Genomic DNA, 119,358 nt, shown 5'->3' on the forward strand with positions numbered 1-119,358 from the left:
AAGTTTGCAGACGACACAAAGGTTGGTGGTGTTGTAGATAGTGTAGAGGATTGTCAAAGATTGCAGAGAGACATTGATAGGATGCAGAAGTGGGCTGAGAAGTGGCAGATGGATTTCAACCCGGAGAAGTGTGAGGTGGTACACTTTGGAAGGGCAAACTCCAAGGCAGAGTACAAAGTAAATGGCAGGATACTTTGTAGTGTGGAGGAGCAGAGGAATCTCGGGGTACATGTCCACAGATTCCTGAAAGTTGCCTCACAGGTGGATAGGGTAGTTAAGAAAGCTTATGGGGTGTTAGCTTTCATAAGTCGAGGGATAGAGTTTATGAGTCACGATGCAGCTCTATAAATCTCTGGTTAGGCCACACTTGGAGTACTGTGTCCAGTTCTGGTCGCCTCACTACAGGAAGGATGAGGAAGCATTGGAAAGGGTACAGAGGAGATTTACCAGGATGCTGCCTGGTCTAGAGAGTATGGATTATGATCAGAGATTAAGGGAGCTAGGGGTTTACTCTTTGGAGAGAAGGAGGATGAGAGGAGACATGATAGAGGTATACAAGATAATAAGAGGAATAGATAGAGTGGACAGCCAGTGCCTCTTCCCCAGGACACCACTGCTCAATACAAGAGGACATGGCTTTAAGGTAAGGGGTGGGAAGGTGAAGGGAGATATTAGAGGAAGGTTTTTTACTCAGAGAGTGGTTGGTGCGTGAAATGCACTGCCTGAGTCAGTGGTGGAGGCAGATACACTAGTGAAGTTTAAGAGATTACTAGACAGGTATATGGAGGAATTTAAGTTGGGGGGTTATATGGGAGGCAGGGTTTGAGGGTCGGCACAACATTGTGGGCCAAAGGGCCTGTAATGTGCTGTACTATTCTATGTTCTATAAATAAGTTAATAAAGTATAATTCATAATGTATGTGGTGCACAGCACAGGTAACAGTAAACCATAAACAGCTCGCTGTCCTAGTGACAAGACCTCAGAGGTGGCAGGGTATTCATTAGTCTCACAGCCTGAGGGAAGAAGCTGTTGCCCAGTCTGGTAGTCCTAATCCTGGTGTTTCTGTACCTCCTTCCTGGCAACTGTAGTGAAAGAGATTGTGAGATGGGTGGTAGGAATCCTCAACAATGCCTCAGGCTCTTCACCTGCAGCACTCCTGGTATATGTTACACTTGGGGGGAAGGGGACCCCAGTCATCCTCTGAGTGGCTTTTACTGTCCTCTGTGGGGTCTTGAGGTCCAATGCCTTGCAGCTTCCATAATGATAGAGCCAGGCAGGAAACTCTTGATGGTGCCCCTGAAGAAAGCTGTTAGAATGAGGGCAGTAGCTATGAGCAGGATCTCTCTACTTCTGTGTTCTAGAGAAGTTTAAAGGCTTATGTAGAGAATGGCTGGAATGGCTAGAGAATGGCTGATTAGCAACATAGAAACATAGAAAACCTACAGCACAATACAGGCCCTTTGGCCCACGAAGTTGTACCGAACATGTCCCTACCTTAGAAATTACTAGGCTTACCTATAGCCCTCTATTTTCCTAAGCTCCTTGTGCCTATCTAAAAGTTTCTTAAAAGACCCTATCGTATCCGCCTCCATCACCATTGCTGGCAGCCCATTCCATGCACTCGCCACTCTCTGAGTAAAAAAACTTACCCTGACATCTCCTCTGTACCTACTCCCCAGCACCGTAAACCTGTGTCCTCTTGTGGCAACCATTTCAGCCCTGGGAAAAAGTCTCTGACTATCCACATGATCAATGCCTCTCGTCATTTTATGCACCTCTATCAGGTCACCTCTCATCCTCCATTGCTCCAAGGAGAAAAGGCCGAGTTCACTCAACCTATTCTCATAAGGCATACTCCCCAATCCAGGCAACATCCTTGTAAATCTCCTCTGCACCCTTCCTATGGCTTCCACATCCTTCCTGTGGTGAGGCGACCAGAACTGAGCACAGTACTCCAAGTGGGGTCTGACCAGGGTCCTATATAGCTGCAACATTACCTCTCGGCTCCTAAATTCAATTCCACGATTGATGAAGGCTAATACACTGTACGCCTTCTTAACCACAGAGTCAACCTGCGCAGCTGCTTTGAGTGTCCTATGGACTCAGACCCCAAGATCCCTGATCCTCCACACTGCCAAGAGTCTTACCATTAATAATGCCATATTTGACCTACCAAAATGAACCACTTCACACTTACCTGGGTTGAACTCCATCTGCCACTTCTCAGCCCTGTTTTGCATCCTATCAATGTCCCGTTGTAACCTCTGATAGCCCTCCACACTATTCACAACACCTCCAACCTTTGTGTCATCAGCAAACTTACTAACCCATCCCTCCACTTCCTCATCCAGGCCATTTTTAAAAATCAAAGAGTAGGGGTCCCAGAACAGATCCCTGAGGCACTCCACTGGTGACCGACCTCCATGCAGAATATGACCCACCTACAATCACTCTTTGCCTCCTCTGGGCAAGCCAGTTCTGAATCCACAAAGCAATATCCCCTTGGATCCCATGCCTCCTTACTTTCTCAATAAGCCTTGCATGGGGTACCTTATCAAATGCCTTGCTGAAATCCATATACACTACATCTACTGCTCTTCCTTCATCAATGTGTTTAGTCACATCCTCAGAAAATTCAATCAGGCTCGTAAGGCATGACCTACCCTTGACAAAGCCATGCTGACTACTCCTAATCATATTATACCTCTCCAAACGTTCATAAATCCTGCCTCTCAGGATCTTCTCCATCAAATTACCAACCATTGAGGTAAGACTCACTGGTCTATTATTTTCTGGGCTATCTCTACTCCCTTTCTTGAATAAAGGAACAACATCCGCAACCCTCCAATCCTTCGGAACCTCTCCCATCCCCATTGATGATGCAAAGATCATTGCCAGAGGCTCAGCAATCTCCTCCCTCGCTTCCCACAGTAGCCTGGGGTACATCTCATCTGGTCCCGGCGACTTATCCAACTTGATGCTTTCCAAAAGCTCTCGTATATCCTTTTTCTTAATATCTACATGCTCAAGCTTTTCAGTCTGCTGCAAGTCATCACTACAATCATCAATATCCTTTTCCATAGTGAATACTGAAGTAAAATATTCATTAAGTACCTTTGCTATTTCCTCCGGTTCCATACACACTCTCCCACAGTCACACTTGATAGGCCCTATTCTTTCACGTCTTATCCTCTTGCTCTTCACATACTTGTAGAATGTCTTGGGATTTTCCTTAATCCTGCCCACCAAGGCCTTCTCATGACCCCTTCTGGCTCTCCTAATTTCCTTCTTAAGCTCCTTCCTATTAGCCTTATAATCTTCTAGATCGCTAACATTACCTAGCTCTCCGAACGTTTTGTAAGCTTTCCTTTTCTTCTTGACTAGATTTATTACAGCCTTTGTACACCACGGTTCTTGTACCCTACCATAACTTCCCTGTCTCATTGGAACATACCTATGCAGAACTCCACACAAATATCCCCTGAATATTTGCCACATTTCTTCTGTACTTTTCCCTGAGAACATCTCTTTCCAATTTAAGCCTCCAATTTCCTGCCTGATAGCCTCATAATTCTCCTTACTCCAATTAAATGCTTTTCTAACTTGTCTGTTCCTATCTCTATTCAATGCTATTGTAAAGGAGATAGAATTATGATCACTATGTCAAAAATGCACTCCCCCTGAGAGATCTGACACCTGACCAGGTTCATTTCCCAATACCAGATCAAGTACAGCCTTTCCTCTTGTAGGCTTATTTACATATTGTGTCAAGAAACCTTCCTGAACACACCTAACAAACTCCACCCTATCTAAACCCCTTGCTCTAGGGAGATACCAGTCGATATTTGAGAAATTAAAATCTCCTATCACGACAACTCTGTTATTATTACACCTTTCCAGGGTCTGTTTCCCTATCTGCTCCTCTATACCCCTGTTACTATTGGACTGCCTACAAGAAACACCCAGTAAAGTTATTGACCCCTTCCTGTTCCGAACCTCCACCACAGAGACTCCGTAGACAATCCCTCCATGGCGTCCACCTTTTCTGCAGCCGTGACACTATCTCTGATCAACAGTGCCATGCCCCCACCTCTTTTGCCTCCTTCCCTCTCCTTTCTGAAACATCTAAAACCCGGCACTTGAAGTAACCATTCCTGTCCCTGAGCCATCCAAGTCTCTGTAATGGTCACCACATCATATCTCCAAGTACTGACCAACGCTCTAAGCTCATCTGCTTTGTTCACAACACTCCTTGCCTTAAAATAGGCACCTCAAACCTTCGGTCTGAGCGCATCCCTTCTCTATCACCTGCCCATCCTCCCTCTCGCACTGTCGACAAGCTTTCTCTATTTGTGAGCCAACCTCCTCTTCCCCAGCCTTCTCAGTTTGGTTCCCACATTCCCCCCCCCCAACAATTCTAGTTTAAACTCTCCCCAGTAGCCTTAGCAAACCTCCCCGCCAGGATATTGGACCCCCTGGGATTCAAGTGCAACCCATCTTTTTTGTATAGGTCACACCTGCCCCAAAAGAGGTCCCAATGATCCAGAAATCTGAATCCTTGCCCCCTGCTCCAATCCCTCAGCCACGCATTTATCCTCCATTCTATTCCTATTCTCACTGTCACGTGGCACAGGCAGTAATCCCGAGATCACTACCTTTGCAGTCCTGCTTCTCAACTTCCTTCCTAACTCCCTGTAGACTTTTTTCAGGACCTCTTCCCTTTTCCTAACTGTATCATTGGTACCAATATGTACCACGACCTCTGGCTGTTCTCCCTCCCACTGCAGGATATCTTGGACGCGATCTGAAACATCCCGGACCCTCGCACCTGGGAGGCAACCTACCATCTGAGTTTCTTTCCTGCATCCACAGAATTGCCTGTCTGACCCCCTCACTATAGAGTCCCCTGTCACTGCTGCCATCCTCTTCCTTTCCCTACACTTCTGAGCCACAGGCCAGAGGTACGGCCACTGTTGCTTTCCCCAGGTAGGCTGTCACCCCAACAGTACTCAAACAGGAATACTTATTGTCAAGGGGTACAGCCACAGGGGTACTCTGTAGTAGCTGACTCTTCCCCTTCCCTATCCTGACTGTGACCCACTTGTCTGTCTCCCATGGCCCCGGTGTGACCACCTGCCTATAACTCCTTTCTATCACCTCCTCGCTCTCCCTGACCAGGCGAAGGTCATCGAGCTGCATCTCCAGTTCCCTAACTCGGTCTCTCAGGAGCTGCAGCTCGACACACCTGGTGCAGATATGGCCGTCCAGGAGTCTGGGAGACTCCAGGACCTCCCACATATGACACTGAGCACAGAAAACTGGCCTCACACACATACTTCCTCCTTTCTGCAAATAACACAGGTAAACCTACCCTGCCTCATCCTGTTACTGCCTAAGCCCATTGAGCCAAAGCCCGATCACTCTGCTGCCCGCTCTGAAACTACCCACTGGATTAGCCGAAGCTGTTTCTATGTTGAGTGTGTGTCCTCAGGCTTCTGTACCCCTTCCTTGATGGTAGCAACGAGAAAAGGGCATGACTGATTGGTGAGGTACCCTTAGTGATAGATGCTGGCTTCTAGAGGCATTAGGTACTGAAGTTGTCCTTGATAATGGAGAGGCTAGTGTCCACGGATGGAGCTGGCTGAGTTTACAATCCTGGGCAGCTTTTTCTGATCCTGTGAACTGGTGCCTCTATACCAGATGGTGATGCAACCAGTCAGAATGCACTCCACAATACATCTGTAGAAATTTTCTAGTGTCTTTGGCAACATACCAAATCTCCTGAAATCTCCTCAAACTCCTCATGAAATATAACTTGTGAAGCCCAGATCCTTTGAATGAATACATAAAAGAAAAACATCCCAAGTCACTTTCCAGTCAATTGATACTTTTAATTGCTTCATGTACAAAATGTGGCAATCGATTTCCTTCTAGCAAGATCTCATATATAGCAATGAGGTAATAAACCATAACAATTAGCCAGGACATTGGGGATATTTGCTCTGTGTAAAGTCCAATAACATCATCCTTGTTCACCATGAATTGGTAGACAGTGTTTCTATTTAAAGTTCCATCTAAAAAATGCAGCCACCCCTCAGTATTGCATTAAATGATCTACTTGGATTATGCACTGAGGTCTCAGGAGTGGAGACACGTCCTCTGCCGTGGAAGCGGAAAGAAGTCCATATGGAATGACACCTACTGAGCTTATGCATCATTCTTACCTGGAAATGACATTGGTTTTACACTTGCCTCAGCAGAGCTGAAGCCAAGGGTTTTCAACCTAAAAGTGTTCTCATCCCCGGTTACTAACCAACAATCTTGTCCGAAAATGCAAATGTAATAACAGTAAGCAAAATCTGAATTTAGTTTAGCATCGTGCCGCCTATAGCTGAATAGTTCGCCATCACTCCACACCTCGAGATTCAATTAAATGAATCTCAGGGTAGGGTGGTATGTGGTGACATATAGTATACATACATAATAAATTTACTTTGGACTTTGAGTACGCCAACATCCGTACCAGCTACAGGGGCAAGGATGAGGTGGATAGGACTTTCAGAAGAAACGAAACAATAGTGACGATGCTACAGACAGACAAATCTTCTGGCTTTGTGAAGAAGCCCCAATGTGAAAAGGTATCACAAAGAAGCAGCATTTGTAAATATTTTAGTTAAAAGGAAAACCTCACATTTGTAAGGATGGCAGTGCATCATTGTACAAATAATCTTGGCTGCATTGTGACGGAACTTCCAACTCTATTCAGCTCATAGTGCGGGTCAAGCACAATTTCTTAGGAAGGGACAGAAGCACTTAAATCATTATTACACTGTAATTTGAATTAAGAGGCTACATTGGACTGGAAGGTAAAGCCTGCTCAGTCTGTTACATTCTGTATGAACTTCCTTCCACCCCTCTCCATCTTATTCTCAATTTAACGACGGATTCCTTTTCCTCTCATGTGTTTGTCCAAGCTGGTGTTAAAAACACATCTGGGAGCAAGTTCCACATTTACAGCACCTACTGTGCAAATAACATTTCAATGAATGACCAATGATACATTATTAATTATTCAAACAATGTACCAATTTTTGTCCCAGTAACAAATAGCCATTGGCAGAGAAAGACCGAAAAGACCTCGATAAAACTTTGGAGTTGTAGAATTACACAGCAGAGAAACAGGCCCTTTGGCCCAACTCCGACAGATCTAAAGGAAATGAGGACAGCACAAATTAATGGAGACTGAAAATTGATAAATTGTCAGAGTTTGATGATGTGGATTCCAAAGTTTTGAAAATTGTGGTTGGCTATCATTCTTCAAAACTCATTTTGAGAATGGTTCCTGCAGTTTGGAAAGTAACAAATGAAATCCACTACTTAAGAAAGGAAAGGATAGGACAGGGAGAGGGAGAAATTGGGGAAATACAGTTAGTTTGACATCAGCCGGAAAAGTGGTAGAATCTAAAAATATGGTAGAGTTTACAGGGCAATTAAGGAAAAACAATAGGGCTGGGAGTTATGGTTCACATATCCATTAGTCTTTTTTGGGTTGCAACAAGTTGGATAGGACTAATTCAGTGGATGTATTGAAAGTAATTCAACTTTCAGCAAGCCTTTGAAGAGACGTCGCATACAAGAGAGATCACTGAACAAAATCAGAACCCATGGGATTTCAGATAATAGACTGGCATCACACAAGAATTGTTTAAGGCACGCCTGGAGGTAGAAAAATGGCACAGTTTCCATTTGGGAGTTCATGACAAGTGAGTGTCCCAGCTAGACACAATCTGTATCATTGAAATGGATGAGATGATCATGTGTATTGTATCCAAGCTTGCTGACCATACAAGCTGGATGATGGTATTCATTGTAAGGAGGATGCAGAGAGGTTTTGAGGAATAAGGACAGATAGAATGAATTGGGAGCAGATGAAATATGTGAGAATTTTGGAAATATCCAGTTTGGCCAACTCCTGTTTCTATTCCTTAGGTTCTTAAAGCTGCCAGTTATCGAGATGAACTATTTTGCACACAGTAAAAATGCCACGCTTACTGGTGCCTCTCTAGTCTCAGGGTCTCTAATGTGGCCTGGCAAACCATACAACAGCTAAAAACATTCCACCAGCAACCTAGCATTTAGAGAGGGCAGAGAAGGCAATACATTGCATCTTGCTGATGATGCCCACTCGCTGAGAAACTTAAAAAATTATCACAGCATGAAACACTATCATGATAAGTAGCAGGAAGGATAGACAGAGGATCAGTAAATAAAAACATACATACAGGTATACATACCATCATGCTCACATTCAAAGAAATACCTACTCCACTTTCATCATACCATAACTGTAAACAAGGCAATGATCTTCAATTATCTAACATCAGCAAAACCCACAAAACAATGAACTTTTATCCATTGAACATTTAACTTCAGTTAACCAAAATCTGTTGAACATATAACAGTTTATGGTCTGAAATTCCACGCAAGTAATTTGTCCAACTCAGACCACATCATGTTTTTAAACTAGTTCAGTCCAAAGGCACGATGATATCCTTTTCTTCCCTCTTTTAGTCTGTTTAAAATTCCACAGCCAGTATTTCAGACTCAAGTTGAGGGCACAAGATACCTTCGGCTGATGACCATCTGCACGGCCATTTTGATACATGGCAGGACCTAAGTAGACAGGAGAGGGAGCGAGATGGCTTGAGCGATGGTTAGACATCTTCTTCCTCAACCTCATCCTGTGAAGACCCAGCCCTGGTGGTTGCTGCTGCAAGCTGGGCCTGCTGAGTAGCCTGTTGCACCCCAAGCCACTCCTGTTGCGCCTGTGCAGCCTGCTGTTCTCGAGCCTGAGGGGAAAATGGACATAATCAGGCCAGGTCAGGAGAAAGCTGCCCCACTACCGCTCGGGGAGCAGTGGTGATTCACGTTCATCAACAGATCAGTTAGCATCTTTAGCCCGATGCATTTTGCTTTCTGGAGGGTAACAGGCCAATCAGAAGGGTATGCAAACGGATGGGAATGTAAATGAAATGCACGCCCATCTGGACAGAGCACTTTTCAAATTAGGGTGACTATACTACTGTAAGATACAAGAGCAGAACTCGGTCATTCAGCCCATCGAGTCTGCTCTGCCAATCCATCATGGCTAATTAATTTTCCTTCTCAATCCCATTCTCCTGCCTTCTACTTGTAACCTGTAATGCCCTGATTAATCAAGACGCTATCAACCTCCACTATAAATGTACCCAATGACGTCTGTGGCAATGAATTCCACAGATTGACCTCCGTGTGAATAAAGAAATTCCTCTTCATCTCTGTTTTAGACGGACATCCTTGTGCCCTGAGGTTGTACCCTTTGGTCCTAAACTCTCGCACTATTTGAAACATCTTCTCTCCATCCTCTCTGTCTGGGCCAATATTCAGTAGGATTGATGGTGGGAGGGGATGGTAAGAAAAGTAAGCATCTACTATTCTAGTAAATGAGTCAGTGAATTTGAATATATCCAATTTTCTTCCTTTTCTGATAGCATTCCACATTGTCCACTGAACATGGCAGGCATGCTATCTTGGCACTGGGCATGTGGGGCGGCACTTGCGAGATACCCCAGTACATCCTTAGTTTTAATGCAAATGACATATTTCTCACTATACATGTGATCAATAAATGAATCTGAATGTGAACCCACTCCACTCATGTTGTCAGCTCTCCATGATTATGTCCAACTGGCAATGCTTCCAGATGGTTAGCACTGAACTGGAAGGATGGAGGGTTCAAATTCCACTCCAGAGACTTGAATACAACACACTGACAGAAGTTCAGTGTCAGACTGAGGAAGTGCTGCACTACTAGAAGTACCATATTCTGGAAAGCTCAGAAAGATCCCTTGGCACTGTTTTGATTCAGTGCAGGAATGCGTTCCCTGGTATCCCACATAGTATTTGTTCAACCAACATCAATGAAGCAGGTTATTTCACCATAAACCCACTGTTATTTGTGAGAGTTTGGTGTGCACAATTTGGCTATTGTACTTCCTAAATTTAATCTTCAGAGGAATTCGGTTAACTATAAAGTATTCTGGGACATCCCCAAATTGTGAAAGATTTCTTTATGAAGTCCATCAGATTCTCACATGATCAAACATCAGCACTTTTTAAATAGGTTAGACAGCACTATAATTAAATCTGATTCCTTCCTTGCCTCGAATTTATTTAGCATCTGATTCCTCGCTACATTTTCAAATATATGAAGTCCATAAGCTTTTCAGCTAATCTGGGGACTTGAACCAAATCTATGGGCAGCATGTAAGTGACCTGAACAGAGAAACGTTTTCATGCTGACCAGACTGAACTCAGGATCCGGTCACTTCACAGCAGCATTTCGTTAAATAATCACCACCTACGTACGAATGTGGTGTCCAGAAATAACTAACTATGCGATACCACCCAAGAATAGGCCATGGATTCGGGAGTCAACATCTGTAGCCAGACCAAAGGAGAAGTGATATTTGTACGGCAACACAGGTATATGCTTTACATCAGGCCACCTCACATCAAAATGGCCGTGTAGCACGTGCTAATCTAAAATGGAGTGGAAATAGATTTTCTTCATCATTTTGTTCCAATCTGAAATAAGTCGGGAAAATATCATTTTCCGGGCCCATGCCACATAGCTGTTGATTTGGCACCAGTAGATCTGTGGCTATAAGGTTATGTGATTGTCTCAATGAGAGGCAGCAGTAGTTTACAGTACAACAATGGTTGCAGACTCAAGAGCCTGGCTGCTAACTGGAAAATAGAGTTGAAGGAAATGCAATCAGCCACAGGACTAATTAGTACCCAAGATATTGAAATTTATTGTTGCAGTATGATTAAATGGAAATGGGAAAAATGTGAAGAGTAGATTTACAAGAATTATGTCAGGAATAGCTGAAGAACTGAGATTTTCTCCATCAACTGAGAAACTAAGACCAAAAGGCTAAAGATTAATCGGTGTTTTGAAGGATCATTACTCCAGTTCAGAAATATAAGGCAAATGACCTTATATCAAGGGTTGACAGGAGACATTTTTTATTTGTCTCGGTGAGATGTAATCAGGAATATTTCAAAAGGTGATGGAAGAAGAGTCAATAAAACATTCAAAAAAGAGAAATGGGGGGGTGTCACGTGATGACGTGGGATTGAGACGTGTAAATCCAGCTCTCCTGCAACAAATCAGTAAAGTACCGTTTAAACAAAACAAAGTTAGTAAATATTTTCTGAAAACTATTTATAAACTTTGTAAGACTACTTTACGATATGCCTCCTAAACCGCAACAAAAGAAGTCTGCTGTTGCGAAGCAGCCGCGAGACGGGAAGGAAAAAGGGCCTACTGCAACGATGGAGCCTCGGACTCAGGTTGGATCTCCTTCGGTAGAACAGGGAGCAATGGCGGTGGTAACGGGTTCTTCGAAGAAGACACCGGAAATGCGCATGCGCAAATCGACACAACGCAAACTACAAGAACCGACAGCCACTGCAATTGAAAATGACTCAGAGTCAGAATTGGATTCTGCAGAGAACACAGATGAAGAAGAGGAGGAAGAATTGGAAGTGATTGGAAGTAAAGGAGATGATAGAGATATGAGAGAGGCTATATTGCAGTTAACAGCTGAATTAAGAAAAGTAAGAGAAGAGCTTAGAGATATGAAGATGTGCTATGATAAAGTTATGGCAAGACAGGACAAAATGGATAAGAAGCTTCAGAAGATGGAAAGAGCAATGGGGCATATGACTGATAGAGTGGAAAAAACAGAAAATGATCTGCTTGTCTGGAATTCGGAAAGAAACCAACTCTTGGAGAAAGTGGACATGTTGGAAAATTTTAGTAGACGTAATAATATTAAAATTGTTGGTCTTAAAGAAGGTACGGAGGAAGATAAACCAATAGAATTTTTTCAAAAATGGATCCCAGATGTTTTGCAAATGGAAGAGGAGGTTCGACCAATTGAAATTGAGCGGGCACATAGAGCTTTAAGACCAAAACCAAAAGATGACCAATATCCACGATCGATTTTAATAAAATTCTTAAGATTTCAAGACAAGGAAAGGATTCTACAGGCAGCTGCTCGAGCTGCAAAAGATAGAAAAGGGCCATTGATAATTAAAGGGAACAAAGTTTTTTTCTACCCTGATATAAGTTACGAACTTTTGAAGAGATGGAAGAAATTTAACCCAGTGAAAAAAACCCTATGGGATCATGGTTATCAATTTACACTGTGTTATCCTGCAACCTTGAAGATTTTTTTGCCTGGTGGAGAAAAAAGATTTTTTGATGAGCAGTTTGTGCGAGATTCTCTGAATATTCACCAGATACAAGAACAAACCCAGGACAGCGAGATAGATTGAAGATGAAGATTGGGTTAAAGAATGGACTTGTTGGATTTTTGAAGCTGGATGAATGTATAAATATATTATTAATTATACGAGGTAGGTAAGAAAGGTTAAAACTGGAGGAATATTAGTTGGGAATAGTAATACTAATTTTGTCTATATATATATAATGTTTTTTTTTGTTGCGGGGGAGCTGGAAGAAGCACTGATCGATTGCTACGCTAGTCATGTGTGCAAGCGTGGCTTTTGCCACGACCCGTAAAATGGAGGGGGGTAGTGTTGTGTATCCTTTCATTCAGAACATTAGTGGGGGGTATTTTGTTTTTTCTTTTTTTGTTTTTTTTTCTATCTTCTTTTTTCTTTCTGCCTGGAAGGTTGGGAGGGAGACACATAGCAACATGGTGAAGTTTAAAGAGATTCCCCAAGGAACTATGAGAGTTGAGAAGATAAATAATGTTTTAGATTGGAGTAACTTTGTTAAGAATAATGACTAATTTATTGAATTTTTTGAGTTTTAATGTTAACGGGCTTAATGGACCAGTGAAAAGAAAAAGAATCTTAACACATATTAAAAAAATGAAGATAGATTTAGCTTTTTTACAGGAAACGCACTTAACGGAAACAGAACATCAGGAACTAAAGAGAGATTGGGTGGGTAGTGTTGTTGCGGCTTCATTTAATTTAAAAGCGAGGGGAGTAGCAATTTTGATCAATAAAACGTTACCAATTAGAATACAAAATGTAATAACTGATTCTGCGGGGAGATATGTGATTATACATTGTCAACTTTTTTCTGAACTATGGACTTTTATGAATATTTATGCACCAAACGAAAATGATGCAAAATTCATACAAGAAGCTTTTCTGAATTTGGCGGATGTGCATGAAAAAATATTAATTGGAGGAGATTTTAATTTTTGCTTAGACCCAGTCTTAGATAGATCAACCAAGGCTGTTATAAAATCGAAGGTAGTAAATTTAACTTTATCATTGATGAAGGATTTAAATCTGATTGATATATGGAGAAGAATCAATCCTAAAGAAAGAGACTATTCGTTCTACTCCCATAGACATAAAACTTTTTCAAGGATAGATTTGTTTCTATTATCAATGCATATTCAACACAGAGTGAAAAATATGGAATATAAAGCAAGAATATTATCAGATCATTCCCCTTTATTAATGACAATAATAATGGCTGATAAGGAAGAAGTGGCTTATAGATGGAGATTTAATTCAACATTAATAAAACGTCAAGATTTTTGTGATTTTATGAAAAAACAGATTCAATTTTTTTTGGATACAAATTTTCATTCAGTGGATGATAAATTTATATTATGGGATGCGATGAAAGCATACCTTAGGGGCCAGATAATAAGTTATACGTCTAAAATTAAGAAAGAATATATGGCAGAACTAGATCAATTGGAAAAAGAGATTACAAAATTAGAAAAAGAATCTCAAAGATATATATCAGAAGAAAAACGAAAACAACTTCTCAATAAGAAGTTACAATATAATACGCTTCAGACATATAGAATGGAAAAAGCAATTATAAGAACTAAACAAAGGTATTATGAGTTAGGTGAGAGAGCACATAAAATTCTTGCCTGGCAGTTGAAAGCAGAACAAGCTTCCAAAACAATAAATGCAATTAGAACAAGGGCAAATAAAATATCTTATAAACCTCTTGAAGTAAATGAAACCTTTAAAAATTTCTATTCTGAATTATATCAATCAGAATCCCAAAATGATGTTAACGGGATAGAAAGGTTTTTATCACAAGTTTCTCTTCCAAAATTGAATTTGGAAGAACAGAAGGGATTAGATATGCCTTTTAAATAAAAGAAGTTGAAGAAGCTTTAGGATCACTCCAAAGTAATAAATCTCCAGGAGAAGATGGTTTTCCACCTGAATTTTATAAAAAATTTAAAGATTTATTATTTCCTCTTTTTATGGAACTAATACATCAAGCAGAAAAAATACATAAACTTCCAGAATCTTTTTCAACAGCAATTGTAATAGTATTGCCAAAAAAAGACAGAGATCCTATGAAACCAACATCATACAGGCCTATTTCTTTATTGAATACGGATTATAAAATAATAGCAAAAATTTTATCGAATAGATTATCTAAATATTTACCAAAATTAATACATATGGATCAAACAGGATTTATTAAAAATAGACAATTGGCAGATAATGTAACCCGGCTACTCAGTATAATTCATTTGGCACAAAAAAGGGATGAGAAGAGTATAGTAGTAGCTTTGGATGCAGAAAAAGCATTTGATAGATTAGAATGGGATTTTTTATTTAAAGTACTAGAAAAATATGGGTTAGGAACATCTTTTATAAATTGGATTAAAACTTTAAATTCTAACCCTAAAGCTAAAGTAGTGACAAACTCTCAAATTTCAACACCATTCCAGTTAAAAAGGTCAACTAGACAAGGTTGTCCACTATCACCTGCTTTATTTGTATTGGCGATAGAGCCATTAGCAGAACTAATTAGAATTGATCCAGATATTATGGGTTTTAGAGTTAATCAGGAGGAATATAAAATTAATCTTTTTACCGATGATGTTTTGATCTATTTAACAAACCCACAACATTCGTTACATAAATTATCTTCTAGATTGGATGAATATGGGAAGGTATCAGGTTACAAAATAAATTGGGATAAAAGTGAAATTTTACCTCTTACTAAAGGAGCCTATAGTCAATGTCGATTAGTAACCCAATTTAGATGGCCGGTAAATGGTATAAAGTATTTAGGTATAAGACTTGATAATGATGTAAAGAATTTATATAAATTTAATTATTTACCACTATTGAAAAAAATTCAAGAAGATCTTGACAAATGGATGATATTACCAATAACATTAGTAGGTAGAGTCAATGTTGTAAAAATGAATATATTTCCTAGATTACAGTATTTGTTTCAAACATTACCACAGAAATTTTTTCAAGAGTTAAATAAATGTGTGAGAAAATTTCTTTGGAAAGGTAAAATGTCAAGAATATCATTGGAAAAATTGACATGTAAATTTGAGTTAGGAGGGTTACAACTTCCAAACTTTAAAAACTATTATAAAGCAAATCAACTTAGATTTATTGCGTCTTTCTTCGATGATCGAAAACCAGCATGGATTAAAATAGAACTAGACAAGATAGGAGAAAATAGACCTGAAGATTTTATATTTAAATGGGAATCTAAATTGATACGAGAAAAGAAAGAATCTCCTATATTAACACATTTGATTGATCTATGGAATAAGATAAATGTTGATAATGAAACACAGAAATCTTTATTAGCAAGGAGGCCTTTGTTCCAAAACAGACTTATTTCTTTTACAATGGACAATCAACTTTTATATAATTGGTACCAAAAAGGGATTAAATTTATAGGAGATTGTTTTGAACGAGGTATATTGATGTCATTTGAACAATTAAAGGATAAATATAAAATATCTAATAATACTTTCTTTTGTTACTTTCAATTAAGGGCTTACTTAAAAGGTAAGCTGGGTCAAACAATGTTTTTGCCAAAACCTAATGAAATTGAAATTTTAATACAAAAAGGGAAAATTAAAAAATTTATTTCTTGTATGTATAATTTGATTCAAGAATAGACAATTAAACAAGGAACCCATAAGTCAAAGCAAAAATGGGAAACAGATCTGAATATTAATATTGATGAAACAAATTGGTCAAGACTTTGTCTTGACAGTATGACAAATACAATAAATGTTCGACTTAGATTAGTACAAAATAATTTTTTACACTAATTATATATTACACCACAAAAATAAGTAGATTAAATTCAAATCTATCTGATAAATGTTTTTGGTGTAATCAAGAAATTGGTACTTTTTTACATTCTACTTGGTCTTGTTTTAAAATTCAACCCTTTTGGATAAATTTAAGAATCTTATTGGAAAAAATTACTGGAACTCAACTTCCACATAACCCTGTATTATTTCTATTAGATGATATTGAAGGGATAAAACCGAAACTTAAATTGAATAAATATCAGAAAGAATTTATAAAAATTGCATTGGCAGTAGCTAAGAAGACTATAGCAGTTACTTGGAAATCTGATTCGTATTTAAGTATGGATCGTTGGAATAATGAAATGGCTAGTTCTATTCCACTCGAAAAAATTACTTATAATTTAAGAGACAAATATGTAACAATTTTGAATATTTGGCGCCCTTATTTACAAAAGATAGGATGGCATATTTAAGTGCTCCGATAAAGACTTTGGTCACTTGGGGAAAGTAACGAATAATTATACCAAATTTATTTTGAATCCCATGGAGCATGTGGAAACCTTCCAATACCCAGGCAGCTCTTTTCTTCTTTTCTTTCTTTTTAGGTAGGACTATATATGGGGGGGGGGGGGGAGGGTTAAGGGGAGGGGGGAGGGTAGATTCTATTTTTTCATGTATTCCTTTTGAAAATTCAATAAAAATTATATTACAAAAAAAAAGAGAAATGGATATATAATTTTAAAATGGAAACATACACCCAATGGCCACTTTATTAAGGTTATTTGTATACTTGTTTGTTAATGCAAATCTTAATCAGCTAATTATGTTGCAGCAACTCAATGCATAAAAGCATGCAGGCGTGGTTAAGAGGTTCAGTTGTTGTTCAGACCAAACAACAGAATGGCAAGGAAATGTGATCTAAGTGACTGACCATGGAATGATTGTTGGTGCCAGACAGGGTGGTTTGAATATCTCAGAAACTGCTGATCTCCTGGGATTTTCACACAAAACACTCTCACAGAGAAAATAGTGCGAGAAACAAAACCATCCAGTGAGCAGCAGTTCTGTGGGCAAAAACACCTTCTTAATGAGAGAGGTCAGAGGAGAACGGCCAGAATGTTTTCAAGCTGACAGAAAGGTGACAGTAATTCAAATAACCACACTTTAGAACCGTGGTATGCAGAAGAGCATTTCTGAACGCACAACACGTTATACCTTGAACTGAATGGGCTACAGGAGCAGAAAGACACAATCATAGACTCAGGCCACGTCCACACGAGACCGGATAATTTTGAAAACACCAGTTTCGTCTAAAAACGATAGGCGTCCACACCAGGTGTTTTTGAAAATGCCTCCATCCACATTAAAACGGGTATTTGGGCGTATCGCCTCCTACTGGGCATGCGCAGGACACATCTACAGAAAACAAGCGAAGAGGAAACGGTATACTTAGAATATAGAACATAGAATAGTACAGCACAGTACAGGCCCTTCAGCCCACAATGTTGTGCCGACCCTCACACCCTGCCTCCCGTATAACCCCCCCACCTTAAATTCCTCCATATACCTGTCTAGTAGTCTCTTAAACTTCACTAGTGTATCTGCCTCCACCAATGACTCAGGCAGTGCATTCCACGCACCAACCACTCTCTGCGTAAAAAACCTTCTAATATCCCCCTTGAACTTCCCACCCCTTACCTTAAAGGCAGTGAGCAGTGGTGCCCTGGGGAAGAGGCGCTGGCTATCCACTCTATCCATTCCTCTTAATATCTTGTACACCTCTATCATGTCTCCTCTCATCCCCTTCTCTCCAAAGAGTAAAGCCCTAGCTCCCTTAATCTCTGATCATAATGCATACGTTCTAAACCAGGCAGCATCCTGGTAAATCTCCTCTGTACCCTTTCCAATGCTTCCACATCCTTCCTATAGTGAGGTGACCAGAACTGGACACAGTACTCCAAGTGTGGCCTAACCAGAGTCTTATAGAGCGGCATCATTACCTCACGATTCTTAAACTCTATCCCTCAATTTATGAAAGCTAACACCCCATAAGCTTTCTTAACTACCCTATCTACCTGTGAGGCAACTTTCAGGGATCTGTGGACATGTACCCCCAGATCCCTCTGCTCCTCCACACTACCAAATATCCTGCCATTTACTTTGTACTCTGCCTTGGAGTTTGTCCTTGCAAAGTGTACCACCTCACACTTCTCCGGGTTGAACTCCATCTGCCACTTCCCAGCCCACTTCTGCAACCTATCAATGTCTCTCTGCAATCTTCGACAATCCTCTACACTATCTACAACACCACCAACCTTTGTGTCGTCTCCAAACTTGCCAACCCACCCTTCTACCCCACATCTATACTTGGTGCGCATTTGTCCAGTTACAGACAAGAAAAACTTAAAAGGAAATTGCCAAATGACGGACAGTTGTTGGCTCTCGCGCAGGAGGACTTGAAACTGAAAAAACTGATACTGGTGCGTATGGAAGCAACTGACAGGGAGTTCACGGACAGTATGACCCAGCTGATGACGAACATTGAAAAACTGACAGCCACTACAATAGCTACACATACGGACACACAGACCCCGCGTGGCCCCACCAACATCTTCCCCACTCCCACAGAGGGGTCACCCTGGAAACATTTCCTATAGCCATAGTCTCTTCACCGATGAAAGGGACGACAGGTTTTTTTTAAAACCTCCAGTTACCCCGTACACACTATAACGCCCAACCGGCGTTTTCAGATTTAAACGCTCTGGAGAGTGTTTTAGAAAAGCTCCGTTTTCGGGGGAGGAAAACCGCCGTTTCAGTGTGGACGGAAGGTCAAAACAAAGAGAAAAAGCTTCGGTTACAGATTTATCCGATCTAGTGTGGACGTAGCCTCATTAGGTACAGGAGCTACCAATATAGTGACCACTGAGTGCAAGTATCGTAAATGAAAAAGACCGAGAGAATGTAAATAATTGGAAAGGTCTTTCACAAGCACTGATGCTATGGCAAATATCCTTCTGAATTATATCATAAAAATAATTTTACTTCACTAATCTTTACTTCCAGAGGAAAACACTGACAAAGCAAGAATGACAAATTGCTTTCATAAATATAGCTCCTAGAAAAACAATTCTGATAAGTAAGTTGTGCTTCCATTGAGAACCATGTAAAGTATTCCGGAGACTTAAGCACATGTTCTATTTTTACAAGGGACCCATGTGCGGAGGGGGGACAGACTACGTTTTTTTAAATTCTGGAAGGAACAACAGTTTCATTCGAACTCTAACGCTAAGATTCGAGGCGTCTCTGTTTTTATAGACTCCTCAGTTACTTTTGTACAACATGATATTATCTCTGATCCGAATGGTAAATTTCTATTGGTTAGTGGTCTACTATTCAATAAAAAGGTAGTTTTGGTTAACGTTTATGCTCCCAATATGGACTGTCCAGAATTTTATAAATCATTATTTAATCGGTTCCCGAATTTGAATGAGTTTTCATTGATCTGGGGCGGAGATCTTAATACTTGCTTATCTCCAGTTTTGGACCATTCAGCTCCTCTACAGACCTTACCCAATAAATCTGCAACTTTGATTAACTCATTCCTCTCTGATTCTGGGTCGACGGACATTTGGTGTTTTTTGCATCCTCAGGAAAAAGGTTTTTCTTTTTTTTCACATGTTCACCATTCCTATTCAAGAATTGATTATTTTTTTATTGACTCTTGGCTTATCTCTTCAGTGATTAAATGTGATTATGATTCTATAACCATTTCGGATTATGCTGCACTTAAGCTTTCTATTAGAATTCAGGTCAATACACAAAATAACAGACAATGGCGTTTTAATTCATTGCTGCTTCAGGACTCGGATTTTGTTAACTTTATGAATGAACAGATTGATTTCTTTTTTACAATCAACTACACAGAGGATATTTCTGTGAACATTCTTTGGGATACTTTTAAAGTTTATATTCGTGGTCAGATTATCTCGTATTCTGCTGCTTTGAGGAAGAAATTGAAGCAGGAGGAGTTGGTAATTGTGGACAAGATTAAGGAAATTGATAAGAAATATGTTACAGCTCCCTCTGAGGAGCTGTATAAAAAAAGAACTGAACTTCAAATGGAGCACAGCTTATTACTTTCATCCTCGATTGTAAACCAATTAAAGAAAACAAGAAGTGAATTTTATGTACACATTGACAAAGTTGGTAAACTGTTGGCTAACCAACTGGAGTCTAATTATACTACATCTCAAATTAATCAGATTTATAATCAAAATGATCGACTGATATTTGATCATGCGGAGATCAATCAAACCTTCTTTGATTTTTATTCTTCCTTCTATCAATCTGAGTCTTTACGAGACTCTAAATATATGAATGACTTTTTAGATAACCTAGATTTCGCTGAGATTTCACAGGATATGTCTTCTATGCTTGATACTCCCATTACTACTGATGAGATTAAGAATGTTATTTCCTCTATGAAACTGGGGAAAGCTCTTGGCCCTGATGGGTTTACCGTGGAATTTTGTAAGTTTTTTGCACCTTCATTAATCCCTTGGTTCTGTAGGGTTTTGGAGGCTTCATTAAAACTTGGTAAACTTCCCGAATCCTTTTATAGAGCGTCAATCTCTCTAATATTAAAGAAGGATAAAGATCCTGCTCAATGTGCATCTTATAGACCAATATCTTTATTAAATGTTGATTCTAAAATTTTTTCTAAATTATTAGCCAACAGATTAGAAAAAGTACTCCCTTTTATTATTTCGGAAGACCAAACGGGTTTTATTAAAGGTCATTACTCTTTCTATAACATTCGCACACTGTTAAATATTGTTTATACCCCCTCACAAAATGTTCCTGAGTGTGTTATCTCTTTAGATGCTGAAAAAGCTTTTGATAGAGTAGAACGGCCTTACTTATTTAAGGTGTTTGAAATGTTTAATTTTAGCTCGAAATGTATATCCTGGATTAAACTGTTATATCATACTCCTATGGCCTCAGTCCGTACTAACTCTTTAAGCTCACCTTTTTTCCCTCTTTTTCGAGGTACTCGACAAGGTTGTCCTCTTAGTCCTTTATTATTTGATATTGCATTAGAACCTCTTGCAATTGCCATTCGAGAATCTCCAAATATTATTGGGATAACTCAGGGCTTAAAGTCCCATAAAATATCACTCTATGCTGATGACTTAATTTTATATATTTCTAATCCTCAAATATCTATCCCTGCTGCTTTAGATTTATTAGCACAATTTAGTCTTTTTTCAGGTTATAAATTAAACCTTAGTAAGAGTGAACTTTTTCCGATTAATAAACAACTTCCCTTGTATCATAACTTTCCGTTTAAATTGATTAATAATTATTTCTCATATCTTGGGATTAAAATTACTTGTAAATACAAAGATTTATTTAAGACTAATTTTTTTACCCTTAATTGATCATATTACTCAACTTTCATCTAAATGGTTTCCATTATATTTAACTTTGATTGGTCATATTAATGCAGTTAAGATGTTTATTCTGCCAAAATTTTTATATATATTTCAGGCATTACCGATTTTTGTTCCAAGATCTTTTTTTGATAAAGTTGACTCTAAAATTTCTTCATTTATTTGGCAAAATAAAAACCCGAGATTGGGTAAAATACATTTAGAGAAAGCCAAGAGAGACAGAGGTCTAGCATTACCTAACTTTAGATTCTATTATTGGGCAATTAATATTCGACATATGAAATTTTGGTTACTTGACCAAGATACACTATCCATTCCTAAATGGGTAGTATTGGAATTACAATCTGCTCAGGGCTATGCACTTGGCTCTATTTTAGGTTCCTCTCTTCCTTTTGATTTGAAACGCCTCAAACTGGTCTCTAACCCGATAGTTAAGTATACCTTGCGTATTTGGTTTCAATTCAGAAAATTTTTTGATCTCAACCAATTTGGGCTAGCGATCCCTATTTTAGGTAACATATTTTTTCCTCCCTCTTTCACGGATCGTGCGCTTCAAATTTGGAAGACTAAGGGTATTTCACGGTTTTTGGATTTATTTTTAGATGGTTCCCTTATGTCTTTTGAACAATTATCTAATAAATATAATTTACCAAGAATACATTTTTTTAGATATCTCCAAATTAGAAATTTCCTAAGTACTATACTCTCTTCCTTTCCGATGTTACCTCCTACATATATTTTAGATACTATAATTAACCTTAATCCATGTCAGAAAGGTGTAACGGCTATTATTTATAAAATTATTATGAAACTTAGGAAAGCTCCATTTGATAAGATTAGGTCAGATTGGGAACAAGAATTGGGTTCTATTATTTCCGTGGATGACTGGGGGCAGATTTTACAATTAGTCAATACTTCCTCTATCTGTGCTAAACATTCCCTAATTCAATTTAAAGTTGTTCATAGAGCACATATGTCTAAAGATAAATTAGCTCATTTCTATTCTCATATTAATCCTTTTTGTGATAGATGTCCGGGGCAGATAGCCTCTTTAACTCATATGTTTTGGTCTTGCCCTACTCTGGAAACTTTTTGGAGAGACATCTTTAATATTACCTCAAAGGTATTGAATATAGATATTTCTCCTCATCCTATTACTGCTATCTTTGGATTACCTAAAATTTCCAGTAATCTTTCCCCTTCAGCCCGTAGAATGATTGCATTTCTTACTTTAATGGCGAAAAGATGTATCTTACAACATTGGAAAGCGCCTAATGCTCCAACTACCTTTTTTTGGTTTTCCCAGACGATATTATGCTTAAATTTGGAGAAAATTAGAAGTAATCTTTATGATTCCTCACTTAAATTTGAACAGACCTGGAGATCGTTTATTCAATATTTTCATTTAATGTAATTTTTTTTCTCTTTTGTTCCATATTTATATTCCCTTCTTGCCTTTTTTTTTTAAAACTGTTTTTAATGGAGGTCGGGTTTGAGGACGTGATTTTAAGTTCTTTAACTCCACCTGTTTCCAAGTTAGCCCATTGCTTTGCTTTGCTTTTAGGTTAGTTTCACCGTGGGTTTTTTTTTGGGGATTTTTTTTGGTTTTTTTTCCCTTTTCTCTATTGATATACATATATAAAAATCAGTATACTATTATTTTACCATATTATTTTATGTTTAAATTGCACTGTTTGTATCAATTTTTTCTTCTGTATTAATATCTCCTGTAACTTCTAACAGTGTATTAGTGCCTTTATGGTTTACCCTTTGTATACTTATTCAATAAAAAGATTTAAAAAGGAAGAAAGAGAACCATGTATAAACGAACTACATAATACAAGCAAACCAGTTGGAGACAAGGTAACGGGAATAAGGGAAACATTTTTGATGAGAAGTGAAAATGGCAAATAACTCAAGTTTGTGATTTAGATAAAACAGAAGTTAGTGGTGGAGAAACAAATGCCTTATGCTTCAAAATGATATGTACTTACTTTCGCAAACAACTCTTGCTGTTGACGTAACAGTTCTTCCTCAGGGATGCCCAGGTTCTCGAGACGTGAGTTGGCCTTCCTCCTTTCAAGGGCCACTATCTTGCATTCCCGCAGAACCTCCTTTGCTTCAGATAAATATGATCCAAAGCCTAGACTTTCCAAAGCTGTGTTGGAAGATAACACAAACTTTAACATTCCGTGCCAAACAGACTATTAAATTACAGTTGTTTCAAAATATTTCCACTACTGGTATTACGGATTACTGTTTAATAGAGAAGTTCTATGCTCTATTTCATTTCTTCTCTTTCTTTGACATATAATAACCTGCAAGTACTAAATGCAACACTCTGAAGAATCAGCCCCGATTTTTGTACTCTTCCATGGAGTTAGACGGAACCTTGCAAACATCTGAGAGGTGAAATTTCTATCTCGGCATAAGTGCATCATATCAAAAAATATATCCCGTTAGAAACTCAAAATAGATGAAGTCCTTCTTTGCTTACCACTGAGATTCCACCTAAGAATGTTATAAACTATACAGTACGTTGTCGACAATACTGCCTTGTCGGTGCCAGATTATCAGTTTTGTCGTATTTTGATTCGAGACAAATCAATCTTGTAATTTTTTGGGGGGCATTTCAATAGTCTTCTACAGATTACTACATCATAATAAAAGACCTATGCCATCCATAATCCAGAACACTTCACAATGCACAAAACATATGAAGTGCATTTACTGAGGTAACTTGACAGTTAATTTGTATGCAATTTGTTCCTGAAATAAATGGCCAGATGACATGCCAGAAACAGCATTAGTCAGAGAGTAAATACTAGGTAAGAGACCAGGTGGTCCATGGTGCCACAAGGATCTTTAAAATCAACCCAAGGCAGCAGATGTGGCTTCAGTTGGAATCTTATCCTAAGAATGACACCACAGAGAGGGAATTGCTTGCTTGATGCTGAAATTAAATAGCTGTTGAGATCTAATCTTTGAGAAGGGATCTTCTGACCTGAGGATGCTGCCAGTGAGTTATAGCTAAAGAAAGGTCATGCAGTGAGCTACCAGAAAATGCAAGCTACTTTGTTTAAAACAAGATAAAGCTCAAACTGCAGGAAAAGAGTGATTGCATTTGAATCACATACCTTGCATGGTGTGCTCTGGTGAGATGGTTTTCTTTTCGGACTGACTGCAGATTTCATATGCTTCTGAAGATATTAAGTGAATAAACTCGGTGCAGCAGTTCACCACCATCTCCCTGGCATCATTTGCTACCCTGATATTGGGTAGGACCTCTTTGATAATCTTGTTGATGGTAGCTCTTGGAATAGTTAAGTCATCATCATTGTTGCCTGAAGCTGAGGCCATTGTCCTTTATTTCATTCGTTGTCCTTTGAAGTTTCTTTTCAAAGGGTAATTCAAATGTTATTTCTCCCAGTACAGATATGTATGTGGCAAATCACAAGAATGCACATAAAGTTAATTTACTGAACAGTTTGATCCAAAACTAAACACATGGTTTAGGGTTAGGGAAAGGGTTAAAGTATGCTCTTGAAGTCCTGGAGAAAAAGAAGCAAAAGACATTTCAATATGAAAGCTTAACAAATACACAATTGATTAATCATTATTCACAGGCAGGAGAAAAAAAATACAGAAGTCCAAGTAAAGCAGACAGACCTAGAGAAACTCAACGGGCTGCGTCTGTGATTGGTGTCCCCATGTTTAAGACAGGTTTAGCTGAGCCAAAGTAGAGTTTCACAACAGATTGTGGGAGAGGGAGGCAGGCACAGAGGGTGAAGAGAGGCAACAGAAGGAAATAGAGGTGGGTGGATTGAGGGAGGTTTGTAGAAAAGGTGCCAGGGAGGAGGAAGGAAGGGTCTTTCGAGAATGAGCTTTTGGGGGGATGCTTTAGAAAGAGGAATGTTTTCGAGCAGGGGGAGATGTTCAGTAGGAAATGGGAATGTTTGGCGAAGCTGATTGATGGTATGTTAGGAATGCAAATGAGGGACAGTTTGGGAGGAAGGAGGAAGTGGAAGTGTCTACAGAGGAAGGATGAGCCATCTTTGTTGGAGAGGAAGGTCTGGAGAGTCCAGGTGGAGGGAGTAAGGGGGATGCAAGGGATGAAGGATGAGTACTTCGACGTTATTTATTGAGTGAAGGGGCACTGTTGGAGGGAGATGGTGTGGGTGGGGAAGGAGAGCTTGGACAATGAGGATGCCTGAAGTGGAGGTAGATTTGGAGGGAGAGGATGTTTACTGATGGAGATGGAAAGAGGCTGCTTTGAAGGTGAGGGAGAAATTTGGAGGGAGGGGTTGGTGTGGAGAGGGTGTGCACTGAGGACATTGCAGGTGGAGGGACAGAGTTTGGAGGGAGGGGAGTGTGGGGGCAGAGGGGGAGAGCTTGGAGGCAGGGGAGTGTGTGGGGCAGAGGGGAAAAGCTTGGTAGGGGGGGAGTGAGGGGGGCGGAGGGGGACAGCTTGGTACAAGGGGAGTGTGGGGGTGGGGGTGGGGGGTGGAGGAGGGCAGCTTGGAGGGAGAGGAGTGTGGGCAGTGGAGGGAGAAGGGAGGGGAGAGTAGGGGTTGGAAGGGGAGAGCTTGGAGGGAGGGGAGTGTGGGGGATGGAAGGGGAAAGGGAAGCTGGGGAGTGTGGGGGGTGGAGGGGGGGTGCTTGGAGGGAGGGGAGTTTGGGGTGCAGAAGACAATAGCTTGGAGGGAGGGGAGTGTGGGGGTGGAGGGGGACAGATTGGAGGGAGGGGAGTGTGAGAGGCAGAGGGGAGCTTGGTGGGAGGGGAATGAGGGGCGCGGAGGGGGAGATCTGGAAAGGAGGGGAATGTGGGTGGTGGAGGGGGGGAACTGGGAGGGAGATGGCATTGGGATTGCAGGGAAAAGTTTGAAGGGAGGATAGTGGAGTTGGAGAGCGGAGGGAGATGGCGTTGGAGGTGAAGTGGCTGAAGGGAAGGATTGTTGGAGGTGCGGGTAGGGGAGGGAGAGAGTTTGGATGGAGGAGGCGTTGGGGGTGGAGGGGGAGTTGGAGGTGGAGGGGGAGTATTTGGCAGGATGGGGTGCTGGCAGTGCAGAGATGGAGGAGGCGTTGGAGGTGTGGGTGGAGGGGGAGGGAGGGTTTTTGGAGGGAGAGAGTGTTGTACGTGGAGACGTTGTGTTAGCGTGGAGAGAGAGCATTGTGATGACGGGCGAGTGCTGGAGGGAAGGGTTTTGCAAGGAGGACAGGTAGGGGTAGTTTGTAGACATGGTTTGTTTGGGTAGATGAAGATGCTGGATGAGAGTTTGGAGGGAGGGGATTGAATTGGAGCCTGAATGTTTGGAAGGACGGAGAGTTGAGTGGGAGAGGGCGGTTGCTGGGGTGCGGGTGGTGATCTGGGGGAAGGAGTGGGGTACTCGGAGGGAATGCGTGTTGGGGATGGAGGGAGGGTGTGTTGGGGTTGTAGGGGGGTTGTAGGGAGGGAGGACACATTGGAGGCAGTGGGGAAAAGCTTGGGAGGAGGGAGGGGTGGCGGTGGCGTGTTTGGAGGGTGTGGAAGTGCAGTGTCCAAATGTAGGGGAAAGGGGAGTGAGGTTGCAGTGTCTGGAGGTGGGGCAGCCAGAGCGGGGGTGAATTGTTTAAGAGGACAGGGATTGGGAGGGAAGTTGGAGGGATATTGGGAATGTTTAGAAGCAGCAGCAGATCGGGAGGAGGGAATGGGTTTCGAGGGGCGGGCGGTGTTGGGAGAGTGGGGATGGGTGGAGCTGTTGTGTTTGGTGAGAGGGGATTTCGGGAGACAGTTTGGATGAAGGTAATGTTGGGAATGGAGGGGACACATTTCGAGGGAGGGGAGTATTGACGGAGTGAGTGGAGGTGGAGGGGGTGCTGTGGGCGGAGGGGGAGATGCTGGATGGAGGTACTGTTGGGGATGTAGGGGGCATGTCTCGAGGTAAGGATGGAGTGCAGGGGGAGAAGTTAGATGGATGTAGTGCTGGGGGTGGAACGGACACGTTACGAGGGAGGGGAGTACTGAGGGAGTGAGTGGATGGGGATAGGGTGGAGTGGGTGGAGGGGCAGAGGTTGGACAGAGGTAGTACTGGGAGTGGATAGGTAGGTTTTCAAGGGAGGAGAGAGTTGGCGGGACTCGGGAAGGTGACGTTGTGGGTGGAGGGGGAGAGGCTGGATGAAGGAAGTGTTGGGAGTAGAGGGGGTGTGTTTCGAGTGAGGGGAGTGTTAAGGGAGAGATGGGAGGGGGAGGGGGTGTCGTGGGTGGAGGGGGTGTTTTGAAGGTGGGAGTGTTGGAGGGAGGAGGTATTGGGGGTGGAGGGGGAATGGGTGGAGGGAGGGGGTGCTTGGAGTGGAGGGCTAGAGTTTGGAGGGTGGAGGAGCAGAGTTTAGAGGGAGCATGTTGAGTTTGGAGGGAGACAATATTATGGATGGAGGGGGAAGGTTTGGAGGGAGAGGGTTTTGAGGATGGAGAGAGTGGGTGTTGAGGGTCATGGGGGAGTATTTGGCGGGAGGGGCTGTTGTCTGGAAGGGGGGGTGGGGGTGGACTATTTGGCGGTAGGGGGTGTTGGGGAGAGAGAGGCTGCTGGGAGTCGAGATGATGTGTTTGGAGAATGGTATTTTTGAGGGTGGAGGAGCCATCTTTATAGGGAGGCTGCACTGGGGGTGGAGGTGGTGTGCTGGGCGGTTGTTGGGGGAGGGAATGTGCAGAAAAAGAGGGTGAGTTAGGTGTGGAGGAAGGGGGTATTGGGGGTAAAGTATTTGGGGGGAGGGAGAATTCACTGTCTAGGGGTTGCATTAGGAGGGTAGGTTCACCGACTGTGACAAGGGAGAGTTTGGAGGGAAGGATTGTTGGAGATGAAAGGATTGTGTTTGGAGGGTGGGTTTGCTGGGAACGGAGGGATAGTGTTTCGAGGGAGGGGCGCTGGTGTTGCAGAGTGTGCGGGAGTGCTGGAGTCTCCGAGTGTTTATAGGGACGGTAATTTGGTGGGAGAACATTGTGCTCATGAAGCGGGCTGTTTTTGGACAAAGGGACAATGGACAGGGAAGGGTTGTCAGGAGAGTGTTTGGGCTCAGGGGATATAAGGATTATATGGGAGGATTGGATGTTGGGCTTGGAGAAAGGGGGTGTTAGTGGTGTGTTTGGAGGGAAGACCTGAAATGGATAGGGTGCCAGGGGTGGAATGGGAATGCTTGGAGAGACTACTTGAAGGGAGGGATGGAGGGGAAATGTCTGGTGGAAAGTTGTGTTGCAAGGTAGAGGCAACATTTGCAGAGGGAGGGGTTCATTTGAAGATGAGGTAGGATAGTTCTGATATGCATGGGAAGAGTGTTTACTAGGGGAGGAAGGCTGTTTGAGGCTGCATGGCATTACACCGGTGGAATGAGGGTTGTACTGAGGAGTGGAGGTTTCAGAGTGTAGAAGGATTGAGGGTCCATCATTGGTTGGGGGATCAGAAGTACTGACAGTGGGGGAGAAAGAATTGATGTAGGTGAGTGACGGCTGAGGAAGGACAGGAGGAGACATTGGTTTGCAGAAGAGGCTCGTGTGTTGAGGGGAGGGGAGTGCAAGGCTGATCAGTGATGTGGTGCTGTGAGGCCAGATGTTCAAGATGTAGGGTTCTGGAGGAGCAAAAGTGACTGGGGAGGATATTAATAGGTGGTGAGAGGACACACGAGGCTCAGTGTAATGTAGGGAGTATGTGCTAGGAGAGAAAACACAAGAATTGTGCAAGAGACCACAAATGCTGGAGTCTGGAGCAAAAGAAAAAAACAAACTGCTGGAGGAACTCAAGGGGTCTACGGAGGGGTGGGAAATGAATTGTCAACAAGGGGGTATATGTGTTCAAATCCCAATCAGGGCAGAAACATAAGGAATGTAGTCAGGCTTCAGGACGTGGTGACTCTGATGTGTTATTGGGGCAGATTAGGATCAGTGGTTAAGGAACAGGTTAAGTGTGGTAGAAGACATTGAGGAGAGTGGAAAGGAAAAAGGGGATTGATATGCTGGGGAGGTTTTAGGGTAGGAGGAGGAGAAGGGTGGGTTAAGATGGGGAAGGGAGTGGGGTAGGAGGAAGAGGAGGAGGCAAAGAGATTGGAAGTAGGAGAGGATAAGAGGGACTTGGATGGAAGGAGGGTGGCTGTGGAGCTGACGGGGGAGATGGGACTGCTGGAGGAGGAAGAGCAGGAAGGTGCGGCTGATGGAGGGAGGGATAGATGGGGCTGATGGAGGAGGAAGAGGAGGGAGGTGCGGCTGATGGAGGGAAGGATAGATGGGGCTGATGGAGGAGGAACAGGAGGGAGGTGTGGCTGATGGAGGGAGGGATAGATGGGGCTGATGGAGGAGGAAGAGGAGGGAGGTGCGGCTGATGGAGGGAGGGTTAGATGGGGCTGATGGAGGAGGAAGAGGAGGGAGGTGCGGCTGATGGAAGGAGGGATAGATGGGGCTGATGGAGGAGGAAGAGGAGGGAGGTGCGGCTGATGGAGGGAGGGATAGATGGGGCTGATGGAGGGAGGGTTAGATGGGGCTGATGGAGGGAGGGATAGATGGGGCTGATGGAGGAGGAAGAGGAGGGAGGTGCGGCTGATGGAAGGAGGGATAGATGGGGCTGATGGAGGAGGAAGAGGAGGGAGGTGCGGCTGATGGAAGGAGGGATAGATGGGGCTGATGGAGGAGGAAGAGGAGGGAGGTGCGGCTGATGGAAGGAGGGATAGATGGGGCTGATGGAGGAGGAAGAGGAGGGAGGTGCGGCTGATGGAGGGAGGATTAGATGGGGCTGATGGAGGAGGAAGAGGAGGGAGGTGTGGCTGATGGAGGGAGGGATAGATGGGGCTGATGGAGGGAGGGTTAGATGGGGCTGATGGAGGAGGAAGAGGAGGGAGGTGCGGCTGATGGAAGGAGGGATAGATGGGGCTGATGGAGGAGGAAGAGGAGGGAGGTGCGGCTGATGGAGGGAGGATTAGATGGGGCTGATGGAGGAGGAAGAGGAGGGAGGTGCGGCTGATGGAGGGAGGATTAGATGGGGCTGATGGAGGAGGAAGAGGAGGGAGGTGTGGCTGATGGAGGGAGGGATAGATGGGGCTGATGGAGGGAGGGTTAGATGGGGCTGATGGAGGGAGGGATAGATGGGGCTGATGGAGGGAGGGTTAGATGGGGCTGATGGAGGGAGGGATAGATGGGGCTGATGGAGGAGGAAGAGGAGGGAGGTGCGGCTGATGGAGGGAGGGATAGATGGGGCTGATGGAGGAGGAAGAGGAGGGAGGTGCGGCTGATGGAGGAGGAAGAGGAGGGAGGTGCGGCTGATGGAGGGAGGGTTAGATGGGGCTGATGGAGGGAGGGATAGATGGGGCTGATGGAGGGAGGGATAGATGGGGCTGATGGAGGAGGAAGAGGAGGGAGGTGCGGCTGATGGAGGGAGGGATAGATGGGGCTGATGGAGGAGGAAGAGGAGGGAGGTGCGGCTGATGGAGGGAGGGATAGATGGGGCTGATGGAGGAGGAAGAGGAGGGAGGTGCGGCTGATGGAGGGAGGGATAGATGGGGCTGATGGAGGAGGAAGAGGAGGGAGGTGCGGCTGATGGAGGGAGGGATAGATGGGGCTGATGGAGGAGGAAGAGGAGGGAGGTGCGGCTGATGGAGGGAGGGATAGATGGGGCTGATGGAGGAGGAAGAGGAGGGAGGTGCGGCTGATGGAGGGAGGGTTAGATGGGGCTGATGGAGGAGAAGGGTGCAGTTGATGGGGGAGGATGTGATGAGATGCGAGGGTGCTGCGTCGGGGAAGGCTTCCACAGTTACCCGCCTCCCCTGGCGTCACTCCGGCGCTCTCACGGCTCCCTCTCCCGCGATCTTTACCATTTTTTTCAGTCCAGGAGCCGCTCCATCAGCACCGGAAGTCGCTGCCAGCACGACTTCCGTTTCCCGGGGTAACGAATTTTCCTTTAAAATTACCTTTAAATTTTCCAATATTTTTAAACTGCCGCTTTAGTATTTTTTTTTCTTTGGTGAAACGTAATGTTTTTTAAAAAACTGCTTCCACGCGTTGCATTCTGAGAGATGTAGTTTTATTTGCTTGCCGTTTAATTTCTAAATTTATTATTGTTGAATTATATTTATCAAAACTAGAAAAGGTTGAAATTTTAAACATAAATTTAGAAAAAATAATGTAATTGAGATCGCTCCTAATGATCTCTGGGAATTGAAGTCTCCAAGAATTTTTGTTTACATTCGAAGTGAATTATATTCCACTGTTACTTCGTTTATATTAGTTAAATATACCTTATTATAAAATAAAAATAATATGATATTTATTTGTGTGGCGTTCTTAACCTTTTAATACGGTTAACAGACCCGCCTTTTGTAGGCGGGCTGTTACCTGATTGATAAAGTACTAGTCATCGTGTACAAAAATATCATGTTTTTATTGGTTATTTGATACGTTAATCAATTGAAATTCTTGTTGCTGATTGGCTACTTGTGTTGTCCGTCACACGTGACCCTCCGTTGCTTCCGCTAGTGTCACGATGATGGCTGGTGGAGGAGTTAGGATTTTATTTCTACTGCTTGTCGCCGTTGTTGGAACTGCAGGGCGGATTCATCGCCTCACACTTAAGGTGCGTGGTATTTGGTTATTGTAAATGGTCGATTCCGTAGATGTCAATGTGGCTGGAGGCTCGTTTCCTTCCAGTGTCTCTGAAGGACTCCAGTTGTCTTGGGTTTGAGGTTCTTCTTCACCCACTCAGTCCACACCCTCTTCGCTTTTGGACGCAGTGTTGGTGAAAAGTTCCTCTACATCTCCTGTAGTTTGAAATACCACCTCAATGTGTTGTGAATGTGGGTCGGAAAGAGGCGACCATTTGGTGTTGATACTCACAACAGACAGACAATGATGGAGGAAGTCAGCAGGCCAGACAGGCAGCGTCTGTGGAGGGAAATGAACACTCAGGCCGAGACTCTTAATCAGGACTGGAAAGGAAGGGGGCAGTAGCCACAATAAAAATATAGAGGGGGAGCAGAATCTTCATATGAGAGGGTGGATGGGGGAGGGGGGATTGTTAGAGGCTAAGAGGTGATAGGTGCGAGAGGTAGAGGGCAGAAGAGGAGGAATCTGATGGTGAAATAGACCATGGAATAAAGGGAAGGAGGTGAAGGTGGGGGAGACGAAGAGAAGGGGTTGCAGGAATGAGGGAAGATGAAAGGTGTTGGGGGGAGAGGGGGAAGAAACAGCGGAGTGAGTACTGGAAGTTGATGTTGATTCCACCTTGTTGGAGATTACCAGAACAGAATACAAAGCGTTTCCCTTCCAGCCTGTGTATGGCCTCAACATGGCAGTTGAGGCTGTGGACAGACATGACAATGTGGGAATGGAAAGTCGAATTGAAATGGGGTGGCCACAGGGAGAACCAGTATGTTGGTAGATGGAACAAAAGCACTCAATGAAGCGGTCCCCCTATCTCTGTAAGAACTCACCGAAGTAACGGAGGCAGCACCAGGAGCACAAGATGAAACAAGTGATGCTGACAGATTCACAGGTGAAGAACTGCCTCACCTGGAGGAACTGTTTAGGGTTTGATTTCTAACATTATTCCCAAATTCTGACGAAGTGCCACCTCTTAGCGGGTATGCAGACTGTCCTTGCCTGAATCATTCTAAAAACATGATCAAAGAAACTGGGATTTGTTTATTATTGGCACAGGTACCAAGTACAGTGAAAAGCTTGTCTTGATTATTGTTCGTTCAGATCAATATCTTGTATTGTGCATTGAAGTAGTACAGGGTAAAAACAATAGCAGAATAAAGTGTAACAGCTACAGAGAAAGTGCAGTGCTGATAAACAATAAGTTGCAACATCATAAGGAGGTAGATTGTGAGATTATTGTACTATGGAACCATTCAGTAGTTCCATTACATTGGAGTGGAAGTGGTCCTTGAGGCTGGTGGTATACGTTTTCATCCTTCTGATCCTCCCTGTGACTGCATAGGTTTCCTCTCTCATTCCAAGGATGCTCAGGTTAGGGTTAGTAAGTTACAGGTGTGCGATGAAGAACGGCGACAATCATGGGCTGCCCTGAGCACGTCCTCAGACTGTGTTGGTCTCTAACGCAAGTGACACTTTTCACTGTACATTTCAATGTGCATGTGACAAGAAGCTAATCTTGTTTACACATCAGATCTGTCCTGCTTTTATCAGATTCTTGAGTAGACCTCTTTTACATTAAGATGGACTCTTGACTTCACAATCCACCTCGTTACGAGCTTGCACTTTATTTACCTGCTCTGCACTTTATACGTAGATGTTATACTTTATTCTGCATTGTTTTTACTTTGTTCTAGCTTAGTCCATTGTGTAATGACCTGATCTGTGAGAACAATGTGCAAGACGAGCATTTCACTGTATCTTTATCTTGTATCTAATGATGCCACGTGTTCAGTCAGTTTCTGCATATGCTGCCCAGCAAACTGAATCTCCCTGAAGTGGTTGACTGGAGGTTTGCTGCCTCGAGCTTGCTGGGAAGCTTACTCGCTCTGAGCTGGAAGATCTCTTAAGACATCACACTGAAAATGCTGGTGTCAGGGGGTTTTATTGTTGCAATAATCCTCCTTGTTCCACTTTCTCTGCTTCTTGCCTCCAGCTGTTGCTTCCTTCATGGGACTGCTGCCTCCTCTTCATACAGTTTCACCCTCCATTTCAAACTAGGTGACCTTTTCCTTCATTCTATTCAAGGAATCTTAGAAGTCAAGGTCAAAATAAAATTTATCAAAGTCAAAGTACAATTAATTATCGACGTATGTATATGTTACTGATAAAGTTTAAGGGAATGGGGGATTCTCAGGTCCCTGTAAACAATGGAATAAGTACTGACTATGTCTGTGACTGCAGTGTGTTTGAATAATGTCTCACAGCTGCCTTCTTTGGAGCAAGATAAGAGTTAAAGTTCGCCCAGATCCACATAAGATGTCTCTGGGCTTTTCACACCTTTTGATTTTGACACAAAGCAGTACCTGATGGAAATTAGACAGAACATTCCTTTCTTAATCAAAGCATAAATTTGACGGATGTTCTTATCTTTGTCATTAAGTTGTGACTCCAGCAAACCAGGTAGGACATTCCTTTCTTTAATTCAGGTTGCTGGAGTGTCTAACAAATTGATTGTACTTTTGTATCAATAGTCCATTGACTTGGCCAGAATAGTTATCAAACTGATTGTTCTCTGTATCAATAGTCCATTGACTTGAACGGAATGGTTATCAAACTGATTGTTCTTTTGTATCGGTGGCCTTATAACGTCTGAGAATTCTGACATCAGGCAGTGAACTTGTAGAACCGCCGGGGAGATGAGAAAGATTCTCTCCCTGATGTCGGGTCCAAGTTCACTCGCCGGCTGAGCTCGAAGAAATAAACGTGTGGAAAGGTAAGTAACGATCTTTTTGTGCTGTCGTTATTCGATCCAGCAAAGTTACGTTTACATTAGCACAGTAAAACAGACCAGATGCAGGCGGAGCTCAGCAGGTCACACAGCATCTGTGGAAATAAATGCTTGGCATCTCGGGCTAAGAACCTTCATCGGGACTAGCCGTCTGTTCCTTTCCACAGAACCTGCCGAGTTCCTCGGGCACTTTGTGTTTTACTCTGAATTTCTAGGGTCTCCAGCATCTCGTGTTTACTTTAGCATATACTGTAAGCTTCATGATCTTGCAGGCATTTACAGGAAAATAAAGAAATACAATAGAATTTATGAAAAACTATGCATAAAATAGTAAAATTTATTAAAATATCTGCATGTTACCATATACTATTTTGAGATTCAGGTGTTTACAGGAAAATAAAGAAATACATTAGAATTTTTAATAGAAAACTGATTATAAACAAAAACTATACCCAAACAAAAATGCCAAAACAATATTTGAAATGTGATGAATTTGGCATGAAGAGAGATTTGCAAGGGTGTTAAATGTAATCTCACTCTCACTGTTAAGGTGAAAAGGCTAGGTTTTTTTTCCTTTGAAAGGATGACATTGAGGGATCATATAATACGGGGATTGTGAGTAGACAAAGACAGATTGTTACCATCTGCAGAGACAGTACATGCTGTACTTTTGACTTTATTTCGAAACATGAATTACATTTACCCGCTCGGATGATTCTGACAGCACCTCCCAACCTGCTACTTCTACCACCAACAACAAGCAGGATTTCCCAGAGGTCAACAATAATTCCAACCCCTATTTCCATTCTGACATATCAGTCCATGGCCTCCACTACTGCCGTGATGAGGCCACTCTCTGGTTGAAGGAACAACACTTCATATTCTGTCTTGGAAGCCTCCAACCTTACAGAATGAACATTGATTTCTTTAACTTCAGCTAATTTCTCCCCCTTCCTCCTCCTCCATCCGTTCTTCACTTTAGCCCCCCTCTTACCCCTTCTCTTCTCCTCACCTGCCTATCACTTCCCTTTGCTGGCCCTCCTCCTTGCCTTTCTCCATTGATCCGCTCTCCTGTCCTGTCAGATTTGCTCTTCTTCAGCCCATGACATTTTCCACCTATCATCACCCAGCTTCTCTCTTCATCCCTTCCTCCTCCAACCCCACCCACTGACAATCCCCATTCCTGATTTCCCCTATCATCTCCCAGCTTCTCCCTTCATCCCCCTCCCCCTCCAACCCCACCCACCAACAATCCCCATTCCTGGTTTCACCTATCCTCTCCCAGCTTGTACCCATTCCCCCTCCCCCACCTTCTCATTCTGTCTAAATTCCCCTTCCTGTCTAGTCCTGATGAAGAGTCTCAGCCTGAAACATTGGCTCTTCATTCCTCACCTGACCTGTGGAGTTCTTCCAGCATTTTGTGTGTGTTACTCTGGAGTTCTGCAGAATTTCTTCTGTGTATGACATGTACAAGGCAGCAGGTACATGGGAAGACCAGGCTGCAGCTTCCCCTCTTAAGTCACTCATCATATGATTTAGAAACATGTTATCATTTCTATGTTGGATCTAAATCCTCGAATTCCTTGCCAAACACTGATTAACAGGACTCTGAAGACTGGTACTTGTTCCTCAATCACACTTCATTTGCGATTGCACAAGGAGAACTTGGCCCGTGTCTCCACACTGTTCTGAAGTTTGAACAAAGAAATCAACTTCAAGTTCATTGTCACCTGACTGTACGTTTATACAGACAGACGAAACAACGTTCCCTCAGACCACCGTGCACCCACAATACACATATCACACACAGCACAAAAACAAAATATTACCGCAAATGAGTTTTCTTAAACAGAAATGATATTTTTATACAGAATTGAGTAGTAGAGTCAGATATTGACCAATTGGTAACCTTGTGTCTGTTCAAATTATCCGCATGTTCAATCACCAATAGCACTGCAGTAATACAGGCATTGCCAATAAAATTACACATTAAAGGCCAATAAAAGCATCCGTTAGTCTTGCGAGTCCATGGATCTGTGCCTGGAAAGTCTTCACTCTCCAGGGTGCAGGCCTGGGCAAGGTTGTATGGAAGACCAGCAGTTGCCCATGCTGCAAGTCTCCCCTCTCCACAACACCGATGTTGTCCAAGGGAAGGGCATTAGGACCCATACAGCTTGGCACCAGTGTCGTCGCAGAGCAATGTGTGATTAAGTGCCTTGCTCGAACTCACGACCTTCAGGTGCTAGTCCAATGCCTTAACCACCTGGCCACGTGCCACAATAAATATAGTCCAATGCCTTAACCACTTGGTCGCATGCCCAAAGGCCGATAATACTTCAGAATTAGTAAAGTAACTGACCAATAGTGTCACACAAGAATCCTGTATTTGCATTCTTATCTTGGTATGCAAGATGGCTAAGGACTCCTGCTGTGTGTGCTCTTCAAAGACCTCCCTCCCCTGGGTTGACTGCACTCCATTTGTAAGCTAACTTTGCCTGGACATTATCATCCTAACCCTTGCTCTACTGAAATTTTGGTGGTACCTTCACTTCAAAGGCAACTTGGCATGGGGAGTAAAAGCTGTTCTTTAAAATGCACCTAGCTCCTGGAAGTTATTGAAAGCTGTCAAGAATTTAAGTTGGGAAATCAGAAGTTCTTTTTGAGGGTGTTGAGGATATGGAACTTCAAAATGAGAATCAGGTTTATTATCACTTTGGCCCCTCCATACCAGAGAGTGATACAACCAAAGGAATAAGTCAGATAAAGAAGGAGGGCAGCAATTCGAGAGGAGCACACGCTGGTTGGGCTGAATATCATTCAGAGCATAGAAATAAACTATCAGTAACTTCCTGTACATCAACAATCTCGGCACTCCTCTAAATTCTATTTTGTTTTGCATCTCTGGTTAGAATGACTTAATTGTTTTCAATTCCTGGGCCCACAATACCTTCCTCAACTTGCCTATGCCTGGCTTCCTTTGTTGCCTTGCTCATCATCTCCTTGTTTTATCCTGGTAATAAAGATTTATGAAATGAATATTAAAAGAAATCCAAAAACCTGTGGAATTCATTGCCACAAATGACTGTGGAGGTCTCGGGAGAGAAGGCGGTATAATGGGGTTGAGAAGAATAATAAATCAGCCAGATGGAATAGCGGAGCAGACTGCTCCTATATCTTATGGTCTGATCTCTTCAAACACTGCTTCATCGTGATGACTTGTTGAAACTTATTGGGGGTGTCTGGTTTAATTTGATGTTTGTGGTGAAATTTAACAGACGTTGAAAGCAAAAGGCTTTTGATTGGAGAGTTAGATTATGAAGACACGTAGTCCTCTTTTATTGTCATTTAGTCATAGTCATACTTTATTGATCCCAGGGGAAATTGGTTTTCGTGACAGTTGCACCATAAATAATAAATAGTAATAGAAAAATAGTAATAAATAGTTAAATAGTAATATGTAAATTATGCCAGTAAATTATGAAATAAGTCCAGGACCAGCCTGTCGGCTCAAGGTGTCTGACCCTCCAAGGGAGGAGTTGTAAAGTTTGATGGCCACAGGCAGGAATGACTTCCTATGACGCTCTGTGCTGCATCTCGGTGGAGTGAGTCTCTGGCTGAATGTACTCCTGTGCCCACCCAGTACATTATGTAGTGGATGGGAGACATTGACCAAGATGGCATGTAACTTAGACAGCACCCTCTTTTCAGACACCATCGTCAGAGAGTCCAGTTCCATCCCCACAACATCACTAGCCTTACGAATGAGTTTGTTGATTCTGTTGGTGTCTGCTACCCTCAGCCTGCTGCCCCAGCATACAACAGCAAACATGATAGCACTGGCCACCACAGACTCATAGAACGTCCTCAGCATCGTCCGGCAGATGTTAAAGGACTTCAGTCTCCTCAGGAAATAGAGACAGCTCTGACCCTTCTTGTAGACAGCCTCAGTGTTCTTTGACCAGTCCAGTTTATTGTCAATTTGTATCCCCAGGTATTTGTAATCCTCCACCATGTCCACACTGACCCCCTGGATGGAAACAGGGGTCACCGTAGCTCTCCTCAGGTCTACCACCAGCTCCTTAGTCTTTTTCACATTAAGCTGCAGATAATTCTGCTCACACCATGTGACAAAGTTTCCTACTGTAGCCCTGTACTCAGCCTCATCTCCCTTGCTGATGCATCCATCTATGGCAGAGTCATCGGAAAACTTCTGAAGATGACAAGACTCTGTGCAGTAGTTGAAGTCCAAGGTGTAAATCGTGAAGAGAAAGGGAGACAAGACAGTCCCCTGTGGAGCCCGAGTGCTGCTGATCACTGTGTCGGACACACAGGGTTGCAAGCACACGTACTGTGGTCTGCCAGTCAGGTAATCAAGAATCCATGACACCAGGGAAGCATCCACCTGCATCGCTGTCAGCTTCTCCCCCAGCAGAGCAGGGCGGATGGTGTTGAACGCACTGGAGAAGTCAAAAAACATGACCCTCACAGTGCTCGCTGGCTTGTCCAGGTGGGCGTAGACACGGTTCAGCAGGTAGACGATGGCATTCTCAACTCCTAGTCGGGGCTGGTAGGCGAACAGGAGGGGATCTAAGTGTGGCCTGACCATAGGCCGGAGCAGCTCCAGAACAAATCTCTCCTGGGTCTTCATGATGTGGGAGGTCAATGCCACCGGTCTGTAGTCATTGAGTCCGCTGGGGCGCGGCATCTTCGGCACAGGGACGAGGCAGGACGTCTTCCACAGTACAGGAACCCTCCGGAGCCTCAGGCTCAGGTTGAATACATGGCGAAGTACTCCACATAGCTGAGGGGCACAGGCTTTGAGCACCCTGGTACTGACACCATCCAGTCCTGCAGCCTTGCTTGGGTTGAGACGTTTCAGCTGTCTTCTCACCTGTTCAGCCGTAAAGCCCACCATGGTGGTTTTGTGTGGGGGAGGGGTTTAGTCATGAGAGCAGGGTGGGGGACTGTGAGGAGGGGTAGGAGGGGAGAGTGGAATATGTGTTCGTTGGGGGCCGACAACAGATGGCTTATGTGGTAATGTATGCAATAAGAAATGATACATTATTTCCTCTGGTGTGATAGCACAAAACACAGGACAAACCAAGACTGAAAAAACTGACAAGCCCACATAATTATAACATATAGTTACAAACAGTGTAACAATACCATAACTTGATGAAGAAGTCCGTGAGCACAGTAAAGTTCAAAGTTTCTCAAATGTCCCACATCTCACGCAGACGGGAGAAGGAAGAAAAACTCTCCCTGCCATGCCAACCACAATCTGACTCTGAGTCATCCGAAAACTTTGAGCTCTGATCAGCTCTCCGACACCGAGTACCGAGCGCCATCTCTGTCCGAACGATTCGACCTCCTTCTCGGTCGCCAAAAGCAGGCAAGGCCGGGGATTTTGAGGACTACCCTCCGAAAGATTCCCGACCACACGGTAACGGGGTTAGCCTTTTGAATTCAAATTTTAAAAAGCTACTTCCTCATAGGATAAAGAAATTTGGCAAGGTCCAGCAAACCCTTAACAATTTTCACAGATTCATCACTGAAAGCTTCCTGTGTGCACAATGGCTTGGTATGGCAGCTGCTCTTCACATGACCACAAGAAACAGCAGAGTTATGGACACAGCTCGGCACATCACAGCAACCAGCTTCCTCTCTGCAGACTCTGTCTAAACTTCTTGCTGCCTCAGTAAAGCAGCCAGTGTTATCAAGGACCCCACCCAACCCAGACATTCTGTCTTTTCTCCTCTCCCATCAGGAAGAAGATACAAAAGCCTTAAAAGCACATACCACCAGGCTCAAGAACACCTTCTGTCCCTCTGTTATCAGACTCTTGATTGGACCTCTTGTCTGATAAGATGGATTCTTGGCCCAGCAGTCTACCTCATTATGGTCTTGCACTTTATCATTTACCTGCACTGCACTTTTTTTTGGTAGGTTTTACACTTCATTCTACATTGTTACTGTTTTACCTATTCCAGCTCAGTGCTCTGATCTGTATGAACAGTATGTAAGGCAAGATTTTCACTGTATCTTGGTATATGTGACAATAGTAGTAAACCAAAAACCAATATTTCCTATCTGGAAGAAGATGGGCATTGGAATGTTTGGTCAGCTCACAGAGTGTTCACACCTAAATCACCATTATTCTATGTCATTTTCTGAGGGTAGGAGCAATGATCTCCGCCACAGATTGAGTTAAAACAAAGTAATTGGTCAATCTTATGTTCATGTCCTTTTTCTTTGTGGCTCTGCAAACTTTTTCCTTTGAATTTATTCTGTTCACCTTTGAAAGTCTCATCAAAAAAGTAAAATATTGCCATAATGTCGTGTGCTTTCTAATCTGTCTGTGTTTGGAAAGGTCAGATATATTGCAATGCTGCCATAAAATAGTTGTTAATCTGCTTTAAAGCTCCATTGTTCTCTGGGAAGGATGGGTTTATTCAGTTCAGGGGTTTGTAAGCTGATGTATGCAAGAAAGCGTCTGTGAGATTCAGGATAAGTATTCGATAACTGACTTTGAAAATTCATAGGCAAATTTATTGTCATATGTACAGGTGGCTCATCGGCATATGGCATTTGAATTGAATTGACTATTACTTGCATCCTTCACGAGTAAAAATCTTTGCACATTTAGACAGAGACATAATAGAAACATAGAAAATAGGTGCAGGAGTAGGCCATTCGGCCCTTCGAGCCTGCACCGCCATTTATTATGATCATGGCTGATCATCCAACTCAGAACCCCGCCCCAGCCTTCCCTCCATACCCCCTGACCCCCGTAGCCACAAGGGCCATATCTAACTCCCTCTTAAATATAGCCAATGAACTGGCCTCAACTGTTTCCTGTGGCAGAGAATTCCACAGATTCACCACTCTCTGTGTGAAGAAGTTTTTCCTAATCTCGGTCCTAAAAGGCTTCCCCTCTATCCTCAAACTGTGGCCCCTCGTTCTGGACTTCGCCAACATCGGGAACAATCTTCCTGCATCTAGCCTGTCCAATCCCTTTAGGATCTTATACGTTTCAATCAGATCCCCCCTCAATCTTCTAAATTCCAACGAGTACAAGCCCAGTTCATCCAGTCTTTCTTCATATGAAAGTCCTGCCATCCCAGGAATCAATCTGGTGAACCTTCTTTGTACTCCCTCTATGGCAAGGATGTCTTTCCTCAGATTAGGGGACCAAAACTGCACACAATACTCCAGGTGTGGTCTCACCAAGACCTTGTACAACTGCAGTAGTACCTCCCTGCTCCTGTACTCGAATCCTCGCTATAAATGCCAGCATACCATTCGCCTTTTTCACCGCCTGCTGTACCTGCATGCCCACTTTCAATGACTGGTGTATAATGACACCCAGGTCTCGTTGCACCTCTCCTTTTCCTAATCGGCCACCATTCAAATAATAATCTGTTTCCCTATTTTTGCCACCAAAGTGGACAACTTCACATTTATCCACATTAAATTGCATCTGCCATGAATTTGCCCACTCACCCAACCTATCCAAGTCACCCTGCATCCTCGTAGCATCCTCCTCACAGCTAACACTGCCACCCAGCTTCGTGTCATCCGCAAACTTGGAGATGCTGCATTTAATTCCCTCATCCAAGTCATTAATATATATTGTAAACAACTGGGGTCCCAGCACTGAGCCTTGCGGTACCCCACTAGTCACCGCCTGCCATTCTGAAAAGGTCCCCTTTATTCCCACTCTTTGCTTCCTGTCTGCTAACCAATTCTCCACCCACACCAATACCTTACCCCCAATACCGTGTGCTTTAAGTTTGCACACTAACCTCCTGTGTAGGACCTTGTCAAAAGCCTTTTGAAAATCCAAATATACCACATCCACTGGTTCTCCCCTATCCACTCTACTAGTTACATCCTCCAAAAATTCTATGAGATTCGTCAGACATGATTTTCCTTTCACAAATCCATGCTGACTTTGTCCAATCATTTCACCGCTTTCCAAATGTGCTGTTATCACATCCTTGATAACTGACTCCAGCAGTTTCCCCACCACCGACGTTAGGCTAACCGGTCTATAATTCCCCGGTTTCTCTCTCCCTCCTTTTTTAAAAAGTGGAGTTACATTAGCCACCCTCCAATCCTCAGGAACTAGTCCAGAATCTAACGAGTTTTGAAAAATTATCACTAATGCATCCGCTATTTCTTGGGCTACTTCCTTAAGCACTCTAGGATGCAGACCATCTGGCCCTGGGGATTTATCTGCCTTCAATCCCTTCAATTTACCTAACACCACTTCCCTACTAACATGTATTTCGCTCAGTTCCTCCATCTCACTGGACCCTCTGTCCCCTACTATTTCTGGAAGATTATTTATGTCCTCCTTAGTGAAGACAGAACCAAAGTAATTATTCAATTGGTCTGCCATGTCCTTGCTCCCCATAATCAATTCACCCGTTTCTGTCTGCAGGGGACCTACATTTGTCTTTACCAGTCTTTTCCTTTTTACATATCTATAAAAGCTTTTACAGTCCGTTTTTTATGTTCCCTGCCAGTTTTCTCTCATAATCTTTTTTCCCCTTCCTAATTAAGCCCTTTGTCCTCCTCTGCTGAACTCTGAATTTCTCCCAGTCCTCAGGTGAGCCACTTTCTCTGGCTAATTTGTATGCTTCTTCCTTGGAATTGATACTATCCCTAATTTCTCTTGTCAGCCACGGGTGCACTACCTTCCTTGATTGATTCTTTTGCCAAACTGGGATGAACAATTGTTGTAGTTCATCCATGCAACCTTTAAATGCTTGCCATTGCATATCCACCGTCAATCCTTTAAGTGTCATTTGCCAGTCTATCTTAGCTAATTCACGTCTCATACCTTCAAAGTTACCCCTCTTTTAGTTCAGAACCTTTGTTTCTGAATTAACTATGTCACTCTCCATCTTAATGAAGAATTCCACCATATTATGGTCACTCTTACCCAAGGGACCTCTCACGACATGATTGCTACTTAACCCTTCCTCATTGCTCAAAACCCAGTCCAGAATAGCCTGCTCTCTAGTTGGTTCCTCGACATGTTGGTTTAAAAAACCATCCCGCATACATTCCAAGAAATCCTCTTCCTCGGCACCTTTACCAATTTGGTTCACCCAATCTACATGTAGATTGAAGTCACCCATTATAACTGCTGTTCCTTTATTGCACACATTTCTAATTTCCTGCTTAATACCATCTCCGACCTCACTACTACTGTTAGGTGGCCTGTACACAACTCCCACCAGCGTCTTCTGCCCCTTAGTGTTACGCAGCTCTACCCATATCGATTCCACATCTTCCCGGCTTATGTCCTTCCTTTCTATTGCGTTAATATCTTCTTTAACCAGCAACGCCACCCCACCTCCCCTTCCTTCATGTCTATCCCTCCTGAATATTGAATATCCCTGAACGTTGAGCTCCCATCCCTGGATACCCTGGAGCCATATCTCTGTGATCCCAACTATATCATAATCATTAATAACAATCTGCACTTTCAATTCATCCACCTTATTACGAATGCTCCTTGCATTGACACACAAAGCCTTCAGGCGCTCTTTTACAACTCTCTTAGCCCTTATACAATTAAAAAGTGGCCCTTTTTAATGCTTGCCTTGGATTTGTCGGCCTGCCACTTTTACTTTTCTCCTTAGTACTTTTTGTTTCTACCCTCACTTTACACCCCTCTGTCTCTCTGCACTGGTTCCCATCCCCCTGTTGTGAACTAACCTCCTCACGCCTAGCCTCTTTAATTTGATTCCCACCCCCCAACCATTCTAGTTTAACATGCACGTCATACATGCATGACTGGCTAAAAGTAAAACTAAGGCTATGTCCACACTACACCGGATAATTTTGAAAATGCAGCCTTTTCGTTTTGCCCCTCCGTCCACACTGAAACGGCGTTTTCATCCCCCGAAAACAGAGATTTTCTAGAACACTCTCCAGAGTGTGTAAATTTGAAAACGATTGTTTCGCGTTGTAGTGTGGGCGGGGTAAACGGAGATATTTAAAAATGCTGTCATGACAACACCACAACAACAATGCTTTTTCTGCTTCTGCTTGGTACTGCGCAAGCACTGCCAGACGGCTGTTATAACGCGCAGTCAGTGTGAACGGCGTGAGAGTTGAATTGTAACGTGAGCTTTTTTGACTAGATCCCCTAAATTGATTTGATTGAGTCTATCTTTAATAATATTAATGCCAGAAATACAGTGCAGGTCTGGCGGCAGAAGATTCCAATCTCTTGGGTAGAGAACAGCTTCATGCATGTGTTGCTTACTTTATTATCTATGTTAATAGTTTGTTTGGAATTAAACATCCCTACTGCTTTGCTGACTTTGTAGTCGTTTGTATCTCGCAGAAACAGCTTGACTTCATTGTCCGTCTGAACGAGAAGTCCGGTCTGATTTTTCCAGCGGAGGTTTTCTTTGTATTCCTCGAAGACATTGTTGAAAACTTTCTTTCGCTGTTGTTGTTGGTACTCTAGTTTTATTCTATGGAAATAGCACAACACCGCCACGGAAACGTGAATATTATACCGTTTCCTCTTCGCTTGTTTTTCTGTAGATGTGTCTACGCATGCCCAGTAGGAGTAGATTTGCCCAAATATCAGTTTTGGTGTGGACAGAGATATTTTGAAAAATGCGTTGTGTGAACACCTGTCATTTTTACTCGAAACCGGCGTTTTCGAAATTATCCGCTCTAGTGTGGACGTAGCCTAAGAATGTATATGATTTATCAGAGTTCCATATTTCCTTTCAATTATTTTTTATGCATGAAGTTACAAAACATAACAGATACGAACAGATGGTCACAGGTAAAGCCATTGAACACTTCCATACAGAGAATTGTTGCGGTAAAGCCATATCCATAATCAATAACACCACCATATAAGACATGCTCTCTTCTAACTGCTTACATCAGGAAGGAGGTAAAGAAACCTCAGTACCACCAGGTTCAGGAACAGTTGCTACCCCTCAACCATTAGGCTCTTGAACCAGAGAGGATAATTTCACTCGCCCCCATCACTGAACTGTTTCCACAACCTATGGACTCACTTTCAAGGACTCTCCATCTCATGTTCACAATATTTATTGCTTATTTATTATTATTATTATAATTCTTCTTTATTTTTACTTTGTACTTGCAGAGCTTGTTGTCTTTTGCACTCTGGTTGTTTGCCCATCCTGTTGGGTGTAGTCTTTCATTGATTCTCTTGAATTTCTTGTTTTGACTGTGAACGCCCACAAGAAAATGTACTTCAGGGTAATATATGGTGACATACAGTTGCAAGAAAAAGTTTGTACACCCTTTGCAATTACCAGGTTTTCCGCATTAAATATTCATAAAATGTAGTCTGATCTTCATCTAAGTCACAGTAATAGACAAACTCAATCTGCCTAAACTAATCACTATTATAATAATAAAATAATAAACTAAACTAATAACACGCAAACAGTTGTACACCATTTAAACAATCACAGTCCAAGTTCAAAAAAAGTATGTGAACTTCTCAGGCAGGGTTTCTCAACTGGGGTTTCCAGGAACCCTAGAGTTCCGTGAGAGATCGTGATTAAAAAAAAAATTAAACATCATGTTTTGAAATTTTGCACATTCTGGAATGCTGACAATGCTAGCCAGTGGTGGGCAATGGCTGAGCAGGCCCGTGAGCCATCTCGTTCAATGTTTCTCAGTCTAGTATGGCACTGCGCAGTGGGACTGTGTTTATTTGCTTGAGTCCATTCTCAGTTTTTGGCATGAGATGGTGGGGGGGGGGGACTGCAGGCTGATAATTGGTGAGCAATGTATTGCATAGAGTAGAGGATGGCAGGCTGATGAGTGCTGTATTACACTGAGGGGAGGACGGTGGGCTAGTGGTGACCATGTGTTGCAAGGGGGGAGGACGGTAGGTCATTGAGGAGTGATGTATTGCATGAAGGAGAGGACCGTAGGCTGACAAGGGATGTGAAGGGAGTTTTCCATGCATTGAATGGACTCTCCCAACTTTGGCTGTGATGTTAGCCTCTCCCTCCTGAATTACCTCCCAATTTCCCCTTGTGCGCCACTGACTGACTTGTGGGAGCAAGCAAACTCTACTGGTGTAGAAGAAAATTAGAGAAATTTTCATTCAAAAGATGGGTTTTATAGCACCGGGACTCAGCTACTGGCCTTCCACTTTGCTGTTGTTGTAAAAGTTGCAAAAGGTCATTTGTGTGGGTTAGAAGTGAATTGTGAAGTTTTTTGTATTTTCTGTGGTTTTCTCATGTAGTTATTAATTATACCATTCTTATCATGCAACAATGGACACAGAAAAATTCAGCCTTTACAATGAAAGCTATATCAATGGATTTTGGCCTGTCATGGACATCCCGCTCTGGTCTTCTGCCTGCTCTGGATCTCTTTATCGCTAACTGCCGCCGGGACATCAACTGCCTCGACTTCACCGCACCTTGTTCCCATTCCAACCTCACTCCTTCTGAACTCTCTGCTCTCCACTCCCTCCGCACTAATCCTAACCTTACTATGAAACCCGCCGATAAGGGGGGCTGCTGTTGTAGTCTGGCGTACTGACCTCTACCTTGCCGAGGCACAGCGACACCTCACAGATACCTCCTCTTATTTACCCCTCGATAGTGACCCCACTAAGGAGTACCAGTCCATTGTCTCCCACACCATCACTGACTTTATCTGCTCAGGGGATCTCCCATCCACTGCTACCAACCTTATAGTTCCCTCACCTCGCACTTCCCGTTTCTACCTCCTACCCAAGATCCACAAACCTGCCTGTCCTGGCAGACCTATTGTCTCAGCTTGCTCCTGCCCCACTGAACTCATTTCTGCATACCTCGACACGGTTTTATCCCCCCTTGTTCAATCCCTTCCTACCTATGTCCATGACACTTCTCACGCTCTTAAACTTTTTGATGATTTTAAGTTCCCTGGCCCCCACTGCTTTATTTTCATCATGGATGTCCAGTCCCTATATACTTCCATTCCCCAACAGGAAGGTCTCAAAGCTCTCCGCTTCTTTTTGGATTCCAGACCTAATCAGTTCCCCTCTACCATCACTCTGCTCCGTCTAGCGGAATTAGTCCTTACTCTTAATAATTTCTCCTTTGGCACCTCCCACTTCCTTCAAATTAAAGATGTAGCTATGGGCACCCGTATGGGTCCTAGCTATGCCTGTCTTTTTGTTGGCTTTGTGGAACGATCTATGTTCCAAACCTATTCTGGTATCTGTCCCCCACATTTCCTTTGCTACATCGACGACTGCATTAGCGCTGCTTCCTACACGCATGCTGAGCTCGTTGACTTCACTAACTTTGCTTCCAACTTTCACCCTGCCCTCAAGTTTACCTGGTCCATTCCCGACACCTCCCTCCCCTTTCTAGATCTTTCTGTCTCTATCTCTGGAGACAGCTTAGCTACTGATGTCTACTATAAGCCTACTGACTCTCACAGCTATCTGGACTATTCCTCTTCTCACCCTGTCTCTTGCAAAAATGCCATCCCCTTCTTGCAATTCCTCCATCTCCGCCGCATCTGCTCTCAGGATGAGGCTTTTCATTCCAGGACGAGGGAGATGTCCTCCTTTTTTAAAGAAAGGGGCTTCCCTTCCTCCACCATCAACTCTGCTCTCAAACGCATCTCCCCCATTTCACGCACATCTGCTCTCACTCCATCCTCCCGCCACCCCACTAGGAATAGGGTTCCCCTGGTCCTCACCTACCACCCTACCAGCCTCCGGGTCCAACATATTATTCTTCGTAACTTCCACCACCTCCAATGTGATCCCACCACTAAGCACATTTTTCCCCCTCTCCCCCCCCCCCGCTTTCCTCAGGGATCGCTCCCTACGCGACTCCCTTGTCTATTCGTTCCCCCCCCACCCCTCCCCACTGATCTCCCTCCCGGCACTTATCCGTGTAAGCGGAACAAGTGCTACACATGCCCTTACACTTCCTCCCTTACCACCATTCAGGGCCCCAGACAGTCCTTCCAGGTGAGGCGACACTTCACCTGTGAGTCGGCTGGGGTGATATACTGCATCCGGTGCTCCTGATGTGTCCTTCTATATATTGGCGAGACCCGACGCAGACTGGGAGATCGTTTTGCTGAACGCCTACACTCTGTCCGCCAGGGAAAGCAGGATCTCCCAGTGGCCACACATTTTAATTCCACATCCCATTCCCATTCTGACATGTCTATCCATGGCCTCCTCTACTGTAAAGATGAAGCCACACTCAGGTTGGAGGAACAACACCTTATATTCTGTCTGGGTAGCCTCCAACCTGATGGCATGAACATTGACTTCTCCAACTTCCACTAATTTCCCCCACCTCCCCCTCGTACCCCATCCGTTATTTCTTTATGTGCACACATTCTCTCTCTCTCTCTCTCTCTCTCTCTCTCTCTCTCTCTCTCTCTCTCTCTCTCTCTCTCTCCCCCTGTGTCCCTCTGACTATACCCCTTGCCCATCCTCTGGGTTTTCCCCCCCTCCCCCTTTTCCTTCTCCCTGGGCCTCCTGTCCCACGATCCTCTCATATCCCCTTTGCCAATCACCTGTCCAGCTGTTGGTTCCATCCCTCCCCCTCCTGTCTTCTCCTATCATTTTGGATCTCACTCTCCCCCTCCCACTTTCAAATCTCTTACTAGCTCTTCCTTCAGTTAGTCCTGAGGAAGAGTCTCGGGCCGAAACGTCGGCTGTACCTCTTCCTAGGGATGCTGCCTGGCCTGCTGCGTTCACCAGCAACTTTGATGTGTGTTGCTTGAAATTCCAGCACCTGCAGAATTCCTTGTATCAATAGATGTTATGGACTGGTGATCCAAGTTGTCCTATTCCAGTGTGGCTGGTCTGTAGCAGACAACTTACATATGCAGCAATGGCTCCAGCAAAATTGACTTAACTACAAATTACAGCCATGTGACAGTAAAAGTGCTGATTATTTTAAACGGCTATTGAATCTGAAAACAAATGGATTAAAGCTTTTGTTAATAAGGTCACAGTAAAAAGGCTTGGAAGCAAGTTATTTAGTAGCAGAACATTTACCCAGAAAAGGAAAATTCATACAGTTAGTGACAACCTAATGATGCCAGCACGTATGATAGTGGGTAAAATGCTTGGACAAATGCAGTACAGGTTTCCCCCGCTATCCAAAGGTAGAGCATTCCTATGAAACAGTTTGTAAGCCGGAATGTCGTAAAGTGAATAAGCAATTACCATTTATTAATATAGGAAGAAGTTTTGAGCGTTCCCAGACCCAAAAAATAACCTACAAAATCATGCCAAATAACACACAAAACCTAAAATAACAGTAACATATAGTAAAAGCAGGAATGATATGATAAATACACAGCCTATATAAAGTAGAAATACTTTTCTGCAGCACTGTCTAGAGCAATGAAAGTCTCGCGGAAGCACTGTCAGCAGAAACATTCTCTCCAGTAACCTTTAAGCTATGAAGCTGCCAAATCATACCAAATAACACATAAAAATACACAGCTTATATAAAGTAGAAATAATGTATGTACAGTGTAGTTTCACTTACCAGAATCGGGAAGACTCCAATAAATTGCAGATTCGTCACAGTTAAACACTTGCTTTTACGAGTAACCACCTGACACAATCGGCAATCGCCTCTGATCTGGGCCAACTTTTACGTGCTGGGCAGCAACTAATTAATTAGCTTGTTTATTTCGGCTTTTTTCTTAAAGATGTGCTGGGTGCGTTCCGACTACCACTGCAGTACTGCATTCTTCGCGGATCGGGATCTGTCCGCGGTCTGGAGGTTGGGACCACTGCTTAAACGATGAAGCTGCCCTCGCCTCGGAAACCGATCATACCACCCATGACTACCTTTAAATTCCACTTTCGCAACACTTTCATCACCATCGTCCAGTGCTTTCTGTTTCAGCTTATTAAAAAGACTGACTGATTTCTCCTTAAGTACAAGAAAATTTAACGAACACCACACTTTGTACACCCATCAATCCACTCAAGCAATAGACTTTCCATTTTATCCATTATTGGATGCTGACTAAGAAAGACCACCTTGCTACGAGCAGAACCAACAGTAACATCGGCAGCTTTCAGAATTCTTTCTCTCTGCGTATAAATAGTGCAAATGGTGTACGCAGGCAAGTTCAACGTGCGGACAATGTCCTTACTTCGTTCACCATGATTGAAACGCTTAGTTATGTCTAGTTTTACGCTAAGTGTAACACCCTTACGAGCTCTTTTATGCTTTTCCGATACCTTAGAACTCATCTTGCTAACGGATGCCCAAAATAAATCGAGATAAAGCGCGTGTTTAAGCAATGCCGGCTAGAATGCAGTTCCGGGGGAGGAGCTTGGCTGTTCGGGCAGGCGCTGCCTTTTTTTTTGTAACAGTGAAAACACCTTCTGTTAGCGAAAACAGGTAACTAATGTAGGTCTTTTATAACAGCAAGGTGTTGTAGAGCGAATGTTCAGAAAACGGGGGACACCTCTATGAGAAACTGAAAAAGTAAGTTGACAGGTTAATGACATGTCACAAGATGCTGAAAGCGTTTTGCGTAATGAACCAAAAAACAGCTTCTCTATCCAGGTTGATGAGTCAACAGATTTCACCAACAAATGTCATGTTGTAGCATTTGTAAGATTTGTAAATGATGGTGAAATTCAAGAAAACTTTTTCTGTTGCAAAGAGGTGCTCGAAACAAGCAAAAAGTCCGAGATATATTTAATGTTTTGTCTTCCTACCTGGAAACAAAAGGTCTGTCTTGGAGGAACTGTGTTGGCATCTGTACTGATGGTGCCCCATCAATGGATGACTCCATGAGAGGTTTCATTTCTCTTGTAAAACAAAATTCTGACATTGTCACAACACACTGCTTCAACATTGCAAAATAAATTTTCATGTTGTAAGTAGCATTAATTAAAATCAATTTGCATCCTTTATTCAAGTTAAATCTACTGAGCCTACCTTTAGAAAAATTAAATCCCATTTTGGCTTAAGCCAGTTATTTAACAGAAATTTGTTATGTTTGCCTTGTGAGTTTTTAAAATTTATGGAAGGTAAAGAAAGTAGCTACAGGAAACATTTGGTTAGGGTTATTGCTGCTAAGGGAGGTTCTGCCAGTTATTAAATACAAAGTTTCACATACTTTTAGCAATGATTAAACAGTGTGTTCAATAAAGACTTGAAAAGTATAATTGCTTGTGTGGTATTAGTTAAGCAGATTGTGTTTGTCTATTATTGTGACTTGGATGAAGATCAGACCACATTTTGAGTGAATTAATACAGAAAAACAGTTAATTACAAAGGTTCACAAATACCTTCTTGCAACTGTTTATGTACTTTGATAATAAACTTTGAATAGGTATATTTAATAAGTCTTTCGATGAGGAGAAGGCCTTTGATATTTCAGTTGAAGAGGCTGTTAGAAGTGAACAGTGGGTGTAGTAAGCTACTTGAGAGAAAGCATCTTATGCAAACCCAGTGCTGACTTTGCCTGCTGCTGAGGCATAACTGAGTTGGATTTCTCTGAACTCACTATCCTTTTCACCTTTTGTTTTAGGATGATACAAGATCAACAATTTACTTGAACACGTTTGGTTTCTACACTAATGGAACTTTGTTAGTAAACCTCACAAGTCTTAAGTTAAGAAAAGACATAGTCTTGGAGAAGATTTTGGTAAGTACTTTGAATGAAATGTTGCATATCATGGAAATGACACAATTTCAATGATCCCTACTGTATTATAGAGTACAAGGATTAGTTTGATAATACTCCTTTTCAATAAAGTTTTTTTTTCTCTCTTTCACAGATATGCAAATTAGATAGCCCCATCCACTTGGGAAAAATTAGCGCCAGCACTTTATGCCCCATTAAACTGCTTAGCTTAAATGTTCTGCTTATTGAAGCCCAAGTTTGATAATGTCAGATCAGTGGCTTTGCAGTTCTTCCAAAACTGTGAAGTATTGACGGAGGCTGTCTGGCTCAGAGAAGACGAGAGATCAAGTTTAAGCCTCTAATGACCCAAACCCATTTGCTTGATCTCGCCATTCCCCATCATCCTATGCCTCCCCCTCCATCATCACGAGGATCTCCTCATCTCGCTCCAAATCTTACTGATGTGCTGCTCCTTTGAAACATACCAATTTCTACATGTGTTCTTATCCCTAGTTTTACTTCTCCATCTTCTCCCTTGATCCCTCTGCTATCTTCAGATTATCAGGCTGTTTGATAGCCAAGTTGGATTGGAATGTGGAACAATATAGGTCATTCTCCAAGATCATTCTAACCCTTTCCTCCCATGTTCCCCTCCATTTTTCTTTCATCCAAGTGCCTACCCAACAGTCTCTTAATTGTGTGTATGTATACACAGAGACAGACACAGTCTCCTTGACATTCACCTTGAAATTATGCCCACTGGCCTTTTTGGCCCTTTGAGCTGTGCAGCTCAGCAACCCTCGGTGAATAAGAAGTATTGAATATGTCAGAAGGGCAGCTGAAAAATACAAGCAATTTTTTTCCACCAAGTACTTAAGAATTCTTGCATATTTATGCAGTTTATTGTTCAATGAATCTTTGTTAATACATTTTTTTTTTCCTCCTTCACCCCCCACCCCCACCCCACCAGATTGGGTTCAGCATTTCAAAAACAAAGACTGATACGCCATATACAGTGAGTACTGTTAAAGAAATTTTTACATCTCTCATGCAGAATGTCCTGAAGTATGTTACTGCCAAAGGCATCCTTTGGAAACATGGGCATGGGTATAAAGTGGGAAATGTGTTGGCCTATTTTTGTATAAACTCCCATAAGCATTTTGAATTAATTGTTGCAGAGAAATTTTTGTATTTCGTTAATGTAACATGTTAAGTAATAACCAATTTTCAAATTAAAAACTTGATTACATTGTCGGTCTATAACCCAGTACGTGATTAAACAAAGATAACGAACAGGATGCTGATGATTGATGACATAATGAGCTGAATGAACTAAACTGATTATCTGAAACAGGTTTAGAAAGAATCAAACTGGGCAAAGTACAACCAAACTGAAAGGTGCAGGTGTAGCGGATGTGACAGTTTAATCTTCAAATCATCAATTCGTACTCCAGAGAAAGAGTGAGCATAGCAACAAGACACGAGCTGCTTGTCCTGTATCAGCACAGTCTCTCCCAAGCAGAAATTTTGCAGTAGGCAGAAGTTTGAAGATGTGCTGCCTGAAGAAGCACAAAGAAACGGGCAAGTTTGAAGACTGGAAATGGGGTGCAGCAGATGAGAGAGACATCAAACTGACTCCCTTCGAAATCGGAAGAAGTCCAGCACTGCCATCAGCTCAGAACGCTCAGAAATCACTGTACACCCCTGTACAGTCCAGAGGAGTCTTGTCAGAAGTGGTCTCCATGGAAGAGATGCTGCCAAAAACCCATTCCTCTGAAATAGAAACAACACTAAGAGATCCACCTACACACAAAAACACACAGGCTGGGGTGCTGAACAATGGCAGCAAGTGCTCTGAACTGACAAGTCAAAATTTGGAATTTTTGTCTCAAACAGGAGGCAGTTTGTCTGCAGAAGAGCTGGGGAGTGCTGCATGGATGAGTGTCTGCTGACTTCCCTGCAGGCTTGGGACTGCATTTCTGCAAATAGAGTTGGTAATCCTCAATGTTGAGAAGTACAAGCAGATTCTCTTCCATCATACAATACCATCAGGGAGGCGTCTGATTGTTCTGACTTCATTCTGCAGCAGCCAAGATCATAAAGAACTATCTTCAGTGAGAAGAAGAACAGGGAGTTCTGCAACAGATGGTGTGGTCTCCACAGAGCCATTGATCTCAACCTCATCAAGGCTGTCTGGGTTTACCTGTAGAAACAGAAGCAAGTGAGACAACCAGTCTGCAGAAGAACTGTGACAGATTCTCCAAGATGCTTGGAACAACCTCCCAGCTGATTTTCTTATAAAACTGCACGGCAGTGTCCCTCAGAGAACTGATACTGCTTTAAAGGCAAAGGAAGGTTGCACCAAAAACTGATTTGATTTAATTTTTTTAAAGTTCAAGTTTAATTGTTATTCAACCATACGCTTCAATAGCCATGAATATAGCCAAACGAAAGAGTATTACTCTGGGGCCAAGGTGCAAAATACAGAATCAACAGTCACGCACAGCACAAGACACATACAGCACATAAGAAATCGGTAAAATATAGTCACAGAAAAAATATAGTCCAGGACCCTGACTCCACGAATGTTGCAGAAATCTACAGTTTACCACAATACTGCTTACACACACACATTGCTGGAGGAATTCAGCAGGTCAGGCAGCATCTATGGAAATGAACAGATAGTCAACGTTTCGGGCCGAGACCCTTCTTCAATACATCTTTCCTTTTGCCGTGCAAACACTAGGAGGCAGCACCAACTCCAGCTTGGACGCCACTCCACACTACCTCCAGAAGTGCACAGCGACTCTGCCTCTCTCCTGTGCGGCTGTAAACAGGCGACACCGCAGCTGGAGACCTAGTCTTCGCCACAGCCAAGGCCACGAAGCTCCCCTGCCTTCTGCTAATAAATCAATGAATCGAGCTTGTAGCATTCCACATCAATAATGCCCAACAGTGTCTTGTGATCACAATAAGTGACGAAGACAACTACTCACTGTTAGACTGCACACTGCTTTCGCACACCAACTCCTCCAAGCACTCTCTGATGCACGATCCACACCAAGCCCAGCTCCTTCACTTTCTCTGCCAATGAGCCACTCGCTGACGGGGTTCAACTGCAGTTCTTTAAGTTCTTAATGTGCAGTGGGGTCTAGTAATCAGATACACATTTTAAAAAGGACAGTAAACTTATTGTTGACCCTGTAGAAGCCATTACGATCAATCGCATTGCCATCTTAATGGAAAGATGTTTACTGTTCTTTATAGTAAATTTTCTGATATCTAGGTACTTCGCATTATTTTTGAAAGCATCTTCACTTTACAGAATAATTGTACATATGCCTAAGACTTTTGCACAGTACTGGGCGTGCTGAGGTTTGATCACCCAGTCTTCTGCCACCTTCGGGTGGTGGTGAAGAAGAAAGTCTGTGTTTATCCACTGAGTCATAACTGGCACCAAACTGTTGAAACTGTTTAAAAATGTATTGCCATCAATGTAAAGTCACGTCCACATCTCTGGTGCTCACCCCCTTCACTTACCAGCCACGGAGAGTTTTACCTTTTTACTTAAGCCTGATATAAATGTGGGTTCTCTCGCCCTATCACTTCTCTCTGTTCGTTCCCAACACTTTCTCTAAGTTATTGTCATTCCAGTTAGAACGATAAGACCGTAGAGAGAAAGGGTATGGAACCAGGGCATTGGGCTGACAGTCTGTGCTGATTTTCAGCTAACTGATTACACTAATCTTACATTAAACCCATTTATTATCCCTCCACGTTCTCACCGCTACCCTCCACCACCACCTTTACCACTTGCCTACACATCAGGGGCTAATTAACCAACCATCACATTTCTGGATCTCAGAATCAGGTTTGTTGTTATAACGTATGTTAGGAAATCTATTACATCAATTATGCTGCCCGACCTGCTGAGTTCCTCCAGCGTGTTGTGAGTGTTGCTTTGACCCCAGCATCTGCAGAGTATTTTGTGTTTATGGAATCTATTGTTTTGTGGCAGCAGTACAGTGCAATACATTACAAATTACTATTGGTTATATTAAGAAATATAGAAAAGATAGTGCACGAAGAAAGTAAAATAGTGAGGTAGTTCACTGTTCATGTACCATTCAGAAATACGATGGCAGAGAGGTAGATGCTGTTGTTAAGTGTTGAGTGCATCCTCAGGCTCCTCTGCCACCTCCCTGCCGGATACAGTGAGAAAAGGACATGTCCTGGAGGGTGAGGATCCTCAGTGATGGATCTTGCCTTTTTGAGGCACCTTCTTTTGAAGATATCCTCAATGCTTAACTGGTGAGGAGGCTCGTGATGGAGCATGATAGAGTTGAGTCTACAACCCTCTCGTTTTTGTTTCAATCCTGTACGTGGGAGCCCCTACACACAGAGGTGATGCAGTCTGTCTCTCCATGATACATCTATAGATATTTGCTAGTCTGTGATGTACCAAATCTCCTCATACTAATGAATCGGAGCCGCGGGCATGCTGCCTTTGTGGTGGCATCAATGTGTTGGTCCTAGAACAAATCTGATGAGATGTTGCTGCTCAGGAACTTGAAGCTGCTGACCCCCCAGTGAGAACTGGTGTGTGTTCCACATAGTTGCACGGAGAACATGCAAATTCCGTAAGATCAGGATTGAACTTGGCGCTTTGGTACCATGAGGCAGCAACTCTACCAACTGCACCAGTGCACCACTACCACCCTGGCTGCAATGCTGTGCTGCTTTTCCATTTACGGTGATCACATGCAGTGCACACCCGCCCTCTTTCTCTGCCCCCCTCCCATTAATCCCTGACTATTCTGACTAAAAAAAATCAAGGTTTAAAGTAAATTTATTATTAAAAATATGTATTTGTTGCCATATACTACCTTGAGATTCATTTTCATGCGGGTATTCTTGGGGGGGGGGTAAGAAAAGCAATAGAATTTACATAAAACTATACACAAAGACTGACAAACAAATGTTCAAAAGAAGACAAGCTATACAAATAAATAAAAAGCAAAGAGCCCTTGAAAGTGAGTCTGTAAAATCAATTTAGTGTAGTCATGATTGATGTTATCCATACTGGTTCAGGAGCCTGATGATTGTAGGGCAATAACTGTTTCTAAAACTGGTGATCTGGGACCAATTATATCAACGCAAACGTGAGGAAATCTGCAGATGCTGGAAATTCAAGCAACACACACAAGATGCTGGTGGAACGCAGCAGGCCAGGCAGCATCCATAGGAAGAGGTACAGTCGATGTTTCGGGCCGAGACCCTTCGTCAGGACTAACTGAAAGAAGAGGTAGAAAGAGATTTGAGAGGGGGAGGGGGAGATCCGAAATGATAGGAGAAGACAGGAGGAGGAGGGATGGAGCTAAGAGCTGGAAAGTTGATTGGGAAAGGGGATACCAGGCTGAAGAAGGGAGAGGATCATGGGACAGGAGGCCCAGGGAGAAAGAAAGGGGGAGGGGAACATCAGAGGAAGATATAGTGAGAGGGACAGAGGGAGAGAAAAAGAGGGGAAAAAATAAATAAGGGATGGGGTAAGAAGAGGAGGAGGGGTATTAACGGAAATTAGAGAGGTCAGTGTTCATGCCATCAGGTTGGAGGCTACCCAGACGGAATATAAGACATTGTTCCTCCAATCTGAGTGTGGCTTCATCTTGACAGCAGAAGAGGCCATGGATGGACATATCAGAATGGGATGTGGGAGATCCTGCTTTCCCTGGTGGACAGAGCATAGGTGTTCAGCGAAATGATCTCCCAGCCTGCGTCGAGCCTTGCCAATATATAGAAGGCTGCGTCGGGAGCACCGGACGCAGTATATCACCCCAGCCGACTCACAGGTGAAGTGTCGCCTCACCTGGAAGGACTGTCTGGGGCTCTGAATGGTGGTGAGGGAGGAAGTGTAAGGGCATGTGTAGCACTTATTCCGCTTACAAGGATAAGTGCCAGGAGGGAGATCGGTGGGGAGGGATGGGGGGGACAAATGGACAAGAGGGATGCGTAGGGAGCGATCTCTGGAAAGCAGAGGGAGGGGGAGGGAAAGACGTGCTTGGTGGTGGGATCCCATTGGAGGTAACGGAAGTTACAGAGAATTATGCGTTGGATATAATTCTCCGTAATATATCAATCTGAAAAATATCCAATTAAATCGATCTGTTTTTAAAAGTAATATTTTAAGTAAGTTTATGTCTCAGCTAACATCACAAATACGGTACATACACTTGAGGAAATTTCCAAATTTACACAGCCTTCTGACTCAGACTTTTAGAACATACCCAACTAGTGTAAATAGTTTCTATCTATCTACTCATTCAACTTGCCAAATAACTGAACCTAGGTTCCAGGAGACACTGTTCTGCTAAAAGATGCCATTGAATAGTGGCAAGCTTTGCAGCAGCTTATTTTGTTATTTTTAGGCCTTTTTTCCCTCATGTTTCTCCTGGTAACGAGATTTTGTTTCTAACACAGATGGACAACTCTGATACATGTTTGCTGAGGAAGTACACCAATTCTTCAGATGAATCCCTCACCCTCTTTAAGTTTGACTTAAAGAACAAAACGTAAGTATTCTAATGTGGAAAATCCTATTCTCTGTGGAAGGGTAAGAGGGGAATTGATTTTTTAAGAAATTAGCCATTTTGTCCTTGTAACTGTAATGAATTACTGAGTTTTAGATCTTGTGGGCAAAAGATTCTTGTTGGAGCTGGCAAATTGCTGTGACGTACTAATCTAATTCCAAAGTCACCTCAATATTGATTGAAATTCTGAAGATGTATGGTTAGTAAGGAAAGAGTGGGATTCCTGGAATGTGAAATGGGAATTAATATCAGACAATGTGGCAGATAATTTAAACCAATGCTTTGCATCAGTCTATATGGCGGTGGAAACTACAAGTATTCCAAAGTCAATGTTTAAAAGGCATGGAAGAACCAGGGACGCAGTATTACGAAAACTGAGGTGACTAAAGGCAGAGAAGTCGTTGGGACCTATTGCCGGCATCCAAGAATTTTCAAACAAAGTGGCTGCAGAGATGGTGAAATTCTCCGCAGAGGAGTGGCACAATAGCAGGGTGGCTTGTCCAGTGCTGTTGCAGTGCCACTGACCTACGTTCAATACCTCCACATACATTCCCTCTATGACCGCGTGGGTTTCCAACCACGTCCCACGCGTGTACGGGTCAGTAGGTTAACTGATCACATGGGTGTGATTGGGCAGTGCGGTCTTGTTGGGCTGGAAGGGCCTGTAGCTGTGCTGGATCTCTAAATAAATATAAAATCGGATGTGACCATGGAATTGGAGGGTTTGTGCAACTAGCACTGCAGCAACTTGGGGCAGATCATCTATGATCATGTTGAATAGTGGGGCAGGTTTGAGAGGCTAGCTGGGCTATTACTCTTTTCTTGTGTGCTTTGCCTGGATGTTGTAATTTTAACTGGAGGATTGTGTGTGTTCCGGAAGCTGAGGAAATTCGCTGATAACCAAATGAAGGGAAGTTTTGATATGCTTTTTAAGGTGTTAATGTGAAATCCTGTACTCTGTGCTACCTCACCTCACCTTTGCATCGTGGCCCTGTGCATTTACTACATTTCCCACGGTGCTTCGTGGTCTTGTCTCTTTGCTGTCTGCTCTGCCGCTGCTCTCCTGAGGCATGCTGGGAACTCTGGTTTGCTGTGCTCTGAGATTACTGATAAGGCTAATGTGGGAATTACAGACCTTTCCACAGATGAGGCTGGAGCAGGTGGATGGGTAATACTCCTTTCAAAAGACATAGGAGCAGCATTAGACCATTCGGCCCATCAAGTCTTCCCCACCATTCCGTCATGGCCGACTTATTATCCTTCTCAACCCCAGTCTCCTGCCTGCTGTCCAGAATGTTTGACACCCTTAGCAATCAAAACTATAACCCAATGACTTAGTCTCTACAGCCATCTGTGGCAATGAATTCTACAGATTCACCACCCTCTGGCAAAAGAAATTCCTCATCTCTGTTCTAAAGGAACGGCCTTGTATTCTGACACTTTGCCCTCTGGTCGTAAACTTCCCCCACCACAGGAAACATCCTGTCCACGTCCACGTTATCTAAACCTTTTCAGTATTTAGGTAGGATCCCCTCATTCTTCTAAGCGCTAGCGAGTACAGGCCCAGAACCATCAAATTCTCCTCATTTATTAACCTTTTGTTCCGGAGGTCATTCTCCTGAACCTCTCCAATGCCAGCACATCATTTCTTAGATCCTCAAAAATACTCTCAATACTCCCAAGTGTGGTCATTTATGTAGCTTGGATATGTATCATGTAAAGTTCAGGAACCTCTCTGCTGCAGTTCTTATGCCTACAGGAGCTTTCATCTTGTATCACATACTGTAACTGTTGCTAGTCTGTGAAACCTATAGCTGACCCTTAATGCTATATACTCTATATATCCTTTGTGTCTTTTACATAAATCTGTGTAGGGTGTAGAAAAAATAGGTTTGAAGGTTGGTGCTTTATTATATTTTCAACATTTCACAGAGTACATGTATCCCTGTCTACTCGGTGTGCTGTATGTTGGCTTAGTCAATCAATATCTGTCCTTGTGCCTTCTATGAGCATGGATGACAATATCCACCTATTCCTCTTGTATTTTAACATTTATCTTTTATAATGTAACACACATCAAAGTTGCTGGTGAACGCAGCAGGCCAGGCAGCATCTCTAGGAAGAGGTACAGTCGACGTTTTGGGCTGAGACACTTCGTCAGGACTAACTGAAGGAAGAGCTAGTAAGAGATTTGAAAGGGGGAGGGGGAGGGAGAGATCCAAAATGATAGGAGAAGACAGGAGGGGGAGGGATGGAGCCAAGAGCTGGACAGGTGATTGGCAAAAGGGATATGAGAGGATCATGGGACAGGAGACCAAGGAAGAAAGAAAAGGGGGAGGGAGAGGAAACCCAGAGGATGGGCAAGGGATATAGTGAGAGGGACAAAGGGAGAAAAAAGGAGAGAGAGAGAAAGAATGTGTGTATAAAAATAAATAACAGATGGGGTACGAGAGGGAGGTGGGGCATTAGCGGAAGTTTGAGCAGTAAATTTTCATGCCATCAGGTTGGAGGCTACCCGGGCGGAATATAAGTTGTTGTTCCTCCAACCTGAGTATGGCTTCATCTTTACAATAGAGGAGGCCGTGGATAGACATGTCAGAACGGGAATGGGACGTGGAATTAAAATGTGTGGCCACTGGAAGATCCTGCTTTCTCTAGCGGACAGAGCGTAGGTGTTCAGTGAAATGATTTCCCAGTCTGCGTCGGGTCTCGCCAATATATAGAAGGCCACATCGGGAGCACCGGACGCAGTATATCACCCCAGCCGACTCACAGGTGAAGTGTTGCCTCACCTGGAAGGACTGTCTGGGGCCCTGAATGGTGGTGAGGGAGGAAGTGTAAGGGCATGTGTAGCACTTGTTCCGCTTACAAGGATAAGTGCCAGGAGGAAGATCAGTGGGGAGGGATGGGGGGTACGAATGGACAAGGGAGTCGCGTAGGGAGCGATCTCTGCGGAAAGCAGTGGGGGGGGGGAGGGAAAGATGTGCTTGGTGGTGGGATCCAGTTGGAGGTGGCAGAAGTTATGGAGAATAATATGTTGGACCCGGAGGCTGGTGGGGTGGTAGGTGAGGACAAGGGGGAACCCTATTCCTCGTGGGGTGGCGGGAGGATGGAGTGAGAGCAGATGTGCATGAAATGGGGGAGATGCGCTTGAGAGCAGAGTTGATGGTGGAGGAAGGGAAGCCGCTTTCTTCAAAAAGGGAGGACATCTCCCTCGTCCTGGAATGAAAAGCCTCATCCTGAGAGCAGATGCGGCGGAGACGGAGGAATTGCAAGAAGGGGATGGCATTTTTGCAAGAGACAGGATGAGAAGAGGAATAGTCCATATAGCTGTGAGTCAGTAGGTTTATAGTAGACATCAGTAGATAAGCTGTCTCCAGAAATAGAGACAGAAAGATCTAGAAAGGGGAGGAAGGTGTCAGCAATGGACCAGGTAAACTTGAGGGCAGGGTGAAAGTTGGAGGCAAAGTTAATGAAGTCAACAAGCTCAGCATGCGTGCAGGAAGCAGCGCCAATGCAGTTGTCGATGTATTTTCTTGCTAACTCGCCTGACCCCAAATGCATCGCCCTACACTTTTCCAGGTTGAAGTGCATTGATAAATTCTTCACCAACAAGACAAAATCTGCAGATGCTGGAAATCCAAGAAACGCACACAAAATGCTGGAAGAGCTCAGCAGGCCAGGCAGCATCTATGGGAAAACCCATTTTGGGCTGAGCACCTTCGGCAGGACTGGAGAAAAAAAGTTGTGAAGATTTAAAAGGGTGGGGGGCGGGGAAGAGAGACAAACACAAGATGGTAGATGAAACCTGAAGGGGGAGGAATAAAGTAAAGAGCTGGGAAGTTGATTGGTGAAAGAGATACAGGCTGGAAAAGCAGGAGTCTGATAGAAGATGACATAAGGCATGGAAGAAAGAAAAGTGGGGAGGAGCACCAGAGGGAGGCGATGGGCAGTCATGGAGATGAGTGAGTCAGGGAAAAGGGGACAGGAAATGGTGAAGGTAGGGAGGAGGGGGCAGTGTGGAATTACCAGAAGTTCAAGAAATCAATGTTCGTGCCTTCATGTTGAGGGCTACCAAGACAGAACATAAGATGTTGTTCCTCCAAACTAAGTGTAGTCTAATTGCGACAGTGGAGGAGGCCATGGATGGATATACCGTAATGGGAATGGGAAGTGGAATCACAATGGGTGGCTGCTGGGAGGTCCTGCTTTTTCTGGCAGATGGAGTATAGGTGCTCGGTGAAGCAGTCTCCCAATCTACATTGGGTCTCACTAATATACAGGATGCCACACTGGGAGCACTGGGCACAGAATATGACTCCAAAAGAATCACAGGTGAAGTGTCACCTCACCTGGAAGGACTGATTGGGGCCCTGAATGGTAATGAGCGAGGAGGTGTGGGGCAGGTGTAGCACTTGTTCCACTTGCAAGGGTAAGTGCCAGGAGGGAGATCGGTGGGAGGGAGACGAATGGACAAGGGAGTCGTGCAAGGAGCTATCCCTGTGGAAAACGGGGGAAGAAAAGATGTTTCACCTATCACCTTGTGTTTCTCTTTCCCCTCCTCCTTTTAACTCTACTCCTCAGCTTTTTATCTCCAGTCCTGCCAAAGGGTCTCGGCTCAAAACGTTGAATGTACTCTTTTCCATAGATGCTGCCTAGCCTGCTGAGTTCCTCCAGCATTTGTGTAATAAATTCCTCATGTAGCTTCTGAGTTTCTTCACTGATAACCAATGGCCTATTTTGAGATAGTGTACAAACTACTGGCCCATAGCTAGTGTGCTTAAATTGAAATATTGAAAGCTCTGCTGTCAGTGAGGTAGATGTTCTCTGCATCCAAATGGCATTAACTTTCTGATCATGTGAGAACAGCATGGTTTCTATTGCTATTTGGGTAGAACTGACTGCTTTAGTTTCTATTCTACTCTCACTGTACATGATCAACTCCTGTGTCCATTACAAAGGCAAGCTGGATTGGCCCAACACAAGTCGAGGAGCTGCTGCGTGCTTGTTCTTGCAGAAACATGGCTCAAGGACAGCATCCCATGCACCATCAATCTTCAGTATGCCACTCGAGGACTTGTGCTAATATTATTTTGTGACTGCATCTTCTATCATAACTATATTGCTGTGTACATACGGTCGAGTAACAATTAAACTTGAACATTGTGTACCTGGGCTGGATGATGGTTAGCTATGCGAATTTCATCTGAGAACAGAAAGGTGTGAACAGGTCGATTCACTTTACAGCCACTTCCTTGTTTCACGGATGAAAATGATCTGAGTTCAACTTCTACGACAGTATCTCATGTGGATCACCACTTAAATTTAAGAAAATTGCGTTAAATTGAAAGTAAAGTTGAAATTCTGCATCCACAGAGTCTCTATGAAGAAATTTGGTCAACAAAGCAGGTTGTTAATAACAGAACTGAGTGATGGGAAGGAGCTGGATAATGGTGATGCAGCAAGTGTAAAGAAAGAAAGCAAACCAGCTCAGAGCAAAGAGCCAAAAGGAGGTGCTCAGAAGGTGCCAACTTCAGGTAATGAGCTGCATTTTTTTCCTCTCTCTTTAACTTAGTCACAAATCAAACTACTTAGAACTGTCATTTAAGATCTTAGCTCTCATTTGAGAGCAGTACTGAACTATCAGAATCAGGTTTGTTATCGCTGACAGATGTCATGAGGTTTGTTGTTTTGCAGCAACAGTACAGTGAAAGGCAGAAACATATATTTTAAGTTGTATTAAAAATAAGGAGAGCATAATAGGTGGTTTTCATGGGTTCATGGACCATTCAGAAATCTGATGGTGGAGGGGAAGAAGCTGTTCATAAAATGCTGAGTGTGTGTCTTCAAGCTCCTGTACCTCCTCACCAGTGGTAGAGGACACGTCCTGGATAATAAGGATCCTTAATTATGAATGCTGCCACCTTGAGGCATTTCCTTTTGAAGGTGTCCCCACTGGTGGGCAGGCTAGTGCCCATGATGGAATTGGCTCCCTTTAAAACCCTCTCCAGCTTTTACTGATAAACTGTAGAAGAATTTGGAGACCTTTTTTAAAAAATTTCATCCTGATTTGAAATGGAGCTGCTGTGCTGATATTTGAATTTCAATTACATTAGCTTTTCTTGGAACTACTCAACACAATCAGCTTTTTAGAAAGCCTTCAGTACCAAAACAATATCTGGTTGATTGAGCTATTTAAACCCTTGCCAGCCCAATACATAACATGCAGTTGTCAGAGCTGGTAATAACATTGCTTCCAATGTTGGGACATCAGTATTAAATGGATTAGGTTAAGGTACATCGTTGGACTTCTGTGGATCCAGGAAATATCATGGCTTACACTCTCAAAATGAGGAGTTAGGCAATCAGAGTAAAAATTAGAAGAAACATTTGCCCAGAAGCATTAACTTTTGTGCAGCAAAGCTTTTCATGTTGAAATTGACTTATTAGGTAAAACCAGAAGAAAAAGAGGAACGGATGATAAAAAGAGCAAGGAACCAATCAAAGGAAACGCGAAGCCCGTTCAAGAGGTTAGTGTTGCATGAGATGGGCTCTTAACTAAAATTGATCATGTGGTAAAATAACTTCATGATGGCTTAACATGATACAGTAGTACATATCAAACAAGAATAAGCAGAAAGTCATGATTTCATTAGTCCTGGGGATTAGTTGGCAGAAATCAGATTTGTGAAATGACTTCAAACAACAGGAATTCTGCAGATGCTGGAAATTTAAGCAACACACATTAAAGTTGCTGGTGAACACAGCAGGCCAGGCAGCATCTCTAGGAAGAGATACAGTCGACATTTCAGGCCGAGACCCTTCGTCAGCACTAACTAAAGGAAGAGTTAGTAAGAGATTTGAAAGTGGGAGGGGGAGATCCAAAATGATAGGAGAAGACAGGAGGGGGAGGAATGGAGCCAAGAGCTGGACAGGTGATTGGCAAAAGGGATATGAGAGGATCATGGGACAGGAGGCCCAGGGAGAAGGAAAAGGGGGAGGGGGGAAAAAAGCCCAGAGGATGGGCAAGGGGTATAGTCAGAGGGACAGAGGGAGAAAAAGGAGAGTGAGAGAAAGAATGTATAAGAATAAATAACGGATGGGGTACGAGGGGGAGGTGGGGCATTAACGGAAGTTAGAGAAGTCGATGTTCATGCCATCAGGTTGGAGGCTACCCAGACGGAATATAAGGTGTTGTTCCTCCAGCCTGAGTGTGGCTTCATCGTGACAGTAGAGGAGGCCGTGGATAGACATGTCAGAATGGGACGTGGAATTAAAATGTGTGGCCACTGGGAGATCCTGCTTTCTCTGGTGGACAGAGCGTAGGTGTTCAGCAAAGCGGTCTCCCAGTCTGCGTCGGGTCTTGCCAATATATAGAAGGCCACATCGGGAGCACCGGACGCAGTATATCACCCCAGCCGACTCACAGGTGAAGTGTCGCCTCACCTGGAAGGACTGTCTGGGGCCCTGAATGGTGGTAAGGGAGGAAGTGTAAGGGAATGTGTAGCACTTGTTCCGCTTACAAGGATAGGTGCCAGGAGAGAGAATGAAATGACTTTTCAGGTCTGGTTCTCAGTAAGCCTGAGATGGTGTTGCTATTTTTCTGCTTTAATATGCAATGTGGCATATTGGTGCTTTATTCCAGACAAGTCAGGTGTTTATTATTGAAGCTTGGAAGGATTTTGAAAGGCCCAGAATACGTTTATCATCCAAGATTCAGTTGCTCACTTCTGTGATCTGGATGCCAATTGTCCTTCCCCCTAACATGATCTTAAAATAAATTTCATAATATCTGACCAGCTGAGTTCCCCCAGCGTTTTGTGTGTGAATGTTGGTTTACATTTCATAAACATGCACCAGTCTGTAAAGTGAGAACATTGGATACCTGCAACACACACAAAATCCTGGTGGAACACAGCAGGCCAGGCAGCATCTATAGGGAGAAGGACAGTTGATATTTTGGGTCGAGACCCTTCGTCAGGACTAACGGAAAAAAGAGATAGTAAGAGATTTGAAAGGGGGAGGGGGAGATCCGAAATGATAGGAGAAGACAGGAGGGGGAAGGATGAAGCCAAGAGCTGGGAAGTTGATTGACAAAAGAGATAAAAAGCTGGAGAAGGGGAGTATCATAGGATGGAGGGCCTTGGAAGAAAGAAGGGGGGAGGGAAGCACCAGAAGAAGATGGAGAACAGGCAAGGAGTTATTGTGAGAGGGGAAAGAAAGTTTGTATAAAGGCTAGACTTGAGTTACACGGGTCTACACATGAATGCACACAAAGATAATGCTGCTTTTTTTGGTTTTCTCTCTCAACTTAAGCGTTGGGTGAATGGTGAGGAGAAGAATCTGGAGAACTAGAAACTAATTCGTCCCTGATCAGGAATGGAACATAGGGGCTGTATAATCCAAAATACTGCCTCTGTCTGAAACAAGACAAGCATAGGTAGAGCTTGGTACAGCAGCTGATTAACAATGCAGAGAATTGAAATGCCAACTGGCTTAAATTGTACTTTACCTGTTGCCATGTCTTACAATTGCAGGAGAAGTGGTAGCTGATGTGAGTGAATCCCAGTGACCACAATATAATCCGCATGGCCCTACACGCAACAACAGGATAATTAATGGTTAATGAGTTTTTATGCCTGTCAAGTGAGAATTGTTAACAATCCATGTTCATTTCATTTGTCAGTACACAAGAGTAAAGGAGAAGAAAATCGCTGTTAGTCCAAATCAGATGCAGCATTAAAAAGCATAAAGAACACAATAAATTCAGCAGATTATCTTGTATACATAGACTGCGCTAATCTATGTATTTGTATAAAGGGAACTGAAGTGCATGACACACTGAGAAGTTGTGTTTTTAGTGCAGGCTACCTTTTGGTGCCTTTGGTAGCGGCCTGTGAATGACTGACAGATCCGTCAGCAGTTTGCCTGTTCACTGGAGTTCAGTCTTCTGGTTTCAATGATTTCTTTTCTTCCCTTGCAGGCAAAACCACAAATACAAGAAAAAGTTTTTAAACTGCTAAAAGCGAATGATTCCTACAACTTCAAGGTAAGCATCTTCATTTTAAAGCTTTGTTGCCCTGTTTTGTTCTCTTCCTCCACGCACTCCATCTGCCCATTGCACAGACACTCTTCCCCTTGGTTACCATCTCCCTGTACTCCCACCTCCTCTGTTCGGTTCCATGCTCCACCTTCCTGTTCTATCAGATTCCATCATTATCAACTCCTTGTCACCTCCACCTCTCACCTCAGCCTTTGTCACTATTTCCTCACTCCTCCTCCTCACCTGGTGTCATGAAAATATTCTTAAAAATGGTTCCTTGTTCTTTTCTGATTTAGCAGCAAGTGGTATCTAGACAAAGGAGGCAGTGTACATTTGTAAAAGGTTATAAAAATTACTTACGTAATTGTGTAAAGAATAAAACAAAGAAAAATGGTTAGATACTCATATGATCTCATATAGCGCTCTTTGGATTAGCACAGCTGACTTTTTTTGTTATTTATTTTTTATTGAAGTTCATCATCAAACAAACATTTCCATAAGATGTATTTCAGATGCTGTATATATCATATAATCATATTTGTCATAAATCTCCACATAATATTTATCTGAGGTGTACACTTGTAGAAAGGAGAGGAAAGAACAATTGAAAGAAGGAAACTATGTACAGAGTAGGGAGTGTTTTTTTTTTTACAACATATTCATTGACTTGTGAGAATAAAATCAGGCCTATGAGGTGTTATGTAGTTAAACCATTTTTCCCAGTATGAATCAAATTGTTCCAACTTATGATTAACAGATGCTGTTATCTTCTCCATTTTGTAAATGTCCATTGTAATTTCCATCCATACATTTAAAGCAGGGCTCTCCTGTGATAACCATTTCCTGGTAAGGGTCTTTTTACCAGCCACCAGCAGTACATTCATTAAATATTTATCTCTTTTCAACCGTTCTTGAGGTATATACCCAAAATATATGGTCTTACTCTCTAAGGGTGTTTCACATTTAAAGATATCTTGTAGGGCATTATGTATCCCACTCCAATAGTCTTTGATAATGGGGCATTCCCAGAAAATATGATAATGGTTTGCATTTTGACTTCCACAATTTCTCCAGCAAACTGGGAGGTTACTATCATAATGGGATTTCTGAGAAGGTGTAATAAAACATCTTATCAAGTTTTTCCATCCAAACTCTCTCCATTTCTGTGAACTGGTACACTTCCATTGATACCTCCATATTATTGTCCATTCTTCCTCAGATATAATTATCCCTCCTTCCTTCTCCCATTTTGCTTTAATGTATGAAGTGGAATGTGTTTTAAGATTTGACAAACCCTTATACACACTTGAAATGATTCTACTACTACTGTTGTCTGAATTATATGCTTTTCTAAATAGCTCTATCAGACATGTACTTGCCTTGGTTACATTTTTAACCGTCCTATTAACATACTGTCACATCTGTAAATACCGGTAAAAGTCTTGTTTTTCTAATAAGTGTTTCTCTTTGAGCATTTCAAAACTGAACAGTGTTCCTTCCTTCATTATATTGCATTATTCCTTTAGCTGTCCAGTCCTTAAATCTAGCATCCAGTTTAGCGCAGCTGTCTTAGTCTATTACTAAAAGAGCTCCTCTGTTCAGCCATGGTGGCATGCAGAGGGTAAGAATTGCCAGGATTTTCCGTAGGGACCTTTGTCCTACTACAGCCTCCGGAGTGTCCAGTCTGATTCCTTTGAAAGTCCAGCCAGCCTTTCTAATCAGATTATTGAGCCTGTTGGCATCACCTGTGTTGATGCCATTGTCCCAGCACACCATTGCATAGAAGATTATACTGGTGACTACAGACTGGTAGAGCATGTTAGTAAATTAGTAAAAGAGACAAAATGATATTTATCAATCAATCACTAAGCCATGCCACACAATGTGCTGCCAGAGGGATCCACCAATATCTGACAGCTTTTCCAGTCTCTCTCCCTCTTGATGTCCTTGTCTCTATTTCTGGTTCTGGGCACTAGTAACGGCCCACCCTTATGAAGATTCCCACTTGCTCAAAAAGTTGCCACTTTTTGATACCTTTCAAGACCCTTTACACGAATACTTTACCAGACAAGTGTTGTTTTTTTTTTTTACAGTAGCTACTCAAGGTTGTACACTGGACTGGTTCTCTTGTACTTTCTCAAAATGTTCCCACATCCCAGACTAACGCCATTTTATCTTACAAACTTTTTAGATTATGAGAACACTCAGTCCTCTTTTATTGTCATTTAGAAATGCATACATGCATTAAACTTCCATTTTGTGTTACATATTTTAGCATATACCAAGGAGGAATCAAATTCAACTCTTTCCTTACCTCTGGACCTACCTATCGTTAGACAGCTCGTGCTCTTCTCCCTCCCTCTTTTTAGACTCCCTACTATCTTTTAATCCATATGAAGAGTCTTGACCTGAAATGTCTACTCTGTCTTTTTCCCTCAATATATGCTGCCTGACCTCCTGAGTTCCTCCACCATCTTGTGTCTATTTTAATCTATTTCAAACATCTATTTGAAAATTAAAAGTTAAATTTAAATGTTGGCTTTATTACAATAATTTTTTTTTATTTTGCAGTTCTTTATGAAAATTCCATCCCAAACTGAGGAGGGGCTTTATACCCTCAGCTTTCACAACTGTCATGACATGGTTTCGGGGAATCAGATGGCTTCATTCGATATGACTGTAAGTACATTAGAGGAAGGGGCAGAGGTTAGGATAGAAAGCTTTTAACTCTTCATTTAAAAAAAAAACTCAAAAGCGTATCCAGATGAAGGGTGTCAGCCTAACATGTCAACTGCTTATTCCCCTCCTAAGATGCTGCTGTACTTGCTGAATTCCTCCTGCATTTTATCAGAACCAAAGCAGAGCTAAGAAAACTCGTGATTTAATAGTGGACTCAAGGGTCTAAGTACCTTAGCTGCTTCTATACCAACAAATCTATGTCTCTTCCCCTATTTCTGGCCTCCAAAGGAGTAGTTCTCTTCACAATTGGTACTACTTAACTGCTTAGTTTAAATAAGTTCAAGTTTATTTTCAGTCAACCATATACATGTGTTCAGCTAATCAAATCACTGTTCCTAAGGAGCTGAAGTTCAATGTAAATTTATTATCAAAGTCACCATGTACAAACTGAGATTTGTTTTCCTGCAAGCATACACAGTAACTCCAAGAAACACAAATAGAGTCTGTGAAAGACCACACCCAGCAGGATGGACATGCAAACGTAACTTTGCTGGATCAAATCACAACAGCACAAAAAGATCGTTACTTATCTTTTCACCAGTTTATTTCTTCGAGCTCAGCCGGCGAGTGAACTTGGACCCGACATCAGAGAGAGAATCTTTCTCATCTCCCCGGCGGTTCTACAAGTTCACTGCCCGATGTCAGAATTGTTAGAAGTTATAAGGCCACCGGTACAAAAGAACAGTCAGTTTGATAACCATTCTGGTCAAGAAAATGGACTATTGATACAGAGAACAATCAGTTTGATAACTATTCCGGCCAGGTCAATGGACTATTGATACAATCAATTTGTCAGACAGTCCAGTCACCTTAATTAAAGAAAAGAATGTCCTACCTGGTTTGCTGGAGCCACAACTTAATGACAAAGATAAGAACATCCGTCAAATTTATGCTTTAAATAAAAAGGAATGTTCTGTCTAATTTCCATCAGGTACTGCTTTGTGTCAAAATCAAAAGGTGTGAAAAGCCCAGAGACATCTTATGTGGATCTGGGCGAACTTTAACTCTTATCTTGCTCCAAAGAAAGCAGCTGTGAGACATTATTCAAACCCACTGCAGTCACAGACATAGTACTTAATCCATTGTTTACAGGGATCTGAGAATCCCCCATTCCCTTAAACTTTATCAGACAAATAGCCAATGTGCAAAAGACCACAAACGGCAAGTGCAAAAGACCACAAACGGCAAATACAAAAGAAATAAAATAATAAATATCGAGAACGTCAGTTGAATTGTCCTTGAAAGTGAGCCCATAGGTTGTAGGAACAGTTTATTGATGGGGCAAGGGAAGTTGAATAAAGTTATCCCCTTTGCTTCAAAGAGGTAATAACTGTTCCTGAACCTGATGGTGTAAGTACTAAGGCTCCTGTACGTTATTCCTGATGGCAGCAGCGAGAAGAGAGCATGTCCTGGGTGGGGGGGCTCCCTGATGATGATTGTTGTCTTCCTGCGACAGTGCTCTATTTCGATGTGCTTAATGGTGGGGAGCACTTTACCTGTGATGGATTGGGCTGTATCCATTACTTTTTGTAGGAGTGTTGGTGTTTCCATACCAGGCCGTAATGCAGCCAGTCATTGCACTCTCCACTACACATCTGTGGAAGTTTGTTAAAGTTTTAGATGTCATGATAAATCTTTGTAAACTTCCAAGGAAGTAGTGGCACTACTCTGCTTTCTTCACAATGCCACTTGCATGCTGGACCCAGGACAGATCCTCTGAAACTATAATACTGAGGAACTTAAGTTTGTTGACCTCTGATTCCTCCGATGAGGACTGGCTCATGAACCTCTGGTTTCATCTTCCTGAAGCAATAATCGGCTCCTTGGCCTAGATGACATTGAGTGAGGGGTTGGTGTTGTGGCACCATTCAGCCAACGGCAGTGGCTTTGTCAGCAAACTTAAATATGGCATTGGAGCCATGCTAAGCCATGTTGTGTTTTGTAACTCCAAAATATTAAATTACTGTAAAGGAAAAGATGGAGAGCCTGAAATGCAAGTCTTAGTGTTTTTTCACTTTGAACGAGTCACGTATGTACCATGTATGCAATTCAAGTATTTTTACATATAACCCGTAATGAATTATATAAATGAACCAGAATCTTAATCACACAATATATTTACAATATTACTTAAATACTACTGAAATAATAAATACACAACAAGCTTCACAGGCACAAGTATAAAGGGAGTCGAGCAGGGGGCTAAACACAGGCTTGTGGTTCATCTGTGCTGATAGAGATTGTGGGCAGCCGATCCAAACTGACTGGGGTCTGCAAGTGAGGAAATTGAGGATCCAATTGCACAAGGAGATATTGAGGCCAAAGTCTTGAAGCTTACTGATTAGTTTTGAGGGACGATAGTACCGAATGCTGAGATGTTGTCGATAAAGAGCATCCTGATGTATATATCTGCACTGTCCTGATGTTCCAAGATTGAGTGAAAAGCCAACAAAATGGCATCTGCCGTTGACCTGTTGTAATGGTAGGCAAAATGGAGCAAATCCAAGTCGCTTCTCTGGCCGGAGTGGATACTTTTCATCACCAACCGCTTGGAACACTTTTACTGTGGATGTAAGTGCTTTTGGACAACAGTCATTGAGGCAGGTTGCCATATTCTTAGGCACTGGTATAATTGAAGCCTGCTTGAAATGGGTGGGTCCCTCAGATTGTACAAGCAAGATGTTAAAGATATCAGTGAATACTCCAGCCAGTTGACCAGCATGGGTCTTTGATACTTGGCTGCGTACCCCATCTGGGCTGAATGATTTCTGTGAGTTCACCCTACTGAAAGATGTTCTCATGTCACCCTCAGAGATTGAAATCACAAGGACGTCAGGGGCTGTGGGAGTTTGTGAAGGTTCCCCCATGTTTTGATGGTCAAAACTTGCATAGAAGACATTGAGCTGATCTGGGAGCAAAGGCCTGTTGTCGCCTAGTTGCTTGGTTTCACTTTGTAAGAGGTAATAGCATTCAAGCCTTGCCACAGTTGTCGAGCATCCTTCAATGACTCAAGTTTGGTACAGAGTTGTCATTTTTTAATAGCTTTCCAGAGATCATACCTGGACCTCTCGTATCTTTCTTAGTCACCACACCTGAATACCACCCTTCTGATCCTCGGCAAATTGCGGATCTCGTGGTTGATCTAGGGTTTCTGGTCGGGGAAGTCTGTGAATGATTTTGTGGAGACACACCTGTCTATAATTTTTTTTGTTAATACTGTCCAAAGTCCCTGACAACTGTGGGGTATTCACTCAGGTCCTCTGAGTACTTGTACATGGCTTAGTGAACAGTCTCAAAGCAATCTCATAGCCGCTGTTCTGTCTCCTGCAACCACCTCTTTGTTGTCCTTGTCTCTGGAGCTTTGCTCCTTATCCTCTGCCTGTACAGGTTGGAGGAGGACGGCCAAGTGATCACATTTTCCCAAAATGTGGCCCAGACGTTGAATGGTAGGCATTCCTAATCATAGTATAGCAGTGTTGAGTGTGTTGGGACCCCTGGTGCTGCAGGTTATATGCTGATAATAATCAGGCAGAAATTTCTTCAAACAAACCTGACTTGAAGTCCCCAACTATGATTTGAAAAGCTTCAGGGTAGGCTGTTTCTTGTTTGATGATGGCAGTATTCAATATTTCGAGTGCCTGATTAACGTCGGCTTTTGGTGGTGTGTAAACTGTGGTCACGGTCATGGAGGTAAGTAGACCGGTCGGCACGTAATCACTAGAAGTTTCAGGTTGGGCAACAAGAGTGCAACAGGACTGCTGTGTCTGAGCACCACAGAATTTATCATGAAACACAGACCCCCGCCTTTTGCATTCTCTGGATCAGCAGTCTGGTTCATCTGGTCCACCCTGTGTATCGAGAACTTTTGGGTCTTACTGGTGTGCCCAGAGTGAGCCATGTTTCTGTGAAACACAGAACACAGCAATTTTTTTTTGTAAGGTGCAAAATGTAGAGTCACACACAGCACATGTAGTTACGATTCAGCACATACAGTTCCAAAATTATGTTAGCACAAGCCCTTGACTGACATGGCTTGAAGAATGAGAGGTTAACACATCCTATACAGTCAAGACTGCTCACCAATGCCTCTATTTTCTGAGGAGCCCGAAGAGAGCAGGACTTAGTACATCCATACTCGCGTCAATCTACAGATGCCCAGTAGAGAGCATCCTGACAAGTTGCATAACTGCTTGGTACAGAAACTGTACTGCACGGGCAGGAACGATCTACAAAGGGTTGTCAAAACTTCCCTGTGGATCACTGGCACCAGCGTACCTGCCATCAAGGACATCTACAGAAAGGTGCCAGAAAAGGGCCAGTAATATCATGAAGGATCCCATACATCTTGCTCATGGACTATTTGTCCCCCTTCTTTCATGCCAGAACGCACCAGACTCAAAAACAGTTATTTTCCCCAAGTAGTAAGGCTGATCAACACCTTCACCCACTAACTCCACCACTACTTTGTTATTTCCTTTCAGTCACTTTATGTACAACTTAATGAACATACAGCCAATCTATGTTAAGTATTGTTAAGTATTTATATGTATGTATGTGTTTTTTAAATTATTATCGTGTTCTTTTATGGTTTTTTTTGTGCATCATCGGATCAAGGATAACAATTATTTTGTTGTCCTTACACTTCTGTATAGGAAATAACATTAAGCAGTCTCAGCATAAAGTGTGAGGTGCATGTTTATGTAAGACTGTATAAAGTTACTGGCACTATTATAATAAAAAAAGTTGTATAAATATGTGAAACAGGAGCAATAAATGGAAACTTTAACTAGGGTATAATAGTTTGTGCATTCTCTCCCTCTGTAGTAACCCCACTATTTTTCCTAATTTATTGGATTATTTGTTATAAATTGACTTTGATCATTTTAAAATGTAGATTTTTATAATGTTTGAGCCTCAGCCTGCAATTGACTTCATGGTTCCCAATAGACAATACCAAGTTTTCATTTGTACAACAATTTTGATAAAACATCCTGAGGTATGACTGAAAGCTAATTTTAATTACCCATTTCTTTTAATCCTTGATTGGCCCAACACTTGAGCACACATTTGAGTTATAGTTGCCATTGTAAATGTACCCTTATGTTTTAAATCTTGCTTCTTAGGTTGAGATTACAGCAAGAAATCCTCAGAACTACCTTTCTGCTGGGGAAATGCCGTTGCCTCTGCTGTACTTGGTTATGGCTGGGTTTTTCTTTACTGCAGCCTTGTTCTGGGTTTACCTCCTCCTGAAGCACAGGTAAAGCTTCTTTGCTGCCTAGTATTTAAAGTGGCACATGTGTCTGTGTGTGTAAAAGGTCGTACTGTAGTATGTCTCTTCATTGAGATGTTATTCTCTCTAAGGAGGTCAGTATTAGCTGACCCAGCTGTACTGTTTCAGAAGGAACTTAAGAAATAGCTACATTGCTGCGGGTTTGTGGACGTATACAAGCCAAATTAGAGAAGGAGACCAAACTTGCTTCCTGATTGATGTATACATTCTGAATTAAATGTATTTTTGCTGCAATCCTTTTTTCTGAGAACCACATCTAATACCAGCTATTTAAATCTCAGATTTACTTTGGGAGTTGGGGTTTAATTCCTGAGCCGCTGACAAGAGACTTTAATTTGTGTCAGAGGGTAATTAAGCAAGTTAGTAACATGGCCACTACTTCACTACCGAACCCTTAAATTCCCATGAGAAATCAATTTATAAACATCATACAAAATGCAGGTTGGGTAATTGAAGAGTTTATTTGCAGCACATTTATGTTAGTGGCCCCTCTGCCTTTGTTACGAGGTTGGAACTATTATAAAGAAACTAGTTAGCTTTGGCTAATCTATTGTTCAAATCCACATAAAATCTTTTTGACAACTGAAGTATGTTTAATAATTTCTCTTTTAAACTTCAAAACATTTCTTAATCGTGTTTCATTTTACTGATTTTAATAATACAGAACTGAACAAGGATTACAGCTTATGTTTTAATCAATGCTCTCGTTCTAGAATCAGGTTTTAATTTATTGATTTTATTTAGAGATACAGCACGGCTATTCTGGCCCAACGAGCCACACCACCCAGCAAACCCCCCTATTTAACCCTAGCATAATCACAGGACAATTTCAAGTGACCAACTAACGCACTGACTGGTATGTCTTTGGAATGTGGGAGGAAACTGGAGCACTTGGAGGAAATCCATGCAGTCATTATAGGTGGTGCTGGAACTGAACTCCAAACTCTGGTGCCCTGAGCTTCCATGGCACCCCCATTATCACAACATGCCATGAAATTCATTGTTTTGCAGCAGCAGTACAGTGCAATACATAAAATACACTTAAAGTTATAATAAGAAATGTATTTTAAAAATTAAGTAAGTAGTGTTTTTTAAAAAATGAGGTTGTGTTCATGGGTTCATTGTCCGATGAGAAGTCTGATGGCAGAGGAAAAGAAGCTGTTCCTAAGACATTGAGTGCCTTCAGGATCATGTACCACTGCTCTGATGGTAACAATGGAAAGAGGGCATATCCTGGGTGGTGGGGGTCTTTATTGATGCCTGCTTTTTTTTTGTCTTTTTTTTTTTTTTTTTTGAAGCATTGCCTTTTAAAGATGCCCTAGATGGTGTGGAGGCTAGTGCACATGATGGAGCTGGCTGAGTTTATAACCCTGTGCGGCCTTTTCCTGATCCTGTGCAGTGGCCAATCCATACCAGTTGGTGATGCACCCTGTTAGAATGTAATTGAAACATTGAATAGTAAGCTTGAAGTTTGGGTGCTGCTGAGTCACAAGTTTACAGGGGGGGAGGGGGAATTGTGTGACTTTTTACAAAAAACACTTCCAAGAATACCAATTCCAGATATCCACGCAAGTATTGCTTGTTTAAGAGTTCTCTGGAACAGGGACTTAATAAAGGAAGGGAGGAATATTTGCAGTGTTGCTCTTGGAAAAAAAAGTTTTTAGTCTTTATGCCTAAAAGTAATGGACAAGATGCTTAGTGGTCACTTTATTAGGTACAGGAATGAAACCCTGCGTGGTCTTCTGCTTCGGTAGCCCATCCGCTTCAAGTTTCGATGTGTTGTGCATAGAGAGATACTGTTCTGCTCACCACTGTTATAATGTTATTTGAGTAACTGTTGCCTTCCTGTCAGCTTGAATCAGTCTGGCCATTCTCCTCCGACCTCTTTCAGTAATAAGGCATTTTCACTCACAGAACTGCCACCTACTGGATGTTTTTTGTTTGTCGCATCAATCTCAGTAAACTCTGTGTGTGAAAACCCCAGAGGATCAGCAGTTTCTGAGATATTGAAACCACCTCGTTTGGGAACAACAGTCATTCCATGGTCTAAGTCACTTGGATCACATTTCTTTCCCATTCTGATGTTTGGTCTGAACAACAACCGAACCTTGTTGACCATGTTTTCATGATTGAGCTGCTCCCACGTGAGTGGGTGATTAGATGTTTGCATTATTGAGCAGGTTACCTGATAAAGTGGTCACTGAGTGTGTATGTATGTTATCTCCTCTCTGCTGTCTGTATCTAAAGTCATTGTTGTTGTTAAATGAGTTTGAGTTATTGTTACAAAATTACTATGCAGCATAATGTGTCTTTTAGGTACAATGTGTTTAAAATCCACTGGCTGATGGCTGCCCTGGCATTTACCAAGTCTATCTCCATACTCTTCCATGCTGTAAGTACAAGGCTACATTATGAAAGCATTTATTTCTTTTTTTTTTGTAATTTATTTTTTTATTGAAGTTCATCATTAAACAAACATTTCTGTAAGATGTATTTCAGATACTGTACATATATATCATATCATATTTGTCACAAATCTCCACATAATACTTATCTGATGTATACACTTATAGAAAGGAGAAGAAAGAAAGAACAATCAAAAGAAGAAACCTATGTACAAAATAGGGAGTGATTTTTTTTTACAACATATTCATTGACTTGTGAGAATAAAATCAGGCCTATGAGGTGTTATGTAGTTAAACCATTTTTTCCCAGTATGAATCAAATTGTTCCAACTTATGATTAACAGATGCTGTTACCCTCTCCATTTTGTAAATGTCCATTATAATTGAAAGCATTTATTTCAAACAGGTTCCTGTTCCCACTAGCAGCACTTTGATTAGCTATTTTATTGGCCTAGATCTGAAAACTGGTGTGCCAAAAATCATACAGGAACGAGCAAGCCAGAAGGTCTCAGAAGTTCAGTCAAATTAATTGAGTTTAGGCATGTAGCAGTTGTCCATCGCTGGATGAATTGGGGAAGGATGTAAGTGAAGAGCATTTCTTTTCCTTTTCAAATCACTGTCCGCTTGCCCATACTGGAAATATTGGTCCAGTTCCACTGCAGCACCTTCATTTACACAGTTTACCATTGCTCACTGTATGCTCAGATATACAGATCTAAAACTTGGATTAGGTGGGAAGGGGTTTATGATTCCTTTTAGTGGAGGTAAAAATTTGCTCTTTGCGCAAAGTCAGAGTCATAGCAAGGAAACAGTCTCTTGAGCCCAACCAGTCCATACTGACCAAGATCCCAAAACTTTTCCTATCCATGTACCTGTCCACCTTTTAAATGTTGTTAATGTACCTGCCTGAATCACTTCCTCTGGCAGCTCACTCCTTATACAGACCACCGTCTGGGTGTGAAAAGTGTCGTCCCTCGGGTTCCTATTAACTCACTCCTCTCTCGTTCTTGATTCCACCCACCCCGCCCCCCCGACAAAGACTGTATGCATTCCCCCACCACCACCCCCATCTAGGCCCCTCATGATCTTAGACACCTCTATAAGATCATCACTTGGTTTCCTACACGCAGATGAAGGAGTTTCTAGACTGCTCATCCTCGCTCTATTCATTTAGCCCGTTGAGTCATGGCAATATCCTTCCTGCATTCCTTCCAACTTAATGGCATCTTTCCTATAGCAGGCTGACTAACACAGAACACAATTTTCAAGATGAAACCTCATCAGCATTTTGCACAACAATACCGTAACAACAACACTATACCCCTTGCCCATCCTCTGGGCTTCACCTCTCCCCCTTTCTTTCTCCCTAGGCCTCCCGTCCCATGATCCTCTCATATCCCTTTTGCCAATCACCTGTCCAGCTCTTGGCTCCATCCCTCCCCCTCCTGTCTTCTCCTATCATTTTGGATCTCCCCCTCCCCCTCCCACTTTCAAATCTCTTACTAGCTCTTCTTTCAGTTAGTCCTGACGAAGGGTCTCAGCCTGAAACGTGGACTGTACCTCTTCCTATAGATGTTGCCTGGCCTGCTGCGTTCACCAGCTATGTTTATGTGTGTTGCTTGAAATTCCAGCATCTGCAGATTTCCTCGTGTCTACCTGTTTGTACTGTGTTCAATTCCTCAGCAGGTGAAGTGTAGGCAGCAAGTCCTGAATAGTTTCCTGACAATTAGATCATTAGGACCAAAGAGAAAAAGCATTCACACATCATAAATGCCAGGCAATGGTTATCTAACAAGAGAAAAGCTAACCACCTACCTGTGGCAGTAGTAGCGGTACTGAACGTCACATTTTTTTCTCTCATCCAAATCATAGGTTGGGTGAGGTGGGGAGGGGAGGTTCAGCTGAACTGTGACTATATCAGTAGGTCAGAGGCTTGGTGCTGGGCAGTGAGTATCTCTCAGCTTGGTGCCTCAAGCCCTTTCCTCCACCACTGACCCTGGAGCACGATAATGTATGCTCTACTTGCCTGGCTGAGTGCAGCAGCAACATCTCTCTCAAGGAGTCAGTACTATGTAGGACCAAGGAGTTGCTTCATTGACACCCCATCAATCATGCTAACAATTTTCTACTTGTGCACTTTGGTTGCAATGTACGTTGTTTACCACGTGCTGCAGGTTCTTGTTGATGCTTTCCCTACGATAGCTTCCTAACATGCAGCTTCTATTACCAAGAAGAATAAGGGTGGCAGGGACATAGTGGCACCACCGCCTCTGGGTTCCCCTAAAGTCTCACACCATCCTGACTTTGAAATCTGTCACCAGACCTTCATTTAGCCGCAGGCTGTGGGAGCACCTAACATTTGGTTCGGCTTGCTAAGTCGTACATCGTTATCCACGAATCCATGTACTGCTGAGATTGAGCATGGCTAGGTGTGCAGCTGAAACCAGGTTCCAGTACTTGTCTGCTTCATCTTCCTTCCCACAGGCATTAAACTCACTGGGCTCATGGGAACAGTTATAATGGAATTGAAAGTGTATTGTGGTAAAGCAAGTAATATCCATTATTACAGAAAATGTACCAGCCCAGCTCCACCAACATCACAGCTTTACAGGTGACTTTGCCAGTGATGAGAATCAGGTTTATTATCACTGACAGATATCATGGAATTTGTTGTTTCATGGCAGCAGTATAGTACAAGATGTTTAAAAATAATACTTCTACAATATTAAAGTGTAAGAGAGAAACAGTGAGGTAGTGTTCAGAAATATAATGAGTGTGGAAAAGAAGCTATTCCTAAAATGTTGAGTGTAGGTCTTCAAGATCCTGCACCTCTTTCCTGATGGTTGTAATAAGAAGAGGGCACGTCCCAGATGGTAAGGGTTCTTAATGATGTGTGCGGCTGCCTTGAGGCATGATCTACTAAAGATGTCCTCGATGGTAGAGAGGGTTGTGCCTATGATGGAGCTGGCTGAGTCAACAGGCTGCTCGCCACCACTTATCAAGGGTAATCATGGAGTATATTGGTTACCATGGTAGCACTGGAGCTCAGAGTTCAATTCCAACATCATCTGTACTTCCTCCCCGTAGAACGTGAGGGTTTTCTCCGGTTCCTGCAGTTTCCTCCCACAGACCAGAGAAGTACCAGTTGGCAGATTAATTGGTCATTGTAAATTGTCCTGTGATTAGGCGAGGGTTAAATTTGGGGCTTGCAGCTCGAAGGGCTGAAGAGGCCTATTCCACACTGTATTTCAAAACAAATTAGGTGCTATCTTTGCTGGTATCTTGAAAATATCGAAAATGCTGACGAGAGGAGGTTAAGTGATAATACAATCTGTGTTTCAGTAGTCTCTGTCAAACTCACCTCTGACCATTTGAAACTTGTACAACTGGATGAATTAAAATGAATGCCTGCTGACAACGATGCCATCCCGAGTGGGAGGGGGCAGGGTGTGTGTGCCTGGGCTTACTACAGTCTTTTAATAGAGCAAGCCAAAATCGTAAAACATAGAGTGAAGGAAAGAGATGGAAGCTGTTACTAATTCTCTAAATGAAAGCAGGGTGATTTCACAAGGAAGTGTGGTAAGATCACCAGACGAATTAGAAGTGTGAAGTCGGTCTCTGTCATTTTCAACATTTCTTACCACCAGCCTTGACTGATGGGAATTACCCAGTTATTTACTCTATTTATAGCTTTAGCAGATGCCTGGATTAAAAGTTTGTAAAGCCCCAAGTGTTGACGTACTTAATATATAATTGATTTATACATGTAACTTGATTCCAACCCTCTGTCCTATAACACCTGGATGGATGAGAGGTAAAATACGAGTATCCTTTCTGCACCATGACCCAGCTGAATACCAAGACTCGAGTTGAAGTAATACAGCCCAGAAATGAATTTTGGCCCGCTGGGTCTGCACCCACCTTCAATTACCCAATCACAACAATCCCATTTCAATGACCCCACATCCCCATCAATTCCACCCCCCCCCCCTGATTCTGTCACTGGCCTACACACTGGAGGCATCTTACTGTGGCTAATTAACCTACTGATCCCTATTTTGTGGGGATGATGTGTGGGGATATGGTGGGGGGTGGGGGAGGGCTGGCAGAGGGGACACATGCAGTCACAAAGAGAGTGTGCAGATTCCACGCAGGATTGAACCCGGGTTGGTGGAACTGTGAGGCACCACATCGTGGGAGCACTGTGAACCGTTCCCCCACCCCAGCCCATCTTACCTGAAGTTCCATGAGATATTTGAATCTATTATAATAATGTGTTTATTTCCAGATAAACTACTATTTCATTGCTGTTAAAGGATCAGCAATTGAAGGCTGGGCCGTGATGTACTACATTACCCATCTGTAAGTATTTTTTTTGGCACAAGCCTTGTTTGCCCAAATGAAATGAAGTTCCAGCAGCGTTAAAATGTCCATCTGAGGGCTTGAGTCCAGCCCAGGGCAAAGACTGAACTGAACACTTTATCAAGTACTGGGTGATCACACTAAACATTCATTCCCACTGTGTATGAAGGTACTTCCATCAGAAACCATTAATTTAATTTCTGCTTTCAAAAGAATTCAAGGCTGGGGTGGATATGTCTCAAGGATACTAAATAAGATTTAAATGGTTATCCCTCCATACTAAAGCAAAGTTGTCTAGGATTCGTTTTTTTGATGTATTTATCGAGTTTGACTTTGCAATGATTCCCTCTTTTGTTCATGTAGCCCTCCAGAACATGATGTTGAAACTTGTATAAAGTTCAAAGTAAATTTATCATCAAAGTACAATATGTCATCATTTACTACCTTGAAATTCGTTTTTACAGGCATTTACAGGAGAATTAAGAAATACATTAGAATTTATGGAAAGTTATACTAATAAACACTGACAAACAGCCAATGTGCAAAAGAAGACAAATCATGCAAATAATAAAAAAGTGAATAAATAATACTGAGAAAGGATGAGGACTTAAAAAATACTTCCATACCTTCTGTGCACCGGAAGCCCAAGTGCCTTTTTTGGTTTTGGCATGGGAAGTTGATCTGGATTTTATAAGCATTGCTCTAAAGTTCTCAGCATTGTACCAGTTCTCTCACTCGTACGTGTTAGGACAAGCTGGTTCCAGCGCAGCTAAGATTTTCCCTGTGGGAATTCTAGTACTGTCTTCTGTCGGACAATGAGAACCGGACAGCCACATGTTTACTATCCTGCTGAAATCCTACAGTGCTTGAGACAGCAGTGGGCAACATTTTGTCCTAGTTTAAAAGGTCTGTGTCCAACCCCATTCCATAAGCTTCACAAGTTCTGGACTAATTCAAATGCGGCACTGAATGCATTTGGTATTATCAGAGATGTTGTATTTCACTTGTGACCTTTGTGAAATAGGACGTGCCCTCTCCAATTTTTCAGATGGACGGCTTAGAAGAAGATTGGTATGTTTCTCCTTGGTGCTCATTTATCCATTAATTATCATTGTTCAATTTGTTGTGATTAGTATTTATGGGAGTTTATAAACAGAATGACTAAACTCTTTCATATATATTAACAGTGATAATGCTCTAAAAGTTTTTCAGTTGCTGTAAAATACTTTGAGACATCTTGAGTCCTGAGCTTAAAACTAATGTGTAACTCAGAATCAATTTTATTATTATTATTATTTGTTATTTTGCAACGTCCAATACATTAAAAAAATACTCAAGTTACAATAAGAACTATATGAAAGTAACTAGTGCAAAAAGACAGCAGGAAGTGCAGTCAACGTACACACAAAACGCTGGAGGAACTCAGCAGGCCAGGCAGCATCTATGGTAAAGAGCAAACAGTCAACATTTCAGGTCGGGAGTCTAGGGTCTCGACCTGAAATGTTGACTGCTTACTCTTTAAATGCTGCCTGGCCTGCTGCGCTCCTCTAGCATTTTGTGTTTGTCGCTTGGATTTCCAGCTTCTGCAGATTTGCACTTGTTTGAGAAAGTACGGTAGTGTTTGTGGGTTAATGGTTCATTCAGAAACCTTATGGCAGCTGTTCCTAAAATGTTAAATTTGTGCCTTCAAGCTCCTATACCTCCTCCCTGATTTGTCCACTGAAAGAACTTTCATCTTAAAGACATCGTGACAATTTAGCCTGAACATTCCCAGATTCAAGTTTAAGTTTATTGTCATTCAACCATATACATGTATACCGCCAAACAAAACCATATTTCTCCAGACCAAGGTGCACAACACAATGCAATAACTCAAACACAACACATAAAGTAATAATTTCACAAATAAATTAACACATAATAAAATATATTCTAGAAGATTGACATTTATCATAAGGTGCATTTACGATAAAAGTTTAAAAAGTAAACATTGTAATGCTTCTGGTGCTTTGTACGTGGTAAGACCTGGATGATTGTTCAGTAGTCTCATGGCCTGGGGGAGCAAGCTGTTTCTCATCTTAACAGTCCTTATCCTGACTTGTTCCATAGGTTGAAAGGTGCCTTACTGTTCATTACTTTGGCTCTGATCGGCACAGGCTGGGCATTTGTGAAGTACATTTTGTCAGACAAAGACAAAAAGATATTCATGATTGTGATCCCCCTCCAGGTAATGAAAGAGTGAAAATTAGTATTACTTTTATTTGTACATGCTTCTGAAGACTGCACTGACTTTTAATAATACATGTTGGTAAAACTAATTCATGACTTAATTTAGAATTATTAAATGCCACAAGAGTAATTAATTCCCACCTCTATGATGCAGCTAGTCGAACTGCTGTCTCATAGTACCTGGGCACTATGTGGTTTGCCAGTTTACTGGCCACTGTGTTTGGGGGGCGGGGGGGGCGGGCGATTGATAAGAATGTATGGAGAATGTTAAATAAAAATGGGAGTAATGTAGGACTAGTGTGAAATTGGTGGTTGATGGTCAGCACAAAATCGATGGGCTAAAGAGCCTATTTCTATGCTGTATCCCTTTGACTGAATTTCATGAAGCCTCAAGATATAGGACCAGAGTTAGGCCATTTGGTCCATTGTGTCTGCTCCACAATTAAATCATAGCAACTCCATTAACCTGCCTATTCTCTGTAACCCTTAACCCCTTTACCCCTTTTGAAAATTGATTTTCAAAATTCTTCCTTGGCACGTCCTTGGTGTAGATTATCCATTAATTATCATTAATCTATTCGTTAAGTGATTGCTATTTATGGGAGCTTATAAGCAAACTAGCTAAACTCTTTCATATATTCTCATTTGTTCCACATACGCTTGAGTGCTTTATCAAAATGGCACTCGATGTCACAGATTGACATGGCAATGGGCCATTCAGCCCAACTAATCAATGCTGGCATTTGTATTTCACTTGAGCTTCCTTCCATCTTTCCTTATATAAATCTATCAGGATAACCTTGCATTCACTTCTTCAAGTTCATTGAAACTCCCCTTAAGAGCATCTGCATTATTCACCTCAACCACTCCCTGTGGGCACAAGTTTGTCAATTCCAACATGTATTCCTTTGATATAGAGGTTCCTTAAGTTGCTTCAGATTTCTTGATGACTGTCTTACATTGATGGCCTCCAGTTATGCTGATACTAGGCAGAAACATTCTCTCTCTATCCACGCAATCAGTACTTTTCGTAATTATAAAAACCGCTAAGCCATCCCTGCTATCTTTTCTCAAGAGTTCTGTTTGTCATTTGGTAATATTTGCACCCTTGTATTTCTAGCTGTAAATTCTCCCTTCAGTAATCTAGACACACAACATCAGCGGACCATTGCCAAGAGGATATCAGATGCTGCCTGTCTTACTAGGACCTGTGAGATGGAGGACTGCAGGACTTGCTGACCTCAATTTCCTCCCATTACTTTTTTTTCCCCTGTCATCCTCTCTGTACACTGCGTAGTGTTGAGTTCAAAACCCACCATGGTGTTTTGAAGCAGCATGGTAGTGTTGTGGATAGTGTATCGCTATCTCAGCACTAGCGGCCTGGACTCAATTCCCACCGCTGTATGTAAGGAATTTGTCCATTCTCCCCATGACCGCAGGGGGTTCCTCTTGGTGCTTTGGTTTCCTCCCACATTCCAGAGACATTGAGATTAGTGGATCACAAGGGTGTAATTGAATGGTACAGCCTGGGACCTGAAGGGCCTGTTCTCGTGCTGTATCTCTCTGGGACATTGAAGCATCCAAAACCTCTGTCCTTCCTGTCTCCACAACTCAAAAGACAGGAGAGAGTCTGTAGATGCTGGAAATCTTGTGCAACACACACAAAATGCTGGAGGAACTCAGCATCTATGAAGAGAAGTGAACAGTCAACATTTTGGGCTGGTATCCTTCATCTGATAAAGAGCCTTGGCCCGAAACATCGACTGTTTATTTTCCCTCTGTGGATCCTACCTGACCTGCTGAGTTCCTCCAGTATTTTGTGCACGTTGCTCAAGATTGCCAGCATCTGCAGAATCTCTGGTGTGTCTGATTTATGGTAAGAATAATGGCAAGTTTGCAAATGGGGGTAAAAGATGTGGTCTAACATGGGAAAAGTCCCCCTAGCAAGGAAGGATTTCAGTCTTGTGAGTAACTGAGCCAGTAGTCAGCAGATAAAGTGTAAATCAAGGCTTTTGGATGAACTGCACGTGACGGGAGAGGCGCTCAAATTAAAATTGTATTCCTCAAATTAAATAATGACTTCTATTCCATAAATGAAAAAATATTATTGAGGGACAAAAAATGGAAGATATGGGAAAGTTAAACGCCTTTTTTAAATGTCTTTTTGAGGTGCTAGCAAACACAGCATATATCATCATTGAGTCAACAGAAGAGGGAACGACTGACTACGCATTGTGGAAGGAAGTCCTGTTCCTTGTAGATCTTATTTGCTGCGGGGCGATCCTGTTTCCAGTTGTTTGGTAAGGGTACTTACCGTTGGAATGTGTCACCTGTTTTCATGCAATGCTTTTTTAGGACACACACAAGTGCTTTGTCAAGGGATGTGAAAGACTGCGTATTGTAACAGTTTTGCAGCTGCAATGCTGAATGTGTGCAAACCTGAGCTCTCTTCTGAACAACTACTTTTTCACATGGATTTAATTTGTAAAGCAAACTCCAAAGCTTTCAAATTTCTTAGTCAACCATTTATGTACTTTCTTATCAAAGTTGTCTTCCTCCTCGTAATATATTTTACAAATTTCTCCAGTTTGATGGAAAGAGATGTAGTACTTCTAGATTTTCACTTTCAGACAACGGAAGATCCCTACATGAGGAAAATTGGTAGGTGTGTACATACATTTCCTACCTTGGAACTCAACATCATTTGTGCCCAAGTGTACAGTGATTGAGACAACAAATCTTCCTTCAGCTTAAGAAACACCCTGAAGAAACAAAAGATCATCGGTGTAATATAGAATGTAGAAATTACACCCCAGAAATTCTATTCAAATAATTTGGTCCAACATATTGTATTTAAATTCACATTTGTATTCTAAACAAGGTGTTTTGTGCCATCTTATCATTCTACACAAATAATATCCCTGATCTGCATTTCTACTCATCATAAACGCAAGATTCTGCAGATGCTGGAAATCCACAGCAGCAACATACAAAATACTGAAGGAACTCAGCAGGTCAGGCAGCATCTATGGAGAGTAATAAACAGTTCGATGTTTTGGGCCAAGACCCTGATGAAGGGTCTACTTATCACTTTGATCTACCTTTTAAAGCAGAGTTTCACATTCTCTGGGTAAAGATGTTTCATTGAAAATCTCTTTTGGACTTACTGGTGATTCTTAACTGAAACGCAAACACTTTTGTATATACTGTAATAATCAATGATTATCAGAAGCTGATTTTATTAAGAAATGTGTTCTAGAGAAAGTTGACCTTGGAATCCTCCCCTTTATACACTAATTGTCTTTGTGCTTTAAACAGAACCTGAAGTAAAGGCAAAGCAGACATGCAGCTGGTTGAGCCACTGCCTTGTCTCCAGTCACCCAGGTTCAGTCCTGACCTTCAGTGCAGTCTATCTGGAGCTCGCATGTGCTCCTTGTGACTGCATGAGTTTCCTGCAGGTGCTCTGCTTTCCACCCTGGCTGGAGGCTGAAGAGGACATGTCCTGGGGTTAGAGGACTATGTGGGCGGGTGGGACGGAGGAATGGGGCTTGTTTGGTACGTTCTGCTTTGTTGTGTTCTGTTTTGATCTGCCGAGCACTGGGGGCATGCTATACTAGCACTGGAATGTTTGATTTCAATTGTAGGCTGCCCCCAGCACATCCTTGGGTTGTGTTGATTGGTAACTCAAATGATGCATTTCGCCGTAAACAATGCAGTGCTTGCACAGCCCACAACTATTCATAAAATTTGATGCAGTTGTGTTACTGGAGTACAAGGGGGTAAGGGCTGAGGGTTTATCTGAGATATTATGGGACCCTGCTCCGGAGCTCATTTTTGTGGCCAGTGCTTGGTACTGAAACGGAGCTGGCCATCGATCTTTCATTTCAAAGTCAGGTTTTATCACCTGAACAGTGAAGTGTATCATTTGCACCCGAAGATGTGCTGGAGGCAGCCCACAAGTGTTGTCATGTGTTCTGGCACCATCATAGCATGCTCACAATGTTCCACAGAGCAACACAGGACAGGACAACAGCAAAGTCAGCCCCTTTCCCATCTCACCACCCGCACAGAAACACAAGACCTCCAACCTCAGGACAACTTTCCTCCAGACCTTGTCCCCAGATTCACAGACATCAGACCCCAAACTTCCTGTGTTGGAGACGGTTGACATGGACATTTCACAGAGAGTTTGTGGATTTGTGTGCGTCCAGGTTCTTTGGCGGCAAGTCCTCACCCATCTGTGAATTATTAAGGGGATAGGTGATGTTCTAGTAACATCCTGACCTTGTCTGAAGTTAGCTCAAGTTAGCTTTTTAAAACAAGTCTGATTTATTTGGTGTTTGCATAGAAGGTTATTTGAAATTCTGATTGCTTCAATAAAAGAAATGAAATTCACCAGTTTAAAATTTCCTTTCTGTTCCTCCTTCTGTTATACAGGTCAATCAGGCACTTGCAGGAGGCCTCAAGCACAGATGGTAAAGGTACGCCTGATGAAAGTTGACAGTAAAACTGGAAAGTGGGTCCTCCTCTACACTGGTGAATGACTCTGTCCATTCTTGGGCAACACAAAAATAATCAGAATCCATTGGAGGGAAATGGGTGGTCCATGTTTCAAGTCGAGACCCTTCATCTGATGCATGACAGCCATAAGTAGGTGTAGGAGGAGGCATATGGTCTCATGGCCATACCAGCATTCAATGCCTTTTTCTGACATGACTCCCTTTTCCCAGAATGTACTCTTGCACTTAAGATTGAAAGTTTTGGACTCTTGAGGTACCACAGTCACTAAGTATCCACAGTCTCCTGATGTAACTACAGTGCATTCCTGTTAATTGGGCCATTGATTAATCAGGGCAGCCATTTATTTGGGACAACTCTTAAAGAACAAACTCTAAATTGAGAAGATAGCCGGGATTCCTTCATTTATTTGGGACACTATCCTACTTAATTGAGGCAGGAGACTGTTGCTGAGCTTTTTTTTTAAACTAGCATCAGTCAAGTCAAGTTTATTGTCATTTAACTATATACACGTATACCGTCAAACAAGACAATGTTTCTCCAAAACAAAGTTGCATGGACTTGCATAACCATTAGATACTACACCAAGCATAAAGTGATCAGTTTTTAAATAGCTGCATGTGTTTGTGTTCAAAAAGCAGGGCTTTTTGGCACTGATACTTGGCAAGAAATATGCGGTAAGACTATTTGGAACTGTCTTGTTTTGGTTTCAAGTATTCAGGCTTGGAGATGCTAGAAACAACTGGGAGTGAAAATGAAATGATTTCACTACTTCAAATTAGGAGTTACCAAGAATTTGAAGGTATTGACAGTCATCTTGAATGATATAATGAAAATGAAGATTTGGGGGATGCAATCTAAAGCATTGTATAAAGGCAGTCCATTACCTGCACTGGGTGTGTGCACTGATTTTGTTCAATTACAGTCAATCAAAATAACACGGCAAATAAATTCCTCCGTCAATAACTATGAGGAACTATAGTACTGTAGAGGTTTCGGTAGTGTTCTAATTTGATCTGTATTTTATTTAAATACTTTGTTTCTTGGTTAAACAGTAGTTGCCTTTTTAATACCTTTTAACTATTTCCATGAAACTGGCTAATTGAGGCAGCCACTTAATTGGGTCAAAATGTACTGGTCTTGATGGGTCCCAATTAGCTGGAATCCACTGTACTTTAAATGTCTGACAAGATCTGTCTTCTCATCTGTGCTAAATGCCCAGCTTCATTCCTTTAAGTGAAAATCCAAAACAAAAAGGAAAATGCTAGAAATATAAATTTTTTTTAATGTCCCTAGCCGGTGGCACTTGGTCGAGCTATCAGCCTCCCTGTGTCTGTTTTACCAATAGCACAGAAACAGGCCCTTTGACCCACGAATTGTGCCAGACTAATTAATCCAGTAATTGGAAGTCTATTAAACTAATTCCTTCTGCCGATACAAGTCTATATCCCTCCATTCTCTGGGTTTTCTTGAGCCTATTTACAAACATCTTGAATTCTTCCATTGTATTTGCCTCCACTGTCACCTCAGCTGCAAATTTCAGGCACCTACTGTGTGTATCCTGGACATTTTCCTCGTGTTCAAACAGGCTTTTATCAGGTCCCTTGGTCTCCACTGCCCCAGAGAAAACACCCTGTCCTCATAACACATGCCCTCTAATCCTGGTAAACTTGAATGAGTCTGTCAGTCAGATAATTATACTTCATTATAATTTGTATTCAGAAACTTAATGTCCCTACAAGGGAGATCCACCCCACCCCTAGCAGCTTCCCTTCCGCCCCACTGTCACTATTATTACTCAGTCCAGGCCATATTGGGGAAAAAACAGGTTCTGTTTTTATAAATGTCCACAAATTGATTTTGTCCAAAAGTCAGAAAATGCACAAACATCACCCCAATATTTTAAATATCTTCACAATATTAGAATGAATGGAATCAGAAGCACATAATACAGTTAAGAAAGAACAATTGCTAAAAGTGGAGAGAGGAAAGAGTCCATAAATTGGATTTTGGTTACTGTTACTAATAATATAAGGCAAGCTTGCTCATCTGTTGGTGTAAGTCAGGCATTCATAACCCGGGACTGGACTGTAAGTGCTAGATGTTGATGTTAAATATTGTTGACGGGTCCTGTGCCCCACCCACCATGTTTGGTCAACGTAATGGGACTGTCAGTCGCTGGGCGTGCTCATGGTCTGACCCTCTGTGTTTAAATAAGAAACAGATGAGCAGGAACTCAGTGGGTCAGGCATAAACAGTTGAATTTTGGAGCTGAGACCCTTCATCAGGACTAGAAAGATGCCCCCCTCCTTTCCAGTCCTGATGAACGAGCTCTGCCTGAAACATCAACTGTTTATTCCCCTCTACAGATGTTGCCTGACTTGCTGAATTCTTTCAGCATTGTGTGCGTGTGTTGCTCAAGATCTTCAGCACCTGCAGGGTCTGTTGTGTTTAAGAAACAAATGAGAATATCTTGCTGAAAAAAGAACTTGTGTGCGCTAATTTTAATTTTTTTTTGTATCTGCAGCTGCAATGAATTTGGCAAAGCTGAAACTCTTCAGACACTTTTATGTCATGGTAGGTCTGTATATTGTCTGCTGCTAGGTAGCAATCAGGTTTGCCTCTTGAGCCGGGCTCCAGCAGAACAGAAGGCTGTTCCCAGAAACAGGAAGCCGGTATTTTATACGCAGCTTGGGCAACTTTTGGTTTGGAATGTGAGCAGAAGTAATTGGTGTTGGGAGAAGGGTTATGGCAATGTCGGAGGCAGTGTTTGGACCTGGTGTTGTAGCTCTCTGCAGAGGTTGGTGAGATGTAGCTTCAGATGCAGCTTTAACCTCTTTTCACCAGTACCTCCACCCAATGACCTACCTCGTCCTCCCCACATGCACATCCCTCAGAGTCACTTTATGTACACACAGTCAGTTGATGTATGTACAGTTACTTCCACATTGTGATTTATGGGATTGCTATTATATTATGTTTTTCTTTTATGCTGCATCAGATCCAGAGTAATGATCATTTCATTCTCTTTTATACATGTGTATTGGAGAATGACAACAAACAATCGTGAAAAGGCTGCACGTTCTCGAGCCTTGTCCGCTCTCCGCCATCGTGTGTCAGCCAGTACTTATCCAATATCCTGGGTGATTTCACCATTCCATAAATCCAGAGATCTATTGAAACTATGTTTGTGGCTGAATACCTACAGTCCTGAGAAATTTCCAGTCTTCAGATTTATTCAGAGAAATGACTGGTTTATTTTTTAATCCTGAACCTGTACCTCTGGTTCTTTCCTTTCCTGCCAGACAACACAGTATTAGGGTTAGCATAACTATTTACAGACCTATTTTAAGATCAGGGTTCAATTCCCACGATTGTCTGTAAGGAGTTTCTACATTCTCCCCATGATTGCGTGGGTTTCCTCCAAGTGTTCCGGTTTCCTCCCACAGTCCAAAGACGTACTGGTCGGTAGGTTAGTGAGGTTTGGGCATGTTGGCACCGGAAGCATGGCAACACTTGTGGGCTGCCCCAGGACGTCCCTGGAGTGTGGTCATTGACATAATGCATTTCACTGTATGTTTTGATATACAAATGAAGCTCATCTATATCTTTAACCAGGTCAGTATAAATAACTAAGTATCTAAAGGTAATTGATAATTAGTTGTCACTGCCCAGTTCTCCCTTCCTCCTGTAGTTGTTGGTGTTTTCCAGTGTTGAAAGGATGAGAAGTGACCAGTTGAAACACGGAGGTCATGGATGAGTTGATGAGGCTGAAGGCAGACCAAACTGGTTTTCCTAGTTGGAATTGGGGGCAACTTAGGGCAGCCATTTAGTACTGGGATGAGGAAAACTTCCTTCATCTACATCAGGAAGCTTTGGATACTTGGATGCTGGGTGTTTAAGGATAAGACTGATTATTTTTTAGAAATGAGAAATTGGGGATGAAATAAGGAAAATGGAAGCAAAAGATGAGACAAGAGGCCAGCAGGGTAGTGTAGCTTTTAGCGTGATGCTTGACAGCACTAATGATTCGAAGATTGGGGTTGAATTTCTGCTGCTGTCTGTAAGGTACGTTCTCCCGTAACTGCGTAAGTTTAAAGGTTATGTCTATTTGTCATATGTACATCAAAACACTGTGAAGTACATCAATTTGCGTCAACGACCAAAACAGTCTGAGAAAGTGCTGGGGGTTGTGGGGGTGAGGAATCCCATAACTGTCCATGCTTCCAGCAGCAGTGTAGCATGCCCACAACTCCCTTACCCAGCCTGAACTGTGCATCTTCAGAATGTGGGAATAAACTGGAGCGCCCAGAGGAAACCCACACGATCATGGGAGAACATACAAACTCCTATGGGTTTTCTCCAGATGCTTTGCTTTCCTCCCACATTCGAAAAGGAGATGTATGGGTGAGGACTAGTAAGTTGTGGGCATGCTGTGTTGCCACCGGAAGCACAGCAACACTTGCAACAGTCTCTCACACATCTTGTAGTGTGGCCATTTAAGCAAATGGCGTATTTCACTGTATATGTTGGTGTACATGTGACAAGTAAAGCTAATCTCCCTCTGACCTTGGTGGAGCAGTCATTAGGTATTACATAGAATACTCCGTTTCTATTGTGTGTTTAAGTACCCTTGTGTAGTGAGCCGACTAGACCAGTGAGGAGCACCAGTCTACAGTGTACCATTTGGCATGTTCTAGATTTTGTTTCTAATAATTCTAATGCTTCTAATAATATCTCAAATATTTTTCCTTGCTCAGATTGTCTGCTACATATATTTCACCAGGATCATCGCAATTCTTCTGAAGTTCACTGTCCCGTTTCAGTGGCAGTGGATGTATAATGTAAGTAAGTGCTGATGGTTTAATGGGTGCTCTTTATTGGCTTTTGGGTCTTTAATTACTGGTAACAGGAGAATAACTCCAAGACGTATTGAAAGGAGTTGTAATGACAGAGCATTGAAAAGATAGACTCAGATCCATGTTCTTCCTCCTCCTCTTGGACCATCTCTCTGGCCACTGGAAATTGTGATATTTGGTTGAACTGACCAAATGTAAAACGATTACAGTAGCATAGTAATCATCCAAAGATCTAGAAACACAATCCCACTGTGACCGCCTAGGAAGTCATTTAAAATTATTTGATTACCAACAGTTTGGTTACCAAAAAACTGCAAGAATAATGTATTACTTTAAAAAAATTACAGAAGAAATTACAAAATTAATTTAAAAAAATTACAAGAGAGCATAATTTTAAGGTGACTGGAGGAAAGTATAGGGAGATGTCGAAGGTAGGTTTTTTTTGTACAGAGAATGTTAACACACTGTTGGGTGGTGGTGGAGACAGATAAATTAAGGATATTTAAGAGACTGCTTGATGGGCGCACGGATGAATGGAAATGTGGAGCTATGCAGAAAGAAAAGGTTAGATTGATCTTGGAGTAGGCTGAAAGGTCAGCACAACATCACATAGCTGTGTGTTGTTGTACTGTTGTATGTTCTATATTAATTTCCACTCAAGAAGAAAATCTGTCAGTTCTTAACCAGCCAGAGTTGTGAGACTGCACCCCCCATTAAGATGTGTTCAACTCATAACTGCATGTTAAATTGACCCACTTTAGTCAGGGGCAGTTAGTAATGGGCAATAAATGGTTAAACTGCTCCATTACTGACTCACGTTCTGAGTAGTATATTTGAAAACATCAAACTTCTAATTTTCTTTAAATTCCATCAGTTTTTTTTCTAAGCTACTTGGTTCAAAATAAAGCTTGTCATTATATTTATCAAAGAAATTAATGAGTGCCAATATAAAGAGGATGTAATTTTGAGGATTAGATTTATTTTTCCCTCATTCTATACTTTAGATAAAGGTAGTTTATAATAACAGATTTGTAATAATCTAAATGACATCTTAAACAAGAACTCAGAAAACATGATGAATAATGTTGAGTTTGTGATACTGTATTTGTAAAATTGATATCTACTATTGAAACAGTTGGTGCAAGTTTGTGAAAGAGTTGAGTAGTGCATCCTGGGGCTAGAGGCCTTCTCTGGGTGGGTGGGTGGATGAGAAAGGAGCTTATTTTACTGTTGTTGTCTAGTTTAGATTTGTTCTTGCAGCTCGTGTTGTTCTGTGGAACATTGTAGGCATGTTGGCGCTGGCATTTGTGGCTTGCACATCCTTGGGTGTGTTGGTTTTTAATAAAAATGATACATTTCGCTGCATGTTTCCATGTACATGTGATAAATCAGTTAAAAATGAGAAGATTATAGTAAGAGATAGCAAGCATATAATCTAGTAAGACATTAAAATACCAAAATAGCTAAGCATAGACGGGAATAAACAAAGGCAAACATTACAGTTGAAATCAACAGAAAGTACAGAAAATAAACAAGTTGCACCCATCAATGTTTTGGTTTTGTTAGAACTGACACAAACCTTTTGGTGTAATCTGGGTCAAAGAGTATTTAGATGAACCAGCTAGGAGAGTAAGTAGAGGGTCAGTTGTTCTTGTGTACGTTATATTTTGTTCATTGATAAACCTGATACTTTCCAAATGGATACTGCATAGCTACACCCAAATATTTGTAGTTGAAGTTACCACCTTGGGTAACTAGAGCTAAAACCATAGGATAGAATTAGGACATTCAGCCCATTAAGTTTCCTCTGCCATTCAATCAGAGAGATTTATTATCCCTATCAACCCCACTCTCCTGCCTTCTTCCCTGTGGCACCTTGACTAGTCAAGAACCTACCAACCTCTTTTTTTAAATGTACCCAATGACTTGGCCTCCACAGCCATCTGTGGCAAGGAATTCCACAGATTCACCACTGGGTAAAGAAATTCTTCCTCATCCCTTCTAAAGGGACATCCTTCTATTCTGAGGCTGTGCCCTCTGTCCTATACTCCCCTACTATATGTCTTAAGTCTTTTCGTTCTCGCCATAAATCTGCGCCCACTAGTTTTAGATTATTCCATCTTGGGATAAAGACTGCGACATTCACCTCATCTATACCTCTGTAAGTTCACTCCTCAGTCTCCTACACTCCAGATCATTCAGAATCAGCTGCTTTATCACTGACATAGATTTCTGGGCAACTGTATTCAAATCTGCATGAAAGACCACAAAAATTGGATTTGCACTCTGTGTAACTTGCTCCTGAATACATCAGCACAGGTTTTGCCTGTTTATTTGGCAATTGAGGTTAACGATGAATCTTCTGCCTTTTCGGCTGCTTACTATTTATTTCATTCTATTAGTTTCTAGTGGAGGTGTCAACACTGGTGTTCTTTGTACTGACGGGTTTCAAGTTTCGACCAGCCTCCAACAACCCCTACCTACAGCTGCCACAAGACGAGGAGGATGTCACAATGGATGAAGTGTGAGTATCTGCCAAAGTTAATCTGCTTGTCATTGTGTCTCCCTGCTATACTCATTTTGACAGTCTTGGTGGATGCCTTCACTGCTACCCACCCCCTTAGTTCATCTATCCCAACAAACCAGGTCTTCTAAAACCATCCCTGAGCTCCTCTCGGGCTACTTCACCCACCCAAGTACACAGCAATGCAATAAAACTCGGATAATCCTGCATCCAATTGTTCAGATATCCTGATGGATGGCATCTAATACACTCATTTGTCCGAATATGAGCTGGAGAATGATGCATCTCAACATGGACCCACACGATCTGGGCCACGTCCTCTTCTCAATGCTACCATCAGGCAGGAGGTACAGAAGCCTCAGGACCCCACCTCAAGGTCCAACAGTAGCTTCTTCCTCACCACCATCAGTTTCTTGAACTGACCTGAAAATTCTCTACACCACACTGGACTCTTTCTTTTCCTCTCTCTGAACTTGCAGTACTGCCGATTATGTTTATTTTGTCATGTAAATTTTTGTATTATTTGTTAGAAACATAGAAAACCTAGAGCACAATACAGGCCCTTCGGCCCACAAAGCTGTGCTGAACATGTCTTTGCCTTAGAACTACCTAGGTGCACCAATAGCCCTCTATTTTTCTAAGCTCCATGTACCTATCCAAGAATCTCTTAAAAGACCCTATCGTTTCTGCATTCACCGCCGGCAGCCCATTCCACACACTCATCACACTCTGCGTAAAACGAAGAAACAACAACTACTTGCCCCTGACATCTCCTCTGTACCTACTTCCAAGCACCTTAAAACTGTGCCCTCTCATGCTAGTCATTTCAGCCCTGGGGAATAAACCTCTGACTAGCCACACGATCAATGCCCCTCATTATCTTGTACATCTCTGTCAGGTCACCTCTCATCCTCCGTCACTCCAAGGAGAAAAGACCAAGTTCACGCAACCTATTCTCATAAGGCATGCTCCCCAATCCAGGCAACATCCTTGTAAATCTCCTCTGCACAGTTTCTATGGATTCCACATCTTTCCTGTAGTGAGGTGACCAGAGTTGAGCACAGTACTCCAACTGGGGTCTGACCAGGATCCTATATAGCTGCAACATTACCTCTTGGCTCTTAAACTCAATCCCACGGTTGATGAAGGCCAATGCACTGTATGCCTTCTTAACCACAGAGTTAACTTGCGTAGCAGCTTTGAGAGTCCCATGGACTAGGAACCCAAGATCCCTCTGATCCTCCACACTGCCAAGAGTCTTACCATTAATGCTACATTTTGCCATCATATTTGACCTACCAAAATGAACCACCTCTCACTTATCTGGGTTGAACTCCATCTGCCACTTCTCAGCTCAATTTTGTATCCTATCAATGTCCCGCTGTAAACTCTGACAGCCCTCCACACTATCCACAACACCTCCAACCTTTGTATCATCAGCAAATTTACTAAACCATCCCTCCACTTCCTCATCCAGGTCACTTACAAAAATCACAAAGAGTAGGGGTCCCAGAACACACCACTGATCACCGACCTCCGAGCAGAATATGACCCGTCTACAACCACTCTTTGCCTTCTGTGGGCAAGCCAGTTCTGCATCCACAAAGCAATGTCCCCTTGGATCCCATGCCTCCTTACTTTCTCAATAAGCCTTGCATGGGGTACCTTATCAAATGCCTTGCTGAAATCCATATACACTACATCTACTGCTCTATCTTCAATAATGTGTTTAGTCACATCCTCAAAAAATTCAATCAGGCTCGTAAGACACGACATGCCTTTGACAAAGTCATGCTGGCTATTCCTAATCATGTGCGTGGAAAGTCATGTTTGATGAATCTTATTGAATTTTTTGAAGAGGTTACTAGGAAAGTTGACGAGGGTAAAGTGGTGGATATTGTCTATATGGACTTCAGTAAGGCCTTTGACAAGGTTCCACACGGAAGGTTAATTAGGAAGGTTCAATCGTTAGGTATTAATATTGAAGTAGTAAAATGGATTCAGCAGTGGCTGGATGGGAGACACCAGAGAGTAGTGGTGGATAACTGTGTGTCAGATTGGAGGCTGGTGACTAGTGGTGTGCCTCAGGGATCTGTACTGGGTCCAATGTTGTTTGTCATATACATTAATGATCTGGATGATGGGGTGGTAAATTGGATTAAGTATGCAGATGATACTAAGATAGGTGGAGTTGTGGATAATGAAGTAGGTTTTCAAAGCTTGCAGAGAGATTTAGGCCAGTTAGAAGAGTGGGCTGAAAGATGGCAGGTGGAGTTTATTGCTAATAAATGTGAGGTGCTACATTTTGGTAGGACTAATCAAAATAGGACATGCATGGTAAATGGTAGGGCATTGAAGAATGCTGTAGAACAGAGGGATCTAGGGATAATGGTGCATAGTTCCCTGAAGGTGGAATCTCATGTGGATAGGGTGGTGAAGAAAGCTTTTGGTATGCTGGCCTTTATAAATCAGAGCATTGAGTATAGGAGTTGGGATGTAATGATGAAATTGTACAAGGCATTGGTAAGGCCAAATTTGGAGTATTGTGTACAGTTCTTGTCACCGAATTATATGAAAGATGTCAACAGAATAGAGAGAGTACAGAGAAGCTTTACTAGAATGTTACCTGGTTTCATCTCCTAAGTTACAGAGAAAGGTTGAGCAAGTTGGGTCTTTATTCTTTGGAATGTAGAAGGTTGAGGGGGGACTTGATAGAGGTATTTAAAATTATGAGGGGGATAGATAGAGTTGATGTGGATAGGCTTTTTCCATTGAGAGTGGAGGAGATTCAAACAAGAGGACATAAGTTGAGAGTTAAAGGGCAAAAGTTTAGGAGTAACATGAGGGGGAACTTCTTTACTCGGAGTGGTAGCTGTGTGGAATGAGCTTCCAGCAGAAGTGGTTGAGGCAGGTTCTATGTTGTCATTTAAAGTTAAATTGGATAGCTATATGGACAGGAAAGGAATGGAGGGTTATGGGCTGAGTGCAAGTCGGTGGGACTAGGTGAGACTAAGATTTCGGCACGGGCTAGAAGGGCCAAGATGGCCTGTTTCCATGCTGTAATTGTTATATGGTTATGGTTATTATGCCTCTCCAAATGTTCATAAATCCTGCCTCTCAGGAGCTTCTCCATCAACTTACCAACCACTGAGGTAAGACTCACTGGTCTGTACATTCCTGGGCTATCTCTACTCCCTTTCTTGAATAAGGGAACAACATCCACAACCCTCCAATCCTCCGGAACCTCTCCCGTCCCCATTGATGATGCAAAGATCATCACCAGAGGCTCAGCAGTCTCCTTCCTCACTTCCCACAGTAGCCTGGGTACATCTCATCTGGTCCCAGTGACTTATCCAGCTTGATGTTTTCCAAAGGCTCCAGCACATCCTCTTTCTTAATGCCTATACGCTCAAGCTTTTCACTCTGCTGTAAGTCATCCCTACAATCTTCAAGATCTTTTTCTGTAGTGAATACTGAAGCAAAGTACTCATTAAGTACCTCTGCTATCTCCTCCAGTTCCATACACCCTTTTCCACTTGATTGGACCTATTCTCTCATGTCTTATTCTCTTGCTCTTCACATACTTGTAGAATGCCTTGGGGTTTTCCTTAATCCTGCTCACCAAGGCCTTCTCATGGCCCCTTCTGGCTCTCCTAATTTCATTCTTAAACTCCTTCCTGCTAGCCTTATAATCTTCTAGATCTCTATCATTACCTAGTTTTTTGAACCTTTTCTATGCTTTTTCTTCTTGACTAGGTTTTCAATAGCCTTTGTACAACACAGTTCCTGTACCCTACCATCCTTTCCCTGTCACATTGGAACGTACCTATGCATAACCCCACGCAAATATCCCCTGAACATTTGCCACATTTCTTCCATACATTTCCCTGAGAACACCTGTTTCCAATTTATGCTTCCAAGTTCCTGCCTGATAGCCTCATATTTCCCCTTACTCCAATTAAACGTTTCCCTAACTTGTCTGTTCCTATCCCTCTCCAATGCTATGGTAAAGGAGATAGAATTGTGATCACGATCTCCAAAATGCTCTCCCACTGAGAGACCTGACACCTGACCAGGTTCATTTCCCAATACCAGATCAAGTACAGCCTCTCCTCTTGTAGGCTTATTTACATATTGTGTCAAGAAACCTTCCTGAACACCCCTAACAAACTCCACCCCATCTTAACCCCTCACTCTAGGGAGATGCCAATCAATATTTGGGAAATTAATATCTCCCACCACAACAACCCTGGTATTATTACACTTTTGCAGAATTTGTCTCCCTATCTGCTCCTCGATGACCCTGTTACTATTGGGTGGTCTATATAAAAAAAAACGCCCAGTAGAGTTATTGACCCCTTCCTACTCCTAACTTCCACCCACAGAGACTCCGTAGACAACTGCTCTATGACTTCCTCCTTTTCTGCAGACGTGTCACTATCTCTGATCAACAGTACCACCGCGCCCCCTCTTTATTTTAACATTTGTTTACTTACATTTGTCATGTTTGTAATGTACGGCACTGCTGCAAATTTTCATGGCATTTACATTTATACCAGTGTTTATATGCCTCTGACAATGAACAAACTTGAGTTCTAATGGGGAACGTGGCTGGAACCCAGACGATCAAGCACGTGACTGGAACCACGTACAGTCAAGAGAGTGTGTGTACATTTTCTACTCCCTTTAGGTTTACCGGAAATGTATTATACCATTGTATAACATGCTTTAAGAAATGAAATAAGTGTTGGGCTGTTACTAAGAACAGCGCCCAATAAACACGAGATTCTGCAGATGCTGGAAATTCAGAGCAACATGCACAAAATGTTGGAGGAACTCCGCAAATCAGGCAGCATCTGTGGAAAGGAATAAGCAGTCGACATTTCGGGCCAAGACCCTTCATCAGGACTGAAAAGGAAGGGGGAAGACATCAGAATAAGGTGGGGAGAGGAGAAAGAACACAGTGGCAGGTAATAAGTGAGACCAGGTGAGGAGTAAGGTGTGTGGATGGGGGAAGAGGGTAAAGTAAGAAGCTGGAGGGTGATCAGTGATGGGAGAGGAGAGGGGGGCCATAGAGGAAAGGGAGGGAAGAGGAGCACCAGAGGGAGATGAGGACAAGAGAAGGGGTGAGTAAATCCGTCAGTACCCAGTCTCTGAGTGTCCATTTGGACGGACATAATCGAGGCTATGAGTCAGGAGATGGGAGCTGACTGTGAACAGGATTGGTGAGCAGCGTCCTCTGTATGTCAAAAAAATCTTCTGGCACAATATGGAATAGGCCCTTCCGGCCCTTATATTGGCCTGGTAACCCCCAATTTAACGCTAGCCTATTCGCAAGCCAATTGACAATGACTTATTAACCTACCAACCGATACATCTTTAGACTGGAAGGAAATCAGAGGAAACTTACGGTCACCGGGAGAGCATACGAACTCTGTACAGTTTGTGGGAATTGAACCTGGGTCACTGGAACTGTAAAGCGTTGTGCTAGCCAGTATGCTACACTGCCGCCCCTGTTGATCCTATGATGTGTATCTGTGCCTCCATTTCTCCTATAGATGGTGTACGCTGCAGTCATCGTACTCCTGTTGTACCACAGGACACAGCACTCACTGTCCACATCAACCACCCGCCCACCCATTCACTCATGCTACGTTGATCCCATGCATTCCCATCTACCCCTCTCAGATTCCACCACTCGCCTCCTCACGAGAGGGTTAACCTACCAACCCACACAGTTGACCTAAGGGAATATTTAATTAATGTCCCATTTCAAAGACAGCAGCCCACCCCCCACTGCACCTGGATTATCAGGTGCACTGAGTAGTTAATGACTCCCTCATGAAGTAATTTTTTGACAAAACAACTTGTTCTGTACAGTATGAGCTGCCAGTGTGTGCAGTGAATGTTTGTACAACTTGCGATTTTTGTCAGTAACTCTCCCAATACCTTGTCTCCACCAGGCTGACTGAGTCGGGTCTATTGGAAAGTGTAACCAAAGTGAAGAGGACCAACAATGGACGCGAACAGATTCAAGATTCCTCAGTATGAAATCTGCCATCTTCAAACTGGTTGTTTCCATGTCAATGAGGCCTGAGGCCTTTTGCCTTTACCTAGAAATTGGGAAAAAGAACTGGCACAGGAATTTCCAGTGGGAAATTACTGGATCCTGTTGCAATTCCAGTTAGGTAACTGTTGCAAATAAATTGGCTAATTTGATCTGTACATATGTAATACATACAAGATATATCTTTCTATGATACCTGTATTCTAGTGGGAAGTATTTTCTTCCTAAGTCTTTATGACCAAACTCCTAAGTAAGTGAAGGACAACATTTTGTTCCAGTAAACTTCATTCACTGTTTACAACTGTTTACCTTTGATGTTTGTTTACTATGCTTCCACAAGAAAACTCTAGTGATTTTTTTTAAACTGCGAGCTGTTCCACTTTCTCAGCAGCACCTTATGTTGTGTGTAACCTGTCATCTGCATGACCTTGTATTTGAAGATGGCTAGGCCCAGTTATTTTGTCAATGGTTTGCAGCTGCGATTCTTTTATAGAAAACATAATGAGAATCAGTACTGCAGCATGTAGACTTTATTTAATTCAATTATTTTGTACCTGGTACTAGGGATATCAATCCAGAAACGATTGGACCTTTTTTTTTTGATAGCTTATTTTTAATAATCTTATTTTGATTGTAGTGAAATGTTACTCTTTTGGGAGAGTGAGATTGGTGGCAGGAATTGTTTAAAAACATGGGACCCAAAACACTTCAGCTGAGGAGAGCAAGAAGTTACTTTTGAGCCCCAGACACGGAGGTGAGGCGCTATCTTTTTGCACAGAAGGTGAACTGTGGCCGAGCAGTAATTCTCTCCACCATCTCAATGTTGCAACAGCTCTGTTGAATTCCTGATTTCCACAGGTTTGTATAAAGATGACCCATTTTGTAATATTTTTCTTTGCAGTGCCTTTAGAGCAGTTCTGCAGAGAACTTCTGATTTTACTTTCCCGTCTTAGGGACTGAGATCTTGCATCTGGCTGGTGTGATAGGAATTGATAACTTGTATAAAATTTCATGTTTAAGAAAACTGTATGAGGGTATAAATATTTGTATGATATTCACATGATCCCATTATAGAATTTGTATTTAAATAAGTTTTGCTTTTAAATTAATGCTTAAAATAATGGGATTCTTGAACTGTTCATAGCATTCTTTTTGTCTTGCACTCTCCCCATTTCTTTCTGTTTCCCTGCATTATTTGCTCTCATTTTTTTTGTACACCATCTATTGGGCTCTTGTGCAGCCTCCCTCAGTCAACCTTTCTCACTTATAGGTTTTTTTTGTTTCTTTATGCCCATCTGGCCTTTCTGGGCATCCATTGTTTTATGAGTTCAGGGTGGCTGCTGACCATAAGCACAAGTGCCTTTTCCAGCAGTATATCTGAATGCTTGCATAGGGACCAAGAAAGCTGCCTTCTCGGAGTTTAGAAGTGGCATTTCTGCAGCTATGCAAGTTGCTATAATGTTGTTGTGCATTTACTGAGTGCAGGTTTGTCGAGACCACATCAGAGCAATGATTATTGCCATAGTTCTCACCAGAACCCATTTTAATTTATGGAGCTTCAATCTATTGGGTTATCTGCTTGATGTATTTATTTTCTCCATAGAAATAAATGTATGCTTTGAAATGATTTGATGTTGTTGTAATGAAATTTTTAATTAAAAAAATTTGGATATAATTGGATCCAGACTCTTGTCATAACTTCTGTACTGTGAGATGTGAGATAAGATGAGACTGCAAATGCTGGAAAGTGGTTTAAAGTCGCCCTGGATTGAGGAAAGGACTTTTTGCACTGGAAACCACTTCAAGGTCAGGATTTCGATCAGGGTTTCTCAACCGGGGTCCACGAGAGATTGTGATTTATTTTTTTAAAAACATCTTTTAAACTATGCACGATGGTAGTGTTGGCAGTGGTGGGCAGTGACTGAGCAGGTCTCTTAGCCTGGTACGGAAGTGTTTATTTTGCTTGTCTATTCTCAGTTTTTGACGTTGAGATAGGGGAGGACGTTCATAATTGGTGAGTGCTGTGTTGCACAGAGGGGAGGAGGGTAGGTTGATGAGCATGAAATACATTTTCTGAACTTTGAATGGATTCGCCCAGCTTGGCTATAACTTCAGCCTCTGCCTCCTGAATTACCTCCCCCAGCTGCTGACTGACTTACGGGAGTGATCAGACTCCACCAGTGTAGGAGAAAATTGCAGGGAAAGAAGGAATTTTTTATGCCCCATGATTCAACTGCTGGCCTGCTGCTTCGCTATGCAACAACGGACATTTTTCTAAAAAAGGTCCATCTTTACAATGAAAGCTACTTATCAATGGATTTTACATGGACTGGTGATCCAAGTTGTCCTATTCCATTGTGGCTGGTCTGTAGCAAACAACTTACATATGCAAAATTGAAAAGACACGTAACTACAAATCACAGCCATATGACACGTAAAAGTACTAACTATTTTAAACAGCTATTGGAATCTTGAAACAAAACAAACTTTTGTTAATAAAGTCACAGTTTAAAAAAAGTTTAGGAAGCAAGTTATTTAGTAACAGAACTTGTTACCCCAAAAAGAAAAGGTCACACAGTTGGTGAGAACCTAATAATGCCAGCATGTAAAACTAAAGTGGGTAAAATGTTAGGACAAGATGCAATACGAGAAATTGAAGAGGTTTCACTCTCAATAGTACAATAAGTTGTTTTGTGTGATAAACTGAAAAACAACAGCTTCTCTATCCAGGTTGATGAGTCAACAGATTTCACCAACAAATGTCATGCTGTAGCATTTGTAAGACTTGTAAAATGATGGTGAAATTCAAGAATTGTTTTTCTGTTGTAAAGAGCTGCCTGAAACAAGCAAAGGCCGAAATATATTTAATATTTTGTCTTCATATCTGGAAGCAAAAGGTCTGTCATGGAGGAGCTATGTTGGCATTTGTACTGATGGTGCCCCATCAATGTTTGGCTCCATAAGAAGTTTCATTTTTCTTCTTTTTAAAATAAGAAAATCCCGATGATGTCACAACACACTGCTTCAACATTGCAAAATAAATTTTTATGTTGTAAATAGCATTAATTAAAATCAATTTTCAACCTTCATTTCATTTAAATCTACCAGGCCTACCTTTAAAAAAATTGAATCCCATTTTGGCTTAAGCCAGTTATTTAACAGAAATTTGTTGTTTACCTTATGAGTTTTCAAAATTAATGAAAGGGAAAGAAAGATTAATTTCAAGAAAGTTAAGTTAAGCTAAGCTTAACTACTTGTGTTTTTTTCAAGAAAGGTTGGCTAAAAATTTGTTCTCTACTCAAAAGAGCATGGACAATTATTTTTGGATTATTATATCTACAACGTACTGATCATGCTAATGTACTGTGAGCTGTAGATATAATTTTTAGGCAAGGATTCCCAGGGCAAAAAGGTTGAGAAAGGCTGATTCAGATTTTCAGCTTGGAGTGTCGTATTGTCCCCACCACTTGATTTTCCAGTGAATGGATGGTGTAGATCTTATGTAGTCTGAAGGTTTCCTGCAAGTCCCTGCATGTCAGAATGGTGGAGCAGACGTGATGGACCAGATAGCCTGATTCTGCTCCCATGTTTTATGGTCTTTTGGTGTCAAAATGTGTGGTGACACTTGCAGGCTGCTAATGGCACATTCTTGGGTATGTTGGTTGTTACTGCAAATTATGCATTTCACTATGTTTCATTGTACTTTTTCAAGAAATACAGTGGATTCTGGTTATATGGTCAACTGGTTAATCAGGGCAGCCATTTATTTGGGACAATTCTTTAAAGAACAAAAACGAATCAGAAAATAGTTGGTATTCCCATTGTTTATTTAGGACACTATGCTGCTTAATTGAGACAAGGGGACTGTTGCCAAATAGTTTCTAACTAGTGTCGGTCTCGTGAACTCGTGGCCATTGGACACAACACCATGCTTAAAGCATTTTTTTTTAAATAGCGTAAGTTGTGTATGTTTATGTTCAAAAAGTAGTGATTTTGCCAATGATAGTTTGTGAGAAATGAGCAGTAAGACCATTGAAAATGTTTTTGCTCACTGGGATTTCAACCGTTGAGGCTTGGAGATGCCAAAAACAGCTGGGAATGAAAATGAAACAATTTCACTGCTTCAAAAAGTTAGGAACTACAAAAAATTTAAAGAGATATCGACAATCATCTTGAACGTTACAAAGAAGATGAAGATTTGGAGAACATACATATACACGCACACGCACACATACCCATTCAGGCCTAAAGATTTAATTGCTGTAGAGAATTTCTTACTCTTGTGGGTTAACATTTTTCCTGACAGGGTAGGGTCACTGCTTGTCAGGTGAGACTTGGGGCTGTGAAACAATCTGAGGCCTCCTCTGTGGTGCTTGGAGAGGTTTACCTGGGACTGCAGGAAGTGGCTCTTGCACCTCCCTTCTCCCCTCAACTGATTGATTTGTCACCTCTAGATGATATCTGATGTAGAAATGTGGTACAGTTCCAGTCTTAATCTTTGCAAATACCCACTTTTGATCACCTCTGTAGTCCCTTGCCAGAACTGCTTGTCCAGAAGCAAAACATCGAACCTCCTTATTTGATGAACCTTCAATTTATCTCAGCTGTTTGTCCTACATATTCCTGAGATTGGGTTTGATGAGATCCAAGTGTGAACACGAGGGACAACCCAGGAACAGTGTAGCCGGAGAGTTGGTTGTGGAGTGTACAGCACCATGATTTGCAAGGAGGAAATTGGAGAGCTGATTTAGTGTCAGTGTAGTGTGTTCTGCTGACATTGCTTGCAGTGCCTCCTTTAGACTTTGGACAAATGTTTCCAACAAGCTGATTGGTACGGTGAGATTAATACGTCTTATTCCATTTCAAGAATGACTAAACTTGTTCCGCAACAAACTGTGGTCCATTGTCACTGACACACCAGCCCTTGCGAAGACCATAAGACATGGGAGCAGAATTACGCCATCTGGCTCATCGAGTCTGCTCCGCTATTCAATCATGGCTGATCCTTTTTTTCTGTCTCCTCAACCCCAGCTCCCAGCCTTCTCCTCTTAACCTTTGATGCCATGTCCAGTCAAGAACCTATCAATCCCTGCCTTAAATACACCCAACAACCTGACCTCTGCAGCTGGCTGTGGTAATAAATTACACTAATTCACCACCCATTGGCTAAGGAATTTCTCCACATCTGCTTTGAAAGGGCACCCCTCTATCCTGAGGCTCCGCCCTCTTGTCCAAGACTCTCCTACCATGGGAAACGTCCTTTCCACATCTACTCTGTCTAGGCCTTTCAACGTTCGAAAGGTTTCAATGAGATACCCCACCCCCCACCATCCTTCTGAATTCCAGTGAGTACTGACCCAGAGACATCAAATGTCCCTTTGTTGATAACCCTTTCATTCCTGGAATAATCTTTGTGAACCTCCTCTGACCCTCTCCAATGTCAGCACATCTTTTCTCCTAATCTGTCTAAATCCTTCTGCAGCCTGCCTGTTTCCTCAACACTACCTGCCCCCCTACCAATCTTTGTATCATCTGCAAACTTGACAACAAATCCATCTATTCCATCATCTAAATCATTTATGTACAGCACAAAGAAAAATGGTCCCAACACTGACCCCCGCAAAACACTAGTCACTGGCAGCGAACCAGAAAAGGATCCTTTTATTTCTATTCACTGCCTCCTACCAATCAGCCAATGCTTTAACCATGTTTGTAACTTTCCTGTAATACATGGGCTCTTAACTTGGTAAGCAGCCTCATGTGTGGCACCTTGTCAAAGGTCTTCTGAAAGTCCAAATATACAACATCCACTGCATCCCCTTTATCTATCCTACTTGTAATCTCCTCAAAGAATTCCAACAGGTTCGTCAGGCAGGATTTTCCCTGAAGGAAACCATGCTGACTTTGCACTATCTTGTCCTGTGTCACCAAGTACTCCATCACCTCATCCTTAACAATTGACTCTAACATCTTCCCAACCACTGAGGTCAGGTTAACTGGTCTATAATTTCCTTCCTGCTTCCTTCCTTCCTTCCTTTCTTAAAGAGTGGAGTGACATTTGCTATTTTCCAGTCCACTGGCACCATGCCAGAGTCCAATGATTTTTGAAAGATAATTTCTAATGCCACCACAATATCTAACGCTACCTCTTTCAGAATGCTAGGGTGCAGCTCATCTGGTCTGGGTGTCTTGTGTACCTTTAGGTCTTTCAGCTTTTTGAGCATCTGCTCTCTTGTAAAATAACTGCACCCACTTCTTTTCCTTCACACACTACAACATCAGGCATACTGCTAGTGTCTTCCACAGTGAAGGCTGATGCAAAATACTCAGTTAGTTCATCAGCCAACTCCTTGTCCCCCATTATTATTTCTCCTGCCTCAGGTCCTATATCCACTCTCATTTCTCTTTTATTTTTAACACACTTGGAAAAACTTTTACTATCCACTTTGATATTATTTGCTAGCTTGTTTTTGTATTTCATCTATTCCCTTCTAATGATTTTTTTAGTTGCTCTCTGTAGGTTTTCAAAACCTTCCCAATCCTCTATCTTCCCACTAATTTCACTTTGTTGTATGCCCTTTCTTTTGCTTTTACAACAGCTTTGACTTCCCTTGTCAGCCACAGTTGTACTGTTTTACCATTTGAGGAGTACTTCATTTTTGGAACACACATGTCCTGTGCCTTTCTCACACACCATTGCAGCTCTGCTGACATCCCTATCCTGAGATGCTGAAGAAGCATCTCAGGACATAAACAGTGTGCGAGGCTGTAGTGGAGGTTATTAGGAACACTTTTGGCCACTTTGTAGCTTCATCCACAAGTACCTAAAAATTTATGACCATGAGTGGCCCAGCAAAATCCACAAGCCAAGGGAATGCAGGCCATTCCCAGGGATGGATGGGCGCTCCTTCTGGCATCTTCTGGATAAGTTAGCAATGTGAACAGTGCATGGCCAGTTGCTCGATCTGCTGGTCTATCCTAGGCCCCAGACAAAGCTTTCAGCCAAGGCTTTCATTTTGACTACGCCTGAATGATTGGCATGTAGTCCTCCAACAACAGCTCTCAGTTTGGATGGTACAACTCTCAATCCCACCTCCATCAAGGGCAATTTCATCCCAGCGCTGGTAAAATTGGGGGAACTGGAGTTTCTGCCGCACTTTCCAGCTATTTTGGATGGCCATGTAGACATGAGACAGTGTAGTGTCTTTTCTGGTTTCCCTTTGGATCCACTCTGCCATAATAGGGAGACTTTTGATTCACGTTAGAGAGGATATGTTCTGATGAGTGTCCTCTTTTGAAGATATTTCCTTTTCCAACGGTAAACGGGACAATCCATCAGCATTTCCATGATTAGTTGTCCTCTTGAATTCAATCTTGTAATTGTGTCCTCCATGAAACAGCCCTTCCATGGATTGAAAGTGGACACCAGTGATAGGTGATGAGTAATGAGGGTAAACTCTCTCCCCATACAAGTACACATTGAAATGTTTTACACCCCATACCATACTCAAGGCCTCTCTGTCAATCTGCGTGTAATCTTTTTCTTCGGTGGTAAATGAATGTGATGTATGTGACACGACTATACCTATACCATAAGGTGGAGCATCACAGGCAATCCTCACTGGATGAAGTGCATCATAATGTGTGAGCACAGTGTCTGACAGCACCATTTCCTTTACCTTTTGAAAGCCACCTCACACCGTTTTGTCCACTGCCATTTCTTCCCGATTTGAAGTAATGAGTTTGGCAGGAGTCTGATGGAGTAACTGACAAATCCTAAAAAGGACCACAGCTATGGCACGTCCTTTGGCCTTAGTGGTATCCACCACTGCTTGAATTTTCTCAGCACACTTGTGTAATACTTGTCCATCAATAGTGTAACCTCAGTAAATGATGCTTGGTTTAAATAATTCACATTTGTTACATTGTGTTCTAAACCCATAAGCTTCTAATCCTTTTAACACTGTTTAGAGATTTTGGAGATGTTCCTTGTAATCCTTACTGGTAGCAATGATGTCATCCAGGTCACACTGGGCGCCTGGGCAGCCTTGTACCACTGGTCCACAGCTTTCTGGCATGATGAGAAACACTTTTGGACTATTCCACTGAGGTAGGCCTCAGCAAAATCCACTTTACTAAAGTGTTTTCCTCCAGAAATGTTTACTGAGATATTCTCTATACTGGGCAGAGGTTATTGATCTACTTGCAGTACTGGGTTGATAGTGACCTTAGAATCACCACAGATCCCGACAGACTCATTCTTCTTGGCTACTAGGACCACTGATGTTGCCCATGGGCTCCACTCAACCTTGGAAAGAATTCCCTCAGCCTCCATGTAATCTGGCTTACTGGATACTTTATCACAGATGCTATAAGGGATCAGACAGGCTTTGTAAAACTTGGGTGGAACATTTTAAATTTAACACAATTTTACCTTTGATATGTTTGAGTTCTCCAATGTCATATCTGAACACTGCTGTGGCATCATCTAGAAGAACTAGAAAGGTGGGTTAGTAAATTTGCTGGTGACACAATGGTTCAGGGTGTTGTGGATAGTCTGGAGGGTTGTCAGAGGTTACGGCAGGATACCAATAGGATGCAGAACTGGGCTGAGAAGTGGCAGGTAGACTTCAACCCAGATAAATGTGAAGTGTCTCATTTTGGTAGGTCAGATTTGAAGAAAGAATGTAAGATTCTTGGTAGTGTGGAGGATCAGAGGAATCTTGGGGGTCTGTGTCCATAGGACACTCAAAGCTGCTGCGCAGTTTGACAGTATTGTTAAGAAGGTGTATGGTGTGTTGGCATTCTTCAACCGTGGGGATGAGTTCAAAAGCCGTGAGATAATGTTACAACTGTATAAGACCTTGGTCAGACCCCACTTGGAGCACTGCTCAGTTCTGGTCATCTCACTACGGAAGGATGTGGAAACTATAGAAAGAGTGCAGAGGAGATTTACAAGAATGTTGCCTGGATTGGGGAGCATGCTTTATGAGAATAGGTCGAGTGAACTTGGCCTTTTCTCCTTGGAGTGACGGAGGATGAGAGGTGACCTGATAGAAGTTTATAAGATGGTGAGAAGCACTGAACGTGTGGATAGTCAGAGGCTTTTTCCCCAGGGGTGAAATGGCTAATATGAGGGTGCTTGGAAGTAGGTACAGAGGAGATTTCACACAGAGTGGTGAGTGCGTGAAATGGGCTACCAGCAATGGTGGTGGAGGCAGATACAATAGGGTCTTTTAAGAGACTTTTAGATAGGAGCTTAGAAAAACAGAGAGCTATGCGGTAGGGAAATTCTAGGCAGTTTCTGGAGTAGGTTGTATAGTTGGCACAACATTGTGGGCTGAAGAGCCTGTAATCTGCTGTAGAGGTCTATGTTTCATAATTCACTCTCAGTGGATTTTGTAGTGGATGTGGCATGCAAATGGTAGATGGATCTTCAATCAAGTTGTTCTTGTCTCAGCCACCCACAACCCCACGATGCTGGCCCTCCTGTGTTTACCACATACAAGCCCAATGTGGCTTGTTGTAATTCACTGTTACAAATATCATTCCCCCACGGGTTACCCCTTCTCCAGTAGAAGTTCTTAGTTGGTTAGGTTTCAGTTCAGTATCTTTGAAATACCGTTCAAACTCATTTTGTGCAATGACAAACAGCTGAGCTAGTTCCATTTTAATTAATTTGACATTCAGGCCATTACTTCCCACAAGGGACCTAACATCGTGGATGGCTGTGATTCTTCACACCCAGATGAGCTCAACACCTTTCATGTATGCTTTGGAAGGGAGAATAAGACTACAGCAGTGCAAACCCCTGCAGTATCTGGTGACCCTGTGACCTCTGTCTCAGAGGCTGATGTCAGAACGTCTTTCAGGAGCAACGGCACAGAAAACCTGGGACAACCAAATGCCGGCATCTTCAATCTCTCACTGCTGTGGTCGAGGTCCTCACCTGCTTCAATAGGGTGTCAATCATACCAGTGCCCAAGAGGGGCAACGTTAGCCGCCTCAAAGACTACGGCACTGTGACGAAGTGTTTTAAGAGGTTGGCCATGGCCAGAATCAACTCCTGCCTAAACAAGGACCTGGGCCAACTGCAATTTGCCTGTCACCACAGTAGATCTACAGCTGATACAATCTCAATGGATCTCCAGTCGGTCTCTGATCACCTGGACAACAGCAATACCTGCCTCGGGCTGTTGTTTATTGACTACAGCTCAGTGTTCAACACCATCATACCCCTGGTTGTAATCAACAAATTCAAAAACATGGGCCTCCCTCTGCAACTGGATCCTTGACTTCCTCAGTGAGTGCCGATTGGAAATAATATCACCCAGGCAATCTACATTGCTGCACTCAAGGATGCATGCCTAGCCCACTGCTTTACTCTCTCTACACCCACGACTGTATGGCTAGGCACAGCTCAATTTCCATCTATAAATTTGCCGATGACACAACTATTGTTACAGAATTTCAGAAGGTGACGAGAAGGCGTAGAGGAGTGACATTGATCAGCTGGTTGAGTGGTGTCACAACAACAACCTTGCAATCAACATCAGGAAAAGTAAGGAATTGACTGTGGGCTTCAGGAAAGGGGCATCGAGGGAACACACAGTCCTCTGCGAGGGATCAGCAGTGGAAAGGGGGAACAGTTTGAAATTCCCAGGTTTCAGCATCTCCCAAGATCTATCCTGGCCCTAACATACTGATGCAATTGCAAAGAAGGCACGACCACGGCTATATTTCTTTAGAAGTTTGAAGAAACTTGATATGTCAGCAAAGACTCTCGCAAATTTCTACTGATGTGCTGTGGAGGACATTGCATCACTGTCTGGTATGGAGCAACCACTGGACAGGATCAGGAAAACCTGCAGAAAGTTGTAACCTTGGCCAGCTCCATCGTGGACACTGGCCTCCCGGGCATCGGGGGCATCTTCAAAAGGTGATGCCTCAAAAAGGTGGCATCTATCTGTCATACAGGACCCCCATCACCCAAGACATGCTCTCTCCTCATTGCTACCATCAAGAAGGAGGTATAGGAGCCTAAAGACAGCCAATCAACATTTCAAAAGCAGCTGCTTCCCTCCACACTCAGATTTCTGAGTGGACAATGAACACATGTACACCACCTCACTCTTTTTCTACTTATTTAGAATTTTTTACATAGTTGTGACGAAAGAGGGTTACAAAGAGTACACATAGATTAAGATGTTAACTGTCCTGTGCTAGCACCAGTGGGATCAGCAGTTGATCTGCCACCTGTCTTCAGGAGAAAGATAGATAAGGAAGACAATGGAACAGCATTTGGAAATGTTAATGAAGAGACGGGAGAGTTTAACGGAAGAAGACACAGTCTGAGAGCTGTCAAGATCGGCTCCTTTTTGAACCCTGAACTGTTTGAAGTGTGATGGACAGGTGATACCCCAGCAGGGGGATAAAAAGGGACAGGTTCGCTAAGGCAACACACACGACAATGAGGTAACGAGACCCTGGAAGCGGTGCGCCTCCCACAAGTCGGTGGGAGTTTTGGAGGGCTGATCGCGGGACCAAGCCATAGACGCACAGGGTGGAAAGGTACGATCGGCGGGAACCTGGTGTGTGTCCGCCCTTGCCTGGGTGCCAGGTTCACTGCAGAGGAACGATCGTATCTGAAATGGAGGGGTCACAGTCGGTGACCTCAGAAGACATTACAAAGGACTCGCCCGAAAGCTGACTGTGAAGAATATCGAAGGTCTGTTTGGAATCCGATTTGAATATTCATTCGCGCTCTCTCTCTCTCTCTCTCCCACAGCAGTGATTACTGTGAACTGAACTGAACTTTGCGTCACTTTGAAACTGGTCATTTACCCCTAGACGACGATAGAGCTTGATTGATCCTATTATCCTAGTTCTGTGTACATGTGTGTTTATCCATTGCTAACCTGTTGCATTTATATCCTTACTATTAGAGTACTGTGCTGCTTATTTCTTTAATAAAACATCCTTAGTTCCAGTAATCCAGACTCCAACTGAGTGATCCATTTCTGCTGGTTTGGCAACCCAGTTACGGGGTACGTAACATAGTGTATATCATAGTTTTTAAAATTGTGTATTGCAATATTCTGCTACTGTAAAGCAATGCATTTCACAGTATATGCCAATGTTATTAAACCTCATTCTGATTCAGTCTTGCTACATCTGAATACTGAAGATATGTAGGCAGCCTTCAACCAGACACCCTCATCCCGCTGCAGGATCAACTTTGTACTTCATACCTGTATTTGCATTCGTTATCCCCACTGTTTTCCATTCTCTCATGTTATCCATAATATCTCCAAACCCTTAAGCAATAATCCACTATCTCGTACTTTATGCAATGGCCTTGAAAGTCTAGTTATACTATATCCACTGATTTGTCTCCTTTTACCTCATGAGTTACATCCCTGGGGGGTAAAAAAAGTAAGATCTACCTACCAACCCTTTTTCCCTTTTTCCCTGGTCCACTGTCCTCTCCTACCAGCCCTTTACCTCTTCTACCTATTGCCTCCCAGCTTCTCACTTCATTCCACCCTCCCCACCCACCCATTTTCCCCTTCTCCTGGTTTCACCTATCCCCTGCCATCTCGTACGTTTTCTCCTTTCCAGTCAGTCCTGCTGGAGCCTCAGCCTGAAAGAAACATTGACTATTTGTTCCCATCTATGGCTGCTGCCTGATCTTCAGAGTTCCTCGAACATCTTGTGTGTTGCTCTATAAAGGTCTACATTAATAAGTCTAATCAGATTAGCATTTTAGGAAGTTTATTTCAATAGTTGTGTTGATTCATCAGATCCTAAAGTTCAAACAAACTGCCTGTAGCATTGAGAATTCCAATAGTTGAGACACAAGAGATTGTTGCTCTGTGGAACAGAATCTATGTAATCGACTCAGATCAACGTTTCAGGAGGTTTAATGTTAACCATAGAACCATAGAAACTACAGCACAGAAACAGGCCCTTGGCCCTTCTTGGCTGTGCCAAACCATTTTCTGCCTAGTCTCACTGACCTGCACACGGACCATATCCCTCCATACACCTCCCATCCATGTATCTGTCCAATTTATTCTTAAACGTTAAAAAAGAACCCGCATTTACCACCTCGTCTGGCAGCTCATTCCATACTCCCACCACACTCTGTGTGAAGAATCCCCCCCTAATGTTCCCTTTAAACTATTCCCTCCTCACCCTTAACCCATGTCCTCTGGTTTTTTTCCTCCCCTTGCTTCAGTGGAAAAAGCCTGCTTGCATTCCCTCTATCTATACCCATCATAATTTTATATACCTCTATCAAATCTCCCCTCATTCTTCTACGCTCCAGGGAATAAAGTCCTAACCTATTCAACCTTTCTCTGTAACTGAGTTTCTCAAGTCCCGGCAACATCCTTGTAAACCTTCTCTGCACTCTTTCAACCTTATTTATATCCTTCCTGTAATTTGGTGACCAAAACTAAACACAATACTGTAGATTTGGCCTCACCAATGCCTTATACAACCTCATCATAACATTCCAGCTCTTTTACTCAATACTGCAATTAATAAAGGCCAATGTACCAAAAGCTCTCTTTACGACCCTATCTACCTGTGACGACACTTTTAGGGAATTTTGTATCTGTATTCCCAGATCCCTCTGTTCCACTGCACTCCTCAGTGCCTTACCATTAACCCTGTATATTCTACGTTGGTTTGTCCTTCCAACGTGCAATACCTCACACTTGTCAGTATTAAACTCCATCTGCCATTTTTCAGCCCATTTTTCAAGCTGGTCCAAGTCCCTCTGCAGGCACTGAAAACCTTCCTCACTGTCTACTACACCTCCAATCTTTGTATCATCAGCAAACTTGTTGATCCAATTTACCACATTATCATCCAGATCATTGATATAAATGACAAATAACAATGGACCCAGCACTGATCCCTGTGGCACACCACTAGTCACAGGCCTCCACTCAGAGAAGCAATTCTCTACCACCACTCTCTGGCTTCTTCCATTGAGCCAATGTCTAATCCAATTTACCACCTCTCCATGTATACCTAGCGACTGAATTTTCCTAACTAACCTCCCATGCGGGACCTTGTCAAAGGCCTTACTGAAGTCCATGTAGACAATATCCACTGCCTTCCCTTCATCCACTTTCCTGGTAACCTCCTCGAAAAACCCCAACAGATTGGTCAAACATGACCTACCATGCACAAAGCCATGTTGACTCTCCCTAATAAGCCCCTGTCTATCCAAATGCTTGTAGATTCTGTCTCTTAGTACTCCCTCCAATAACTTACCTACTACCGACGTTAAACTCACCGGCCTATAATTTCCCGGATTACTTTTCGATCCTTTTTTAAACAACGGAACAACATGAGCCACTTCACCCGTAGACAGCGACATTTTAAATATTTCTGCCAGGGTCCCCGCAATTTCAACATTAGTCTCCTTCAAGGTCCGAGGGAACATTCTGTCAGGTCCCGGGGATTTATCCACTTTAATTTTCCTTAAGACAGCAAGCACCTCCTCCTTTTCAATCTGTACAGTTTCCATGGTCTCACTACTTGATTCCCTCAATCCCATAGATTTCATGCCAGCTTCCTTAGTAAATACAGACGCAAAAAACCTATTTAAGATCTCCCCCATTTCCTTTGGTTCCGCACAAAGCCGACCACTCTGATCTTCAAGAGGACCAATTTTATCCCTTACAATCCTTTTGCTCTTAATATACTTGTAAAAGCTCTTTGGATTATCCTTCACTTTGACTGCCAAAGCAACCTCATGTCTTCTTTTTGCCCTCCTGATTTCTTTCTTAAGTATTTTCTTGCACTTCTTATACTCCTCAAGCACCTGATTTACCCCGTTTCCTATACATTTCTTACAACTCCCTCTTCTTTATCAGGGTTGCAATATCCCTTGAGAACCAAGGGTCCTTATTCCTATTCAATTTGCCTTTAATCCTGACAGGAACATACAAACTCTGCACTCTCAATATTTCCCCTTTGAAGGCTTCCCACCTACCAATCACATCTTTGCCAGAGAACCACCTGTCCCAATCCACGCTTTTTAGATCCTTTCTCGTTTCTTCAAATTTGGCTGCCTTCCAGTTCAGAACCTCAACCCTAGGACCAGATCTATCCTTGTCCATGATCAAATTGAAACTAATGGTGTTATGATCACTGGAACCAAAGTGCTCCCCAACACAGACTTCCGTCACTTGCCCTAATTCGTTTCCTAACAGGAGATCCAATATTGCATCCCCTCTAGTTGATCCCTCTATATACTGATTTAGAAAACTTTCCTGAACACATTTTACAAACTCTAAACCATCTAGACCCCTAACAGTATGGGAGTCCCAATCAATGTATGGAAAATTAAAATCCCCTACCACCACAACTTTGTTTCTTGCAGTTGCCTGCTATCTCTCTGCAGATTTTCTCTTCCAAGTCTCGTTGACTATTGGGTGGTCTGTAATACAATCCCACTAATGTGGCCATACCTTTCCTGTTTCTCAGCTCCACCCATAAGGACTCAGTAGACAAGCCCTCTAATCTGTCCTGCCTGAGCACTGCTGTAATATTTTCCCTAACAAGCAATGCTACTCCCCCACCTTTCATTCCTCTGCCTCGATCACATCTGAAACATCGGAACCCTGGAATATTAAGCTGCCAGTCCTGCCCCTCATGTAGCCAAGTTTCACTAATTGCTACAACATCATAATTCCACGTGTCAATCCACGCCCTCAACTCATCCGCCTTCACTCCTAGCATTGAAATATATACACCTCAGAAGATTTTTACCACCACTCACAACCATTCTATCAGCGGATTTCCTTAAACTTTCAACATCATTTATTTTCACCCCAGCCACACTGTCAGCTCTGGCATTCTGGTTCCCATCCCCCTGCAAATCTAGTTTAAAGCCTCCTGTTGTGTTAATTCAGCTCCTAGATTTTAACCAAATTGCAAAAGCATCAAAAATTCCACTAATTAAGAGACAAGAGATAGCAGATATACTGAAAGCTGGAGCAACGATCAATTTGCTGTCGATCCGCAGCATCTACAGGAGGAAAGGAATTGC

General features: G+C 42.5%; 2 protein-coding genes across 4 annotated transcripts; one reads left to right on the forward strand and one right to left on the reverse strand.

Annotated features, from left to right (window-relative positions):
- Window positions 1-5,880: 5,880 nt before the first annotated feature.
- Window positions 5,881-31,478, reverse strand: LOC140191023 (protein Dr1-like). Of its 3 annotated transcripts, none has more exons than XM_072248059.1 (4): window positions 31,431-31,478; window positions 24,740-25,153; window positions 23,597-23,760; window positions 5,881-8,850 (listed from the first exon to the last, which is right to left on the reverse strand). In XM_072248059.1, exons 2-4 carry the CDS (start codon window positions 24,960-24,962, stop codon window positions 8,716-8,718), a joined length of 522 nt encoding a protein of 173 aa, XP_072104160.1. In that variant the 5' UTR covers window positions 24,963-25,153; window positions 31,431-31,478; the 3' UTR covers window positions 5,881-8,715. The 3 variants fall into 3 exon arrangements, with proteins under 3 accessions (XP_072104160.1, XP_072104164.1, XP_072104161.1); XM_072248063.1 differs by having other exon boundaries at window positions 24,740-24,996; window positions 31,431-31,475; XM_072248060.1 differs by lacking the exon at window positions 31,431-31,478 and adding an exon at window positions 25,272-25,506.
- A 594-nt stretch (window positions 31,479-32,072) lies between these two features.
- Window positions 32,073-104,966, forward strand: LOC140191024 (protein GPR108-like). The gene is made up of 18 exons (XM_072248064.1): window positions 32,073-32,188; window positions 52,568-52,684; window positions 53,634-53,678; window positions 59,141-59,232; window positions 64,627-64,787; window positions 65,701-65,780; window positions 68,234-68,299; window positions 70,865-70,972; window positions 76,156-76,289; window positions 78,639-78,714; window positions 83,016-83,089; window positions 85,199-85,316; window positions 87,488-87,618; window positions 89,756-89,799; window positions 92,364-92,413; window positions 94,597-94,680; window positions 97,098-97,219; window positions 103,183-104,966. Exons 1-18 carry the CDS (start codon window positions 32,099-32,101, stop codon window positions 103,268-103,270), a joined length of 1,680 nt encoding a protein of 559 aa, XP_072104165.1. The 5' UTR covers window positions 32,073-32,098; the 3' UTR covers window positions 103,271-104,966.
- Window positions 104,967-119,358: the final 14,392 nt, after the last annotated feature.

The sequence above is a fragment of the Mobula birostris genome, chromosome 32 (assembly GCF_030028105.1).
Source record: "Mobula birostris isolate sMobBir1 chromosome 32, sMobBir1.hap1, whole genome shotgun sequence".
Classification (NCBI taxonomy): domain Eukaryota; kingdom Metazoa; phylum Chordata; class Chondrichthyes; order Myliobatiformes; family Myliobatidae; genus Mobula; species Mobula birostris.

What these genes read in the sequence shown, in the direction of transcription:
- LOC140191023 (XM_072248059.1), bottom strand. Translation starts at nt 24,962, where the DNA reads ATGGCCTCAGCTTCAGGCAACAATGATGATGACTTAACTATTCCAAGA. An exon ending in ACCAGAGCACACCATGCAAG is followed by an intron (nt 23,761 to 24,739) that starts GTATGTGATTCA and finishes CTTCCAACACAG; the next exon opens with CTTTGGAAAGTCTAGGCTTT. An exon ending in AGCAAGAGTTGTTTGCGAAA is followed by an intron (nt 8,851 to 23,596) that starts GTAAGTACATAT and finishes TTTTCCCCTCAG; the next exon opens with GCTCGAGAACAGCAGGCTGC.
- LOC140191024 (XM_072248064.1), top strand. Translation starts at nt 32,099, where the DNA reads ATGATGGCTGGTGGAGGAGTTAGGATTTTATTTCTACTGCTTGTCGCC. An exon ending in TAGTCTTGGAGAAGATTTTG is followed by an intron (nt 52,685 to 53,633) that starts GTAAGTACTTTG and finishes CCACCCCACCAG; the next exon opens with ATTGGGTTCAGCATTTCAAA. An exon ending in TACCTCCTCCTGAAGCACAG is followed by an intron (nt 76,290 to 78,638) that starts GTAAAGCTTCTT and finishes TGTGTCTTTTAG; the next exon opens with GTACAATGTGTTTAAAATCC.